This window comes from Lipophrys pholis, assembly GCF_963383615.2.
Source record: "Lipophrys pholis genome assembly, chromosome: 14".
Taxonomy (NCBI): Eukaryota; Metazoa; Chordata; class Actinopteri; order Blenniiformes; family Blenniidae; genus Lipophrys; species Lipophrys pholis.
The window spans coordinates 14,178,245-14,301,291 of NC_137633.1; the positions used below are offsets into that span (position 1 = coordinate 14,178,245).

General features: G+C 40.2%; 5 protein-coding genes across 5 annotated transcripts in view; all 5 read left to right on the forward strand.

The window, feature by feature from the left end:
* Positions 1–24,831: 24,831 nt before the first annotated feature.
* On the forward strand, positions 24,832–24,978 carry tunar (TCL1 upstream neural differentiation-associated RNA; the record flags this gene model as incomplete). The annotated part of the gene is made up of 1 exon (XM_080479892.1): positions 24,832–24,978. The coding sequence occupies one exon, from the start codon at positions 24,832–24,834 to the stop codon at positions 24,976–24,978; it is 147 nt and encodes a 48-aa protein (XP_080336018.1).
* A 33,699-nt stretch (positions 24,979–58,677) lies between these two features.
* On the forward strand, positions 58,678–90,105 carry LOC308120294 (uncharacterized protein C14orf132). The gene is made up of 2 exons (XM_080480809.1): positions 58,678–58,946; positions 87,339–90,105. The coding sequence occupies exons 1-2, from the start codon at positions 58,920–58,922 to the stop codon at positions 87,573–87,575; spliced, it is 264 nt and encodes an 87-aa protein (XP_080336935.1). The 5' UTR covers positions 58,678–58,919; the 3' UTR covers positions 87,576–90,105.
* A 19,708-nt stretch (positions 90,106–109,813) lies between these two features.
* Positions 109,814–113,904, forward strand: bdkrb2 (bradykinin receptor B2). Its single transcript, XM_080479396.1, has 2 exons — positions 109,814–109,951; positions 111,351–113,904. The coding sequence occupies exons 1-2, from the start codon at positions 109,932–109,934 to the stop codon at positions 112,384–112,386; spliced, it is 1,056 nt and encodes a 351-aa protein (XP_080335522.1). The 5' UTR covers positions 109,814–109,931; the 3' UTR covers positions 112,387–113,904.
* A 2,130-nt stretch (positions 113,905–116,034) lies between these two features.
* On the forward strand, positions 116,035–117,883 carry bdkrb1 (bradykinin receptor B1). Its single transcript, XM_080480884.1, has 2 exons — positions 116,035–116,152; positions 116,446–117,883. The coding sequence occupies exon 2, from the start codon at positions 116,449–116,451 to the stop codon at positions 117,556–117,558; it is 1,110 nt and encodes a 369-aa protein (XP_080337010.1). The 5' UTR covers positions 116,035–116,152; positions 116,446–116,448; the 3' UTR covers positions 117,559–117,883.
* Positions 117,884–121,406: 3,523 nt separating this feature from the next.
* LOC308120337 (B2 bradykinin receptor-like) overlaps positions 121,407–123,047 on the forward strand; it is a 6,362-nt gene continuing 4,721 nt past the window's right edge. Inside the window, exon 1 of the mRNA XM_080480885.1 lies at positions 121,407–121,716. Within this exon, the coding sequence (XP_080337011.1) occupies positions 121,490–121,716 (227 nt within the window). The 5' untranslated portion in view covers positions 121,407–121,489. The remainder of the gene's footprint in view (positions 121,717–123,047) is intronic.

The window sequence follows — 123,047 nt, forward strand, 5'->3', positions numbered from 1 at the left end:
CGATTATCACATCCATACCACATTAATTTATGTGCTGTTGCCATGGTTAGATTTGGGGAGGTTAGCTCATTACAAAAGGAAAAACCAAATACAAAAGTTCAAAGACCAAGTCTACAAGTCCACAAGAGAGACAGAGACAGGGACACAGTTGACTCAGCGATGCAGACAGACCAACAAACAGAACACACAGAAGACACCCAATATAAACCAAAGCCACCAGGTGAAGAAAATCTCCCACTCAGGCACAGGTGAAACAAATCAGGGCGGGAAAAAGCAATCAGATACAACAAGAGGAAGTCAAGGAGCCTGAGACCATATACCGAGTCAGAATCTCACAAAGAACACACAAGACAAAATGTGAACCATGCCGGCTGTCGCGACAAATTCCAGACACAGTCTCTCCAGAGGTGAACAATAAAAAAAGTCACAACATACAAGATCATTTAGAACAAGAAGTGGCCGCTATTGCACTGTTGCATTTTTATTACTGCTCCTCCATGTCGCTACTGAATCTCACTTTGCACTTCAGCCACTTTCCGGTTAAATGAAACAGTTTTGCCTGGGCCACCAATATCTGTACAGCACAGAAAGGGAGGTTGAAAACACACGAGACATTTCTAAACAATCCCCATCCCAACTCAACAATAAGTTGACCAAAAACAATACTATAATGCTGGTCGGACACTGACTGAATTTGAATGACTCGTGTGTTTATTGTCAGAAAGAGCCAGTCCAGAGCTGCCGCTGTTCAATCACGGATGCGGTTTTCTGTGAATCCACTCGTGCTGACAATACTCAGAAATTGACCGACAGCGCTGACGTCGGTGATCTGGAACTGGTAATGGCGTGTGGTTAGTGTTCCTATAAAACCAATTGAATGAACACGCTGCCACAGCAACCCAGTCGTTAGCACTCAAAACAAGGGAATGCTACGATGGACACTAATCATTCAAGATCAAATGCATCTTAATGAACCAATAACATCTGCTCGCACAGCAATTCTGAAGACCCACCATATGTTTTGCAACTGCGAAGTGGTGATGATGGGGGATGGATGTTTGACTACTTGTTACCCAAATAGAGGAAATTAAGAGAGAAGCTCAAAATGAACGATGCTTTATATTTTTAGCACACAGCCTTGTGTCTTTACGTTTAAATACCCTTGAGAGTGACTTTGAAAGGCGAAACCACATCTAATGATTTGTGTTCAACCTCCTCTTTATCATTTCTGAACATATGGGATAACCATGAAAAATAGTCACGGCTGCCCAGATGTCGAGATATGGGACTCAGCATAACGTACAGTCTTTTTTTAACCATACAAACACTTGTTCTTCAGACGCGATAAAAATGCCAAGAAAACAAAGCTATCATCTATATTCCGCCAAATGCGTCTCTCATATCAAAATAAAACAGAATCAGATTCATTAATTTAAATAATTGCAATTGTTCCCATTTTTTGTCCCAAGTCAATTAACAAACATTTTAGCTCAGAGATAAAAAAAAGAAAAAATCAGCTTCTATTAAGTGGGATAAACAGGGGCTGTCAGCACATCTTTGCAAGTCTTATGTGTAATACAAATAAGCTCGGCTGCTTGTAGGCGCTGAAGCTCTTCGAGGGTTTTCATCCATAGCTGAACAATTTTCTGCTCCTCTGGGATCCTTTGCATCAATTCAATTTATTTCAGTAAATGGACCAATTCATCAGGGAAATTTGGTATGTCATTTGTGTTTTTCATCAGGCGATACCTTCCTCCGCTTTTTTCACTAACACAAATGGATTAAACACTTATGCCTACATCTTGAACCTACTGTACATTTGCATGAGTGTTATTGTGTGCTGAAAGAATGAAGGCGATGAAGGAGAATGGCTCAGAGCATGGTTAGAATCAGTAGAATAATTAACTGTGATATTGATTGTTGAAGTGGAAATGGAAGATGATTTCTGACTGAGCACTAATTAATTTGACCTTACCTACAATATATTTGATCTCTAATATGATGACGGAAGAACTTTGGGGCGTCAAACTCTTCCAAAGATGTGTAAAAACATCACTAAAAGAGACAATTCTGGACATAACATCAGACAGGAACCTGCAAAGTTAATATTAGTGGTTGGCGCTTTGTGTCGTCCCAGATGTCTACATGCGATATCCTGTACCCTTCTGGCCCACACTGACAAGCTCATATCATCGCCGTGACATTTCTGGAGCCGTCACATTTCATCAGAACAGTAATTAATCATTGCTGAAACAATGTGGTGGCCTGCTACAGTACCGAGGAGCAGAGCGGGGGCCTTGGCACATGCCGGCGTGTGACAAGCGAAGTCTTTGCCCTGGTGAAACCTCTGCAACATTCAGGGTCGCCATCCAGCAGTGACCTCTGTTGACTTCTGTGGCTGCAACTTGCCCCAGCGTGGCCAATACTAAAGCTGTCCTGAGTTTAAACAAGGTGGCCAAATTTAGACAGGTTTTTTCAAATCAAGTAATTAGTAAAACATTAACCACTGATGGATAAGTCTTTATCACGCTGTTCAGTCATTGGCTGTGTAAATGTTTTCTATAAAACGTCTTGGGAAATCGGCTTATTTGAAGGGTTTGGTTAAAGTTTAAGGAATTTGAGGTGACATTAAAGAGTCCATTTGTACCTTGAATACTCTGGGAGGAGTTCAGAATCCAGGTCTTGTATAAAGAATTTTTGTTTATTTTAAAAAGTCTGAGTGAATTATAAAAGGTCTGAATCTAGACTAGAGTAATAGTTTGTTTAAGAAGTTCTATGCTGTCGAATCCAGATGTTCTCAACAGCCCCATCTCTAGTTTTATAAGTCTATGTCTGGGTTAAATGAATCTGCATACTTTGTGAAGGACCTATTGTAGACCAGTCAGGCCAAATACAGTGCTGATGTATTTAAAAGAATTAAAGTCCAGGAAAATGAATATCAGCCTTAATGTCAAGAATCCAGGTGGAGTTCAAAGAGTCGGAAGTCTAATTTCAGGAGTCTTGGTCTGGATTGAAGAACCCAAGTCTGTGGGATTCAACCTCGCTGCTCTATCCTCCCTCTGCCCTCAGAGATGCGCCGCAATAAATCATGTTATTGGTTTGTCCGGTTTGGAACAATTTGGAAAACTGGATGCCCTTCCTGACTCGTCCTGAGCAGTTTTAGATTAAAGACCATGTCTCTATCCACAAAGCAAGTTCAATTTATTTACTGTTTTAGAATTAGAGAAGAGAGTAGCCTCTTCTGAAATATTTGAAATTACAAAATCTAAATACTCCAGTAAATCGCACGAGATAAGGATTTAGGTAAAGTACATAAGTAAATGTACTTGTTACCTCTGGTACCTTGTCAAGGGAGTAAAAGAGGGTGAACATAAGATAAGCCCTGATAAGAAAACACAGCCTCCAGGTAGGAATGAAGGCAGAGAGAGAGCCAGATGTGGCCCTGACTTTCAGAGTGTGTTAGATACAGAAGTACAGATAACCTACTTCAGGTCTGTCAGCTGTACACACATCTTCTGAAATGTCACTATATATAAATCATAACGAATAACAACCTCATTCTGGAGTATATCAATATTTCATAAAAACACAATAACTGTAATAATGCATGCAGAGGTTATTCACTGTGACTTTGTGTTGATGGCAAAAAAAAATAAAAAATCAGTTTATTCTCCTTTTTTTTTTTTTTTTTGTTAACCAAAGTTCAAAGCTATCACCAGCTTGCCACCTTGTCACTGTGACCTTTTAACGTGTTGTTGCTGTGTGCTTGTGAGAGTGCTTTTTATCAGTGGAAAAATAATAAAACCAGAGGTGCCATCCCTTGCCAGCTTTTAATGTTAATTGGCAGTGATTTGTGAGGGAGGGGGGAACCCCCCCCCCCCCCGAAAACATGGCTTCAGTCCAGGATGAAGCGGCTTCAGACGGCACTGCATTAGAGGAGGCTTGTTGTCACCAAGTAACCTCTGTAAAGTAGAGGAGGGTTACAGCAGCGAGATGAATCCTCACTCCCACTTTGCGGCGTCCGCGCGGCATACAGAATGAAAATCGTAACTCCTCAAGTCAACTAAACAGGTGAGGTCAGATTATTATCAAAGCTGCTGAACCAGAAAGTTGATGCAGCGTGGAGTGTGTGCTCGAGGGGGAAGACACTGACAGTTCAAGGCCTTTGAGTCTGCAAGAAAACGGGGAGCCTGGTAGAAATGCATCCGCAAGCACTGGAATTATTAACATTTAGGTATGCTTACAAGACAGTATTAAATCACGGTAAGCAAAAAAAAAAAAAAAAAAGGACGGGGGGGAAAAAAAGGGCTGAAGCAAGTGTTGTGTCGATGGACGCTCACATCCACACTTTTATTCACTCATTTACAATTCATGTCAGGTCACCACTGCCTACCCCCACCCCTGCTGCTTGACCCCCTCTGCCTTTTGGAAAGAAAGAGAGAGGCGAAGTCAAAGGAACAGAAAGAAGAAAGAAGCCTCCGGGCTGAGACTCATCTTCTTTCTGACCTTCATGTGGAATTGATCATCAAGCAGACGGCTTCTAACACATTTTTGAAACTATTTAAGGAGATGTGCTGTGCTCGTCTCCACAGACCTGATTGTCAGTGTAAAACAAAGACTGTCTTTCCAAGAAAAGCAGCAGCATCTGTTGATGATAATTGGGCGGAAGCGCGGCGACAATGTCTCAGAAGATTGAACCTACTCATGGCTATAGTCTTTCCTCGTGAATCTGATGGAAGCACGAATTAACTATTTCATCCTAGGTTTATTACTTCAGCCAGAGACGCTTCAGAAATGGTCAATTTTAGGAAGATCTCAAAGTATTTGAGCAGCACTGATATGACTAACACATCATAGTCAAATCAACCATCAAGAAAATACAGACGTTGACTGAAATAGTGGGACAAGCACTTATAATAAATAGTGTTTGTATGTAATGGGCCTGTTGACAGGTGAATGGATACTAAAGTATGCCTCTTTTCTATACTAATTGTGTTTGATTATTGATGAACATGATCCATATTTACACTCTACATTAACTGCAAACTTCATGACCAAAAGAGTCGTTTTCCACCTAATAAAACTCTTAAAAGCTTTTGAAATGAAGATAACATCTTATAACCTTGTATATATGGTTTTGCTACAGCTACCAACATTGACTGGTATAACTTTGAAAGTTTGAATTCTTGGCGTCACATGCTCCTGACTTTTTGTGTACAGGAGTTGTTGTTTTTTTTTGCCTTATTGTCCATGAATGTCCTCTTAATATTTTTTTGTAACAAAGCCATTGCATGATTTCAACCACCAATTACATTCTGCCTTTCATTTCTTTTTAATCCCCTTAGAAACATTTTCTGCTGTTGTGTTCCTTCACCCACAAGCAGGAAAGTAACATCGACAGAAACTAAACCAAATGCCAAACTTAACAGCAGCATTTAACCAGATGGTGTAACTGAACCCAGACAGATGGGGTTGCAGACAAAACTAGCATTGACTAAACAGATCAACAAGGGCATAAGGACGGACTGATGCGCACACCGGGAGGTAGGGCCTGACAAACGGCAGGTGGAAATAATTAAGGTGAACAATCAGGTGAGAGACATGAAGGGCAGAGCGATGAGACAATTGAGACAAGGAGAGAATAAGTGCACACTGAACACGAAGTGACAGATGAGTCAAAAAGCATGCAAGGGCCTTCGCCTGAACGACAAGATCAGGACTAGAGAAAAGATCCATTATAATAAAATGCAATTACACAATATGACCGTAGACATGAAGACGGACAGATCAGACAGACTTAAGTGGCAAAAGCAACAAGACAACATGTCAGACAGTGTACACCTTGGACAGGCAAGAGTCCATCACGGTCATACACACTCACACCGACAGCCAACAAACAGATTGGTATCATCTTGGTATTGGTTATACCGTCTGTGTGATATGTGGTTTTTCTCATTGATGTCGTTTTTCAACGTGCATGGTCACACATCAGTAGACATGCTAACCCAGGGTAGTTGACTTAAAAAAGAAAGAAAAAAAAAATCATTATTTGTCACACTCAAACATCACAACATGCATTCCTCGTATTTCACTGTGAGTCAGGTTCGTAACAGTATGAAGACATTAGAGAGAAGTGCCTGGTCTCGTTTTACGCAGCATGGATATGATGTGACTCGTCATCTGATCGCTGTGCAGCTGCTGCATGAGCCAATGATGGTGAGGCAGAAAACAGCTGATGCCAGTCCACTAACACAAGCTTGACTGCCGTGGTCTCTATTTGACGTATTTCATGGGATTAGCTGGCACCGACGAGCAACACATGCTGTAATATCCCATTTTGTTTTGTAGTACTGTCAGGTGTTAGGCTTAAGACTCCGCTGCGAATGTCAATGATATAAAACTCTAAGACACAATCCCAATACGTTAAAGAAATGGCCATATATTCATATTTATTTATTCTATTTCTTCATATTTGAGCAAATCCCAGCAGATAATAGGTGAAGGCAGTACATCACAGGGCAAACACAGTGAGACAATGACACATGAAACCAGAGAACAAACATGCATGTCTGTGGAGAACATGCAAACTTCAAGCAGAAATGTCCCCCTGGAATTGAACCAGGAATATTTTCCTTGTAAGGTGGGAATGCCAAACACTACACCTTGGGAAGGTCAATGCAACCTCGGTCCAAGGGGTCACTGGAGCTGATCCAACACAGGGCAGACCCTAATGAAGACATCAAGTTTAAATTTTGAAAAATGTATTTGGAAAAAACCTTTCAAAAACTAATTGGTGCATTTGGTTTTTACATTCAGCTCATTTCATTTATTTAATTCTTTATTATATCTCCTCTCTGGTGCTTTTTAACAGAACCCAATCAAATTTTCTCCATCAAGGTTCCAGATTTGGTTTTATTTTAGAAAAAAAGCTTGAGTAACAAGTCAGTTGATTTGTGGAAAAGCAGCTGTAGTTGGTACAGTGGCAGCTTAGAAACAGAGACGTTTAGACAGTCCATCCCTCCAACCCTTCAAGGCAGTCTGCCGGTTTGATGGATGAGGATTGAAAGGCCAATCAATAGAGATCACAGCTTTAATGAAGAGTGATTTTAATTGGCTTACTGTTATTGACGTGCGCTCCCCTCAGCTCCTTGGACTCGCCGCACGGCCAACATGAGGGCCTGCATCTCGACTCCCGCAAATAAAGATTTGCTGATACTCAGCTCTTTACTGAACGAAATAATGCCTAACTCGGGGTGACAATAGCAATTCAGATACATGTTTATCAGGAGCATTTTTGACTGCCCAAGTTTGCCTGTGGTATGTCCACGTTCATGGGCTGTTAAGAGACTGACAAACACACTTAGGATGACAACGTGTCAGATTCTCCCACGTCAAAATGTGCTCTCTTGTGGCTACTCAGCCTGTCTGTTTAAAGTGCGTGCTCAGTTTAAAGTGAGCACACAAATAGAGATACAGTACGTTCGACTTCCTGTGTGCTTCATAAATTAAGGTGTGTGCTGGCTCTGACAGTCAAAACTTTCCACTCATAAGACCAAAGGTTGAAAGTGTGGTGATGAAATCCCATAATGAAACAGGAGTTTCAAGACTGACGTGAGCTAAACAAGTAAATACTCGCAAAATAAAAATCAGCTTTATTTTTATTCTATTTTTGTATTGACTATTTTCAATACTAGTGATATATACGATGTCATACAGCCAATAGAAAGACACACAACTCACATTATAAGATACATTTGTCATTTTCTCTGATATCTACATGAAAGGAATGAACATAACTGAGTCAGGATTCACTCTCTTCTGTAATCTTCTGTGAAATATACGATTGCTGTACATAATTATGAAATAGGACCTGGAATCGCCACTTCTGATACACGCACAGTCAGCAGCAGGAAACGCCTGTAAGATTAACGCAGAGGACCCCTCTTCTTATTGCATTAATGCTGCCTGAACAGCTTGTTTTAATAATGCATACTTACTCATGCATATTCTCAACACTCTGTCAAGCACTGTGGAATTAAACAAGTTTATCATATTAAAAAAAATGACATGTTCCTTATCAGGCTTCTCCAGTGGGCTGCCACTGGATGGTGATTGCACTTTTTTGCCTATCACGAGATGCTGAAATACGACCGTTATCAGCTGTAACTGAGAATTTATCATTTCAAACTGGGGTCGGTGTTTTCAACGTTAACAACTGAGAATCGGTTTGGATACAGACAGTTTTGATTGGTAACCACAACATGTCTTATAAGGCTAAAGAGGATAAACATGCATTCCGATCAACATACATTGTTATAAGTCATAGTTTTACCCATTAGATATGGTATACCCATTATATTATACCCAGCACACAGGTATACTTACTTACTTACTTAGTCGAACATGACAGTGGAGTCGTCAGCTCAGAGATACTGCCAACCCTGGCATCCTCTTTTAATATGTCCAACATGGTCTTTATTGGTCATCCCAGTCTCCTTTTGCCACATGTGGGCTTCCACAAGACGGTTGCTGAAGCTGTTATCTCTAGATGTCTAAGGCAATGGCCCACCAGTTTGAGCCTCCTTGCTGCCACCTTGTCGGACGCTCTTTTCTTTCTCTGTGAAGCTCCTGTGGCGTTTTATTTATGTATGATGTTATATTCTTCCCTCAACATCCTAGCGTAACAGCCATCCAGTGACTTTGTGACTGAAGCAGTTGGTGACCAGGTTTCCCATACAAATAGCAGGATGGATTCAATGGCTGTTAAAGGATCCTGGTTTTGAATCAGTTTCTAAAATGTCCATTGCAAGAGTGATAATTTGGGGCCAAACGCCATTTGTGTTTGAGAGACTTGAAAATCTAAAAATTTTGATCCGTTTTGAATTATGAAGAAGGTTTTCGTTCATGTTTTAGTCTGTTTTAACCAAATAACTTTGAACATATTGTAAGAGGAAAAAAACCTTTTCAACCCTGCATGAGCTTCAATAATAACATCTCATTAAAACATTTTGGTGTGTTTATTATAATTTTTCGCCACAATCCCTTGATTCAAACTAAAAATCCTGAAACCTGCAGAAATTGTTCGTGTTCTTCAGACGACGGCATCGAAGATGCTGTATATTATTTCCATGTATAATTCTGGAAGCCCACATTACTACTTTTTTTAATTGTTATATTTGCATTAATAAAATGATTTATGTGTGTACTATTGTATTTGTAACATCACTTAATAGAGTGTAAATTTACTGTATGATTTTCTCCATTAAACTCCACCTTGAGAGCTTTACATATTGAACATGTTCTACAACTCAGAAAAGTATTTTTTGGTGGATTTCACCTGCTGGTCTGTGTTATTTCTCATACTGCATACACTCCAGACTGACTGCTAAATGAAGCAATAAATGGATTGTTATGAAAATGCTACAAAAATAAATCATTTGTTTAACTTTCAGACTTCCCACAAACTTTCACCAAAATATTGAGCCAAGAAACGGAGCTTCTATATGCAGTAGCAGCTATTGTGGTATTAAAAAAACAAATAAAACAACAACCCAGCAATCTCAACTCAGTCAAAAGGCTTAAAAGAGTTTCTTTGTGTATGTACATGAAAAAAAAGAGAGTGGGTGGGAGGGGTGGGAGGGGTGGTCAGACGGGAGACTTATCTTCCTACAAGATCAGTACTATTGTTAAACCTCCTAAATTACCTGCAGTGAGGGGAGCAGAACAGAGCAGCTCGATGCAGGGCTGCAAGATTTCTTATTTCATTATTAATACCTCCAGATCGGATCCATCCAGGATTGTGTTGCTGTAATCCCTTGGCTCGATATCCCCCATGTTCAATATGTTAATGGCTCCCACCAAATGCATCATTCGTCAGACAGACTTGGCAGATGGGCTCGCGAGCGTTTCAGGGAAGACAGATGTATCAACACGCCTTTATAAAATCTCCGTGCGCTTTTCAACAGTTGACTCATCGTCAATACGACAATGAATGCATGTATTTGCGTGCTGAAACACAGCGGAGGATACATCGTAAGCAGCACCAGTGACTTAGCCCAGAACATTCCTCCAGACCTATGAAATATGGTGCACAGCAGAGGATGAACGTTACACTGTCACTACCCAGAAGACCTCACACAAAAGATGCATTTGTATGTTTGAATCGCATTATTTTTCAGCCAGGTAATGATCTATTTCTCAGTTCCAGAGTGTCCTACTTAAGCCCGGTTAAGTTGGAAGGAAAAATAATCACTTGATGTAGAAGATGCTTCTTAGCTTGCTAGTGCTGCTGTGTCCTTGATTATCATCCTTATTATTTAATAGCTTTAGGCCAGTTTTCTTAAAGGAGAGAGTTTCGTTCAGTTTCTATAAGTGAGACTCTTTATTTTGCGTCAGTAGAAACAATGCCGTATGATAGTGGTGAAGAAAGAGTTGAGGGAGAAATCCATATGAAAATCAAATTGATGTTTTGCAAGCAATGATCTCAAAGAGAAACAAAGACTACACTCACATTTTGGCCTCAGCATATCAATATTGAAGAACTCGTGGGCTATGATGCTTCTCTATTAAACTCATGATTTATTGCTGCACCTTCTGTTGTACCATCAGATCCCCGAAGACTGCAGGCTGTTAACGAAACTCTTCCCAGCGTAGTAAAACAAGTCAAAAGGCAGCTTTTGTTTGCTGTTTTCGAGCAGTCAACGGCTCCAAGATGATGAGGCTGATTCATTTACGGGCTATTTTCTACCTGCAGCTGTTGGCACTATGACATTTCAGTGTTGCGACTCATTAATTTGGTCACTTTTTCTCCAAAACAAATGCAAGTGTTTGACACACACGGCCCACATTCATTTGCATTGCGTTGGCTGCATTTCAAACATGCGTGAATCTTATTAAAATTTACGACAAAGCCAGATGTTGTTTGCTGTAGTCACTCAATTCAGAGAGAGGAAAGTGCGACACAGTTGGTGACAAACAAAGTCCTCCATAACTGACTTTGAACAACAATAATACAAAACGAGCTTAACATCAAAGCTGGTCGCCTTGTGTCTGTTCATTCCCACTCTCCTCCTGTGGACGCTATGCAGTTGTTTGTTTGCTTGGGAAAGTATACAACGGCGGGGAATACATTTGAATGCATTTCTAGGAGAAGAAAAACAATTACTAAGTGTATATGTGCTGACACGCGGATGTGCTGCCACGTCTGCGCCTCTGTCGAATGTTCTGAGGATAAATATGAAAGCTGCGTGGAGTGTTCTGGTCGGACGACGAGCAGCTCTCAGAAAACTGGCTTTCATGTGCTCCGGCTGACAGGCTTTGATGTAAGTAGTTGAGTCTGAGATTATGCTCTGAGGATTTCACACTGGCCTTTAGAGAAGAAGAGGAAGGCGAGACCGAAAGGAAAACAAAAGGTGTATGTGTGTGTGTGCCTGATGGTAATCACTACGATGTAGGTTTTAAATCATTTTTAACCGGTAGGATCCTTTTTAAGATCCACGACTTTCATGTGTGGTTGTATCATTTAAAAAGCTCTTGATAGAAACTTCACGTTCCCATGAGTTCTCATTGGGCTCTCTCCCTTATGGACGTCCCGCTACATGAGAAAAGAAGAGTGAGGCAGACAACTCATTCCAAATAAGTTTATTAAAGACCTTTTGAAGTCGAGAAACCACTTTAAAAATACTTTTTGAAAATATTTATTTAAGTTTCAATAAGTGAGTGGACTTTTTGTTGCGTTCTGTGCAATTAAATGATATCATCACATTTAAAACATATACATTTGTAATTTATTAATTGGAAATGCATGTACTTGCACACACATAAAATGAGGTGTGGTCATGACAATCAAGTGATTAAGTACAACTCAATTATTTTTCTATTACAATAAAGCTCTGGGATGCCCTGACATAACACAGTCTAATTTTTTTCAGGAAATGTAATGAATATTTGAGAAAATTCACACTGACGTGCCGATTTAAGTTGACTGATTCATTCTTCATTCAAATATTAGATTGGTAATTGCCATATATCCAGTCACTTGTCTTACATCCCTCATTTTAAATGAAAAATAATTTGTTTTGGCCAATTCAAGGCCAGATATGGGAAGCATGACAAAATCCTGACCATAAGCGTCAAATCAGACTTTCAATTAAACATCTACAATCATATTATAAGGCTCTACAATAAAATAGCTGAATGAAAATGCCAATAAAGAGCCAAGTCTCGCCTAAAGAATGACCATTTAAGCCTAAAAGCATCAATACAACTTTCCAAGTTTCTAAGTGATTTGTGTTTTTACCCTGTAAGTTCAAGCAAGCTTCGTGAACATCAAAGCAAAGAAAAAGAAATCACAATACTCTCAAATCAATCTTCAGTGGCTTTTTCGTCCTATTTGACTTTCTTTAGAAGACAGTGGGATCACATTACTACGCAATCAACAGGAATGCTTTTACATTGTCCAGCCTCTGCTTATGATTCATCCATCTTTCCAACAGAATCAATGACTCTTTTTTTTTTCAAAGTTAGAATTTTAGTATTTCTTGATCTGGTGTCCGTTTGTATCAGGCACAGGTTTGGGAGAACTGGCTCTCTTTCAGAATAACACATGTTTCTGTCAGGTTCTACTGTTATTGAGATGAATGGCAGCCATGAAACTGCCTACAGACATTCCTATAAGATCTCACTTAACGCCCAACCATGTCTTTCTTCGTGAGAAAAAATCATTCCCACTTTTTTTAAAAGTATCAATACTATCCTTTAGCTATTAGCCGTTACTAAGTACTGTTGTGGGCCATGCATGAGCTCCAACTTTCTGTTCACGAGTGTATCAGTCATACTTCAATCATGTTTAGCATGTAGCATCACTGGTGTGGCGGGCCCCAAAACTCTTTAGCATATAGCATATAGCATGTAGCACGAGTAAAATCCTCCTGAGCTAAACTAATGAGCGACATCGGGTTAACTCTGCTTGTCACTGCCAAATGTCACTGGTGATTAAGTTGCTGGTGTTGTACAAAACACATTACCAGCAAATTTCATGTTTTCAAATCTGCCCACGTTTGATGGTCTTTGTAGGTTGACACCAACTGGGAAATGTTTATCAAATATTTTCCAAGTCTGTGTCCTCAATATGAGCTACGATCATAAGTGGGCAGTCCTGGTCTTGAAGGGCTGCATGGTTTCATCGTGTCTTTGCTTCAAAGTACCTGAAAGTAAGGAGTGGCTTATCCTCAGGCTTCACGAAGACGGCTTATAATTACATTATTGTGTCCTGGAGCAGGAAACTGTTGAAAACGTGCAGGACTTTTGCCAAAGGCCGTTTTTAGACACTCTAGGGGCCTCCAGGCAAGTTACCGAAGGCTTTCTATGGAGTTCATGCATACTTTCTCTAAAACCTTCAACTGATTAAAACAAAAGTCAAGTGGAAAATAGGGAAGCATCTATTTTCTTGCAAAACCAACGATTCTCCATCCATCTGTTTTTGTTCCCCTCTTTCTTTGCAATATATTATGAAAATGTGGCATAAATCTGTTTTTTTTTGGATTTTTCAAGCTTCATGTTGTGAATAACAGAGGAAATATCTTTATGTTTGGATGTTTGGTTTAGTTTGGAAACACATTCTTGGTGTTGCCGACCCCCTGGTGTAAAAGCTGCTCAAACTGAGGTTACATGTTGTTGTCCATAGAAAAACCAACTTTTTGAATGGTACTCTTCAATTTTCACTGTTTCCCAGCAACAGATTGAGATAAAAATAGAAATCCTTTATCATCATTATCCAATGTACAATGTGTGAATTGCAGAATTTGTGTGAATCTGTGAATTTATGGTGGTTGTGGCTCTGGCAAAGGAACAAGTTCTGAGTCCGTTTCTTTTTGCTTTGATACATCTGTCGTGCCTGTCCGAATGCTACAGGTCAAACAGGTGGAAGCTAGGCTGTGGGCTGTCCTTCATTATGGTGTGTACTCTGCTGAGGCATCGGGAGGAGTAATTGTCCATCAGGAAGGGGAGAGGGGAGCCAACGATCTTCTATGCTGCTGTGATTACCGTCTTTAGCCTCCTCCTTCCTCTCTGCCTCACTGCTGCTCCCGTACGTCAGCAGGCTCTGGATGGACGCACGGTAGAAGGTCAGCAGCAGTTCAGTTTCTAGGTTGTTCTTCCACAGGACCCTCAGGAAGTGTAGTTTCTGCTGTACAACGCAGCACGAGGCTGGTGGGGGTTTTATTAAGGCGATTTTCAGCGAGCTGGTGCAGTCGAAATATCAGCCTTCTCTTGGGTCCCTCTTCTAGCTCAGGGCTCGAGGCAAATTCCTACTTTGGGTGGTGCATATGATGCCTCTGACTATGATCCTCCAGGTCCAACAGTGGCCCCCCTTTACCCTATACAAAGTGTGTTTGTATTTGACTTATTTCACTAGTTGTTTTTTTTAATGTTTTCATAATCAATTAAGTGGCGTTGCTGAGCTGAAGGGCAAATTAGAAAGCATAGGTTGAACAAGTGAATACAATCACATGAGAAAAGAGGAGAAAAACTGCAGCTTTAATTGCTGATTACTTAACCATTAATCGGGATTGTGAAGCCCTCGGATTTCATTAACTTTACCCTTGAATCGTAAGCAACACACAAATTCCCGGAGTTTGTGTGGGTGAGACATTCGCTCGCACCAATTTGCAGCAAGGCCTTTGTGTCCTCAGATCTGCCTCTTGAAATATTAGCCGGAGAGTTTTACCCTGTGAAATTAATTAACGTAAGCTCAAGGCTCTCTCACTGTGTGAAATCTGACACTCTTTCAGCTTACGTTCCATCGACTTTACATGAAAGATGTAGCTATAATATCCTGCATCGGTTTCATTTTCAAGGTGTGCTATTTTCCCCTCTTTAAAAATGAAACCAAAAACTGTTTATTTAATGTAAGCATGTTAATTGGCACTTTTGTCGTTTCGATCCTGCACAGAAAGTTTTTCTGAGGTCATGATGAGAAACAGAAGCAATAGAGCTAAAAGCACTTCCCTTTTTGCTCTATTTTTCTCTTTGACACCACTTCAGAAAAAGTTTGTTCTTTTTGTGGTAAAATGTTCAACATAACCTGTATTTTTCTGGTGTTTGATGCTTAAATGGTTCACCATTATTTTAGAATTTTTATTTATTTTTTTTAGCTGAAAGATGCGAAAAGCGGTGCAAATAAAATAACCTACTGGGCATCATTTTTAAAAGACTTATCCTCACACATTTTGTTTGTTTGTTTGTTTGTTTTAACGAAGTATTGGTATTTGTATCGGTATTGATGACACCAGGTATTGTTTACTCGGTATGGGCTTGAAAAGAAGATCAGTGCTATGCACATCACCAGTCCTATACTTTCTGATCAGACGACTGTCAGATTTGAGTTTAATTTCTTTTCTATAATGAAGGGTGGAAGCTTCACACAAAGATTGACATCACATCAAACAAATAGGGGGCACATGGGGTGGCCAATCAGATTACAGATTACAATGGGGGTGGGTGTCCCATTAAAGATCCATTCATGCTTGAATGAGCTGAATGAAGATATATTGTTCTACAGCAATACATTTGTCAGTATAAGTGACACATGCATCCAACTATTTACCTTCCATGCTGCTTTATTCAGAGCTAACTGGGGACCAACGCTATGTCCTCGACAGGTTGCCAGTCAATCACAGGACAAACACAGAGAAACAGACAGTCAGACGCACCCACAGTCACACCTATGAATGTCGAGTCACTAATTGACCTATAATGCACGCCTATTTTTTTGCTTTTGCTTTTTTTGGACTGTGGGATATCTTCATTATTGCAACTTGGACAATACAGTCCCACTTCCCTCTAAATTCGTAGAGAAAAGTAAAGATAGTTTAGAATTCAATTCAATTCAATTCAACTTTATTTATATAGCACCAAATACAACACAGTCAGAGTCTACGACTGTATAAGCATGCGCTGAGATCAATGTCTGCTTGTTTGAATGGAAATAGATGTGAGAGGTGGGTGATCTTTATGCAGTGGGACAACACTGTGATTAAGGTACCGGATGACAAGTACAAATACGATGGGCCTTCTGATTAATTGTTATAAATGCTTGTGTCGGCAGCGACAGTCTAAGTTAGTTAATCTTGAAGCAGGGAGGGATGGGAAGTCGGCAGCAGAATTATGCACACCGGTGATTTCAGTTCGGAGGGAATGTTTCCTTTTACATTTCCATTTTTATTGCTGTCCATTCCAGGTCATTTCATGCGCAAAGCAACATCAAGTCTAAACTAATTTGTTGGCGGCTGTTTCACATTCTAAACATTTCCATTAGCAGCCAAACCCATCAACATCATGAAATATTGTTCAAAGCAAAATCTATTTGCATGTATTTCATCTTATTTTGCAATCTCTTATCCTGGACTTTACCCAGGAATACTGGGTTGCCATCTTTCTTCGAGAAGCGTTGAATAAGAAAACAGCTACATCAGGCTTGGTAATAAATACACAATCAAACTTTTTCCCCTAAAAGTTGAAAGAACAACATTTTAAGGTGTAGATTCTTTTTTAATTGAAGAATCTCTCTCTCAAAGAAATGCAAAGGCTGGAGTTGTAAATCTACAAATGACTATAAATGTCCAGGTGTTAAAACTACTTCTGCCTTCTCGTGAGAATTAGATTGCAAGTCCTCAGCGAGTCACTTCTCATAAAAGACAGAGGGACAAGTCTTTTTGATGTGAGATTAAACACTGAAAGACTGTGTCCTTCCCTCCGGCTGAGGTGAAGTGAGAAAATGATATTGGAGGAAGAGGATGGGGTGGGACAGTGACTCGGGGACGGTGCGTCGTCCTGGTGTCGGATTGCACAATAAATGTCCCCAAGGTTCTTCACGTTTGATCAGCGTATCCATTATGCGCTCCTGTTGTCGGCACTGATGTGTTGCATGTCCGAAGGCAAAATAAGTTCTGTACCGTGAATGTACACAATGGTGAAATGTGTGTGTGTGTGTGTGTGTGTGTGTGTGTGTGTGTGTACCTGCACACACGAGTTTTCACATTATGCTTGAAAACACATGACTCTAGAATGCACCAGGTACCTTTTTCTTTCTCAAACACAGCTCCAACCTGACTCTGTACATTTTCATTAATCTTTTATAGCCACTGTGTTAACACACAACACAATGGCCCTCGTCCGCACATCAAGCACCAAAAGTACAATGTATAAAAAGAAGAAAACAGTAAGAAAAATATCCAGCTTCAGGTCGTGAAGATTTAGGGTCTATAGCTTTTGATTCTGCAGCTTTAGTCTGATCATTCTCAAAGTCACATTAATATTAAATCGTGATGTAAAAAAACCTTGAAAATACAACACATTCGATTATGTTTGCTCAATATTTGGTCTCACAAGCTTTAGAGCTGATAGTGAAATGATTACTCGAACGTGCTCTGAGCATATTTCTATTCACTTTCCGTATCGTTGCTGCTTTTCATATTGTCAGTTGTATTCTTACCGGGTAACTTCTCACATAATCTACTGCACACTGATCTATTTTGCATTCTTCCCTGCTTTAGAAGTAAATCTGAGCTTAAAATACGATCCTCACTTTTCAATCACACAAAAAGTCAGGGCTGCTGGGACAGTTTGGCCAAAGGTGTAAGTGAATGTGTTTTTATTCCCAAAAAGAAACACTCACAACCAGAATCACAAGTTTTATTGGCTAATTAAAAAATATTTATTTTTATATTTTATTTTTATATTCTATATATATATATATATATAGATTTTTTTTTTTTACATTTACCATTTAAATCAGAAAAAACTGACAGTTTTTTCATTTTTTTCTTCTTCAGATTACCAAAGAATTGCAATGTATTCGTTTTAATTGAACTATTTAATTAAGTGCAGTTTGAATGCAGGGGTTCAATACAAAGGCTTCGTCTGGAGGAAAAACATAAAAGTTGCACATTGCTCTCCTTTTCATGCAAAGACACACATGTGCAGTGTGCCTTATGCATGAATAGCTACATTATTCAAGCACACACCCACTCACTCCCTCGCACTGCCATCCACTGATGATCTCCAACTTCCAACTTTGGCAAGAGCTTGCATTTTGCATAAACACAAACACAAATTCATACCATTATACATACAGGTACAAAACTGGGGAAAAGATTACGGGCTACATTTGAAGCTATAGTTGTATGTTAAAAGCAGGAATGGGAATGGAAAGTACATAAGATAAGTAAGAGTACTGGAGCAATTTGTCATGGGTGATTTCTAGACTTCAGCTCTTATGGGGGGTTTCTCATCGGCATTGGTTAGTATCTATTAAAAGTTATCTCAATAAGGCAAAGCAGTGAACTGGCAGCAGGATTATGGGTGGCCATGGCTCATTGACGCATGACCAATGACTGGCCCATGTGATCAGGTGGAGCAGACAAGCAACAGTAGCTCAAATTGTGGCAGAAATGAATGTTGTGCAGGACTTTTTTGCATTCCTTGCAGCATTTCCTTGCACACCTGCATAGACCCTGCCCGTGCGGACCCCTGTCACCAATAAAAGGACACAAGCATGAGAACTGGACCACCGAGCAATGTTTGCATATCGCCCAGGCCAGCTTTCACACGAGGGAACCAATGGCACCAGAATACAAGCCAGCGCAGGCAATGTGACGGTCCAATGCCAGTGAACTGTGGTGAAAGGCAGGGAACACCTTCACCAGTCCATGACAGGGCAAACACAGAGAACCAAACAACCACACACACTCACATTAACACCTACGGTCACACAGAGGGTCATGTGATCCACTGGATGCCATTTCGGACCATTGTTGTTCTCCACGACGGTGGTGGCCTCTTTCAGCAGGAGAATTCGCCCTTCCACAAAGGAAACGGTTTCAGGAAACCGATGAGTTTGATGTGTTGTGACTCGGCTTCCAAAGTTCCACAGATATCAATGCAATCAAGAAGCTGTAGGATTGAGATCTGGGAATTTTAGAGGCCTAGTCAACATCAAAAACCCATTAGGTCTCAATCCAAATTAAGAACCTGTTGGATTTGCTGTACAAACCTTGAACCTTGGAGACCTTACCGCCAATCCTTGAGGAGTCAAAGGATTTAGTGCTAACACCTTGGCGCTCGATACCAGAGCACATCTTCACAGGTTTTGGCAGCAAAAAAGTGGATCCAATATTTGACAGGTGGTTATTATGTTATGGCTGATCTGAGTACACACACACACACACACACACACACACACACACACACACACACACACACACACACACACACAGACCCTGAACCCTTCATCCCCGGCCCCTGTCACAAACGCTTCTTGTCGTCGGGCTGTGTGTGTGACTCCCCTGAGTCGGTTGCCAGGCAACCGTGGCTGCATTAATATGCGCGGTAGAGAGGGAGCAGGGGATACCTCCTGCCTGTGGAGTGAACGCAAACCACGACAGCGTCAGTGTGAGGCGACTGGCTCCTTCACGGCACCCTCCCTCCCCTCCCCTCCGTCTCTTTCTTATAAGCGTCCAGCGTTCACGCTCTGCTCAGTTAGTTAGGGAAACACATTTACTGGAGCGCAAGAAAAGGTATATTGGGTTTACACATCATGCAGAGCAGACAACGGGCTTCCACCACTTCAACAGGGGTGCCTGTTACCTTTTTCTTTATTAATTCATGAAACATTTCATAGCCAAGCTATACAGTAAGTTAAACATGCTTCACACTGCTGTGCAGTTTAAAAGTTGACAGTATTTTTGAGCGAGAGACAAAACTGAATTGGTATTTTCCTGTAAGCTTTGCTGGACAAACTCAAAAAGAGGATTGAAATATTCGCATGAAACAGCTTTGTTACCCTCCCACCCCCTTCTGCCCATCAACTGACTCTATTCTTCAACTTGACATCATCCCTCCTCACAGACAAGAAGAAGAAGAAGAGGAGGAGGAGGAGGAGGAGGAGGAGGAGGAGGAGGAGGAGGAGGAGGAGAAAAGAGAAGCGGAGGTAGGGAGGCAAAGAGGAGAGTGGGCAGCACACTTTCAGTTCTCACAAGGCTGAGGAGGAGAAAGTGACAGACGCTGCTAGAACTTGGCCACTAGTGAGATGAAATTCGGGGAGGAGACGCTGGAGCGCTGCAGGAGACGACGTCCAACGAGAGCCCTGAATTTGGACTGCCTGGAAGCCGAGCCAGCCCTCCCTGGATCCTGTGCCCCTTCACAGCCGAAGGATGAGAGGGGTCGACTTTCACCTTAGTTGCCAGGGATGTCTGTGCACTACGGAAAGGAGTCCACCTCCAGCATGTCCAATGCTATGTTATTCCTGATGCTTTGCAAGGTAGGTTTTTCAGTTACCACACAATATTTACCACACATTTATCGATTGTGGACATTGTCAACAACTACTTAGTTAATCATTCAATGTTTTCCATGTCCTGACATTGTGTAGCTATGAATTTATTATGTGTCATGTATATTTTCTTTAGAGATGTGGGACATTTGCTGTCTCAGTTGTTTCTACATAAAATATTAATACAGGTCGCAGAAATACTCGGAAAAACATAGAATCCAGCCAGTCAAACAAAGATCTTTCTACATTTTTGTACATGTTAATATGCATGTATGTTGCGTGTCACATATTTTGTTATCAAGTTTAAAGCAAATACAACAGTGGTATTCTGCTTTTTAACTGGATTCATTTCAGGAATGACCACGTTTAAAAAGACTGAGTGTAGGACGGACCACATCAACCTCCAGAGGTCATTTTAATCAGGAGTGTTACAGTCCGACTTGTAAATCCCTTGTCTCTCACTTTAACTACCAACTTTGTGCAGGTCTGAACTTTTCTGTGGGGAATGTGGCTGGATTTTTGATCACTAATAAAAAAGGAATTTCTATGCAAATGCACTTCTTGTAGACTCAGAAATAGATTTCTCACTGTCTTCTCACTGACGGAACAATGAGTACATGCTATGGAAAATGGGTCAAACTCACTATTGGCAGTATTTCATCTTACTTCCCTTCTTCTGTCACTCTTCCCCTACAAGAGCTCAGTGTTGTTTGGTGCGCAGGTCTCTGTAGTTTGTGTGTCTTTTTCACTGTGTGTGCGTGTGCGTACAATCCACACTCAAGAGGGTTGTGAGCAGTTTGCTTTAATTCCATTTTAAAACAATGCCAAAAGCGACTCTGCCTGTCAGGATCAGTTAGCATCTGGAGTTGTTTGACATGCTCGGGATTATTCAAGTGGCAAAAGGTTTTACTCTCCACTGATCTGATCCGAGGATGTTAGCTTCTGTTGGATGTTAGTACGAGTATCAGGATTGTTTTTCTTTTTCTTTTATACCTATATGTGATTTCACTCTGTTTCGTCTCACTTCCTGCCTGTCTGTTTGCTCTTCATGTCGTATACAAAAGATGCTCCTGCCTGTCGTCGTATGAGTGATGCACAAGGTGTGAGGGGAGCTCGGGAGACGCTTTCAATTCCTAGTAAGAGTTTATTGATCAGGAGAAAAAGGTTAACATTTCAAAGTATTAATATTGAAGGAAATGAAGTCTTCGGTGATTACAGAAATCAATTGAGAAGCGGAGCGTTGTACTGCAGAGTAAGTGATCTCCCAATCTGACGTATGTTATGTTCCTTTATGCGACTTTTATTCCTTCACTGTCCTGGTTTGTGACAGCTCTGATCCCTTACGCACACTGACAAACAGAGGTGGTCATTACGAGCGGTGAATGATCGTGGCACATCACGGGATGACAAAGCTTACTTCTGCTTGAGTCACAACACTCAGTTGGTGACAGTACAGGTTGGAGTTGTACAATAAGGAGGCACCCGGAGTGTTTCACTTTGTGATGCACAGCTGTATAGTGTTTCCTCAGGTTTTGTCAGAACACGGACCCCACCACCACCACCACTTACTTCCACAACCACTTCATCCTCCTCACCATCTCTTTTACCCTAAATGTCTCGGGGCAAACCTAACCTCCCCTTCCACCCTGGTTTTTTTTTTTTTTTCTTTCTTTCTGAGCGCTTGTTAATATCAGCAGCAAGCAGGCGTCTTCATGCATGAGGACACAACGGTGTGCTACACGGAGATCTCCATTCAGGTTGAGGGAGGCCCTGTTGATGGTGCTTCCCAGGAGAGGCAATCAAAGCCCATTGTTACAGATCAGGGCAGGAGGACGCACTTTACCACAGAAACACAACAAATGGGTTTTTATGTGCATTGACAGCACAGGGTAAATCAATGATTGGACAGTGCTATCATTCAGAGCCACAATGTGGGATGTTAGCATTTACAGTGGACAGTGATTTTGATGGTTTTTACTCATATGAACAGGCCTGAACAAAAGCCATTTGACTTTCACGGTATAAAAGATCTTCTAGGTCATCAGAAAACACAAAAGCCACTCCTTGGGGGACCTTGTTTTAGAGTTGTCTTTTCCAGACTCCCCTCATAAAGTCTCAGCATTTCTGCAGCAGCAGTGACCTCATATTGAACTCATTAAAATGGCTGACTTTATCTTACTGTGAGCAACTTCATAAGTCATTCTTATCTCCTTCATTTTCTCCCTTCTGGTGATATGTCTCCTGTCCGAAGACTAGACTCTGACCAGCTGTAACTGAATCCTGGCAGGCTATGATCCCAAGACTTTTAGCCTCCATCAATCTGTCAGAGATCTCAAGAAAGATACAAAAGAGAGAAAAGGGCAGGATAGAATAGACAAAAAACAACAACAACCTATGCATCTATAATCTGCAAATTATGTCAAAATTCTGGAATTTGTTCATCTTAAACAAGCATTTGATCTTGAAGTTTCTGATTAGATTTGTAATCGAGCCAATCAAAACTTTTAAAGGACATGGAAATTGTAAATAAAAAGTCAATATAATCTGACCAATTGGAAATATGTTATCCTCCCATGAAGGCCATAAGGCAATGACGAATCATGTGTACTGTAAAACTTTCTAACACTTTCTCTGAACTCCTGCTGGAAGTTAAAAGTCTGTAGTTTGTTTTGCATCAACGCTTTTTACCAAAAAAGGAACATCTCCCCGTTAGAATGTTTATTTTTAGTCTGCATTAGCTTACATGCTTTTCTGTTGCTGTTCGGTGTATAAAACCCACTGACCCGCAAAAGGAGCGCTCCTCTCCTGAGAGGTGTTTGGAAGCCGCCTTGCACAAGCTGCTGCGCCTGCGTGTTAAAAACATACAGCTGGTGTCTAATACTGCACCCCAGGCTCCTCAAATCAATACACACACACAGACACACCTGAAAACTCACACCACATGAGTGCTGCCACACTCAGAGCCTATATGGGAGCCGACTCACAGCTGAAGACGTACTACAGCTGAAAAGGGCATAGAGCAGGAATTTCTACTGTCTTTTCTTTTTGTGTGTGTGTGTGTGTGTGTGTGTGTGTGTGTGTGTGTGTGTGTGTGTGTGTGTGTGTGTGTGTGTGTGTGTGTGTGTGTGTGTCTTTTTTCTCACAGGGTTTCAGAGAGCTGCCAAGGCCATTCAACCGATGCCCAGAGTGTCAATCAAGAGTCAGTGTCTGTTTTTCAGAAGAGCTGTAATCTCTTAAAGAGGGGGCTCGTGCAGGAAGTTAGTGCAGAAGGAACCATGTTGACTTGACTGTGTTAAATATCTCAAATCGAGTTTGGTGCTCATATAACTGTTCAATGTCATAGTTTTGTGCAAAAGGGGGCAAAGGTGGCTTATTTTGTGGAGCATGTCATTTTCTAATCGCCTGGTTTGGAGTCTGATCTCCTCTTCTTGCTCTTGCCCATGTGTCCAGGTCAAAGCACTGAACTTTAAGTTTAGGGAGCAACTTGCATTGAAGCTCCCACCACTTAGAATAGGACATGTAAAGCGTGTTCAGTTAGCTGCGCTATACAAAATGGGCCGTATAACAACGGATCACAAAAGAATGTTTTGATATGGAAAAAGGCCGGGTGAGATTTCCTGAAAAGCTTGGCAAACATACAAACCAATCATAATTAAATAATCCATTGCTAATTGCAACAAACCATCACACATGGGATTAAAATGAATACACCGATGAATGTAACAGCCGTAAATGTATTTTAAACTGATTAGAGAAAGAAATGGTGTGTTGATTTGACACCATGGCTGTAAAATGCTTCAGATCATTGTGTAGGTTAAACATGTTGAACATCAGACTCTAAATTTTGTATGTTATGGATATATTTTATTGAAGGAATGGAAGTTATTTATTTTTGATGGAAAATCTTTCCTATAATCTTGAATTAAACATATCTGCACAGATGCTTACAGGCAACATGCTGGAACAGCAGCACCGTTTGTGTCACGGTTTTTCCTTGTGCAACGCTTGAGCCTGATGAAAGTAAGAATATTGTAAATCTTGTTACATATTCGGCGACAATAACGCTGACAATAAGAGTCACGCACATACACAAGCTCTTCCTTTTTAAGTTTTTGGATTAAAAGCAAGTTAATTTGTTGTCATGTTACATATATTTTCTCAAAGTGTTCCTGCTGCTCCAAGTCTATTTCAAGCATGTATACTGTTATTAACTCAATTTGTTTTTAATCCTGTAAAATACATCAACTACATAATTGGCTCCTTTCTTGTTTACATGTTAATCATTCCCTCACCAATCATCTCACCCACAGATAAGGTGTTTATTTGATGCAATTATCGCTGTTCACCATACTTAGATCAAAGTCTGATTTCATTTAGAAAAAAAGAAAAAGAAAAGAACTGGTTGCATCGACTGAAACATGAATCATGTTTGTTTTTTCTCTTTTCTTATCTGCCCACTCCAGATTGGCCTGAGACGGAAACTGCAGATTCTTTCTGGGAAAATGGTAAATACTGTCTACAGTGATGAGGAAAAGGGAATCCAAGACAAGGAAAGTAAAGAGGAGACCATCTTGGCCATGTTGGGCATCATTGGGACCATCCTTAACTTGGTAGTTATCATCTTCGTCTACATCTACACCACCTTGTAGGTCTCAAACTGTTTCGGTGCGTCATCATTCAGCGGGCGGAGCGGATCTCGTCTGAGCCACATCTTGTGCGCTGTTTTTGGAGATAAAGATGGGAGGAGCAAGACGGAGGATGAACCTCCCCAGTGGTGAACTGGATCCGACTGTCTACCAGTGCTACACGGCATCAATCCCACATCACTTCATGATAATGAGATTCCGGGAAACTGGCGTGTTCCTCTTGTCTTTACAGGTAGAAATATCCCGGATATCTGGCCATCTTTGACTTGTACATATGAGTGCATGAAACTAATGAGAGACGCTCAGAGATGCAGTTTTTGCCAACACGTGGACTCGAAGCTGCAGTGTGGACACTTTTAGAAAATATTTTTCAGATCTTATTAATAAAACATGGATATTTTCAGAACTGCTTCCATTGCATAAACAATGACGATACAGAGAGAGTAAACACAGGTCGCTGTTTAATATTTTTTCACTCAGTTAAACACACAAACTTCCATTTATATGCGATTCAAACCGACAGCTTGATTCAAGGTTCGCTTTTATACAGATTTTCTCATCAAGTTTTGGAAATAATTGTCGTTGGGTGACTTTCCACAGGATCCAACATCAAATGGGTTATGCTCACATGTTTAGCTTGTTCCGCGTACATTTACTTAAAATCCTTGAGTCTCTTAATCGTTTAAGATCAGCCTAAAGTGCTGGACTGCATTTATTATGGAAACACTTGACATTGTGCTTGACATAAAAAGATTGGAGATCAGGCAGAGTTAGAAAAATTACTTTAAAGGAGCGTGATTACCATTTATTATTGAAGTTTCAAATGCATCACTTAAGCCGTTAAAGGTCATAAATATTGAAATAGGATGCATCTATTTATGAGGGAATGATTTCAATAGTTTTTCAAAGTCCCTGCTCTTCTCTGGGTTTTTATTGGCTTCAATAAGATGCAGCTCTCACGTCGACTCGTACTTTCCAGGCAGGATGAGCTACAGGATCATCACTATAGATCACGCTATAAACAGCTCACTCATAAGTGTACATAGGAGGCTGAAAGCTTGAGAGAGTTTGCATTTCTCAGCCATCAATCTTAGTTTGTGTATCGCTGATTCAAAACATACACTTGTGCATAATGACTGTTTGCCTTAACATGAGGAAATGGCTATTTCCACGATGTATAAAATGATCAGGTTATCACTTCTTTGTAAAGAATTTATCTTACTGTAAATATATGTAATTGAAAATATACTATGTTTTTATTGGTGAAAGGTCATTCATTGGGTAGTTTTATAAAAGTACCCCACTCTTGTCTTAAACAACATGCAGAAGCTTTTGAGTGTTTCAATAATGACTTTTATTGTTTGAATCTGAGTTTCCAGACCTGGGTCAAAATACGCTGAGTTGGTTTTTTTTTAATCAGTGTTGACAGGCCAACAATGACAACACTGTTAATAGTATGTAACCTAAATAATGATAAAGCATTAAAAAAGAGCTGGAACCACATTCAGTCGTAATTATTCTGTTGCCTGACATCCGAATGTTTTTCATATTATTAGATATTATTACTCAATTGTTGAAATTCAATAGAAGCAATGTAAGTTTGATGCTTTTAATTTTAAAATATAAGGTTTCTCCTCATATATAGTCATAACTGTTACACTTCATTTTGCATTTACGCTTATTTTTCATTTTAATATGTCTTAGTTGGACTCACAGTGAATTCTGTTCTACAAGTGTTTTCAAATGACACAGTTAATAGTTTTACCATCCTTTTATATCATTTGAACATAATTTTATCTGCTGCGGCACCCCAAGTTTTATTTTAGAATTTGGTATATTCTTTATCATAAACTCACATTCATCCCAAATGTCTAACAATCCAAGGATTATATTTTCTAATGAAATAATGTAAATATGTTGGAATTGGGATAAATTATACAATTGGAAAATGTTTTATTCTTCAGTTTTAATTGCTTCCACGAGCATGTTTAGTCTTTCAGTAAAAGCTCTACGTACAGTAACAACAGCATTACTAGTTATATTGTTATGTTTAGGGAATGGATGCTTGCGCTTAACGTTAGATGTTAGAGAGATTTGAGGGGGGAAAAAGTCCACAATGACTTTAGATAAAGTCATAAAGATTTTATTTGATCTTTTTAATCCCAGAACAAAATTGTTTTGATATTGATAGGCATGCTTTCTTCTTCTTCGTCTTCTTTTTTTTTTTACGTCACTTACACGACAACACAAGCTATGATGTTAACACCGGGTTTTAATGTTACAATCCTGTATTTTGGGATTCATCGATATTGTAAAACACTGAAAAAAAGACACATGTTGGCGGCGGTATATGACTCAGATCTGGAAATTTTAAACACTTTGTCCTTTAACATGGAAAGAAAGTGAATGAAAATGAATCAGGTCAACTCATGTGACAAATTGAGCTTTTGATTCATTTATTCATGTGAAAGATACCTAAAACATGTTTTATTTGTTGTTTTAATCTTTTTTTTTTCTTTTTTGGTGAACGATAGGTTTGCAGTGAAAGAATATGTCAACACTTTGAGAAAACATGCATTGCTTTCAGTCTTCAACACAGTTTTGGAGTCACACAAAAGTATTTAGCCCCCCTGTAGTGGCTCCCTGTAGCTTTCACAAAATGACACATAAATACTTTTTTTTTTTTATCGTATTTCTCATTTTGTTACACTGCAGACTATTCTCTTTCAGAAACGGCAACAAATGTGACACCTGAATAAAAGTGTGGCTAAGTGATTTGTCAACTGAAATATGTGTCAGATCCCACTATAATACCTTTCACTGCAAGCTATAAATATCAAGTTTCCAACCTCACCTCTCAAAACACAAACAAAAAAACTAAATGTATAAAGATCAACATAGCTGGAAAACAAATGCTTCAGTGAGTAAAACAATTAAAACTGTTAAAGAGGCTAAATGAGCTTAAGATGTTCTTGACACAAATGGATTGCCAAAAACAAAAATTCTCCTTCATACAATCAATATTAAGCTATGGAGAGATATAACTTTTAAAGAGAACTTAAAAGCAATGATAGGCTTCAAAGGGTTAAATTTTGACTGCAGCCAAATTTAATTTGGTGGAAACTGGACAGACGTGACTCTTGTAGTCTAAAAGGCTCCGGACCTCCGACATAGGAGAAACTTTTTTACCTTTGAAAGGTAATTTCCAGTCTATTCGTTTTCTTTTTTGCGATGGCATTGAGTTTCTCTAAGCAGAAAACAAGCAATATCTCAAAACGATTTACTAGTCCTTGAAAGCAAGAGAACGGATGAAAAAGGCCAATAAATAATGATGTACAGTATGTAGAGAATGTAAGGCTACAGACCGCGGGCTATATTACCTGTGAAATATTCAGTTACATGTTTGTCAGTAAGCAACCTCGTGATTTCAGAAAGTGCCTGAGACTAAAGTGTTCCAACCTCCCTGATGGAGATGTGACGGACAGAACAACACAGTAACACAATCTTTGTAAGGAGATTGGAGGATCCCGATCCACATTCAGATTGGGACCCGATTTCTATCACGCGGCTTCGACGATGAGGCCAGTTACATTTGACTTTGTTTTGTATTCGTTTGTATTCATTGTCACAAGTGAGGCACTTCTACTTGTTTCACACAAAGAGGAAAGCTTAGTAAGCACATGGACAAGTATTAAGAATGTATTCATATTTGTTGTAACAGTTGATTATTCCTCTTATCGTTTACTTATCTTTCCTACCGCAATGTAATATGAACAGCGCTGTTTTATTTACGTGTATGCAAAATCTATTTAAACTCATTGTATCGTCTCGTGGGTGACAAATGGAAGGGTTAAATCATTTTTATTTTTTTTTCAGCCTGCAGCTTTGCTTAAAAACATCAAATAAATACATCTTGAAAGAGATTTTAACAGGATATGGGGTTTAAGTGTAGAGCGATAAATCCAGTGTTAAGCAGCACTCGAGCAAAATTTATTAAAGACAACATACAACAGATAAATTTGTTCGCTCAATAGAAACGAAAAGAAAATCTTTGGAAATTTGTGTTCACGTGTGTCTGACAGCTGTGTGAGATTACACCAGAGCCTCCAAGAAGAAGATGGATGAAGAAACCAAACCTTTAAGAGTCTCCAGATCCTACGAGACATATTCACCAGTCACCTCGAGCTGAAAGATGGAGGGGGACGAAAAACAACAACAACAAAAAAAAAATAATAATAAAATGGAGGGAGGGAGGGAGCACAAAGCTAGCAGGACAAAGACGCCGAAACCATTTTTTCCCCAAACAAATTTATTTTCATTCCCTCCCCTTGTGGTTCCCATCTTATGGGTCATATGAACAGAGTAGTGTCAGAAAAATTTCCCACTCCATTAAGAATGCTCTGTGATGAGTAGCAGACTGGAATAATCCTGTTGGAAGGAAGAAATGACACTAAAAACAGCTTGACTCTGCTTCTTTTTTTTTTTCCTTCTTCAAATATAATGGATTAGGCAACGAACCAAGAAAAAGAAAAACTGTGTTGTTTGAGGAACCGCAGCTGCTTAAATTCACACATGCCCAGAAGCCTGCTTTAAAGCCATTGTTTCACCTGGATCCAGGAGCCAGCCCGCGCGCACAGCCTTTCAAAATCATCGCCTCTTTTGAAGCTGAAAGACGCTCGGTGAACAATGTGCAGAAGATTGTGGTGCATCCCAGATGGATGATTCAACCGAGCAGATTGTCCGTGCAGACGTTCCATCTCTATCTAGCTGAGCTGACATCGTTTTGATGGTTTCACAGAAAAGCTTGCGCGGGCGATTAATCCATCCACCACATAAACCACACCGAATCAACAAGACATTCCCAGGGCTGGCAGCGTCGGGCTGTCCTTTTGTTATTCTTTGTCAGCAATTCAACCTGTGGCGGCAGTGCACATTAAGATTTAATGTCACGTTGCATGGCGAGATTTCCAGTAGGACACAAACAAACTTGATTTTGTTTTTTTTACAATTCACCCCTCTCTACAACAAAAACGCTCTTCAAACATAATCACAACCAATAAGTGAATAAATATTTGGCTGAGACAAATTCTTATTTGTTTTTTTGTAGTTTTGATGTGATAAAATGCCTTACAACAGAGGTGTTGGAATATAAATTAATCAGCCTTCAAACGTCTCCTGAAAATGGTTCAAATTGGTTAAAAAAAGTCAAACACATTCAATTTGATCCAGTGAGTTCTGCTGGGATCAGCTTCTCATCTTTCTTTGTCTTTGACCAAACTGGTGAAATTGCATTTTTGATGTCTACAAAGGATCTCTCTATTTAAGGTAATTCATTGTTATCACTTTGAATCGCTGTGTGTGTGTGTGTCTTCTTTCTGTTGCATTTTTACTTAAAATTCCTCGAATGAATTAGTTTAGTGAAGGGAGGGAATCGTGGCCGTGACAGAATCTTTCCACCTTGAGAGCTGGAATAAAAACTTTGTGGATCCGCACACCGTTGTCGTGTAAACGTGGCCCGAATATCTTCTGTCACTGTCACATGTGAGCTGACAAATGTAATGAAGACAAAGCAGGCGGATGGAGTTTACTGTGCATGAAGGTCAACAGAGCAATTGTTTTTACTAAAGGCTTTCTTGAACGAGATTATTGGAGATGCGGGCAGCAGTCTTTCTTCGATTAAATTTTTTGGTAAAGGAGGAGTGGGTGGAGGTTCTTGTTGGTTTATGTTCATAGCTGTTATTTTTTCACTCACACATTTTCAACAGCTAAAAGTACTAATCATTGCATAATTCCGAGAACTCAGGAAAATGCACGACATTATTAACTGAAGAACGTGAAAGAGAAAAAAACTCAAGTGAGTACTTGTCATATTGAAAAAAATATGAGTAAACGTAACCTGCTAATTCATTTCTAGAATCTAGAGCAAGAACTTTGCTTTCATGTTGAAGGTTCCTGCTTTGCAGGATAGTGTGAGTAGGTGTGTCAACCCGTGTTTAGACTCACTGTGATGTTCTGGGGTCTTTAGATGGAGGAACTCTAGGGCTACTTAGGGGAAACTAAGTTTGGAAACCACTGCTCCTCAAGTGTGACTTCTAGGGGTAAGTCTCAGGTGGAGAAAGAATACCTTGACAGAATCACTTTTGTTTAGTTTCAACAATTCCTCTGCGTCACACTCTAGTTCAAACTTGGAAAAGAAACAAGAAGTCGCAGCAAAGTTCAAATACAAAGACTCCTGAAAAAAAAAAAAAAAAAAAACTCAGAAAACAAAAGAACTCCTCATTCAAGCTCCCAGGTCACAGAGTCGGGACACTCGATGTCGCGACTCCTCTGAATCTGCCTCAGCCCTCCTTCAATTAGAAGATCTGACAGGATTTCCCCCAACAGATGTGTCGTATATAGATTTCCTGTCACACAGGGTGCACACATCCAGCTGCCTTTCTTCACATTTATTCAAGCAGAGAAATAAATCCTGTGATCAAAATCAGGGAGCGGGCCTGAAAGCCGTGACAAATCCTGATATAAATGTAAAACTTGAGAGGGGAATGTGTCAAAGTGTCAGGTTCAGCTTGACTGTTGGAGATTACAAATCTTTTTTCTTTTTTTTCTTCTTCTTCCCCTTTTTTGCATGGAAAACATGTCAAGTCATGTTTATTATGGAAATCGATCTGTCGGCTGCTTGAAATCACACGTTTAGGAAAGTTTGTGAAGATCTAATGGTCCCGGTGAGGTGAAAAGGATCAGTGAGGTGCAGAAGGAGACAGAACGTCACTTTTTAAAAGGACTTGAGCTGGATGCTGGGAGACAGTCTTCCCTTTAAAGTCAATGATAATCTGCATCTTCCACTCCAGCATCTCATTTAATAATGTGATTAAGTTCATGTCACAATATTACTTTACTAAGTAGGTGTCCATGCACTGTTGCAATTGAGGCAAAACTGAAGTCCAAAAAAAAGGCGAACAGAAATTAATCTCTTGGCAATTCAGAATTTAGCCAGATGTAATTTAAAACAAAACACAAAAATGTAAAAGATTTCCCCTCAGGGATTAATAAAGTGATTCTGATTCTGAAAAAAATGCCCAGCAACATTGTCATATAGATGAAAATGGACAAAACAGCCACACCTTTGTCACGAGTGAGAGTTCGAAATGCAAAATCTCTCAATTTTAAAATTGTTCTCCACTAAAAACCCGACTGCTGAAGAGTAATGAGGGGTAAAAATAAAAGTCATTAGTTTCCGCCTCACGTCGTGAGAGTAAAACAGTCCTGGTATCGCCGTGGTTGTATTAAAACCATAAAATACATTCAAACAGCACACCCAAACATCTACACGATCTATCCCCAACACACGCACACACCCACACCCACACACACATTCGGCGGCACTCACGCTGCTTTATTAGCAGCAGACAAGACGAGGGAGAGAAAGTCATTAGAAGGAGAAGCTGCTTCAAAGCAGTTTGCCTCACATTTAGGACACGAGCCAAGGAGGCTCACTCTCAACAGCAAACATGCTTTGTAGTCATCTTTACCTCAGAAAGTGGGTCATCGTGATCTACAGTCAATGGAGTAGAAAACATCACCATTAATTCTGTCTTTTGTTCATTAAAATGCTGTAAATTAAAAGTATTTAGAAAATGCAGGTATAGTAATAGTCGTTCATGATGTAATCTACCTTTTTAGAATAGACTGATATACATCAGTCATAGAGACATTTGGAAAATCCAGCATACATAGCTGTTTATGGCAACAACAAAAAAAAACATTATCTTCTTCCAGATAATGAAAAATCACTGTTCATTAGCAAGTTTGTTGCATTCAGCTTTAATAAAAATCAAAGACTGTAAAGTGCTGGAGTCAGCAGGTAACATTCACTTCCCTTCAGCTCTCTGACCACTGATAATATGCTGGCAATGATTATTTACATTAATATTTACTCTTAGTCAGGTCAGACTAACATGATTAAATACCTCTCTAGTCAAGTGCCAACTTAAGTGTTTAGTTTTTTTTTCTTCTTTTTAATCCAGGCTGAAGTAAAGAGTTATTCAACTGAAAAGTCTTACAGTTGTTCGGATTTTTTGAGCTCGTGGTTCAGAGATTGCGCCGCATCTCAGCTTACTGTTCCGCAAATTCTAGGATTTACATACACAGGCTCTATGCCTGGCAGGTCATTGTTAAAGTGTATTATTCTAGAGCTTCATTATTCTTGAGACCTGATGACGTTGACCTGAACTGAGTCGTGTTATGAAATGATCATTGTGTTTAAATTCAAGGACTTATGGAATCGGGCTTTTTGGTGTGCAAAAGAAAAGATAAACGAATGCCCACTTTGAAAAGGACAGATCACAGCAAGCTGTTTTTTAATGGGCAGGGAAGAAGACGAAGCGGAGAGGGGTGGGGAGGACAGCTGTGTTATCTCAAGCTGAGGCCGGATGACTCAACTCCCGGGATCTGTCACTGTTGTCTAAACAAAGACTGAGCTGATCGATAGAGAGCAGACCACAGGGCTTCAGGAAAAATGACTGTAACAGTCAAATATCTGTTCATGAACAAAGAGAGGATGAAAGACACCTGGTCCTGTCAGATCCCTCCGCTTGCCTTTTTGCATGAAAACGCCACCGTTAATGTGCCAAGACATCTGTTCCGAAAGACCAAAGCGAGACTTGATCAGATGTGAAATCAATGCTCACTAACTACTCACTCTGTAGTGGATAAGCTCAGCAGAATGGGGGTTTTGCTCTTACTGTACTTCTCACTCCGACACTGATTTGTACCGAGAGGAGAGGGATGGATGACTCTCGGTCCAAATGATTAAGGTTGGGTACATTCGAAGTTTTAAGCAGGAAAAAAAAAAAGCCCCACCGAGCAGACACCGTCGTATTCAAGGGCTGAAACACCCCAGTGCACTTCAATCAGTCCAGCTGTTGAGGTGGCACGCACACGCTGCGCGGCTGCTGAACGCGCATTCACTCACGCCTGCTGTCTATAGCACTTCTAGGGCGAATCCAAGGAGCATTTAGGTTTGTGTGAGTTTCCTCAGTGGTGCAATAACTCAAACATGCAGGACAACACATGTGCCCACGTACATCTGAAGTGCTACTTTTAAAAAGAACACAAGGCTAAAGCACCCAAGCGGTGATCGCAGATCTCTCAACTGTTTCACAGGACAACAACAACAACAACAACAACAACAACAACAACAACAACAACAACAACAACAACAACAACAAGAAAAAACCTGAAAATTAAATTAATTCCTTTAGCATGAACTATACAGGGATGCAATTTGACAAATCTATCCAATCCACCTCTAAACTCCTATCTAAAGGACAAGCATTGCATTATGATAGGGGGGAGTTTCAGGATTCAACTTGCATCTATCCTTTGTCTTTGCTTATTTATTTAATCAACCTGAGGTTGTGGAGTGTTGTAGCCAATCCCAGCTCACTCTGACTGGAGGGTTAGGTCGGCAGTCCATCACAGGGTCAACATGAAGAGAGAGAGCGAGAGAGAGAGAGAGAGAGAGAGAGAGACAACACCTATCACCAGTTAAACCCTAGGAACGAACGATGCACGCACAGGGAAAACATGCAAACTCCACACAGAAAGGCCTGGCTGGTATTTGAACCTCCAGGCTAAGATGTCAGACCACGAACCACTGCTCCACCGTGTGACCTAAACTATATGTTTACAGTATGTTTGAAGAGAATTAAGCTACAAAAACTTAATTCAAACATTGATCTTGAGAGGAAAATCTCCACAAGCAGTGAATGGAATCAGAGGCGCAAAACGCAATAATGCCACAATTAAACAAGGCAATGTTTGAGAGAAACAATATGAGTAAATATTACTGTGATTTCATTTGCCAGAGGAGTGCTTGCTAATGGAGCGGACACTACATCTGGTGTTCGCAGCAGTAGCAGCAGTCCACTCCAGTCTGGCACCGAGTCACATTTTAATGGGGTCAAAATCATGGCAGTGACTGTCTGCTCGTCGGACTGGACCACCTTCAGCTGTCGGGCTGAGAAACACACGCAGTTGCCAATGATTAGTTCAGCGTCAAACAAAGCTGTAAGGACGGGCGCGTGATACGGAGGCAGACGAAACACAGACGCAGACGACTGCCAGGGAACAGAGAAGGGACGTCTTCATTTGAGACGTCAGAGTAGTTTCACAGGCCCAAACACAAAGTCTGTTTCAAATCAGAGGAGAGTAGACACACACTGCCCTCTGCTGATGTTTACCAAGACGCTCAACACTGTTGAGGATTGATACTGTAGACAAAACACAGTTCATCATGTACTTTCTGCCCTTCAACGAGACCACCTACCATTAACCTGCAAAACCTATAAACAGCATATAGAATAGAATAGATCTTTGTTAGAGAACAGATGAGAAAGCATTTAGCAGACTGCATTGGTAGAGAAAAATGAATAGAATAGTATAGTATAGAACAGAAAATACATTCTTAATTCCAGAAGGGAAATTCTTTTACAACTCATTACAAGTAAATAAGAAATGAAATAAAGGATCTCTCTCTCTCTGTCCCTCTGTCCCTCTCTCGCTCTCTATCTATCAGTAGTCTGCACAAATGTACAACTTTAGGAAAAACTGGTTGGTTACTGACCTCTAGCTGATACAAAGGGAAACAACAAAAACAACAGAGAGACACAAACAAATACTGTAGATGACAAACAATTAAAACACTATGCGTGAGTAAATAAACTTTTTTTTTTTTTTTTCTGACACAAAGATTCATATGGGGAATGCCATCTTTAATTATGGTGGATTGCATTTGAGGCCTTCTGCCTGAAGACACTCTGCTTATTAAAAAAAGCACTTTAATGGGGATACAGAGTCGCAGCAACCAGAAAGTGTGACTTTGTATCTGATCTGTATTCAGTCCCTTGCGATCGTGTCCACTCCACTTGGCGGTGCAATGACAGAGTCCATTGATATTCAACAGGGAGAGTGTTTGATTTAAACAGGTAGTGCTCCACTCAGGACAAAATCTCATTTATGAGTCTGTGTTCTGTTGTAATATAAAAAGCTGGGCTTTTGGAAATGACACAAAAAATATAAATTCTACAGTGACGGCCAAGTGTGTCCATCACTCATGGGAGTATGTTGGACGAGAGAGAGAGAGAGAGAGAGAGAGAGAGAGAGAGAGAGAGAGAGAGAGAGAGAGAGAGAGAGAGAGAGAGAGAGAGAGAGAGAGAGAGAGAGAGAGAGAGAAAAAAACTCCATGAAAGTCAGTTCCCAAGAATTGGGTTTGTAAAGAGCATTTTCATGCGAATAAACCATGCACGTGAGTGGGCTGCAGTTGTCCAGATTTGCAAGTAATCACGTCAAGACTCCAGCTTACTCAACCACCCCCCGCTATGCTCATCCTGCATGCAAATCAAATCTTTTTCAGCCACTAAACTTGGGAGTAATGCACAAGTGTGAGACAAACTCCAATGAGGTCTGCACTGGGAAAGATGATTGTTTTTTTTTTTTTAAGTAGAATACAACCCGCCATTATCCACCAGCTGCAACTTAGCTTTGTGAAATGAACATGTTTTTTTGTTTTTTTTACCTTTATACTGCATCTGAATGTAACAGTATAAGACATGTGATGCTTGTGCAACACTAAATCAAGTTGACAGCAAATGAACAATCGCTCGCATGTGTCATAATATAATTTAAGTAGGCGGTCTTCAAGCAAATAGACCACTCAATGTCTGTAAGGCTGCGAATGAAAATAAAGACATCAAAGATCCGGAGGCTGCATGCATCGTGGAGCTTCACACATTAATGGAGGCGATAAACATGTAATCAATAATGACTGAAGGATTTATAGGCAAGTCTGCAAATGGACATGACCTTGTAATTGTCCCACTTTCTCTTGAATGTCTGCTAAATTACGAGTTGCACATGAGATACGACCTTTGGAGTTGGTAATTTTCAAGGGTCTGTTCATTTGACTCTTCTGACAAAATTAAAGGAGACAATTATTCCATTAGCCCGGGCCTGGAATGTGTCTCCTTCTAAGGATGAAGGGCTAATGTATTGCGTCTCTGTGTAGACATGAATAATTCATAATCTTTAATTGCAGCCATTGCACAGCCTCAAAAAGAAACTTGATTATTATACATTTAATTTTGAGACGATATGTTATTTAGATTTGAAAACAGAATTTGGGACGCTGAGGGAAGGTCAGGCAAACTTATTACTTCATAAAAGCAGTCTGAAGGGTAAAACGTCACAGACATTTAACATGTGAGACAGTATTTTGTATTTTTTATTTTTTTTTTACCCTCTGGAGATATTTTTGGTGCCAAGCACTCCTCTGTAATGTCCCTGCACTTGAAACTCCCTAAATTGCTCTGCTATTAAACAGCTTGGTGACATTTTTATGTGGTGTTTTTAAGCTCAGGGTTGTGTTTGATCAGCCAAGTTAGTCATAGCTTCTCAGAGTGGCTTTGCCGGTGATTATTTATTCCAAATAAATTCTTGATGTGTTGCGACGGGAGAGAATCTCTTCACAAATACAAAATTAACCTCACAAAATTCGTAACTTTAGGCTGATGCCATCCCGACTCTCACACAACCGGTCTCATACCAAGTACTAATTTTGGGTTGAATGTTGGGCTTTCGAATGCATTTCACAGAACATTATTGTTAGTTGCTTCGGGAATAATGGGCAAAAACTCTTCCTTTGTTAGATGCTTTGATCAGTCTTTCTATTTATTCTGCCACTACTGGGACCGTTACACTTCTTGTTTGGTACTAAAGTATATTTTAAGATTTTCACGTGTGAGCCGTTTTCAATAAGTTTCGTTTTCAGTTGGTCCGAGCACCATTGTCCGTTAAACAGACACTCAAAACACAATGGAAGTTTTCTGTTTTCACTTAAAAAAGTTTAAACGGTATTTTTTGAGGTGACGGAGCACGATTTCAGTGAGTGAATGACATTGGCCTTCCGTGTTTAGCCTTTAGTGTCGTGGCTAACACTGCGCGACTCTTCCGTGCTGGAGGGAATGGAACATAAGGAATGATGGTCATGTTTTCTGTGTGTGTGTGTGTGTGTGTGTGTGTGTGTGTGTGTGTGTGTGTGTGTGTGTGTGTGTGTGTGTGTGTGTGTGTGTGTGTGTGTGTGTGTGTGTGTGTGTGTGTGTGTGTGTGTGTGTGTGTGTGTGTGTGGCAGAGTTGGCGACCTTTTCAAAGAGCCATCATTTAATCAACACTGACAGCCTTTTAGAGACCACTTACCATTCATCTGGTCTACAAGATTAGACCCTCCAGTGAAACTCCACAGTGATCGAATCATTGTCTCCAGACGGCACCGTGACAGCAAGCGAACACGGAATCAATATTTAGAGGTGAGAGTTCATAGTTTAGAAAGTCTGGCAGCAACATGCAACAATGCGCCACCCATCCATCTGTTGTTGTTGTTTTTTTAATCATGCGGGGTCACGCAAGACTGGAAAGTGGCGAAAGATGAAGACATCCTGCACAGGTCACCTTTAGCACACCTGTTTTGTCTCAGGAGTCATGTCGTGTCATGTTTACAATTCAAGTTGCATCAGCTGTTTCATTCAATCTTATGGCTAAGTGGAAACACATTACTATGTAAGACCCACAGTGATACTGCTATCACACATTCATTGAAGGCCTTGGAAAGTTGCTTATACAACTTTATCCTTGAGTTCAACTAATGATGCCTCTAAATGGTAAGCTTTGAACATTTTGTTGGGGTTTCGTGACGCATAAAAATAGTTTTCGGAGTGTCATACGGCTTTTGAGCATTTGAAAACAACCTTTTGATGTCATAACTTGAGTTTAAAGAAGATCTTTCAGATTGAATTAAAACATCTCACAAGCTGCTACATGAACATTGATCACTCCATTTTTCATCTGTGGAAAACACTAATAAATACTGTGTCATAAGTTTGTCACACCAAGGATCATTGTTTTTATTGACAGCATGTACAGAGTAATAGTTAGGTCTCAGGTCCAGAAAAGAATAAGCTGACATGAGAATGAGTACACAAACAATGCTGAAACCAAAAGTGAAAGCAGAGCATTCCAAATGTCAACTGTTGATGATTATACATATCATAGCATACACAATAGATGTAACTCACACACACATTATGACTGAATTTATTAGCATGTGGCTGGTTTCTGCAAGATAGTAAGGGCAGGTCTGTACAGATCGGTGACTTTGACTATTTAAGAATAGTTTATGATTTTAGTGTATTATGCAATTATTGTAGATATTTCATAGCAAATCCAGATTGTTTTGATGTGTGATTTCAATGCACAGGGGCTTGATACCTGTATGATTGATTAATGGCCATTTTGGTCATTCGACTGAGTAAATATTAATCAATAATCGCAAGGGTACGCACAGAAACATGTAGCAGTCACTCTCAAGTGTAGTGAGTAAAAACTGTCTATTAGTTTTGGTTTTAGTTCAAATGCAGCATGAGCATAAAGGGTCACATATCCTTCTTTGCATTACTATTTGCTTGTCATTTGGCCATTTATCAATCGCTTTTCTGTGTGGGAATTGTCTGATATTCTATTCTACTACATCAGGAGCGAACTGAGCCATATTTTAATTAAAATAATTTTGAATTAGGAACAAGAGTTTCATTGTACAAAGTATTAATTGACATATAAACGCCACTCATAAATCGTCTAACATGCTGGTTTTGGATCCAAGACCATATCAGGCAACAGTAGTGATCACAAGAGCATACCGACGACACACACGTGGCAAGACCAAGTTGCAAAAATACATTTTTTTTTTTTTCATACAGATATACCAAAAATAGTCCAAGTACATTTCACAACACAAGATCAGCTTTACACGGCTAATCCAGAACAACTAAACCCACGCGTGTCCGCACTGAGACAGGTTCACTGTGAGTGCTGGGCCACATTCATCCGGCGACACGTTTCATGCACCGCTGCAGCAAACACGAGAAGTGCATACCGGAAACACGTCGACAAGGATAAAAGCAAAAGCGCCAGCACGGGGGCACGCAACTGCTCCTTGTCGTCTGAAGCAGCCTCTCACCCACCCAGCACTATGTTTGTCATATTAAATATAAAGCAATTACACAAGCCACGCTAGTTCTCAGTCTCGCATTTGAAGTGGGGAAAAAAAATAAAATTAAATAAAATTAAAATCCCTCTCCTTTTCCATGTTTTTCCCCAACTGGGACGGGAAACTTCAACAGTGGAATCAGACATCCCTGCCCCACATTTTCTCTCCAGAGTGTCTCGAGCACTGATAGCAAGACGAAGGCTGGAATGATTGAGTTACATAAATAAATGAGTTGTACCGGCATGAATTTACATGTAGATGACATTACAGGCCCGACACAAGCTCATTACAGACTGCGCAAGCTTCCACCGGACGTCATCGCCCAATAACCTCCTAACTCATTTCCAGGCAAGGCAGCATCATTTGTAAAGCACATTTCAGCCACAATGCCATCATTAACATTGGGTTAGCAGTGAGAAAGCTGAATAAAAACAATGAAAGATAGAAAAGTTAAAAATGTGCTGCTACAGCAAAGAGAAAGGTCTTCAATTAAGCCTCATTTTTAAATCAACTCATTTGGAGACGTCCTGCAGATTTCAGTCAGTTTATTTTAAATATTTTGGAGCATAAAAACTAAAAGCAGCTTCTGCATGTTTGGTTCTGACTCTGGGAACAGAAAACGGGTTTGATCCAGATGAACTGAGAGGTCTGGATGGAGATGTGAGGTGTATTTCGGACCTAAAACATTCAGCCACCAGTAGTCATATTTTGAAAACTATTCTTTGTGTAACAAGAAACTAGTACAAAGAGAAATGGACTGGTGGTCCACTCCCTTGTGTTTGTGAGGACTCAGGCAGCAGCATTTTCAGTTGTAATGGTGGGGATACGCACTAACGTATCACCTTCAGCTCAAAAAACTACTTCTTCAATTCCGTCTCTGTAAAGCTGAAGAAAATCCAGCTGGTTTGCTGCTGCAACTCAGAGAACATGTACAGCAACTGACATACGAATATGATAAATCGCAAGGACTGAACGCAGAGAAACTAACGCAGAAAGCTTAATTTTAGTTACTACGCCAAAGACGCCCCAAAGTGCAGTGAAGATAAACATTTGAACATTTCAGTATAGAAGATTTTTAATTAAAGCCTAAATAGCCCCTTCTTCTGTTTTTCCTAATCATGTTCACATTGACCTCTAAACAATGATCCTCAGAGAGCCTCTTATGTTGACACATAAAGCACCTAGTTAACGCTATTATATAGAAATATAAAACAAGAATTATCTTATGTGGCTCTGGAGGCACAAGACGGATAATCAAAGGGCTCGCTAACCCACGTATTGTGATGTAAGCATGAACATTGGTTTCTCTCTGCAAAAAGCACCTATATATTAATGTGTTCTATTTGGTGCTATATAGATAAAGTTGATTTGAATTTAATACATATTGACTTATGCAATAAAGGTGAGGATTTATGCATCAATATGAGTTTTTAACTCTAATTTTCACAATTTCACAAATTCCATAATTTCTTTAAATTCAGAGAATTTTCAGTTAATTATTTTATTCCCTAACAAATTAATGCAATTGAACAGCTTTCTAATTGCACTGAAGAAGCAAGACTTAGCGTTGAAGAGAAGAATTAACCAGGGGTATATCTAGTCATATTCAGGGCTGCTGCTAGTCCATCACACACTAACTTGATAAACTCGATAACCTCAAATGCATGTTACTGTAAGCTCTCCAAAGTAAGAGCCCCAAGCCTACTATACCAGAGACATGGGGCGAGAGAGGCAATCACTCCACCACTGTGCGGTACAAGTCCAGCACAATATTAATGTTGACAATGAAAAATAAATATATCATATTCAGTCTTGTAAAGAGAAAGAATTTGAGAAGGACTGCTGATTGGGGAAGGACTCATTAGGCCAGACACCACACTGGGGAAAGGGGAGGTGGCGCACGCCGCCAAAAAAGCCATGCCATATCACAGGAACACAACCCAGGCTGAAACACAGATGACCTAGAAGAGACGAAAGACAAGAAAAGCCCCACGTATTCCACCGCCACCAGGTGAAGACAATCAGACCCAGGTGAAACACATCAGGACAGCGAACAGCAATCAGACACGAGGAGGGGAAGTCAAGGAGCCTGAAACCAGAGACAAGGAATCTCAAAATAACACACGAAACAAGATGCAAACCATGGCAGAATTTCCTGATAAGCAATTTGAAGACACGATTAGACAAACAAATAAATGAATAAAAATGTCATACTCAGCAGTCTGAAATATTAAGGAAAGACATCAGCTGCCTTGATTTTCAAGTTTACCTCTAATTACCATACAACCCCCCACGAGTAAACACTTAATTTTTTCTTCAGGATCTACCTCTGGATACAGTTTGCCCTAAAGCTGTTAATATTAAGGTGGCAATAACATCAATATCTTTTCTTTTTTTTCTTTTTTTTTAATATCAGGAGAATAATAATCACTCTCAGTATATTTTATCCATTAATACATAAATATTGTAATCACTGTTAGAGAAATGAAAACTGAAAACAATGTGAATGTTTATGTTGCTTCTCCTTCCAGGATTTCTGGAGCTCGTGAGTGAGTTTCAGCATTCTAATTGTTTCACTGCTTGGCTCACAAGCTCACTGATTTGGTTCACTCTTCCCTTCTCTCGCAGAGCCGCTTGCAGCCACAGCAGGCAGCTGTTCTCAGCAAAAAAGGTTCTCGAAAACAACTGAGCCTTCCTTGCTCAGCACCACACGGCAGAAAGACAGAAAGCTGGCAACTGGTGGAGACGGTGGAGTTATTGAGCTGACTAAGACTTGGTTATGTTGAACTCCCACTCTTCAGGTGGACTCCAGAAAAACGTACAGGAAACGTTGCTCTGATACAGCTGCATCTGTAAATAAGCAAAGAAGCTTCATGTTTACTTTTAGAAAATGATATGCACAGCTCCCACAGTCCACAAATAAGTTTATTTATTTATCCATTTATTTATTTAAAGGATAAACCCAGCCAAGCTGATAATGAAGCATCGTCCAACAGTAAGAGAAAAATACTCAAAGAAAAAGAAGTGTGTTTCCAGCACGAGCGTATCTATTTATTGCATCTGAAGCAATGCATTAATCAAAACCAGTATAGCATGCTGCAAAAATTAATAGCGCAACTACAGAGCGTTCGGCAGAGTAATCATAGTGTGATTACATGTGTGAATGTGCCATATTACGCAACCTCATAAAAGTGCTGATCTCATTAATACTCCCTCTATAGTCCTCCCCACCCAGAATTATGTTTAAGTCGGAGTGCATGCCGGTGGAAAAACATTGTTCAAATTGAATTCCTACGTGGGATTCCTTCTGTTTCGTGCTTTCAGAGCCACAGTCCTCCCAGACAAACGCATCAGGCTTGCTGGTGTACCAGATCAAAGTGACAGAGCTGAAACAGCCCGCAGGTTAAAGTGGAAGTGAAAAGCCCGGACACAAATGGAAGGAGAAAACAACACAGGATGTGGAAAGGTAGAGGTGGCTCTACAGGGAAATCTGCTCAAGGGTAAGATACTCAGGGGGAGGATAAGACCCCTGATCAGTGACTGGAGTGCTCTCAACGTGGTGCACATGAAAAGACTGCAGCAGAAGCAGGAAGCAAACATGGAATAAAACTCTTCTTTGCTGGATTGCGGTGTCAGACACAGTTTACAAAATGCTTATTTTGAAAGCCTATTTCACTGTCGCGGATGGAAATGATGAAACGCATACTGGCAGTGCATTATGCTTAGAATTAAAAGAACAAGAAATTAAGTTGACCCTGGTCTGCCATTTGAAGAGTGGGCACATCAGCACCTGTCACTTTTCCGCCTTCAGATGGTCCATGGATGCTTTGTGACGTCCCGCGCTGCCCATCTATCACTCAGCACAAAGCTGTAACCTTCTGCTCCCCAGTGCGGCATTGCATATTCAGGCGGCAATCTGAATATGAGATGTGGAAGGGGAAGCGGAAGAGCGGCCGTGGAGAATGAGAAGTGAAAGGTTAAGTCTTGGGCTGCCTGGTTGACAGCACTGCAGAGGATCATGGAAGCGTGCTGGCAGGTACATACAGCTGTGAGAAATTGCTGTCTTTTATGGTTTCCAGCCAGCAATGAGGACAAAGCCGTGCTGTCAGGAGCCTCGTGGTTGCCCCGTTGATGGACAGGCCAAACCATTGGTATGAAAGCACAAAGGATTACTCCGATTCTCTGTTGGATAAACAGCCTGTCGTGGACAGGAGCGCTGTCTGGTCACAAGAAAACACAAAGTCTGTCTGGTATGATCATTACTCTCACTGTTGTGTTTAGACACATAACAGTGAAAAATGCCAGAGCAAAATACAATGCCATTAAGCAATGCCAAGACACAACACGTTACTAATCTGACAACTTCAAAAAATGAAAGATCCTAAATTCTTGTTTGACACAATAGAGAATATCGTCCTTATAGATTTTCACATGTGCACAAAGTCTGAGTGCCAAGAATATTCAGACTTTTTTGCAAATAAAAGTGCTGCCATTACTGTTGCCCTACATGACAAGTACTTTAGACATTCTAACTACTCCATTTTTTAATAAGTGTCTTTAACTCTATTGGGCCATGTATTGTGGAAATAATCGATATCTTTCTAAAAGATGGCTCAGTTCCCAGCTTCTTTAAAAAAAAAAAAGCTGTTGTTGAACCACTATTAAAGAAAGCTCAATTGGATCCATCACTTCCAGCCAGGTACAGACTTATATACAAATCACCTTTTTTGAGAAAGAAGATGGAAAAAACACATCAGAGCAACTTGGCTAGTTTTTTTTATATATAGAAAACCAATGTAATGGAAATGTTCCAGAGTGGTTTTCACAAATTGCACTCTAAGAAACTGATTTACTTTCAAGTTTCTAGTGACAGTTTGATGGCAGCAAGACCTCCACCAGCTCCCCTTGAGCACTGCACTGTGTGGCTGCTACAGATGGGTCATTTGGTCAGAATTGCCCCAAAAGGTTCAATACAGTTCTTTAAAAAAAAACAACAATTATAATAATCCTGTTTAACAGGTTTAAGGATTGGCGAGAGCTGGCACAAGCGACTATCCTCACAGGAGTACGGACTGGCGACGACCACTGGCAGCTCCAGGCTTTTAAGGGCGGAGCCGCTGACGAGCCACAGGTGAAACGAGTTATCCTCCCCCACGGCTGCGCCTGCTCTGCTGTCAAAATGCGAGGGGAGGAAGGAACGCCACACACAGAACAGAAAGACAACACTCACCAAAACAAACCAAACACAAAACATAAAACTGCCAGGACCGGACCCACCGAATCCCGACATACTGGGGTTGTTTAAAAATGGCTGTCATCCGATCTAATCGTTTATCTAAATGGAGTAATTACTGAGCAAACAAAACTGACCTTTGAGGTACCTCAGGGATTTGTTTGGAGTCTAATTCTCTTCTTAATGTATATCGTCAATCTCGGCCAAATTATTCGACATTGCAATGCAATATCTTATCATCTCTATGCTGACGACATCCAGATATATTGTTCTTTAAAAGCTTCAGAATTTTATAAATTGTCCAGTTTGTAAAAACTGCAAGACAGAAATCTAACCACAAAGTCTTTCAGTTAAATATTGGGAAAGTGGAAACTTTGATTATGGCTCTCGACCAAGTGATCCCAGAAATCAGAATAGCAAGCAGAATAGAAGCGCAGTGGCTCATGATACTCGTCCTTTAGAGCACAAACTCGTAACAAAGTGAAGAGTCCTACTAATATTTTGTTGCATTAAAGTGCATGTTTCATCATATTTGTATTTACATCATGGCTCCAAGTATTCACACTGTCACAATGATTGAAAGAGTGGAACAAACCTCTGAGATGTAAAGGAGAAAAATCACTGCAGGACAGTTTCCAGAGGCAAAAGGCTACAAGTGTGAACATGAGTTATGGTGTATAATGGATGTGGGTATTTCACCAATAGGAATTGACTTGATATGTTCTTAGTTGGTGATCTTCTTAGACATAACACACACAGATATGTGTTGAGTCAAAACAAAAGTTTTTGTGGTTTTTTTCATCCATTTTTAAACTGCTTTATCCAACTGACGGTGTCGGAGACTGGAATGATTCTGAAAAAAGAATTATTTTTTTTAAAAACAAACAAACATTGTTTTATGATGGACTAAAAGTCATCCATTAGCCAACAGTATCTATTTTTTTGGCACAATTTGAAAACACACAGTGATGGAGTGATCACTGCTTTCACCTCACAGAAGAAAATATTCAAGAAGATTGAATATATGTATATATAAATATATATACTCTTAGTTTTGTAGTTTTGTTATTTATTGTTTTACTTGCCATGCTTGCAGATTTTCATTTAAAGAAAGGAGGAAATTCATTCCTTTAGTGGAAAGTCTTTAATCACCCCTTGCAGCGGTTGTATGATAAATATGGACTTAAAACGATAAGTTGTGTAATCTTCTTCCAGGAGTTCATATTAATCTAAATGATTACATTCTCAGCTCTTATCAAACGACCTTGAACAGGCTACGTTGGGTTTATTCCTGCACACTGAGCACTAAAAGAAATTGATACCAAAATGGAACTCCAATCAAAAATAAATAAATGTACTTTTTACTATCAGAGATCTGACCCGAGCGATCAATCACCTATTGTCCTTGGATGTAGTCTGTGGTCCAGTGCGACCTTTGACCCGAGTGTGTTGTGACAGCGTGTCATTATAAGTCACAAGGGAACTGCAACCACATGTGGAATAATGACACTTGGGCACACTTATGCACACACATCGAAAACAAACCCAATAGAATGTGAAATCGGAATAAAATATGAATGTCAACCAGAGGAGGGAATGTCTCCTGCCTGTCAGCGACATCCAGCTCTGGAGTGGAGTTTCTTTGTTTTCCAGTCAGTCACAGAATCCAGTGAATGCTGTACACGTTGAAAACTGTTTCCCATGATTAATGATTAATAGGTTATCAGGGAAGTTCTTGAACAGAAAACGTGGAATAGAGTAAATTGGTGTGATGCAATATGTTTGCAATCCTTTTTACTTTTACAAATTCAGTTTTCAGCAAGTTCTAAGCTAATTATATTACATTAAAGTATTTTTCCCTGGCTTGTCGCCCATCGTCAAACTCACACGCGGCGGGTGGCATCGGCCAGCAAATCCTTGTTTAATTTCACACAGTCTGGGAGGAGGATTTCTCAAACACAAGCTGACAGCGCTGGAACAAAACCATGGTTCTACACCGGGATGAGAGGACCAGAGACCAGGAGCGCTGTAAGAGATCGTACTGGATCATAACAGCACAAAAAGTGGAGCGGACTACACGCTGGAGTCTGTGTCATAAAGTATCTTTGTGCTCCTGGCATTCATCTGCAGCACTCAGTTATCTCTCTTTGCTTCTTCCCGTACGTATGGCACTGATACCCCAGGCAGATACACAAGCACTTACCTTTAAAAAGCAAGGCTCTCATTCAAACTAATGATGGATGGAAACATTTGACCCACAGGACATGTAGCCTGCGCTATCTTAAAACAAACAACAATGCTTTAAATGTTATTTACTGCCCCACGCTCACTTTACACCACATCCGTATTAATTGTATTGCTTCATAAACAGAATAATGAAGACTCCTCTGTGCTTCATATTTGTCCTTTATGTGTGATTTTTACTTATTTTTCTCAAATGCATCTATTTTTCATCTGAGCAGAAAGTTATCAAAATCTTTACCAGAACTATTACTGAGGGATTTGCATGATCTGCTTCTTTTTCTGCCCATTATAGTATTGTAATTTGCCACTGCATAAATGCTCCATGCAGCCAGAAGATAAGTTTTTTTTTTTATTTAAACAATGAAAACAATATTCTGAGCCTTACTGTTATTTCATTGATCTCTTTTGAAATAAATTGCTTTTCTGCCTCCATTCTCTAAAAAAACAAAGCAACCCACTGCCTTACAGCCTCTTATCAGCGGTATGGCACATCACCAGTTGCAACATCAAGAAGAAATGACCTGGAAGAAGGTGGAAGAAGATGGGACCCCCCCGAGCACAGATGCTGATGGAAATGTTAAAGGTTGAACGCAGCAGGGTCTGAGAAGTGACTGACCATGTTACGATGGTATTTTGACGAGCATTACACTGTAACTGACTCTGGAAAACGCGAGAAGAAAAATCTGAAAGCCGTTGAAAATAAAATAGAGCGGCACAAATGTACATAATCCTCATAGATGATTTCAGAAAGGCTGTGAATGGACAAGTTCTCCTCGTTGAACTTATAAAGTGATTTCTTCACAACTAAATTATTCTTGTGCGAGTTAGATGCCTTTACTATGATACTCGATATATTGTGTAACTGTTACGATCAATCGCGTTCTAAAATATGTGCTTAATAAAAAAGATTATTAGGTTTACCCTTTATTTCTTTTAATTAGGATTACTTCTCAAAAAAATGTTTTGCTTGCATTCAAGCAGGAAGACTCGCGACAAACATATCAACTATTTTGTCATCATATCATTATGTCTCATTCAGATTTATTGAAGTACTTTCAAGTAGTGTTAACATGATTGTGTAGCATACGTACATATTTTGGTGTGTGGTATTTATAATTTAATACATTTGCCACGAGAAGAAAAAGTTCACCTCTGACTGGTTGTAACTGACTCATTCAAGTTCTCAGCAGACATGAAGAGGCCCGTTTTATTGATTGAATTAATGAAGATGCTGCTGCTTCTTGGCCTCTTTCACATGACCAAATCTGGCCCTTGTTTCAGACGCCTCTGCTGTGAAGCAACAGATATTTCCTCCTGGTGTTTCCCCATGCAACAATAATCCGAGGCTACATTCAGGTGACATGACATGTACCTGAGCCGACGGAGCCACCGAGGTGTCTCTGTCATCCAGCGTTCAGTGTTGATCTCTGTTCACACCTAAATGTGTTTGTACACACACACACACACACACACACACACACACACACACACACACACACACACACACACACACACACACACACACACACACACACACACACACACACACACACACACACACACACACACACACACTCCTCTGTCTCATGCCTGAATGGCTCAACAAACTGCCACTCTGCTGGGCCACTTGCCAGTGTGTAGAAATGTGCGCATGTTTGACTTTTAGCAGCAAATGCGAGGCAAACTGTTCTGACCTTTAGTGATATTTTCTGTGTGTGTGTGTGTGTGTGTGTGTGTGTGTGTGTGTGTGTGTGTGTGTGTGTGTGTGTGTGTGTGTGTGTGTGTGTGTGTGTGTGTGTGTGTGTGTGTGTGTGTGTGTGTGTGTGTGTGTGTGTGTGTAGAATGAACCGAATCTATGGCAAAGGCTTGTTGTTTTAATCTCTTGTTATGGTTCACTTGGATATAATACCACAAAGGACAAAGCAATCATTTCTGGAAGGAGCTCAAAAATGACAGAAAAGACATTTGAAAGTCAATTTTTTCACATAATGGGCAAGCCGAGCCGCGGGCTGAGATGAATATCCCAGACAGACAGACAGACAGACGAACACAACAATAACCAGGTGATCACAGAGGAAGTTGTTGGGACTAGCTGCTCATTTCCATGAATTTAGGATGGGTGAGAGCACATGGAGGACGCAGGGAAGAAAGAGACAGACTGAAAACAAACAAGATAAATGAGTTTAGCTGTGTCACGTGGGTTTCCAAGGGTGAAGATGTCACAAGTCTGAATGAAATCAGATCTATTGGAAACTAAACAGAATTTCAGGAAGATAAAAAGCAGATATCGCAAGAATGACAAACAATATAAGGACTGGAAGGGCAGCTGGGGTATCCACTCAATAGCTGGATGGAATTAAGGGGAACATAGAAGTGAAGGCTTCTTCTATGTAATATCAATATGTTGCTTCAACAAACTGAAGTTTACTAATTGTCCCCTTGATGCAGTCCCACTTCAAACCACAAGATGGTACATTGAGCACTTCCAGACTCCAGAGGGAACCTATTTTGTACCAAGTGGTTTTGAGGATGGATAGATCATAGTGACAGTTCTTTTTTTGATATGTCAGCAATGTTAAGAATTTATGAGGAGAATTGAAGGACGTACGATGTGAACTTCTTGAGTTGTGCACCTTTAGGTGACACGAGATTGATTTGCCTTGAGCTGCATTATGATTCACATACAAAATCAGAGAAAGCCGAGAACCTCAGAGGTTGCTCAAAGGTTGCTTATGATACTCTTGGGAAATACTTTTTAATGGTATGCAGCCTTGTTAAGACAAGCAGGAATCAATTCCTTTGCCGCAAAATTGCCTAAACACACATCAGCGAATTTGATTTAACACGTCACCTCATCACATGGTTGCCCTTGTGCTTGCACTGATTGGTTCAGCCCCTATCTCCTCACCTTAGGGTCATCAGACCTGTATTATAGGCCTGTCATATTACTGTCTGCAATGTATAATCTTTACCCAGGGCAATAGAGACTGCATTCTCTGTATTATTTCCTGCACATGCCAAAGATGTAGCAGAATAAAACACGGTGCAAATACAGAGCTAAACGAGCAAACTGGCAAGACCCTTAACTCCCAGCAGCCCCCCTGGGTGCTGTATTGTATCAGCCCACTGCTCCTACTATGTAGTTAAGATTAACTACAGACACCATGGGTTAAAAGCAATCAACAAAGTTTTTATTTTAAGAGTTGTAAAGATTTTTCTTAATTTCTATGGGAGCCTGCATCTCTCGACATCATATATGTTTTTAATACCACAATAATATTCAAAGATTGTGGATGTATTGTGCAATAAATTTTTATGTAGATGAAAAGTTCATTTTTCCCTTGAGTGATATGTTAGGAATACATGAAATACAATCGATAATTCTTGCAGATTGAAAGCTGAGAGGGGGTTTTAAATCACACTTTCACACAGGTCAGGTACGTTTATGGGTATTTGTGTGCCTGGCCCCGGTGCAGCTGTCAGAGACCTTGGCTGTATATGTGAGGCCTTGATGTTGTTTCTCTGGAAAAAAAATAAAAAAGGGGGTGTTTTCTGGGAGGACTGCGAGCAGAGGGTTGACTGTTCAGAGGTCAAAGCACGGTGCTGATCTTTTGTCTAAAATGAATACACATGCACACAAATTCATTATAGGTAAGTACTACATTAAATGATATACATGTGTCGGCATTTAGAATGAACCCAACACAAAATGGCTCATCTGTATTTTAAGTAAAAATGTTAAAGGGTTAATATGAAGGCATTCTGATCATACAAACATGTTGAAAGCCAGAGGAATATATGCAACTCTGCCTCAGAAGAAAGGATAGAGTCATCTGTTTTCATTGCACTGAGATTGACTGCTATAGCTGAGCTCTTGATGTGGCTTGTAATCTTGGCATTCTGGGGAAAAAAACAAAACAAAACAACAACAAAAAAAACCCAAAGCAAAGCAGCCGTGGGTAACAAGGCATTTGGCTCGGGGTGTTGTGCAAATCCATTTTCTTTGTGCCATTTGGACAGGAAGACATTTGAAAATGTCACAAAACGTACCAGCTTTATTAGGATTCTGCATACGACCAGACGGCACTGCATTTAGCCAGACGAGGTCATTGTTGAGGGGAGCTCCAGCCCTTTGGCTGTCATTCCGCTTGTAATGGCATACCTTTAACTGCATTTTTTTTTTTTTTTTCATCCCATGAAAACATTAACAATTCATCTTGGTAACAAGTGTTTCCTGATTTAGATTTTGGCTCTGTGTCTGAGGCCTCCACTGAAGCAAAACCACATTGTTCCACATAAAGACAGCAAACACAGGCACTGTGGTGCCCTGCAAAGTGTGAAGCCTTCATTGTTTTGTTTTGTTTTGTTTTTCTGGCTTTCCACCAAAAAAACTGACCATTACAGTGAGGCTGTAAATATTTTGTGATCTCTGTTTAAAGTTTTATATCTTTATTGAGAGCCCGGGGGGCGCTTCGGGTCTGGGTGACCATCTGACGTTCAAAGTATCAGGTCCTTTAATGGAATTTCGACTTTCAGACGTTTCCAGTGCCAACTCCCACTGTTACATAAGGATTCTGTCTCAGAAAGTCAGTGCTTAACTATGTGAATGGTTCCAACACAATGACACGTATGGCATTGTTTTGTCTAAAACAATCTGCCACTGAATATTTAAATTCCAGCTGGAGAGAGCACCTTTTCCAGTCCCATTTTTTCTACCCGAGATTCACCTGGTTATAAATGCAGCTGGCTTCGACTCATATTTTGAAATTCTCTGCTGAAATTGGCATGATGTTGCATTTTTGATCTGCCAGTTTTGGTCTTATTATCATTAAATACTTGAAATTTAAACATTTCTGCTACTATAACCTTTGAACTAGTGCACTAAAGTTTTACAATATAATTAGTTATTTCTAATAATGTACACTAAGGACCTGATTCACTAATCTTGGTAAACAGAGCTTAATGATTAGAATATTTGACCGGTTTACACAGAATGATTTGTTGTTAATAGTTATGTTCCCATGTCCATTTGCTTGAATTTGCCATTGAGTGATTGGCATGAGCACAAATAGAAATGTGGAGTTGGTGGAGGAAGTTATCAAACATAATTGAAAAATTAATCTAGCAAAATAAGCTCTTTGCAGTATTTTGCATGATCTCTTACCCGCACCATATATTCCATACATTGTAGTAGTATGATAACTGCTCATCTAAATGAAAGAATTTGGTTCATACAATATAATTCACTCCAAAATGTGAACACACATTTCCAAGAATATTGTTTTATGGAAAAATTTGCTTTTGTAGTACTAACTCAGATATTTCCAGTGAAGTGGGGAGGTTAGATAGGACCAAACTAAATTGGTCAAGTAGAAAATAATGATATATCACTTAAATAACAATAATTTAGAGAGAGAGAAAAAGAAAAACCTCAAAAGATATATTTTTAAAGACTGAAACTAGACTGATTGTCTCCAATATGAACTTGTAGGTGGCTCATGTGAAAAATGGTGGAAGTAACATTGAGTGTAAAGCAGCGTTAGGACGGCATCCTTGTCACTTACTCATGGTCACACGCACACATGCACGCATGCACGCACACGATGAATTTCAATATATTCAGCTGATCATTAATTATGAATCACCTGCCTTGTTGGCTATGCATCGGTTGAGAAAAGGCAAACTGTATAGTCAGTGCATGAAGCTGAGAAAAGGCCCTAATGCATGAAAAGTGTGCGCGCGTGCATGCAGCATGCATGATGTGTTTGTGTGTACAAGTGTGGGAGGAGGAGCATTTACTAATATCTCCTTTGGCAAATAATAACCTGTGTGTGTGGGAGGGCTGTGGGGATCATTTTTTATTATTATGTATTGTTTCTCTCGGGGCTTTGGCTCAATTATCTTCTTGTTTGATTCTTGATACATGGCTTTTTGTTTTCCTGATACCAAGATTAACAGCAGGAAATGTTATTCATCAGTTTTGCCATGGAGCTGTCGCAGCCAAAATGACACCTAAACAATCCCAGATCAAATATATACAGGATTTAAATGGAGAGCCTAGCCAATCCTCCAATAACTTACCCATAGATTCACAAATGTGAAATCAGAAACACAAGCACAAGCTTTCTGGGCAGTGAAAGCGAGGGTGACATAATGTAGGCATTCATAAAAATTAAGGCAGGCCAGCCTAGTAGGTGGCATGACATTATTCCAACTCATTACTATCAACCTGGAGTATTACTACATGACAGGGCCCAGTTTGCTTATTAATAGTCTATTTTTACTGAGATGATACTGCTGTGAATCAGGGCCAGTGAATGCCCAGTGGCACATCCAAAACGAAAAGAGAGAGCAGAGCAGACAATGTTTGATAAAGAGCAGGACAACCGCAGAGAAACGCATCAGGATCAGGCTGAACTCGATGTTGCCATCAGTAATGTTTACTTTGTGAGTTTAGATACAGTTTGACACTATCAAAGTCAAAAATTATATTGATGCTCATGAAACCCCTTGGTCGGGATAGACAATATGCTGATTGAATATTTTCTAATCATTTACACCATTGAAAAAAAGAGACAAGTGGATTTTGTTCATTTTGCCTCAGAGCACGTCAACATATTAGGTTTAATGATCAATGTTTAGGTTATGATGTTAAGCTCTAACATCACCATGATTTTTAATCCATTTAATTTCTATCACTAACTGTCTGTAGACTCTGTAAATAAACCACAGCACCAGTGAGCAGAATGGATATAAGCTGCTTTCCTAACTGGATCACTGAGTCACTTGAGGCCAAGTTTCTCACTATCTGATTTTAAGAAATATTACACTCGTCAAAGCTCCACAACCTCACTATAGAATTCAACGTTTGTCTGTGGAAACCGAGCTGTCACATGAATTCCCTTTTTGTCAGTGCAGGCCTTATTAAAATATTATGTCACATTATTTATGACTGTGTATAGACAAAAAAAAACCCCAAAAGAAATCTAGTTTTGAGATAATCTCTTTGCTGTGCAGCAAAGATCTCGCAGGAGAAATTGCCTCGGCCTCAACAGTCGTTTTTAAACAAGTTTTTCAAACAAGCCTGTCTTTATATCTAATGAAAACAGACCAAAGACAGTGTCCTGTATTAAGTTTAATTGACTCAAACTTCATTTTTTCCGATGTTCTACTTTCTGTGCAGACAGAATCCTTTCGCCTGTAAAACATACAAATGTCTTTCTTGTCAAAAAAGAACAATTTCATATAGTTGCATTGCCACACGCAAGTGATTATATTGAGTACTTCCCATATTTGATGCCTTTGTGTGTACCTATTACTATTTTACTGTTCTCACGATACTTTTTGGAAATAAAACTGTGTATGTGTTTAGGCTACGTGTATTCATCTATACTTATTATATATGGGTGTCTAAGGGTATATAAGTGTTAGAAACACATGCAAAATAAGAAAGCCGTTGCATGGTTTAAAACCGCGTGTATGATCTAAACTTCCTGAATCTGTAATATGTTCTCCAAACGCTCCCATGAATCAGCGAGCTAATACAGACATTAAATCCAGTTCAAAGGGACTGGAAGTGCAGCCTTGAACTGTAAAGTTAAATCACCCCCACACTGGAGAATTGGTCTGAATGTTGTGCATGCCTGCTCAGCAAAAAAAAGCTGACAGGAGGAAGGATTGTGAAATGCTGATCTAGGAGATCTCCTTCATCCACTCCAAAGCAGAGGTTATGGTAAACTATAAAAAAAACAACATGGAATCAATTTTGAACATGCAACATATTCTGGGTCTGTTGCTCTATTTTACTTCTTGATAGACTTTGAATAACAAGACAGGCAAATACTGCTGCAGAGCTTTTATATGGGGACTCTTGTGTTACTCTACCAAGGATTGAGTTTTAGTATTCACAATGAAGGCCGGGTCAGCAGTAAATTAATCACTCCCTGTACTGTAAGTAGAGCTTGTTAATTGGCTCTTTGAAGAGACTCTCCACTGAATAATAGCACTGTCCTTTATTCTGCAGGCCTACTTAATTCAACAGCATGTCATTAGTTTTAGGTCGCAGGTTTTCAGTGGGTCCACCGACGGCTTCCTGAGAGCGAAAATTCCACTGAACATGCTTTTTTCTAAATGTAGATCCACAGTTCCAGTTTCAAAGATGTCACAGCGATACACCTGTTGTGCTCCTTGATTTAAAACTCAAAATCCAATGCAACTTCAATTATGTAGACAAGTGTGTGAGAAGTGTCTCGTGAAAATCATGGACTGGTAACAGTGTTTTCTTTTCACGTGTCACAGACATATTCCTAAAAAAAATAAATCTCAAATAAAATACTTCTATATTAACTCAAGAAATGTATTTTCTTATGAGAATAGGGTATTTAACCGTTTTACAATTAGGTCACTATCATCACCATTCATATAGCTGAAAAAACACAGTTGTCTGATTTAATTCCGAATTAGATTTTTGTTTTTTAAAGGGGATTGGTGTAAAATGTAATTCATATCTCTGTTCTACACCAGGTGGCAGTGTTGAGTCACTTTAGTGCTAGCCTGTCCTTCTCAAGTATTTTGGCTCCTCTTTTTTTGTTGTTAGTCACTCTGGTCTGTAGAAGAAGGTAAATTGGGTATACTTGCTTATCACATAGAGTGCATTACTGTGTAATAACCACAAGCTTCCTTCAGGCAGTTTCTGTGTCTGTACCTTTAAATGCTCGTGAGCCGTGTCTGTTTTCTGGTAGCATTTGCAAGAAGACAAAAATGGCGGAGGGCAGAACTCATCTACCTGTGGGAGGGTCAAAGTGAATATCTACTATCAGAGCTAATGGTTACTTCCTCAGTTGATGTCACAAAGGGAAAGTCTCTGATTCGCCTGCATGAGAACACGTTTGCTAAAAAGTGGAGCAGGCAAGCGGGTCAGGAAGGGAGATGACAGACTCAAACAGAGGCTATTGGGACACACATTGCTGTTTGAAAAACCATAATAAAGTAAACTTTACATAAAACTGGAATGCTATGTTCTATATGAATTATGTATCATGAAGTATAATATGCTCTGTAATTGTACAGTGGTCCAAAGATGCTCCACAAATGGCAAATCACTGTATAACCACTGAGGACTGCATCTGACATACATGCAAAATAACACAGATTTGACTTGCATTCTTTGTAATTGTACCTATTTTCACTTTGCTCTCATTGTGAGGGGAGCACTTTTCTCAGCTGGTTCATCACAGCTTTTGTTAGCAGACTTTATAGATTTCTTTTCTATCATGGTCCAATATGTTTAATAACTTCCTCCATCATGTCCGACCCCACATTTCTATGCAGGAGGGAGATCAGGGCTCCTTTCAATCCTTCAGTGGTTAATCCAACCAAACAAACATGGAAACAATAGTGTTTCCAGCTGATTCTTGTGAAAACAGAGTCTAAACTATGCAAAGCCCTTATTTAAATGCTCATGTTTGATCCTCATGTCAGTCATAGTATTATTCTTAGGAGATCCCCTGCAGAACAGTCACCATTTATTCCAGTGAACGTGCCATTTAACACTCTTTATGAAGTAAATCAGGCCCAGAGAGACAATCACATGCATTCACACTTCTGCACCAACAGGCAAATTAAAAGGCCTTGAGCCCACCATCCTCTGCCTGTGAACCAGAAGACCTGCATTACACTGCAGCCCCTCAACACTATCTACTCCATTAACTCCGAAGCAAAGCAACAAGCAGCAGCAGCAGTGTGTGTTTGGCATTCCAAAGGACGTTGTTTGCTCTCTTCAAAATTCTCCCAGTGGTTTGGTTCAAAGGGATTTCTGAACCTGTGCAGCTCTTTGTTACTTAAGTGCCAACATCTTGGAAAGAGCAGTGAAAGTCGCTATTACTTTCTAACCACGAATAGCAAAGTCGTGTTTGTCGTTTTTTCTTCATTTTTACCACTATCTCAGATTTTCTGCACGGTGCTCCATGGGGTTTGCAGTCTTTCAGCGCTCTAGTTAACGTCCTAAATCATTTCAAGTCTTAGGTGTTTGTAGATTGTTTTGATAGAATTAGATTGTTTTAAAAAGTCAGATGTACTTTTGTGTAACAAAAATAAATAATTATAGTAAAACACATACATTAAAAATACCCTAAAAGCATGAAGTACGAGTAAGTTACTTTTTGAACACATTCAATTGCTTTGTATATTGTTGTATACCTTTAAAAAAAAACATGGCAGTTGTGTATGTTTGAAAGCCATTTCATAGATGTTGAATCAATGACAAAAAAAAATATTTATTTTGAAAATCACATGCATACACTATTGTATTGTTTCAACTCAATCAAATAAAGTTTTAATGTTGATTTACAAACTGTGGATATACTCAGTAATTACTTGTGATTTTTAAAAATATTAAAATAGACTCCATTTTTTTGTGTGTTTTCATCCATTCTCATTACTCTCCAATCTATGCATCAGAAGAAATTAAAAACAAAAAGATATGATACTTGCTTTAGAAAGTAAATGGAAAAAGTAGGTTATTTATAGTCTTTTTATCCCCTCAAGTGAACATCATCTGACTGCTTCCTTTATTCAGGGGTCACCAGCAAGTCAACATGCATCGTTTAATTCACGCATGATGAAGTTCCAACTGCATCGGGAATTGAACCCAGGTCCCTAACTCGAGGTCAAGGCTTGAGCCCCATGCGCCACCAGGGAGCACTTGGAAATGTGCCAAATGCGTAATGGTCAGTTACGCACTTTTTGTTGTTGGCGTTGTGTTTGCAGTTCATCAATATCTTTTATATTTGTATCGGAATACAAACGGATCTGTAACTTCAAAATCATGCTGGAAAAATCCATGTATACTTTATGCAAGAGAAATAGAATGTGTCCCTGTGTGTTGTTGGAGGAGGAGGAGGAGGAAGAGAGAGAGAGAGAGAGAGAGAGAGAGAGAGAGAGAGAGAGAGAGAGAGAGAGAGAGAGAGACGAGGAGGAGCGCACGAGCCGGACTGACTGACACACAGCGGAGGAGGTGCAGTCTCTCTCTCTCTCTCTCTATCTCTCTCTCTCTCTCTCTCTCTCTCTCTCTCTCTCTCTCTCTCTCCCACTCAGATCGCTTCTCTCAGCCACATCTCTCCATTTCTCCGTCTGCTCAGTCCCTTTTTCACCCCTTCATGGTCTCCTCGTCCTCTTTTTTTTCTTCTTTCGCTCTTTTCAATCCTTCTCTTCGACATGCTCCCCACGTGAATTCTGCACAGCTCGTGGATGCCAAATACTGAGAAATTAGACCAACAATAAACAAAAGCGGGCAAATGCTGTAACCGAAGGGGGGGAAACACGCACGTTTGCATCTTTCATTGAGTGCCTTGGCTTGAACGGAGCAACAGTATGGATCTGTCATTCATGGCCGCCCAGGTGAGACATTTTTTATTTAAATTTTTTTTCCAAACTGCTCAAAGATTTTTTGGCTCCTCGTAACTTTTATTTCTATTTTTAATTATTTCTGCATTCTGTGTTTGTTTGTTTTATGGGCGTGGTCGTTTTTCAAGTTAAGATCATGCATGTGCGAACTCTTCCAAGATAGACCAGACACATTTTTTGTAATCTCTTGTAACTGTAAAAGTAAACAGCATGCATATTGATAAAAGGACATCAAGTATTTTGTTGCTATGCTGTGGCCTGTATGGCATCATCACTGTCTGAACACTGTCACCCTTTCAAAGTTTACACGGTACCTGTTTGGTTTTGAGTTTGTCGTCCCATATCTGTCATGGACATGCTGTACTTTCATGTATTTTTGTATATGAATCAAGCAGAACAGCAGGGATTTAAGTATTTAAACTTTAGCAACCTCCTGCGTTTCATTCTCTCTCTCTCTCTCTCTCTCTCTCTCTCTCTCTCTCTCTCTCTCTCTCTCTCTCTCTCTCTCTCTCTCTCTCTCTCTCATTGTTAATTGAAGCTGTTAGATTGCACCAGTATAATTGGACCAAATAATTCCAGTCATTTATGCAAATATGACACTACCTGGGTTGCATAGTAATACATGTGCACCATTGTTTGGGGCCCCATAGGGAACATGTGTTATGGCCATGTGGCCAGCCTTTCCTCCTCCTCCTTCTCCTCCTCCTCCTCCTCTTCCTCTCACTGTCTGGCTGCCTGTGGTTTTTCCCTGTGCCATCTACTTTGCCATTCTCCGTGCAGCTGCTATTAAAAGGCTTCATACCATTATTTTGTTCTGCCAAGGGTTGTTCTGCAGGCCAGAGAGGCAAAATGCTCCCAAAATCTTTTTTTAAGTCAAGGATCTCTAAATGGAAAAGCATTGGACCATGGCCCTATCGGAGAATACTTTGTGGTTTAATATTGCTGGATTGAAAGGGACATTTAGCAATAACCAGGAAGAGCATGAAGCCTGACAGTGATGAAATCAGTGACATCTTTGCTCATCAGTCAGAAAAAAAATAAAATATGATAAGGCAACATAATCTGTGGGTCTCCTATTGTTTTTGAAGCAGTGCTGACAAAAACAAATGTTTATTATTTCTTTAATGTGTGTTTGAAAAACTGAAGAAAAACAACAGCCTGGCCTTTTAACCTAATTAGCACTAAAATTTGAATAATCACAAAACTGCAGTTCAGACAAAATGGTTGATGTGCAACAATGCCACCAACACAAGAATAATCATTTCAGACTAACTACTACTTGTGGCAGAAATTATGAGAGTATAACCATTTCAGCCTGTGTTCAAATCACTCCCTTTCTTCTCTTTGTCGCAGCTCCCTTATAATGAACTCTGAATGATAAGCAGTAAATTCAGATTATGACCAACATTTGGCATCATTACTGACGGACTCCCTGAATGATAATTCTCCCAGAAAGTTGTGCGTATGTAATAAATATGACATTTCTGTTGGCATTATATCGTGGCTAATCTTACACCCAGACTTTAAATACTCAAATAAATTATTGACAGTCATTGCCGAGCAATCTGTGCGAAGAAAAACTGCTTTTCTTCGAATTTCCTTAGTAGTTGGAGGGGCTACTTTAAATGAGGCCTCGCTTTGCTTTGCTCCCAGTGCTTCGTGACCATATTTCCTTGCACTCATTTCTTGCTGGTTTTACAGTTCACCTTTTTAAAGCCTCTATCGGCCTTCCGCCCCCGTCTAAAATGCAGCCTTTTCAGATCAGTAATAGCTAATTTAACTGATGTGAAATTCATTCCCGTGCCCCGAGTCAGTCTGTAATGGTGACTGTGAATGAAGTCAGGCAAATGTCTCTGGAGTTTTAAAGATTGACTTCACAGTGGATGATTCTCTTTTTTTTTTTTTTCTTTTTTTTTTTTTTTACCCATCCATCTCAGTGTAGCTCCGCTGTCTGCAAATCATTGGACCTTCGCCATCACTTTGTCTTAAAAAGATGACGGATGCTGCTATAACTGTTCCCTCCTGAAGACAAGGGAAAGTCTTTTCAAGAACGCAAACTCACGAGGGGCTGGATACCGATTTTTGGTGGTTTAGGGGCTCCGACTTTACTTAGAGGTGCAGTTTCTGCGACATGCTTACAAACAACCGATCTTTTTTAGATTTAGTTTTTCCTTCAGCGGGCGTGTGGCTCACTTAGCATTTAGTGATAATATATCCTGCAAGACAAGAATATAAATCATGTGCACATTACTGTGAAAACCCATCCAGACGAGGAACATAATTGGCCATTGTTTGGCTGCATTTATCACCCCTCTGTTTGTTGAGACGCTTCTGTACGAAATCACAGAAACATGCTGAATAGGTCTCCGCTGAACAATGCGGCCACTTTTGTGTTTGGCGAACAATTTGCATTTGGCAGCGATGCCTCACTGGGTTGAAATGAAAAGGGGCATACTTCATTAGGTTGAAAGTGGTGGCATCCTCAAGCATTGCAAAACACGGATTAATAGGTGACAATCACAGTGAAGCTTCTGAATACTAAGTTCAATGAGGCAATTTGTTTCCTTTCAGTTAGACCAAACTGGGAAACGCCTCGCATAATTTTCCCCAGCTTTAATGAGGAAATTAAGATTTTAAGCTCATCTAGTACAATTGTTAATGGTATTGATTATTCTTATGCATCTTGTAGCCTTCAGAATATTTAATCTGCAGATGTAGGACATAAAAAAAGGAGGCAGTCGTATATTAGTCAAAGCTCCTCTTTTTATGTTGCTACTTGCAGACCAAATAAGACTCTAAGTAAATAAGACACCAACACAGAAATAGCACAAGTGTACGCAAGCTGCGCACCTTTGCCAAACGTCTCAAAAGTTAATTCTTAACATACATGATTATACACAGTCTCCAGTGTGTCAGCCTTTTCCTGGCATACATCTCCTGCTTCACCGGTTTCGCTCCAGCGACCGTCGCTCTCGTCGCTCTCGTCGCTCTCGTCGCTCTCGTCGCTGCAGTTCCTCCTCTCCTCACATGGCATCCCAGCTGCCATCCAAAGCATTTCAGAGGCAGAATTTTAAAACCTCTGAACAGCAACAACGTCCAGGCAACACCTGTAGCTGAATAGCTTCTTCTCCCTCCGGTATGATCACCAAGTTGCTGTTCATTGACTGGCTCAGTCACGTTTCCACAGATAACATCTAGCATGCTTCTCTTGTTTCCTCTTCTTCTATTTCTAGGGTGAAAAAAAACCTGTAGAAACTGTACTGTTTAAAAATGTGTATGTCACTAAACATAAATTCAATGTTTTGCAAGTCTTATCAAATCTGTAAGGGACATGTGTTTGTGGGATGAGCAGTGCAGTTGACTTTTGGAGAAATAATCAATACAGCTTTGTTTTTTATGCTGTTTATAAGAAAATGGTGAGTTATGCTACCAAGACAAAAATTTGTGAATATTTTGAGCCACTCTGTCCAGATTAATCTACAGTAAACAATGGTGGCATGAGAGGAAGGGAAGTCAAAGAAGCTTGACCTGTATGGTCTCCATGGTTTATATACAGTATGAGCTCCCCTTTGTATACTGTGGTTAATGTGGTCGTGTGTGGCGAAAACACGGTTGTGTTTTTGGTTAATGACGCTGAGAAACTGATTAATCTGTATAAAAGTTTGTCACCCAACCGTCAGAAATCCGAGTAGGTTCTTGTTCGGCTCCTGTTATTTGGTTGGAAGCAGTAAATTGGTCTTCTTGGCTTACAGCACACAAACACGATAAATTAAGCTCAGAAATTAGGCCTGAAACATGCTTAAGAAAATGAAATGTATGGCTGGATTGGATTTGAGGTCAGTTTTGGTATGTTTAGACAGTCTCCTCGGCCATCCCGGGCATTCTGCCAGTCTCAGACGTGCTTCAGTTGACAGATTTGCCCCACGCGGCTGCAAAACCCTGAAGGTCTGGTCTATCCACTACTTGGTGACCCACTAGCCTTTTATTCAATTTAGCCTGGACACAGATGCTCCATAACCAGCATTTGATCTCTGTGCCTGATAAAAAGAGAGAACATTGTTAGTACTCAGACTTCAGGCCAAATTGACAATTAAGAAATAATTTCCATATTCTCACTTCAAATGTTTTGTCTTTATATGACATGCAATCGGGCTCATTATCGCAATCATTACTCATCCACTCATTTAGTGAAGTTGGACCCCTGAGCCTAAGTACCTGACAGGAATGTCTGTCTCTGCTTGAGTTATTGAGGACAGACAACATGGGAAAGATGAGGATGAGGGAGTGGATGACAGCTGCGACAAACACAGCCATCTGTATTTACCCTCAACACCAGGCGCACAGACCAGGCTCTGACAGAACTGGCAAAAACACTTTCGTTTACTTTGGTGGCAAATGATACAACAAAACACTAAGCGCCTTAAAGCCAACACAAGCTGACTTGATGATTTGAAGTAAGAAAGACGGCCTTGGAGACGAGACACGGTAAGAAGATTTGTTTGTGCGCCACGGCCGCCGATATGAAGCCAGATATAGAGATGCAAGTTCAATAGTTCACGAATGATAATATTTTGCTCCTAAACACACTTTTCGAAATAGCAGCTATCACAAGCCCTAAATCAAGACCGCCGTTGTCCTTGGCTGCTTGAAAAAAAATCCAATTACATAATCATGTTATCTCGCTGAATCTTTCACTGGCCGACTGTCCCTTTAAAAACTTCTCTGGTCTCCGTGGTGGAGGCTTATTTGAAGGGTATAATAATGGCACAGCAGTCTTTCCATCTCGAGGAGCTCATTTCTCCTCTGGTCTGCTTTTGTCTGCTTTTTCATCGGGATTTCTACGAATGCGGTGGACTTTTATCGGTAAAAAACATGCAATAGCCCCAAATTCTGAGTCTTTCTCTTCTTTTCGGGCCGTACGGTGATGTAAACTGGTGTAGAAAACATCACTCAGCCCAAGCAAATTAGATGCTTGCACCCAAAAACAAGAGAAATCAATGGTTTAAATAGATGGAAAGCAGGTGATCCGTCTTCGTTAAGCCCAATTTTTATTTTTAGTAGCTTTCTCGAAAATCTATCCAAGGACATGAAGCCCTTTACTTTGTCTTTTATACTTTATTTACATGGATATGTTTTTGTGACTTTGTGTGCAGAAGAGTTAATCATGTGTGTCGTGTGGATTCACACTTGCAGCAAGAACATTCAAAGACATTTATAGACGGCGGAGGGGCACAGAGCAACACCAGCAACTTGCTAATGAGGAACGCCTACGAAAAGCCTTAAAGATGTTGCCCTGCTTGACACATCTCCATTAATAGATGATTTTCTCCGCCGGGTTGAAGGAGAGGTCATGCACCTCACAACAGGACCACTTCACCGATTTATTCTCACTTGATGGATCTACGTCAAGACAGCCGGAACAGGGAATACTCAGGAGACGAAGCAAACAAGATGTGTTCCATTTTGGCAGAAGGGCTGGTGGCTTTGTTTTTCACCCTCCCTGTGATCAAAATAAGGGTTCATTAGGAGAAGTCATGGCGGCGAGTCCCTGTCAGATGGTGTTAAATGAACACCCGCAGGTTGACTCGCTTTCTGTCCAACTGAGGAATCCTTATTCCGTCAATGGGAACTATTGACTCGATAACAGGAAATTGCGGGTCTATTTTTGGCTCTTGGAAGCAGGTGCCAAACGGTCTTGTAACCAGCTGGCTGTATGCTAATCCCCTCCCCAAGTCTCCAGGCTGAGACTCTATAAAAACCCTGTGAAATCATCCTGTGGTTCCAGATTCACAGTTGCAAATTGCAAATATGAAGTCATGTATTGTTTTCATAAGAGGTGGGAGAGTATAGATCTGACTTGGTCACAAATGCGGTAAAAACCATTGTTTACCCTCTGGTTTGATTTAGTATGGTTGTAGCATAGAGCAAGTCTGAGCTCATGCATTTTTCATTTCTCTCCCTTGGCAAATATAACAGGTAAAACACGTGATGCAATCTGAATAAAGAAGAAAAATCAGTGCTATGTGTTCATGGCATATCGATTATGCTTTTGAGTAAATGCTATACTGCCACCCATGGTGCAAGATGGATAAATGGTGGATAGTAACAGATTATTCATGAAGATCCTCCCCGCTGATCAAAGGGGAGAAAACTACGTGGTGTAACATGATCACTGCAGAGGCAGGTGGAGATGGCAGAAATCCAAGAAAACATCCATTGATAGAAGTAAGACAAACGTTTAGGCTGTAGTAAGAGGTGTGTCCATTTGCAATGACTAAGGTGGTTTACAGAACATTTCGGGATCCGTTCACATGATAGTAGCGCTCAGAGCCATTGAAAATGCAACTTTTGAAAACGCTCAGACTCCACACAAGCTGTTTCACGTAAACGCACCGTTTTTGGCCAATCATCCACACGAGACGGCGTTTTAGAAGCCTGTTTTAACACGGGTCTAAGAGTGGGGAAAATCTAAAACCCCGGCTCAGCTTTGAGGTGTGGACAGCAAAGACGATCATCTGGAAAAAAAGGAAGGATAAAATCACCTTAATTTAGACAAAAGGATGTTTTTACTTTTTCAAGAGAACTGAAAAACGCTTAAAATTACCAGCTATCAGTAACACAATCTTCAACAGATTGGAAATATTAAGGCTCTCAACAGGCTAAATAGTGCAGGAAATCAAATAAGTAAAAGGCGATATATCTCACAACACTGCCTAAATCAAATAAAGTAACAAAGGATACGTTCAAAGTGAAATGCAGCTTGCATTCAAATAAACTATCATAAGTTAGTAAATCAAAAATACCTGAGAACATGGCTTAGCAAACTCTGCTGCGCATTGTCAAAGAAAAAAAGCATCTTAGTGCTTCCCTTACCAAGAAATATAATGGGTCTGCATAAATCTGCATCAATCCAGTGAGCTGTTAGCTCAGCATTGACACAGGACTACTTGCAGAGGACGACAGAGCTTCTTTAAGGAGACGTTCGATGTGAGAGTACACTGTCTGCTGGAGCTCTGGCAGGGCCACGACTGTCAAATATTTACGTCTCGGTATCACGTAGCGGGGCTCCATGTGAGAGAGTAGTCGGCGGAACCCCTGAGAAAGGCTGGTCATCTAGTCAGATGAATTCAATGATTTTCACCAAGCGTGGGCTGCGTTAACCGCCGTCTGACTGTTGCCATCTTCTTTTCAGTGTCTGCCGTGAGCCTCGAAAACTCACCGTACTCCGTCAAGTGTTCGCTCTTCAAATGTCGGATCAAGTTTGTTGTGTTGAAGCCGTTTAACGTGCAGATGGAGGGGGGGCTCTGCTGGCTGCAGAGAATGAGCTACAGGTGGTAGGTTTTTGTGATCGGCAATGAAAGGCATTGATCGGCAAACGCCGTTCACATACTTTTCCATGAAGACCGGCTGATAATTATCAGTGGCCGATCGATCGGAGCGCCACTAAACTCTTTATTATTATTTGGTTTTCATGTAATAATGAAGGGAGAGCTACTAGAACTGAAGGAGGCGGGGCTATGGGAGCCATCAATAACTTGATATGACATGCAGAACCCGGTGATTGATGAGAGTATATCCCCCCCCCCCCCCCCCCCCCCCAATGCGACATCACAGGACACAATTTCCCAGTGTCTCTGGGCTGTCTTATTTTACAGCATGTTTGCGCTGCAGACGCAAAATATCTCCCAGCTGTTTTGGCACCTGAAATATGTGATTGCATATTGAAAGGAGTCCTGGGGAGAAAGAAAGAGAAGCTTGATGGACTGTGACAGCCAAGTATGAAGTAATAACCCCCCCCAACCCCCCACACCCCACCCCCACCCCCGATAGGCCCAACCCACTAACTGCATGATGCTTCCTATATAACGGGTGCCTCTGATATTCTGCAGGTATGAATTATGTAGCCTTACATAAATAATCTATTAACCACCCACCTCGAGATAATTTCGAAGCGACTTCATCCCGTGTATTGATACAGTTTTCAGTACAAACTGAGCTCTGATTTCGGAGGAGTCTTGGAAATTAGCTCCGAATCCGATGTCTCTACAATTAAAGAGAACGTAGTAAATTGCGCACTTGAATCCACGTCAGGGTGGAAATTCTGAAGAGTGGCTTTGGCAAAGGCTGGCGAGCCGGCGAATGGCAGGAGGTGATTACACGCCGACGGTGGAAGCAGAAACGAAGCACGGCTGTAGTTAAACATCGCCCCAGCTGCTGTAATTTATTGCAATCATTGCTCTTTTTCTCAAGTCATTATTTTGTGTGACTTTCCAACACAGATTTTCTAATTTGCTGTGGAAAAAAAAGTATGTTTTCCACAATTTCTTCTTGCAGTTTCAGCAAAACAAAAAAGAAAAGAAAATGCTAAAACGACAAAATGTTCAAATGTGCAAATATCACCTTTTTTTTTTCTTCACCTTCTTTTTTTTTTTTTTTCAGATTTTTTAACCCCGGTGACTTCAAACATTACCTCTGAAACAATAGAAACTGCGAGGCCCCACTTTTTGATTTGATCTGTTTCACTGAGACTCCCACTTTGAGTGTGACCTTGCTTTTGTTCAAAGAAAGCTGCCCTCCAGCGAGTGACACGATGTACAGACGGGGCTTTCAGTCTTCCTCCCGCTCGCTCACCTCTTGTTCAATCTGCAAGGGAGCCAGGGTGGTATAATAGCACGTAATGCACTTTCATTGCCAAAGAAATACTGTCGCCCTCGAGCAAAAGTCTGTCTTTAGATCAGCTTCCATGGCAACGTTTAGGGTTGGGATGACAGTCCCGGTTCACGCTGTTGCCACAGTTAAACTATCAGCTTCATCAATACAGCATCTCATCATGAGATTTTGCGATATCCTTTCATTTACAACTTTATTACCATTTCTTTCTCTCAGTGCGTTCGAGCTGCCGTCATCTCATAATTTACACCACAAATGGACTCGTTTCAATTTCCCTTGCTGTTGTTCCTCTCACAGTATAAATTACTTCCCTCCCGTGTTGCTGCCATTGTCTGCGAGCAGCTGCTCGATTTTTTATTTTTTTTTGGGAGGGGGTCAGATTTATGGCAACTGTTTTTGTCTTACAATATCGGCTAAGCCTACTCACCTCAGATTTGTTTTATATCAAACAAATCTTAACTGCGACCTTCTCATTTTCGGGTGAATGTAACTTTAATGCCCGAGTGATGAATCAGGCACTTACAGTACAGTCAGCGGGATTTCGTATGGAAATCATTTGCAGCGCATGCTGGTATGCATGAGTGGTGGAGAAGTACACCAACTTTGATGTGTGTCTGGTTTTTTTTTCTTTTTTTTTTTTTTTTTAAAAAGATGTTGAATTTTTTATGTCATCTGCAAGGGGTTGCAAATCAATTCTCAGCTAGAGCTTCAAATCTCTTCTCACTGATGCTGTGAAGTGTTTGAGCTACAAATCATAATGTTGTACTTCCTAGTTTCACCCATCAAAGTAATGTTTCTATCTTTGAGCTCTTCTCTGGGAAAGCTGAGATTGCATTTACCTTTATCGGGATTTCAGGTGTTTTTGCATGCCGCTAAAATAAATAAATTATAATTGGGGTTTTCTCATATGGTGTCATGTAGGGCAACACAACAATCTGCTGTGCAGTGTGCATGTCACAGATCTATTTGGGCGTGCTGCTAGTCTGTAAACATTGTATATCCCCTGCAGGGTTGATGCTGTGTTGGATTACAATTTACTCACCCATGTGTAAAAGAAAAAAAATGTCTGTAGCATTTAAAAGCAGTGATATTTCAGTGCTAATCACTGCATTTACTAAACAAAGACTGTTGAGATGGAATAATTTCACACCTGAGTGTCATTTTATGTGTCTGCCATGTCGATTGTGTCACAACGCCCACCTCGTTGTTCTGTGTGATATACATCTCACTGAGTGAAAGACACATAAATCTATTTATAGCAACGATTGGACTGAAGGCGTAAACCAATAAGCACAATGTCTTGATATGTGTGTGTTGGCGTGCGCACGTGTGTTTGTGTATTTTCTCCACCTGAACGCATGCAGTGAAATGATTTCGCTTTAATGTTTTTTGCAATGGAAAACCTCACATATATTTGGGCTGCAGTTTACAAGTGTTTTGCCAGATCATTCATAAACGGACGTCCTCTTTTCTTGATGCCCCACTCAGACCTGCGTTTACACGGGCACATACTGTAGAAATCAAGTCCAATCAGGATTGAGGGCGAGCTGACGGAAAGAGGACTGCTGAAGTGTTTCAGTATCTGAAAACACAGAACTGTAACTAGGCCAACATGGCACACGCGTGACAAATTTATAACACCCACCCGCCCACCCCCCCACCGCCACCCCGCCCCCTCCTCCCACAGGGAAAATACATACAGTAACCATTCATAAATGCTGATGCCAACCTGCAGCAGTATATACTAAACTAAAGCAAGGCAGCGAGTGTGCAACGGTGTCGGCACTGGCGTACTAATTTAATTTTACAGCACTTGTGTTGTTGTGCTGTTGGCAATTTACACACTGAGGAAACATTGTCCTTCTTTAATAAAGACATGAAACTCTGTCAGCCATGGGGGTGTTGTGGTAAATAGTTTTTCATTCGGTGTTTTTTTTTTTTTTTTTCATATCTACATGCAGTGTGAAGAAATACTGGGCTGTTTATCAGTGACACATTGTTGGGTTTTAGCTCTGCTTTTCCTCTCCCTTTATCGAGCTTATTATGAAAAAAAAATGAGCAAACCGAGGCAGATTTCTTTAATGGTCATCTTGTATCATATTGCCACTTGAGAACACAAACGGGAAGTCTGTTCTCACATCCACTGTGTGGTGATTTTATTGAATATGCTCATACAGTGTGCAGCAAATTAATATGACCAAGCCTTATGTTTAGAATGGAATTCCCTTGGGATTTTTTATTTGTATTTTATTGCCGTAGAAGTGCAAATTCAACCGTGTTTAGTTGTTATCCACACATTTGAATATATGTTGTGGTGTTCCTATTTCCGTAACACAATCCATTGCAACACTAATAATCCAACATCAAGGCTTGAGAAAGAGAAATGTATGGATCGTAAACGTTATCTGTAACAGTTATTGGATTATTCAGGTGTGATGTGAAGTGCAGAGCTCAATAATAGTGATGCTGGTGGCAGGACAGGGCCCCACAGTGGAGTAGTGGATTGCACTCTCGCCTCAGAATGAGATTTTCCCTAATCGTTGGAGGCTTGTGTGGCGTTTCCATGTTCTCCCAGTGCTTGTTCCAGTTTTCTCCGTCTGCTCTTTGGTCCCTTCCCTCATATGTTTTAAATGATTTGATGAGGCTAAAATTGCCAGTAATTGTCAATGTAACATCTAAGTTTGATCGAAATTAATAGATTTTATGCCGAAGTAGAAGATCTATTATTATATAAAGGATTGGGATGAAATTAACATTTAATAGCTGTACTGATATGAGGATACCTGTATTGCATACCCGGCAGAGTTTCTTTGTAAGTGAAGATTTACTTACTTATTTGGTGATTTTGTCTACATCAAAGACTGCAAAGTCTTCTTTTCTGGTAAATTCACGGAATGTAAAAATGGTTTGATCTGCACTAAACAGATACTGTGAGGCATCGCAGCTCTACCGGCATGCTGGTTCTGTCATCTGTACTCAACACTTTATTCCATGCACAATATGAGAGCTGTTGAAGTCTGTTCACTGACAGACATTAATCAAAATGCAAATTGGCGGAATGAAAGAAAAAGTTATTTAAAACAATTAGTCACTGTTTTTGGTTCTCTTACAAGACATTCTCTCAGCAGCAGCACCGACCCTCCCTCCTCGGTTTCATTTCTGCATGTAAATGAAGCTTTTGCAGTTTGCATATTAACTTTTTAATATACTTATGTCGCTTTTACATACTGAAAACCTTCTTGGGATTAGCACGGAAGGGCAAAACGGTGTTTCCTCGACTTCTCAGATTTAACAGAGGAGATAATTAATCATGTTCCTTCAAGGGATTTAGAGTTTGTGACAGCAGCAGGCAGGCTATTACACGAGAGAGGAACTAATCAGGAGGGTGGAAAAAAAATAAGGGGGATATTATGTAAAAGTTTACAAGTGAGAACAACAGAACGGGAATGAGGGGAATTGAAATATGTTAGTGCCGTTCTGAGGGAAATCGAAATCGTGGTAGTTCACTGGGAATCTACAAAGGCTGCACACTTTGTTTGCAGACGTTATGGTGTGTTGTTTGGCTGATTAGAAAAGTGAGATGACGTATTTATGAATTCAAAATTAGATCTCTTCACTCGATGGACTTGCATGGGAGTCGGTATTGTTGAAGCTCTATAAAACATGTTCTGACACTGTGCAGCCATCAAGGAGGCGAGTGCATCCGCACAGAGCGTCTGTGCGTGCTGGTTTACATCCATCCTGTATGTTTATCTGCCGAGAGGAGAAATTCCATTCGTCTGGCCATCCTTTATGAATAACCTCTGCCGCCTTTCAGTCACATTTCCCTGTCGAGTTATCCCACGGGGAGGCTCGGCAACCCTACTCGCTCCGACCATAAATATTCATAATTATAAATGTAAATATAAATATATCATGGTAGGGGAGGAAAATAGATCACTTTAGCTGTGCAACACAGAAATTAATGAGACAGGACATTAAGTAGAGAGCAGCAGAGATATATGAATACAAATTATTCAGAGATGGATGAAGATGTATCAGATTCTGTAATCATGCATATTACATGAATGCCATGGGAGGGTGCAAGAGTCAACTACAGAAGGCTCACTGTTCTCCATGTGGCTGCTGTCTGGTAGATAGCTACGGATAAAAGTGAATAAAGAGTAAACAAAGTGAGGAGAGATGGTATGGTTTAGAATGCAGATTGTGACAGGAGGTGGGATACTCCTTTAGGAGAGGGCTTCACGGCCTACATGAGACGAAGAGCGAGCCCGCCGCTGTGAAGTCATTGAAGCCTTCGAGAGCCGAGAGAGAAAAGATTTGAGACCGGCAACAACGAGGTCAGAGCCGTGAGAGCTTCCGTAAAAGTAGCAGCAAGAGAGAAACAGCAATCTTGAGGCTTTATTGGACACATACAGGACACAGATCTCGACTTAGTGTGATTCTGGACTTTAAAAGAAAAGCATCCAGCATGCCTTGTAAAGCTGTTGTCATTGATATAATTCCCTTTGTATCTTAATTAACTTCATACCCGCACAGTGCTCAGTGTTAGAGGATCCTTTAAAAAATTGCTTTTGTATTTGTAGTCACCCAGAGGAGGTGCATATTAATTAAATTCTACAAACAGTCTCCAGAGCACATGCCAATATTTGCATTATCAAGCGAGGGCAGATAAATTCATACTTTGCTTCTCTAAGGGGGTAACACTGGATTAACGCCCTCAAGGAAGGAAGTGCCTCTCTGTGCTGAAACCTGCATTGAAAAGGCAGCCTGCGCGCGTACGGATGAGAGATGAACCAATCTTTGTAGTTGTGAGGACCAATGCTGATGCTGATCCAGTATTAGAGCTAATGGTATATACATTTCGCAATTTAATACCGAACGATACGGCAGCTGATGGGTTTAGCTAAGATGAAAGCTTTTCATTTTCCGCAGTGGACGACCACTGATACAATTTGCATGACATCACTTTTTGTCACAACCATTATCTCCACTGCTTATTATTTACCATTGACAGAAATAATGTGTACACATGAGAAGTAGAGAGCAGCACTATGAATCACATAGCTGGAGAAGCCCTAAAAAAAAAAAAGAAGAAGAAGAAAATAAAATCTGTTATCTAGTGGCAAAGGCATTTCTTCATCATAATATTGCCATCTACTTTGCAGTTCACAGATTAAAGTAGATCGCAGTCTGAGAGGGGGCAAAGCAGGGCCACCCATGCTGCACCTCACCCCAAGCCAAAGTGTTGCATGCACCTCACCTCCAACCAAGTCTTACATGAGTGGAGATGCAATTAAGGGCTTCTATCTCCCTGCCTGAAATGTCTCTGTGTTGCACAGTGAATGAGCAGGCATGGATGGAGCCGTAGGGGCGGCTGATGCAAGCAGCAACAGATACACTGAGCACATACTGTAAAATTTCCCCCATTTTTCTCTGTTCCTTTTAGCTCTCTTACACAGCAGGCTATTCCACATTTTAGTTGCAATGCTTAAAGGAAAATAGTGATCAAATATCGTTGTGTGACTACGTCTACCTTTAACAATGATGTTTAATCTTGAAAGGAAATTTATTTTTGTATTTTTTTGTATTTTTTTTTAAATTTCAAGAGGAAATTCTTACTAGCATGAGAAGTTTTCTTATTATTACTTATGAACAAAAATATCTTATGTGAGAAACACTTGGGAGCAAAAATTACTTTTTAACGTGACACAAAGCGTACAACATGAGAAATAGTGAGCACAGAGTGATTTAAGCTCAGTGAGTGGGGGCTCATCCTCCCACACTTGACTCCACGTTTGTTTCTCATAGACTCGGATTCAGATTGTGATTCGTGATGAAAGCAGAGTGGAGGATATTTTCAGCGTGTAATAGGTAGAGGGTGAGAATTCCATCGTATTCGAATGGCTTTTCAGAAGCTTGCATGCTATGTTGCATGCCTTTTAAATCTTAGATCAAGGCATGAAAAAGCATAGTGGCCTCTCTTGAGTAAAAGAAAAATAGAGATGGGAGACAAACAGAGGCCACAGGTGGCTCGACCCTCAGGCTCGTAACCTCCATGAATCTTCCACTATTGAACTTAAAGAAAAAAGTTACATTTCCATTCTGCTGGTGGTGCATCACTTACAATAACCGCATCTAAAACAATCGTATAGATGAATCTGTGCTTTTGCCACAATTGAGACTTTTTTTTTTTTTTCCTCATGAAAAATGTCTGCTTGACTTAATGTTGGCATGAGCCCAAGAGGGAACCTGTTCACGTCCGCCGCCGGGGCCTGGGCATAACCGTCAGATACCGCAGATGCTTAACGTGAAAGAGGTGACATGTGACTCCACTGGGGGCGTTTTAATTGAAATTGCTCACAATGTAAAATAGATGAGCCGGATCTGCATGAAGATCTTGAAGTAGTGTGATATTGCCCAGCAAGAAACCTCTGTTGCTATAGCATGATGTGTTCTTTGGTGTAAACTGTACCATAAAACACATGCTGCACATAATCCAGTTTATGCATATTTAAAATATCTGCTCCCATGAATATTTAATCGCTCCTGCCATTGGTGAAAGAGCATTTTTCTGTAAATCTTGCAAACTATCTTAAAATGAAGATGGAAATGGCTGTTTAATGTAGCTCAAATACACAAATGTATAAAAAAAGGAAAAAAAAGCGAGTACTGTATTGTGGAGTTTTGGCAGGGTGAGAGAAGCAACGTTTCTTTCACAAGGTGTCAGTTATGCCATATGCATGGTACTTCTTTAATATAACAATCAGACTTTGTTATGAATTATTTTCTACAAAGATTTTCAAATTCCATTTTTCTTAATAATTTTGGAAAAATAGAAAAAAATCATGAAATATGGTAACATTTTGCAAAACGAGATATACATTTTTTTTTAACTTAGCTAAAATGAAATAAAGTGAAATAAATATAATATCAAATAGTCAGTTAAGCAATAGTTCTGAAAGTCCATGATGTGAATAATGTGTGTGGCCGACAACTTGTCTAACTCGCCGGAGCTCTTTTAGTCTTGTAATACAAGTTTCCTCCACCAGTTGGTGTATTGAGTCACTAAAAGAAGCAGACAGTAGGGTAACACATCATATGCATTGTGTTGCCTAAGTTAACAAGCAGATATACAATATTTATACACTGGCCACTACCAACCGGAAAGAAGAGTCAAAAGTTTTAAAGTCAAGGCGAAGGACACGCCGGTGCTAAAGTAGCTCAACACTCACACGATTCCATATAAAGCCGAACCATGACTTAATTCAGTTTCCATTAAAGTGTGTGTTGCTGATGAAAAAAAAACATGAGTGTGACCCTCAAAGTATAGAGCACAATAATTCCCCGAAGAATAAAAAAATGACCTTTAAGGCTGGCGGTGTATTAACCGGATGGTGTCGTCTGTGATCTGAGCTCTTCAATTATTAAACATTTGTTTTCATGGATAAAGAAAAAATAAAACGATTTCTTGTCCGTTGTCGGTGCTTCAGCTTGAGGCTTTTCACACACTTGTCTTAACTTTCTGTGTCAGGATTTCTCCTTTAACTCCTGTGTGAGGAGTCTTTGCAGCTCGGGGAGTCGCACATGAAAGTAAAATGTGTTAAGACACGATGACGGTAAAGCACTTAGACGTGCCCAGATGTGTAAACAGATAAGTGGACACACACACACACACACACACACACACACACACACACACACACACACACACACACACACACACACACACACACACACACACACACACACACACACACACACACACACACACACACACACACACACACACACACACACACACTTTCTGTCTCGCTGGCCATCTCGCTTGCTTCTTTTTTTCATGACTTCAAATCATTTTTCATGTGATCATCTGGCACTCCTCCCCAGTGTCATCTGGCTGGAATAAGAAATCACTCTCTTTGTCATGGATTTTAATCATTCATGTCACACGTTAGATAATCACATCATCTCTTATTAAAGCCAATAGAAGTGGTAGGGATTGATAATCCAAGTCATGTTTGTGCTTCTTCTTGTAAATGTGATATCATGTTAAAAAAATAAAACATGCACAGCACAGAAACATGACAGTGATACATTGATCAGACAAAGCATCAAAGTATAATAAACTTTCTCCTGTCCTGAAGATTTTCCATTGAGCTGACAGATTGATCGAGGTGTCAAATGAGGATCACTTGGGCTACACTTGTTCCATTGAGTTATAAGATTTATTAAAAAATGCTGCCGGGCCGCAGGGACAGGGAAAATCAATGAGAGCAGAGCTGTAAATCTGACCAGTAGGAACCAGGCCTGAAACTAGAGGTTTCAATACCACAGTTCTGGTGAACAAGCCTCCCTAAAACCCCCAAGATTTATGGCATGACTAGTTCAATATGCCACTGTCTACTATGGAACAGACCTATTGTTTTTTCTTGGCCCCTGCGGTTGTATAAAATATAAGCGCTACTTTTTCTCCAACACATTGAAAAAAAAAAAATCCACTTATTTTTGTTTTTCTCAATCCCTCATTTGCAGCATTGAAAATTGTGTTTATTTTGGGCTAACGTAAGTGAAAGCAGCAACAAATGTGACATTATTAGTCAATTTCCTGTTGGAAAATTGAAAAAGAATATACTTTTGTGGAAAGTGCAAAATATGCTGCTTCTACTATTTATTTGTGTTGCAAACAGGCGGTTAATGTTTTGTCACTGTGCATTAAAGTAGCAATGAAGCACAGCTTTTACTTGAGCCACAGCTCGTATTGGATGGCCGGCGCCAACTGTCTGCATTTGGCCTCGCAATGATTAGTTTACTCAGCTGTATAGAGAGTGATGTCAATATCAAAACAAAGTAAAAACATAAGAGCTTGCCTTTTCCATTAGTAAATTGTGTTAAACATTTAGCTGCTTAGTTTTATTCCAGGATCTTCGAAGAATTATCAAGGTCTCCTCATGTCAGACTTAAATACAAGTTTAAATTGATGTTTTCACTCTGTGTAACACACCTGTGACGCGAGGTTGAGACTTCCAGGAGACGTTCAGCAGCTTGTCGATGTCTGGGCTGCTCTTCGTTTCACTTTCACTTGGCTGACAAAAAGCTCAGATTGGACTGGAACAATTTTTAAGACTGATGTGTGCAATAAAACATGCTCACGGCTCCTCGATGGCTTCAGTCATTGCTCCAGGCAGCATTTAAATTCACCGCCACTGTCAAACAGATGCCTTATGTGTCACTCAGGCTTGTTTCGGAAATATGTCGGATCGTGATGCAGCCGTATGAATTTGCTTATTGTTCACCCACGCAGGTGGTCTCACTCGGATTTCCTTATTAGGCATCTTCCCATTAGTGTGTGCAGCTGTGCTCGGATAATTAGCCGCTCATTTTCTACCCACGTACTTCTGCACGTCTAAAAATCTTGTAGCTTTTTATACATTAGAAATCCTAGTATAATTTTAAATTTTTTTTTAAGGTAATTTATAATTACAAATTGAGGATGTATGCACGCAGATTGAAATCCCTTCACAACCCTGGTCGAGATAACACTGACTATTAAATTCCGGTGTTTGATGCTGCTGCGTGCGGCAGACGCTAAACTGGCCGTGGGTATGAATATGTGTGTATGTGATCATCTCACCGTGTTCGCAGTGAAACAGAGTGGCGAGTACGTCACCCTTCCCTCTGAGTTAGCTGGAATAACCGACAACACCCCCGTGAGCCGGGTGTGATAAGGCAGATTGAGGAGAGTGTGCAGCAATGCTGTCGTATCAAGACCAAAGTTTAAAAAAAAAAAAAAGAAGAAGAAAGTTTGAAAAAGAAGTAGAAGTTTGTATTCTATTGGTGAGCTTCGTGCTCAAACTGGCCTTCCTAACAGGGTGAGAATTAGGCAGCTGTTGTTGTGATGTACATCCTGCTAAACACCGCAGTAATGCAATATGACGGGATGGATGTAATGCAGTGCATGTGGGATTGTTGTTGTGGCATTTTTACCAGCATGTTACAGTTTAAAGATTTATTAAGGAGCAAAACAGCTGTGCTCGTCAATTAACACATACATTTTAACAAAGGTATATGGTGCCTCTGAAGCTCATCCCATTGCGTGTGTTTTGTCCTTGCTGTGTTCAGATTAGAATTTTAATTGAATCGCATGACGGATTGTTTTGAAGTGTTAAAAAAACCTGCTTTCCAATGTGTTTCTAGGTATTTATTACTGAATTAAACGCTCTGATTTGAATGGCAGTGTTCATTCTTCCATGCATGAGCCACATCACTAATGGTGACTAAACTGCCATTAATAAAAAAAAATCCTTTCCAGCCAATAAATATATGAATTACTCCACCTATAGACTCCAGTCAATCTTCTCCTTCAGGCGCAGTTTCTTAAGTTTTCGCATAATGTGACATGATGTCTTACTCAGGAGCTGAAACTGACATTGAAAGCAGTGGACTTTAAAAATAAAAGAGCCAAAACTTGAAAAATCATTACAAGTTCAAACAGGAAGAGGTAGGCAACCGACCGGCTGTTTGAGCAGCGACAATGCCAGGCAGACCCATTGGACTCACTGGACTGGAAGCCAGAAATACAAAACTGAAATGTTGTATTGATGAGCACATACGTTGCTAACATGAAGCATGTTTTTTGAATGCAGCGTCCACTGAGGACTTACTGTAACAAGATGCCGGTCGACATGATTAAATAGAGGAGATATGGTCAGAGCTCATGAGGGCTGTGCAACAGGAGAGCAGAGGGACACGAAAGCAACAAAGCCATGCCAGACAGAAATTAAATGAAGCTAACCAGGGATCAAGGCTTTGGTCAAGTAATCCAAACCTCAGTAATGTCAAATCAATACAATTCAGCTTTATGTATATAGCACCACACAAAACACATTCATTTCTCGGTGCTTTCAACAGAGAGAAACCCAACAACTCCACATGAGCAAGCGTGAGCGACGGTGGAAAGGAAAACCTCTAACAGGAAGAAACCTTTGCAGAAGCAGACTGAGAGGTGGCGGCTTTCTGCTGTTCTGCTTGTGGTGAGAGGACAGAGGAGAGAAAAGGACAGGACAGAGAGACAGATTGGGATAGGTAAACAGACCCTGGTTTGGGTACGATGTAGAGATAGAGGTACAGGTTGGACATCCAATGCTCGGTTCTTTGTATTGTTTTTTAAATTGTCACAGTTCCCTTTTATAGTTCATCCATAAGTTATAATTTATGTACTTTGGCTATGACAAAGTACATGTGTGAGCAGGAACAGTTATTTTTGGCACGTTAAGTACACAGCCACTTTGGGTGAGATTAAGTACCTGCATGGGATGTCCCAGGAGGCATTATTCTGTGGATAACATGTAGATGCTCAACAGTAGGGATTGTTTTTCGTTTTTGTCTGGCCATGTGTGTAGCACTCTTCCTTCGGTTGATAGCAGCGTTGCCAAGTTTCTGATAACACGTCTCAAAATGATTACAATGTTTAAACATTTTAAAATAACTACAGTGCAGAACAAAAGTGACTCCTGGGTTGAAAAACATACCAGTGAGTGAGAAAGGTCCCAAATATATTAAAATGATGTGAAATGGTCGACTGGTCAAATTGCTCCCAGTGGATGGATTGAGGCTTTTACATGGCAGCTGTCACCATTGGTCCGTGTGTGTGTGTGTGTGTGTGTGTGTGTGTGTGTGTGTGTGTGTGTGTGTGTGTGTGTGTGTGTGTGTGTGTGTGTGTGTGTGTGTGTGTGTGTGTGTGTGTGTGTGTGTGTGTGTGTGTGTGTGTGTGTGTGTGTGTGTGTGAATGTGATTAAGAGTGTGAAGTACTTTTGGGGCCACTCAAGCAGTGGAAAAGCACTATACTGTGAAATCCATTAACCATTTTTGTCCTGACTTTTTTGCATTTAAATGTATGTAAAGAACCCTCGTCATGTTTGTATATTATATAGAAATTTAGTCTGCCGCTGATTCGCTGTCACTGGTTTCAGAGACAACCAGAAGAAAGACGCAGGTGGTTAAGGCCTCCTCTGTCTGGGTAGCTGAAGCTCCGGGAAGCAGTCACAGTTTCTGACACTGTGCGACGTTGAGCTTTGAGGGCGGCGGCCCTTCTCACTGTATGATATCAACTCACTGTCTTTATACCATGATAAAATCCATTTCCAAACCACAGTCACACAGTATACTCCTGCCTCAAAAGAACAAATGGAGCCCGATAAAAGATGCACGACGAAAAGCGTAGGCTGTATTGAGCCGTCCCGACAAAAGCGTGATTCAACGGAGTAAAAAAGAAAGTCGATATGACTTCACTTACGACAAGATGCATTTGTGAACAACACACACCCTGACCAAATTGTAGTTAATAGAGCCGTGATTGTTGGGACTGTTGACAAAATCGACAGCTGTGTGTTTTCATTGATTGTACGCGCAAAGCAAAGGACAAAGTCTATCCTGTACACTGCAGGGATCCACCTCTACTCTCCCTCATCCTCCAAAATGTATCTCAACTTTGTTTTTTTTCCTCCACAAGGACACACGAATACAGGAATCAACTTCGATTAGAGCCTGGACTCACTATCAATGGTTGCAGAAAACCCACATGTCGGATTGTGTCTTAACTGTTAAGCTGGAGTGCTTTCGTGGTTAGGTATATGTTTGGGTTTCTCACTGTTTGGAGGGTTTTTTTTCCCCCAGTTTGTGCCAAAATCATTTCACTTGAGCACTTACTGGTGTTGACATCCCACAGGAGGCAATTATGGCCCATTCTATTTCACAATTACTGTGATCATCCGTGTAGGATGGCACAGCTCTCAGAACAGCTGGGACGAATAAATCAAAGCTGTGGGGGCAGAGCAGGTGGAATTGTACATTTCACTGTATCATCTGCTGTAGATTGGAGTTTTTCTGGGTGTAGCGTTGCACAGGCGTAGCCATCACTCAAAGCCAAGTGGGTGTGAAACATGCAAGTATGGATATTTCTCTGCTTTTGTTTACTAGATTGTAGTTTGAACCGTTTCTGTTGCTCGGACTCACAGGCGAGCACGGCCTTTAAAATACCATTCAAAACCCAATTTCTTCTTTTTTTTTACAGGAAATCATTATTGTGTGTATGTTTTGTTTAAGCACGAAAAGAGACTTCTATATCCACCTTAGCTGAGCAGAGTTAATTCTAGTTTTATGCTGCTCCGAGGACAGAAAATTACACTTGAAAAATTCAGTGACTGCATGTCTTTCCAAAAACAATAATCTGGTTCCTTTTGAATAATCCACAGACCGAACTCTCTATTGTTTTATACGTTTTATATTTATTTTCATGTCTCTCAATTTAAAAAAAAATTGGCTTTTCAAACAATGTTCTGTCTTTACAAATGAGCAGTGTTCAACTTATCAATCTCACAGGTAGTGATCATCTGCAATTCTTCTTGTAATAATCTCAGATGTTAGGTCATTCACACTTTTCAAGTTTATCAATACGTATTGATTTTTTCTGAGAAGCATTCAAGAGAGACAAAGCATCAGAAGATGGTGTTTCTTCACCTGAATAGAAAGAGGGTTATCTATAGGTTACTCGGCCATCTTTTTAGTGGTCTGGCCCAATTTGCATCAAATTCCTTTGTGTGTGGCCCCTGAAATCAAATAAGTTTGACACCCCTGGTCAATGTGATACGACCATATAAGGAACGTCAAAGACAACAACAGTGGACAAGACAGAAGAAACCAGGCTAAACCTGTACCTGTTAAAAACGTAGTGCGAGACTAACCAGAAGACTGAAGCCATGTATGTGATACTTTACCATCAGGAGGTGGATGTTTGCAGTTTCCAGGAAACTTTTGCATAAACGATTCCGCTTACTCGTCCATGTATGCCAAGAAGCACAGGTTTTTTTTGACGGTAATTCTTCAGGGATGATCATCATTACCGTCTAAGTGTTCAGATGCTTTGGGATGCTACTTATCAAGGTCTCCGTTTCCCTGTCTTCCATTAGTGCTTAACTGCTCGCTGTACTAACCTTACATCCACGATCCACGTGGGACAGCTTGGATAAGGAGGCACAGAGGCACTCCCGTGAAGAATGATGATATACTGACGTGCCATTGAAATAACTACGTATGTGCACCTTTTCACACAACATTGCTGCCAAAAATAGCAAACCTGGGCGATCAAATATTTAGATTGAGGCTTTACTCGTGGAAAACTGTTCCACATGCTCCCAGAATCAGCTTCTTTTTTATTCGGTACACTTCCCCATTTATGCAAACAGCTCACTCCTGTGGACAATGAGCTACTTATAAATAAAACATTAATATAAAGAATGCAGACAGGGTTGAAAGCTTTACTTGTTGTCTGCTTGAACATTAGATTAGGCAGGATTCATGTTTGAATGCAAGATATGGTTTTCAACATCAAAAAGGCTAAAGATCAGAAAGAGGGAGCATTAAACAAATGAATCAAACTGTTGAATATTTATAAAATAGGTCACAGGTCCAGGGGGATGGTCAAATATCCTTTAAAGGCATTTAAATGAAATATCTAAATATTTTTACTGTTTGCATTTGCATGTAAATAAGTATGACAATTATGGATATTAAAGTGACAAAGTTAAAACTTCCAACTCTTAGAAGTAAACTGAAAACATCCAAACTACTCTAAAAATAGGTTCTAGTTTTCCTAATTCAAATTCAGACCAAATTCCAAATAGGAGATAATGAGAAAAATGTAAAACATAAACAGGCAGTGGTTTTTTTTGAAAATCCACATTATATTCAGAATATAACAAGGCCACCATGTAGGTGCTTACAGTAAGGATTTCCCGGAAGTTCAGAACAGTTTTATTTTTGCATCAGTCCTAATTTAAATTCTGGAGAAAAGAAGATGGAAGATTGTGGTGGTCCTTCTCGCCTGAGTTTTAAGTTGCATTTGCGGATTGCACGACAAACTGTGTTCACAGACCATGATCATTGGAAGTGTGCCACCCTTGAAGTGGTTTCTGGTACACGTGGCTGTTACTAATGCAGCGTCGCCTCAGGGCCCGGACATCACAAGCATTCAATATTGACCTTCAGGCTTGTCTCCCATGCACAGAGGATTCTCCGCATTATCTGAATGATTTGATGTGATGAACTGTGGAGGGTGGGATTTTCAAAGACTTTTTGTAGCAAATCCCCCAAAGGATGCTCTGACCCTTTAGATGATAGTTGTAAGGTTTATTGAAAATCCCAAAAGAAACCTTGAGTCGGGTACAAAACACAAAAACACTGTATTTATTTACCCAATATACATGTTTAGTAGCCCACGTTGACATTATTAAGTCATAGCCTTAAACTGGTTAAAGCTAAAGTAGAACAACAACACCATAAAACCATGCAAATGGAATATAAAAGCAAACTGCAATGTGTGGAGCGTATTCTCATTTTGATATTTCTTTGTGTTAATTTTGTATATACCCTGAAACCTCTCCTTCTATGTCTCCAGGTCACAATACACCCTGGTCAGGTCCTCAGTCCATGACAAGGCAAACACAGAGAGAACCACACACACTCAGATTCACCCCTATATGGACAATTTAGAGTCACCAATTAACCACATATGCATGTTTTTGTTCTGTGGGTGCTGTAAGGCGAGCGTGCCAACGACTGTGCCACCGTGAAGCCCACGCCTGTATTACAGATTCAAAATAAACCCATAAAACAGGAAAGAAAGTTCAAAACTCCATCTTATGGGCATTAAAAACAGCACCAATGAACGTTTTCAAAAAGGGGAAACATAAACTAGGTTATTTTCCCTTTTCTGTAAAATTGCTTCATGATTTCAAACATATTTCTTTCCTCTCCAAACTGCTCTCTTCATACCATGAATAGAGCTCTTGTCATGTTACTTACCTGTGAACAATTGATCAAACTGTGGCTGACTCGCAACATCAGACATGTATAGAATGTGTTGGGGTTTTTTTTGTCGCCTTGAAAAGATTACTTTCCTCTGTAGGTTTCTGCCGTACATAAATGTAATGTTGCTGTATCTTTGATGTAGTTTCTCTATCTGTCACTTTCAGTTACGCCTTTTTCCGTTGACCTTACCCATACATGTTGCATGTATAAGCCCCCTAGTATATAAACAAACGTGAAAACAGATGAAGTGTGTGTGACATGCTATACTTGGATGAATCAGCAACTCCAGTGACAGAGAAGATGGGGGCAGGGGGACCCAGGTTGCTGGACTTCATGCATGCCTGTCTGCCTTCATCATGCTCATACGAACAGCAGGCGCTCCACGGGATGTGTCATGTCATTATTCACCACCAGGGGCCAATGAATGGCGAGCAGGAGAATGCTTTCTAAACAGTGTTTTCCCCCATGTGAGGGAAGACCAGGAGTGTGTGTGTATGTGTGTTAATGTCTTTGTGCATTAGCCTGTGTTGAAGGGGAGGGGGGCTGCGAGTGTGTGAGAGAGAGGAGGTGAGCAAATGAGCAAGCGAGAGAGAATTTCTGTGTATGCGAGCGCTCGACATCCCTCCGAGGTATTTTTAGCATTGTTGTTTCCACATCTTCAGCAGAGCCTCCTTTTCCAGTGTGAGAGTGGTAAAGATTCACCATGCATTTCTCAATCACACACACACACACACACACACACACACACACACACACACACACACACACACACACACACACACACACACACACACACACACACACACACACACACACACACACACACACACACACACACACACACACGAACACACAAAGGGCTCATATTGTCCCAAGCAATTTATCATTTCACTTGCCACATCTAAAACATTCATAACTTGTTAATCAAGAGGTACTTTCTAAATACACACGTGCACAGACACACTTGATGTTGTGTGAGACGCAGAGGGGACCCTGCATGTCTGTGTGGGAACCCTTGTAACCACTTACTAATGATGTCGTGCGCAGTTACATCGCATTTGTTTTAATATAGCACTCAAACTTGTTAATGCATGACCAATAGGAGTGAAGCTGGCATGCGATGATTGCCAGGAAAGGAAAGGAAAGGAAAGGAAAGATCTCGGAGGTTTAACTCAGCAGCTCCAGGTTTCAATTGGTTCATCTGTAGTGAGCTGAAGAGCGCATCCTCATCAAAAGAAGACAATTAAATCAACAGCATTCTCACACTTGAGTAGAATGAGCAGGTTATAAGTGGGATGTTTGTATTGGTTTCAAGTGAAGTGAAAATACGAGCATGCTAAAGGATGTTACATTGTTGAGGGTCTGCTGAACGCTCTGAATAAGTACAGGGATGCTCAGATACAATGACGCCACTTTTAACTACATGATTTAGAATCATTGCACAAATTGAGCGGAAGAAAATCAAAAAGAAAGTTATTGAATAATAAATGTAAAGAAATTACCTTTTAACAAATAGGACAGTGAAATGATAGATTGAGCATAAGGTCCAATTCAACACTGCATGATGATTATACTGGACAAAATCCTTAAATGGAAATGGTTCTTTTTTATGATAAGTGAAGACATAAGACCTGACTGGCAGTAAGATTACAGTTTTTAGAGTTTAAAAAGTAGAAAACAGTTTGTGCTTTTATGTTTTCAGAAATTCTTTAAGGCTGTTGTAAAATGCGGGAAAACACAACAGGAGATATCTGAGGAACTTCCGGGCCAAGTGAAACAATGTGGACTCAAGAGTTTCAGCCATGATGTTGAACTGTGGGAATCCATGAGAAAAATGTTTCTGCAGGAAAGCATCTTGAAAAAGAAAGACAAACATTTGCAATTGTTTTCAAAGCCACCAGTTTTTATGTGGTAATGTATGATGAGAGCAACCCTGTACATCTACCTCCTGTAAACCACGATGGGGGTGGAACCAAAATATACCACAGCCACCAGCTGAAGACAATCTCACACTCGGGCAGAGGTGAAACACATCAGGGCAGGGAACAGCAATCAGACACGAGGAGGGGAAGTCAAGGAGCCTGAAACCGGAGACGGTTAGGCCACAATTACATGTACCTGGGTTTTTACAAAAACGGATATTTCCCCCTCTACGTTTTCAGGAATCATCGTTTGTGGTGAGTCGTAGCTGCGTTTATGTGTAAATGCCCAAACGCAGAGAAATATCACAGTTTTTTTTTTTTCAAATACTCAGGGACGTGCAAACGTGGTCTTAGAATCACAAAATAACACAAAAAAAATTCAATGTGAACCACGATAGTAGGTTTTGCCTTGTCGCCTCTAAAATTGAAGGCATGAGTTCAATGATGTGATGAAATATAAATGTGTTTCGCTTCAGTTAAATTCAGTTTAGGTTTTCTTTTGTTTTTTACATGATACAGCTTACAACAAAACTCTCTTGTGGCACCTTTGACAAACCGACAATCTCAAATAAACAAGCACTGATGACAGTGTAATTCCCTTTTGACTGCTTTCTTCTGGAAACAGTCGCAATAGTGGTTTCAGCACCGCAGACAGCTCTGCCTTCAGAGGTGTTTGGATTTTCTCCGTCTTTCTGTGTTTTCAACATAAACAAGGGACGCGCTGCCTTGTCATGAGATTTATCTTGTTGGGAGAGTATGGAGACTGCTATGGAATAATTGTTTAGGTTTCTTTAATGGTGTTTTACAATCTTAATTTTCTTAGATTAACACTTGTCAGCCGAAACATATTGGCTCGTCACGGCGCTAACTGAGTTAGTTAGTTAGTTAGTTAGTTAGTTAGTTAGTTAGTTAGTTAGTTAGTTAGTTAGTTAGTTAGTTAGTTAGTTGATCTAGTTTAGTTTAGTTTAATATTTGGTATCAGAAGTGAAGAGGGTTTTGGGTGTCATGTCGTCCTGCCATGGTATTCCTGTGTTGTGTGTCAAAATAAAAGCCTCTGCTTGTTGCAGTAGGTTTAAAGGGAAGAGGATATTTTAATTTGTTAATACTACGTGTCACTCACCACAATATATAACCGTCATTGGTGTCGACGTCTATTGCGCTGCCTATCCAACCCTGATGCTCTCGGCACGTCACTGGCGATTTACATTTATTTCTGAAGATATTCTTCTAGTGCTTATGGTCAGTGATGCCATCTCTCCTTACCATTATTTTCTACAAATAGTGTGTTGTCATTGATAAATTTAATTAAAAACTAACCCTCAATGCTGCAAGTTGTCTTGCCGAAGTTGCTTTTCTCTCGAGGTCCTCCCACAGCTGTGAGCTCTCCTCGCTGTATATTCAGTATTGTCAACATGTACAATAGGCTGGTACTACAACTTGTTGCCCCTGAAACTTTCCCCGAATGGCAAAGTACAACTCGTGAACCAAAAGATCCAGAAGACAATTCTCCTGGGCTTGAAAGCCAGACTTTGTTTGTGAGGCTGGTTGCGTAGAGCCTTCGGACTTTATTATGCTGCCTGGGGACTTTGGCGAGACGCGCTGCAGCAGTTTGGATAGTTTTATTTTTCCTGCTTGTCTGGGTTTTGCATTTTGATGTAAATACAATGGACATGACACTGTTAGTGGTTGGGCCACATCCACGCTACGTCCGTTCTGATTCTTATTAAAAATGCATTAAAACAAAATCCCTGATGCGTGGGCCCAGCAGGACTCAGTTTCCCAGATATAGTGCAGAGCTAATTGGAATAGCACAGTCCGATGTGACGTTTCTCATTTTCTCTTCTCTAACTTAATTTTCAAGCGCAGGTCATCCGTTGTGCTTCAGTCGCACATATAAAAATAAACTTCACTTTCTTTTTCCTTTCAGATCCCAGTGATGACAGGAGCCTTCATGGACTCCTCGCCCAACGACGACTACAGCGGCGAGCATTCGCTCTTCAACTCCTCGGCCAGCGTCCACGCCGCAGCCTCGGCCGCCTCGGTTCACGGCCAGCAGGACGAGCAGCAGTCCATGTCCAGCGATGCCATCTGGCTCTGGATCGCCATCATTGCCACTATTGGAAACATCGTGGTGGTGGGAATTGTTTACGCCTGCACTTTCTGATGAACCTCCAGGGACAAACTGCACACGCTCATCCTGCTTTTTCTGGATCTCTGGACCCCTGAACGAGGCATTGTAGACGGATACACATCTGCTCTCTCTCTCTCTCTCTATGCCTCTGTCCATTTATTTTTCCTTCCTCACATTTGGTGTTGGGATCAGTTCGGGCCCCCGAGGGTGTCATAGTTTGGATACTTGACAATGACATATAGACTACTATATTTCTTCATCGAAGAGAAAGATGTGGATTTGGCTGCATTTGTCAGCAAGAAGCACTTTTGAACGGGCAGAAGTTTAAGAGGAAGCATGTGTGCACGACAGCAACTCTTTAGTCAGAAGCAGAAACAACAAACTGCTCTCAACCATTAATCAAAGGAACTTTTTTTTTTTTTTTTTCTTCAGCCTAAGTTTGTTTCCATGTTTCTGCTCAGACAACACCCTCGATGGTAATGCAGGGAGCAGAATGGAGATTAAATGGGGCTTGAGATCCGGGTTGAACCGGGGCATCTGAAACATCCACCAGATAGTTGCAAAGCAATTTAGAGCAGTACTGTTTAATTATGCGACTTAACAGAGAGGCTAAATGTTAAAAGATTTACAAAGCACCAGTGTTATTTTCATGTTAGGCACTGAGGCCCACGACATTAGAGTTCATTTAGATGGATGGAACACAGGATCTTCACTGATCATCAGTGAGTTTCTAAACTATTTATCCAATAAGAAAGGAAGAACAGAACACTCCCTTCATTACAGTACCTTAATGCCACTTAAAATCTCACAAACACGCTTTCTGCAGTGCTCACATACAAGTCACCTCATTATAAATGAATCCAACAGAGTCAAATACCCTACAGTAATAACAGGTGGGTATCGGTAGAGAATCAACCTGTAGTGTGACAGTGTGTCCAGTTATGTCTCGATAATATCTACACGTTAACTAAATAGAATTAGAAGCACAAACTAAATTGAACACGTAGCCTTCTGTCTTTATTCACGTATCTTGATAGTTGATCCTCTCGGAAAATGACTTTGAAATATCAGCTGTTGAAAGTTCCCCATTTACTGAGAACTAATGCTTTGTTTCTTTGCTGGTTTATAGTGGTTCAGCTCAGTGGTCCCCAAAGTGTTGGCGAGCAGGAGAATGTAGGGGTCAGGGGGTGCCGTTTTCCCAGACTGGGAAGAAATCCTGTTATAAACAGATTAGTGGAGGGTAAAACTACAACACTTTTTGGCATAAGTGTCATGGGGAAATTTGAAAGTAGACTATATAGATAAAAACCTCTAACCACATGTGACAAATCATGTGTTTTATTGCCAATGCATCGCAATAGCAGTTCACAATCATAGCGTATGTTATGATAGTTAAGGAAATCAGGCATTTCACCATGAATTACTGCAATCTGGGGGATTCGTATCGAGGGCAGGCTCATCCTCCCACACTTTGAGAACCCCATGTTGAACTGGTGCACACCAGCTCCATATATGCTGGTATGACTTGCATTAATTATGCTGGTTATGTTGATCATATTAGCGTATGCTGTGTCTTGGTTCAGGTAGCTGGTGATAAATTAGCACCGAGAAAATGCTGGATCTCCATCCAAACCTGATAAATCGTCCGTTTCCTTAAGTGAGCACAGATATTTATAGACAGAGATGGGAAAACAGTACATGTATGTGTCCAAAATAAAAAAAAAACTAAACTAACCAGCTGTAACTACGTAGGAAATGTATAGATATGTGAGTGAGGACGTGATGCCGACTTTCAAATAAAATGTTGCTGTTTATGAAGCTGTACCTTTAACATTTCCACTGTTCAGTTAATTAGTTTTGCGTTTCTGCAGATGCTGGAGGCTGCCGTCTCCATGGCAACTAGTCCTCGTCCCAACTGGGATACAGTAACTTTACCCTAAACTCGAGCATTACCTCACAGCCAAAGATGCATTCTTTTTTCTTTCTTTTTTTTAATGCTTTTCACAACTGACAATGTACTGCATCCACACAAATATTACAGCTGGTGGGCTTGAATCTGTTTCTGAAGTCTGCTTATTGATGTTTAGGATTTGTTTTGACTGTTTTGTGCCCCTGTTTAAACCCCAAAGGGAAAGTGGATTAGGATAAAAATACTCATCAAAATATGAGTTTTAATGTCAGCAAGTAGTTTTTTCTCTCATGTGTACTTTTTTTCATATGACGGGGCTGATTTTAGACACAGGGCTGGACAGAAATAGATAGAGGTAGCACTCTGCTCAGCCATCTAATATATCTCCTGGGTTTGATGATGCTGTGAAGATATAAATGCATCTTTGAAGCACCATAGCTGTTCAAATGTTAACACACTGGATTAAAAATAACAATTCTGGAATCATGTGTCTACTGTACCATGTAAAGAGGAGTTACGACACACAATAATCGCTAATTATCTGTGATTTTACATTGTTGATAGAAAGACTTTTAAAGCCTGTTATTTTTAATAAATGGTTGACGTAGAAATATTTAGAGATGTTGTAAACCACATACACAAGGCTCCTTTTGTAAAAAAATAAAATAAAATAAAATAAGCTACTATTAAAATTTCTCTATCATTGCAAAGTGGTTGTCCTCACTGCCTGAAGATGCACGTTATACGGAATCAGTTCATCCATTATTGTAGGTGTCAAGTGAAAACTTGCTCACTGGAAATCTCAGTGCTTTAATGCAAGCTTTACGCGCAGTGGTTGATCACCCGAAAAGATGTTTCAGCTCAATCTTATCTCCGTTGGAATCACCCTGTCATTGCTCCCGGCAAATATAACCCGCTGGCAAGACATCACCAGTCACTGCTGAGGGATCAGGTGAGATTGATGCCGAGCTTAAACAGCGCCATCTGTCATTCTGACACGAGCACCGGCTGTTTAGAAATCACCTGGACTCATCGCTCCACGTTCATGTGCTTTTTGCTGAACAAACAGGAAGCGTTCTGCAGAAAGTTTTATATTTATCATTAAACTCCAGAAGGGCCCGCCCCCCCAAATACTCAGAAGTTGACCAGTGCTTTATTTCATTGATAGATGTGTAGAACTAATTTATCTTCAATTGAGATTCTATAAAGCTGCAGCAGTGCTTCACTTACAAATGCAACTTTAAAAAAAAAAAAATTTGCGAAGTCTTTTTCTACATTCTTAATAACCTTAAAAAATGTTTTATATATTTTCTTTCTCAGTTTTAAATGTGATCATTATGGCTTTTAGTTCATTTGATGGTATCAACCTCTGATCTTAATAAATATCACATTTTCATGATTCATCGCCTGAAATTATGATGAATAAAGCAAAACTATTTGAGGTATTAAAAGTATTGCACAATAAAACACAAATATATTGATATTTCATGGCAGTCAAATGGTAAACCTTTTGGGGGGAAATTCAGCTATGTCAATCTGCAGAGAGCTAAGTTAAACTTTTTTTTTTAATCCAAAAACAAAAAAAATCAGCTACAGTTTAACAATTAAACAGTAATTGTTATTTTTCATCATTTCAACATCTGCCTATGTGTAATGGCGAGAGCTCTTTCAATATAATTTAGTTTTTATGTTTTTTTATTACAGCTCAATGCAAATGTCGCATTTTAAAGATTAAAGAGCAATATATTATATTTTCACTGAATGAGGAATTATTACAGTTTTAAATGCGAAAACAACAGTCCTGAATTTATCTCAAAGATACTAGTTTACCTGATAAACATACAAAATAAAAACCACAAGTCTTCTAATCTTCTCCAGCTCATTTAGTGTTGCAATACAAGTTTCCACCACCAGATGGTGTATTGAGTGATTAAAAGAAGCAGCATGCGGAATAGTTCACACACAGAATGTTGTTGGCTAAAACAGTGTTGTAGCTACCTTATAAACAGGTAGTCAACATTCACCCTCTGGACTCGATCTGGATCCACATGTAAGAAAAAAAGAAAAAAAAAACATTTTTAAATTAAAATTTTGGCTGAGATGCACCTGTAATTATTAACATAGAGGCATGACTCAAGTCACAAAAACCTAGATGCAGATAATCCTGAATTTGCTTATTAGCAACAAAAGCTACTGGAAAACCCATCAGGTATATTCCTGTTCCACAATTAAGGTCAAAGTTAAAATGTTACAATACAACGGTGTGATAGTTGCCATACGTATCAGCTAAGTTATAGTTGGAGTTCATAATCCCAAGGGAAGATTAATGTCTGCACAAACGTCTGGAGAAATTTCAGAACAAGACAAATGGTTAGAGATAAGAGAACGTTTGACATTTTGGTGGTATTTAAAGAAAACCAGTTTGTGTAATGACCTTTTTGATTCCTATTATTGTGTCCATCATACGGGCTGTGGCCTCTTCAACGCCGTTACAGGAATAAATGTGGAGGCGCATCGTATTCACAATATTTACCAGAACCGCTCAGAACCAAATCTGTTTTCTATGAGTCATTCCAAATGCGTGTCTTTGATACTGAGTGAAGGTAAACACAGACATTAGTCACCTGGGATGGAGCTAATAATAACTCTCCTTAGGATTCTCCATCTGGATCAGCAAGCCGCGTTTCCCCCCACGGGAATCACTTCAGCTCGTCTACATGTGAGGCTGCAGTTATACTGTATCGTGGACATTGAATCATTAACAGGATGATTGTACATCATTCAAGGTTGATCGTATAAATGAAAAGACACAAAGAAAGGAGGCCCATTGAGAGAGACGGCAGGAAGCAGCTTAAAAGATAACTTATGTCTGCAGTCCCTGCCGTGCTGCTGAGCGACAGGCAGAAAAGCTTAAATGTCTTATTTATTTTACATGTATTCATTATGCGGGGCGCTGTGGCTCAGTCGGTGGAGCAGACCGTCGTCCAACGACCCCCCGCGTGTCTGCATGTGTGTCACTTAATGGGAAGTGCCTTGGGACTGCTGAAGCAGCGAGAAAAGTACTTCATAAGTGAAATCCATTTACCATTTTAAGGCACTTTCAGCCATTAGCAGTAGTTCCCAACATCTGACGTGGACGCAGCCTTCACATTACCTCCAGTAAAGACTGTGGAGCCTCTCAGAGCATCATTTACATACATTCAGCATAAGATTTAAAAGACAAACACGCGAGGACGCACTAACTCTTTAGTCAAACTAAAATCAATAAAGAGATTTGCATGTCTGATCTTTATTCTACCATGATTCTTGTGGTTTATTTGACACGTGTGACCCTCAGACCCCTGCGGTTGCTGGACAGCTTTAATACACACTGGTGATCTGAAGAACAGAAAAAAAAAAAGGAAGTTGAGACCAGCCAGACTGAAGCTCCCGACTCTAAACACAAATCAGCTGTCAGCCAACGTTGGGGAATCCCTCATGCTGATTCCTGTTTGCCTTCAGTCAGCCTGAAAAAAAAAAAAAAACATTAAGAAAACTAAAACTAAAAATTGCATTAGGGGTAAAGGTCTTGTGGCCCTGCAAGTTTATTTCTTAAGTGCAGCATGTTGAAAACAAACTGGAATTGTCTTTTAATTTTCATTCTTTGTTGAACATGTATCAAATACCTCTAGATGTTTGCACAAATACTCAAATACTCAGGCAATTTCAGTCTGGACCAAACACATCGCTGCTGGAATTGATAAAAGAGTTAAATGTGTTGTGATATATGTATTTATCCTTCAAGTTTCAGATTCACTATGTGACACAATGGATTAGCAAAATAGAGTTCAATACTTTCTAAAAAAAGAAAAAAAAATTGCATTAAAATTGTTTATGTATAATCTTGAGTAAATTAAACAATTTTCTTTTTTAAAATTTTTTCTAAAATGTTTGAATGACCTGAAGGAAAAGTGAATATTTAAAGATCACCTTTATAATTCCATAAAAGTGAACCACTCAACTATTATTTTACCTTTTTCTTTTACAAGCTAAATGACTCCAGCGCTCACTGAAAAACACCGCTTGGTTTCCCTTTTCAGATACGCTGTGTGTCTTTCTGACCCCCCCCCCCCCCCCCCCTCCCCCCGTCTGCCAGTAAGATGAAGCTGGGAGTGAAGTCGACGACTCATGATTTCTGAACAACCTTCACAGAGCTTTCCGCTGCTTTGTGCTTTTACTATGCGTCCGAATAAAGCAACTCAGTACATCGGACAAAGAAATAAAAACTAAAAATCTCAGAGGCCTCAGAGCAGACGCCAACCCCCAAGGGGTACGACAGCCTCAAACTTATCACAAACACCAGTCAAGTCAGTTTTATTTATTTCCACCCGAAACAGAAAGAACACATTTGCTACAATCTATGAAAAAAGAAAAAAAAAAGAAAAGAAAAATCAGCTACGTAAGTTGTTTGGATTATTATACTTTAGGGTGATGTTCTTGTGAGAAATCCAGTGTCTGCTTGGTCACTGAGGACATTAAAATGTGTCTTTGAGTAGTTAAATCACAAGTGTGAAGCTCTTAATACGACATTTCACACTGGGAATTAAAACGCTTCTTCACAAGTGTCTCAAGTGATCATGATGGGATCTCACACTTCCCTGCTCTATATGCTAATAGACACTTTTTGGGGTTTTTTTGTGGCAGGAACACGTTCTGTGTCTTGTGCACTGGGAATTAGAAGACAAAGAACAGTTGAAAACAATGCGATCTGTTTGTTGGCGCGTTGCAGACAAACACGGGCCACCTTTGAATCCTCAGTGTCTCTTGCGTTCACATTCACAGTGAAGTGTGACTTTTCTGATTTATAATGTCTGTGCAAGGTGAGGGTGACCTCGCCTGAAAGCGGTAGATAGTGTTGCTGATTTCAATAAAGGAGACGATTAATCCATCTGAAAGGAAAAGGAAAGGAAATATGTAAAAAAATTTGCCCCAGAGAGCCAAAGGATGTAACACTTCAACTCAAGTCTTGTCCAGTGGAGAGTGACGGCTCAGCGACGAGGTGCCGGCTATGCTAATACATGCCAAGCTGCTTAGGCACATCTTATCACGCTGTCACTTCAGAGGCACACGGGGGGGACGGGGAATGTGTTTGAACCTTTGTGTCGCCTTTACATGAGCGTTACATTATGGTTTGTCTGGGGGGGGGGGGAAGAAGATGATCCATTCCAACAGAACATGCATATTATGCTGTTGTTACATATAATGTATTCCTGATTTGAACTGTGAAACCGGAGTGCGTTGGAAATTAGACGCTTTTACACCTGTTTCAGCTATTTGCTCTTTGATCAAATAGAAAAGTTAAAAGTCAGGAAAAGTCAATTCAGTTCAACTGCAAAGCTTAAAATATTAGCTAATGATATATATATATTTTTTTTCTTTTTTTTTTTACAAATCTGGAAGTAAATGTTGAAATGCATGCAGAAATTGTGCTGCATTTGAGTTTTTGAGGCGAGTATTCCCACTGACTGGACCGACCCTTATTGATCATAACCATATGTTTGTGTATACATTTTCTTGGGAATTTTGATTTTAATGAATTTGCCAGTTTTGAAACATATTTAAAAATGTTGTTGTCGGCAGCCACATTTTATACAACCTTGCTGTGCTTTTTCAAACCATGATTCTCCTTTATATTTAACATGCCCCACATCTTACAGTAATGTGGAGAATGTTAATAAACATTGGGACATTTCATAAAATTTGTCCTCTTTTTCCTATTAATTTAACAGGAATCCATGATGAAAACTTTTCCAAATATGTAATTGTTTAACATTTCAATTAAAAAAATTTTGTATGGTGCCAAATGTAACACAGTGGTTTCAATGTATTTTACAGAGAAATACTTAACTTTCATTGATGTTTAATTTTTTTTAAATGCACTTGTATGTAGAAAATACATAGATGAAGAACAAGCAAGCTGAACACAAAAAAGGTCTCAAAGCCCAGACGAACTGGAGATATTCTCACTGTGGAACACACAGCGCTTACTCACGACAGCACTTGGGTATTGTGCTCATCACGATGAGCAGCTGAGTAAAATATCTGCTGAATACGTGATGAAGTGTTTAGGAAGAACTGTGTTTTATTTCTTGTGAATTTCTCCCCGAATCCCAGTGACCTAAAAAGCCTCAAAAGGTTGGATACATTTCAAGGTCTGTTCAGATCCCAAGAGAGCCTCTTAAGACTTTTTCTTACCGGATGAAATAAACACAAAATGCACTTCTTTGGAAAGGCTGCAGTGCCACACCACTACATAAAAGCTTTGGGACACTTGGGACCGGGTGAATGAACTCATGGCATCAGCCACAAAAGAAGGGATCTAATTGAGATACATTGTTTGGCTGCAAGGTGATGCTAATTTGTTTATCTGACTCATAGAATTAGGGTGTTACTGGAATCAATAACGGGCTTTAGAGCTGCGTTTCCTTCTCACAGCCTCTTTCACAGAGGAGTGGAGATTGCTTGTTCCCATCAAATCAACAGTCTGCTTCCATTCCCCTCAACACGCAGTATTTGCCCGCCTCTGATTAAAAAAAGGCACTTTTATGGCACAAGTATTAGAGCATCACATGAAATATGCTGCACTCGCGTCATCTGGTAATTGGCTCCGACACTGGAATGATGTATGTTTTTGATAATAACTGCTTGAGTGCATGAGCAAGATGGAAGTTTTAACGCATGGCCCAATGGCTGTGAGTCAGTGAGTGGCAGGTGTCATCACCGACATCCTTCTTACGGGGATCCAAGCAACTATTCTTTGCGATTGCAGCTTGATATTGTGGGTTTCGGTGAAGTGCTGCGTTGACAGTAACAGGCTGGAAAGGATTTAGACAGCGGCCTCCGTTTGTGACACCCACCTCCTTTGCCCACTCCTCAGCTACTTTTTGGGAAATTAGTCTTTCTCAAGCTTTAATACACCCACAAGCGCACACCATAATGACGCTGTTCATTAAAGATGCTTTAATCTAGCTAATATCCTCTGATGAGGGGTGTAAAGTGCAGCACCTACAGCTTTTCGTCTGGTTTAATCAAAATAATTAAACAAGATGATGAGGCCTGTAGGCCAAATCATGCTGAACAATCCCGCAAAAACAAAGACGGAGTTGCTATGCCATGATCTATATGTCCTGTCAAAAATGACATGGCGTCGATAAGCAATGAGGCGCATCCGTAATAGCACTCGATTTGATGATTTTCCTGGAAGTTGTAATTGAGGGCTTATTCTTCTCAAACTGATGAAGTTAGCGTCACACAACGTACAGCCGAAATGTAAAAGATGCCATGTGTAATCCATTTTTGCATTAGGCTTGTCTTTATATTCTCCAGTCACACGGGATGGTAAATAGTGTGCCAGGTGTGACAAGGAACAGAGAGTCTTAATGCAGTCCCTCCCACCCCCCCAGCCACGCCGCCCACCGCGACGCTGCTGCTGCAGCCTCAGTGAAAATGCTTCATTACTGTTACCTCATGATGGGAGCTCAGCTTCACCCGTCATCCAAAAGGCAGGGGCCCTATTCTTTTGATTTAGTACCGTTGCTGAGTGGATGGCTGGGCCTAGTCTCTCACACACACCCGTACACACACACACACACACACACACACACTTCGATGAGACGAGGGGACTCACGAAATATCAGTCTCTGCCTCTCATCTCACATAGAAAACATCCTTAAAAAGAGGGGGAATTTATGAGGACGCTGCCCTTTGAACAAGATGGATGTAGCCCGTCCCTTCCTGTGCCTTGAGCCAAATGTCTCACACTCTGCTTATCACTGTTATTATGGGCCATACTTTGATTTTTGGCAAAGATTTCCAACGGTGTGTTATGGTATCACACATCAAAACATTAGCAGCAGAGCCTTTCAACACTCACATGAATGCCAAGTACCCCAGCAGTCCAAAGCTCCTTCTCATGTAAGTTTTGCCCATAAACAAAATAAACAAAAACAAGATTTGAACACTGGTGCAGTGGTTAACACTCCCATGGCGGAAACACCAGTGTGGAAAAAGATCCAGTAACACATGAATTTAAGGGGATGAATGGATGGATGGATGGATGGATGGACTTTGTGTTATCTTGTTCAATTTTTAAAGAGCGGTTAAACTCAGAAGTACAATACGGTCAAGTTTAATACCTTGTCTATATCCCGGGACATTTTTTCAAACTCTCCCGCATTCACTCTCCCAATTACAGGCCACCAAATAACAAAAAAATAAAAACATGTGCAGGGGAGAACATGCAAACTTCACCCAGAAAGCCCTAACTGCACTGAAATCAGAATATTCTCACTGGCAATACCCTACTGTGTGGTCTCCTAATCTTTACAGAAGACAATTAATCAACTGAAAATCTGTCATCAAAAAGGTCTGAATTAAGCTGATTAGGCTTAAAAAGGAAAAATACAGACAAGGAGAAAATACAAACTCTGCAGAGACACCATGAATCTACTGGCTGTGTAACTTCCACTGCACCACTGTGTGGTGTCAGGATGCTACATCCCACCAACTGAGATAATCAGGATTACTCACTTTATGTCACTGGTTATGATATTGTGCATGACGAATAATCTTTATTGCTGCAATATTTTTTTATTTGGCGCTGATGTGATAAATGATAAGTGTCTCTGAGTATTGGACTGTCATGATCTTGTCACTATTCTTGAGTGTGTCCGGATATCATCATGCACAGCTTGCCGTCTGTCACCATGGAGACATGGCATGTTCTACGCCCACTGCTTGATGCACCCATTGGCAGTTGAGTCTCACCCATGAAGAGTCAGACAAGGGGGGGGGGGGGGGGGGGGGGGGGGGGGGGTGACAGCATGATTGAGATCAGCAAAAATGCCAGGGAATGAGGAAGAAAAGGATCAGAAAGCCTCTGTCCAATTCTTTGGGAAGTGATGAATGTGTGACAGGTGTTCTCTAAAAGCAGAGCAGAGACTGATTGATGTTGATATCTGTCATCTCGGGCTCACGCTGAAACACTGACAAGCTTGCCCGGAGTCGGTTTTCTGTTCTTAGCTACTCTTAGATGCGCCGTGTTGCTTATGATTTATAACACCTGTGAGGTTATTGTGGCGTAAACTAAAGGCTGAAGTAGAATATTGTGCTTTCTTCAGTTAGTGGGTAGTAGCGATGGCACAGCGTGAAATGCTCCCGGTAATACAAACAGTCTGCATTTCAGTCAAGAAAAAGCTCCGTGGGCAAAATATTCCTAAGACATCAATTTTATAAAGTACACGTTCCAGTGAATCAGTGACGGTGCAGAAGCTAAAAGTATCAGCAGTGGCACTTTTGTCAAATACAGCTCTCAAGTCCAATTTTGTCTTCCCTTCTTACTGTACCCGATATCCCTAGCTCGTCTCTTTTTTTATTCCAAAGGCAACTTCAATTATTTGTTTAACTGTATCATACATCTGCATGTACTAAAACCCAGTAGTTATATAAAAACCAAGCAGCAGATATACATTTTTAATTACCTCCTATTTAAAGTGATCTACACTGCATGTCAATAATTTAAAAAGGTCCACTCATTGAAACACTTGAAAATTATGAAATTCAACCACAAAGTGCTGATTAAGGCTATCCTAGCACTTAATTTGTTTTTGTTTAGTTCATAAGTAATGGAGCTTGTCGGGAAGTGGGGAAACACACAGACATGACACATTTTCATTAATTTACCATTAAAAAGAATATCTAAAATGAATGTATTTATCACTGGATTTTGTTCCATTCTAACACAATCCTGTTAAATATGCTACTGAGCATGACAATCCTGTTATATAATATGTGTGCTTTGCTTTTTGCATTGGGTTTGTGTTTTATGAGACACTAGTTTTATGGGCAATTTTGTTATGCCTATTGAAAAGCAATTTGCAGCCATGGTTTAAAAAAAACCTAACTGCTTTAATAAATAAATTTGTTGTTATTTTGGGCATTTTCAAGCATGGTAACTCTGTTTCTGTTGCTTTTTTGGACTGTATGACATGCAAAATGTCTCAAAATACAACATTTTCCAGGTCAAGGCAAAGGAGAGTAGTTGTGTAATTTATCATTTCACAACAAATGCGACGCAATTAGCACCAGTCACCTGTGAGGTAACCATTCATTCTGTTACTATACATAGCTTTAAAGATACATGGATAAATGCAGAAGCAACCTACAGTATATGGTCACTCCGTTTATAAAGGGTTAATCATATTAAGTTTTAGATAAGTAATTGAAGTATTTTTCTCATTGCATCATAAAAGTTGAGTGTATGTTGATACTGAAAAAGTTGTTCTCAATTATGATATTTCAGTTTCAATTGAATTGAAAGCTCCTTTATTTTATTTTTTTTCCTTCTGGTTTTACCACAGTCTTGTTTGCACTACACTTTTCGTATGAAAGAATGGTTCTCCCTCAGCTGATGTGAATCTATCAAGCGTTCACGGTAACTAACACTACATATTTTCTCCAGTAGAGGGCTCTATGTTCATTTATTTCAGACACTGCAATTCCAAGGTAGATACTGCACACTACAGCGATTACATTACATTACTCCATTAAATCTGAGAGTGATGGCTTTGTAAACGTTTTCACTGACAAAACTGTAACTATTGAATAGAAATATGAAAACACAGTTTCCTATGCCTGCCATAGATTTGATCGATTGCTTCTACTTTAAAACAGTTTCCATCCTATAGAGCTCTCTGAGTTCTTAATTGTTGCCCCATCTAAACCAACAACATGCCTGTTAAATCCTATCCTAATTAGACTCTTCAGACATTTTCCTCCTGATTAGTACGTCAATACTAGATTAAATCAATTTTATAGTAAAAGACAATGTACCACATTGCTGTTAATATACATCTTAAAAAGATGTTACAAGTCAGCTACGTAAGTTTTTATGCACAATTTCTCTATTTGAGGGGTTTTTTTTCAGTCTGGTTTTAGAGCTCATCATAGCACAGAGACAGCTCTGGACAAAGTTACAAATATTCCTCTTGTCGCCTCAGACAAAGGACTCGTATCTGTTCTTGTCCTTGAGATCTCAGTGCTGCATGTGATATTAATGATGGTAACATCCATCTATAGACACTAGAACACATCACAGAGATAAAGAGGACATAACTAAACTGGTTTCAATCAGATTTGTTGGATAGATTCCAGTTTGTCCATATTGAAGATGATTCTTCAGCTCAGACTAAAGTTAACCATGGACTTCCACAGGCTTCTTCTGTTAGGACAAAATACTTTTGTGAGCACAACTTATCCTTTGATTCCCACATTAAACAAGTCTGCAGGAATTGCTCTTCTTCACCTGCGTAATCAGGAACATGTTGAGTCAGAGTAACACTGACAAATTAATGCATGCATTTGTTACTTCTAGACTAGACTGTCCCCTGTCAGGATATCCAAACACACCTTATAAAAAAATATATCTAATTGATTTAAAATAGCTTCTCTTCATTGACTTCTTTTAAAATCTAACAACCAGGCTCTCTCTTATCTTAAAGAGATGTTTGTACCATATCACCAAAACAGAACATTTTGCTCTCAGATAGCTGCTTACGGGACATTCCTGGAATTTCTAAAAGTAGAACGTCAAGAAAGATGTCTTGGACTTTCTAAAAGAAAATCAAAAGAAATCTGCTTTAATTGCAGTACAGCTCGTGCTCTTTGTTTCAGAACTGGTGTCTGAAAATGAAACTCAATAATGCTATTCTCTGAGATGAATGGAGGAGCAATAAACTCTTCAGCTTTCCTTTCAACTTAAGGTTTCAGCACTGCCAGCTTCAAGGGCTTTTATCGAGAAAGATTAAAACAATTCTACCTCAATGTGGGAGCCCGATGTATCTTCGGATCTGGACTCTGCAATGTCATCTCTAGATCACATGTTTCAAACAGACTCTCAAAGCTCAAACGGAACTTTTGTCGTGTTGTGTGGTTCAAAATCTAGAGAAGAGTGGATGTTTGCGGAGACCTGGCTCATCTCCATTGACATTGTTGTGTTGCAGAACATCCTGCTTCCTGCCTGATTGAAGTTTGCAGATGCCTTTCTGTTTACTTGCAACTATTTAAGTAGTTACATCCTCGGCTTACCATGGAATCAGATCTATGGATCAGAAAGAAATGCAACCTCGACCCAGGTGAGAGGGAACCATTCACTTTTTCAGTAACTTCTTTGATAATCAGTCTTATCAAAGAGTCTGGACTGTCACAGCTGATTTCCTCTGAAAGGTCCGTGACTTCTGCAATGGTCTGAGGAGCTGTGCTGCTCGCACTGCGCTTCTGTCAACCGCCATACAAGATCCTGATGCATAATCATGGTGGTTCAATCGAGGTTGCCTGATTCTAAAAGAAGCTGCTGACGAGCTGTAATTCCTCAAAGAAAACATTCAACTGCTGAATGAGCAGCTTCCATGGTCAGCTCTATGGTTTCAACATTGTAATTCCACGATGATTGACATGTGTATTAAGCAAAGTAATGTTTTGAAACTGCTGTGTTCCAACAAGAGGTAACTTGAACTTCTGAAAAGGGAAGATTCCCTGTGTCTGAGCTGCCTCCATTAGTAGTTATCTTGTTACATCACTTTCTATATTGTTCAGTCAGGGAGCGTATACAATGTGCCCAAATGTATGGCCCGTTTCAAACTTAGAGCAATATTTACTAAAGAAGATGGCTGCTGGACCAGGAACTATAGTCACAAGAGGAATGACGACAGAGATCCAAAACATGAGATTACACTGCGACAGACTGAAAGTTTAGATACATACACTGGGAGGCAGGCCTGACAAGACACAGGTGGAAACACTTGTGTCTCAAAGAAAGGGGTGGAGTCACAGGACAAAACAGACAAGAAGGCAGAGAACACCACAGAAGGAAATGCAGAAAAAAAAAAAAAAAAACACATGACAACAGAAAAAACTTCAAACACAAAGCAAGGGTCATGATGACACATTCCCATAAAAGTATTGAGTGATTTCAGTTCTGAGAGATCGAAGGGGAGGTTTCAAAATAAGGGCTTTTCGATCCCGGCAATCGTTTCCAGGTCCGAATCCCACTGCCAAGAAGTCACTACTGGGTCCTGAGGAAGGCCTTTAATCCCCAGATTCTCAGCAAGGGAGTGAAGGTCAGTGGACATATATCGTGTGCAACATCAAACATGTGGCATCCACAATCCACACAATCCACTGTGACAAACTTGGAATTGCGCAGTCAGAACACATTCCCCGATACATCAATAAATAGCCAGAAAAAAGTTTTTTTTTTGTTTGTGAGATCGGCCAACAGATTAGAACAGGCGGCTGCGGTACTGCAATTGTTTTGCAGAGGGAGCTGAGCTGTAAAGCAATGCTATCTCTTCACTGATCTGTCTGAAGCCCAAGCAAGTGAAATGAGTTTTCCCCTACAGGATGGCGGGCGTCACACTTCATGATAGAGTGAGGAGTTCAGCCATTCGGAGGAGGAAGAGACTGGAAGTCAAGCCGCGACTCCCCCACATTGAGAGGCACATGATGAGGTGGTTGGGGCATCTGATTAGGATGCCCTCTGTTTGCTTCCTGTTGGAGGTTCATCAGGTACAGCTGACTGGGAGGAGCCCCCCCGAGGTTTGCCAGGTCCTGCTGGAGAGATCGCATCTCTGGTTCGATCTGGGAGCGGCTCCGGGCCCCTCCAGCAGAGCTTGAGACAGGAATGTCAATCCCACAAGAATAACTCACTACTGCCTCCCAATGTACAGCAGTGGCATGATCAAAATCGTATATATCGACGCCATCTGAAACTAATGCCTTAAGTGTTTTTATTTTAAGAAAAAGAAACATAAGATTGAATATTTGATGTCTAATAAATAACATTGTGATGCAGCCTAAAACCACATGATCTGTTCAACTAACAACGGGGCTTTTTTTGAAGACGCGGTCAGCTATTTCACTAGCTGGTCTGGCCAAAAAACCTATGGGCTAAAAATGGTTGAAGGCCATTAGTTTAGTAAGGTGTCAATGTAATACTACTAAAGGGAGCCTGGTAAAAGTCAAAGACATAACAGTGTTGGCCTCTGAGATGCCAGAGCTCACAAATGAGAAAATGCCATGACTTCTACGTGTTCTTATCAATTTGAAACTTTGCAAACATATGCTTAAGAGTTTTAAATACCAGTCAAAATACAGTCCAGGTCAGTTCAAACTCGAGTTTTATTATTATCATGTTAATAATGAAAAATGGGAGGTTCAAAAAATTTGTAACAAACATGGGAAAACATTTGTTTCCATCTCACTTATTTGAAAGCTACAATGTTGACTCTCATTGGGTTTGTTTTGGCCAATAATTAGAACTTGTCCTTAAGTTCACTCACCATGTTTTCACGAAATTCAGTTTAAAGTACTGTTTAATTCCCCATTTGGGAGCTTGAGACTCCCCTTTTGTTCAACCAATTTGACAGATGTTGACATGAGGAGCTTTTTTAGGAGTTATATAGCTCAAAAAAATCAACCTCACAAAACACAGTCCAGAAGCTTAAATGGTCCCCAGACATTAGTGTCCAAAGGAGTGAAATTCTCATACATAGTTTAACTCATATTACCTCAAACTTGTGTCTGTTTTCCTCTAAACTGTCAAACTATAAACAGAAGATCCATACATGGTGATTTTCCGGCCGTTATGAAAATATATATTTGCTCAAGAATAAATCACAAGAAAAGTCATATCCAGACAAAACATGTTTGGATCATCGCTTCCCACCAGCTGCTGACTCAAGGTGTTGCATAATGTCTTATGGATGGGTTGTTTATATACTGTAGTTGTGTACATTACTGATTGTAATGTTGCTTCATTGGGAAATTACAGAATGTGAAATTCAAGCTTATTTTTAACATAGAGCCTTCACTTAAACTCATACCACTCTGTGATAGAGAGGCCACATTAAAGCCTGTGTATCTGAAAGAGTAAAAACAGCAGGATTAGATGGTCTGCGTATTCTTTGCCAGGAACACACAAGCATCATTCTTTGTTTTGTTTTTCCTTGAAACTATGGCTTGGTCTCCCCAGACTGGCTGCACTCGTGGTTTCACACATTGCTCCTCAAAGATGCATTAGTGGCTTTAGACATTTGGTCATGTCAGGGACCACTCCCGGCACCACACCCTAATTCTGCCTGTCTCTCAGCCTTCTCCCACTCTCTTTTCAACTCCCTAAGTGTTCGAGACGGCTGTGAAAATAATACATGGAGTACAAACGAGGAGCTGTGCCCCGTTGTTCCTAAACCAGTAGAAGTTATACGAGAGGGAATCGAGGGGGTTGGATCAACAGAGTAATGGCTCCCACAGCCTGGAAAAAAAAAAAAAAAAAACCTGAGGAGACAGGAAATGAGCTGAATATTTTGAAGAGGAGCATGAGACTTGCCGCCCCCTCTTCCAGACATGTGTTTTATACCTCATTGCGCGCCACTGACACATAACCAACAGCAGCCAACGCACACAGGGTCTATTTTTATGCTTACTCAAGGGTCTTTCGGTGTACATGTCGAACAGGGGTTATATTTTAATAGAAATGGATCAGAGACACATGAAGGGTTGACTCATGTCCTTCCTCTAGCCTCTAACTGATATGTTATGCTTGACATAGGAGTCCTATGTTGCATGATTTTATAGAAACTGTATTATAGAAACCCCAATTAGGGCTTCATTTGTTGAGATTGTAAAAACGTCCCAGAGTAGGAGGTGCGAGGTTTTGGGTTGGTTTCTTTTGTTTGTTTAGTTTTTTTGATTTCAAGTCAACAGGGTGATTAGAATTGTGCTTATGGTGCTTGAAAAACGCTTTTAAAGATTCTCACAACAGCAGAAATCATGTATTTGTGAGTCAAAAAAAAAAATAGTGTTCACGGTATTCGCGGTTTTTGTTTTTGACAGTTTTTTCAAAAAGTTTAAAATCTGAACTTTCTTAAAACCCCAAAAAACAGACTCTCTCAATAGTAAAAGTAAAGGAAGTAATCTGTTGTGGTGTTGACACGTTGACGAATGCATTATGACCTAATCTCCTGTTGGTTTGGTTTGAAAGTGGTGCAAAAGGTGGCTGTGTACAGGTATATGTTATGAAAAATAGCTGTGAAAATACTTTTAAAGTTTTTTGTGGTTTAATTACATTTTCTATAGGTTTTTTTTAGGTCGTATTGGAACTGATTTTGACTGGTGTTTAGCCTGGCCGCTGCCACTGATGTGAAGCCGTACTACTGCAGTACCTTATTGGTTACTAAAAACCTTTCATGTAAATGTAATTGCACATGAAAGTTAAGTCGTTTGTAGTTGGAAACATTTGGGAAGATAAGTGTCCTCTACTAGTTACCAACGTACAGTGTGAAGTGAGTTTGTGAAACATTTGACCGATTTGCTGTCTGTTTTATGTCAATACACAGAGCCCACTGCCATTTTCTACTCTTATTTTAGTCATCTTTATTTTAACATTAATTTGTTTCTAATACAAACTGCTGGTGTGGTGACCTGCCACATAGGGTGAAAACAGTTAGGCAGCCACAGATACATGGTGGGTGTCACAGGATGTGGGTGGACCCAAATGCAGACTCACAGAGTCCCATTAAAAAAATAAATAAACTGGTTTTATTTAAAACCAAAATTGTTCAGGGGGAAAAAAATCCAAACCAAAGCACGTAGTCCAAAAACCAGCGCGCGCACACAGACTAATGCTCGGGAGCAGGGAACTAGACAAAGACAAAATGAACTGACAGACAACAGCGGGAGAGGGGTTTAAATACACTGGGAAAGAGAAGGCCACAGGTGAAACTCATAACACAGATTGGTGCACAAAGAGGGAGAAGCCAATAGGATAATTGGAAACGCGAGGTGAGACCCAGGAGCAGACACAGGCCACGTTTACGCATACGCAGGTTTTTACAAAAACTGAGGCGATGTTTACACGTACCCGGGATTTAAAAAGAAAAAAGGATATTTCCCCCTCTACGTTTAAAAAAAAATATCTTCTTTTACAAGGACCCACATATACACCTGGTCCAGAGCTGCTATGAGCGTGCCAAACCTGTAGGGGGCAGTGTAATGAGAAGCATGAAGACATGCTAGCCCATCAGAATCTTGGGAAAAAAAGCACAATTTCCCAAATGGGGCGAGTTATTTCCTGTTCAGCGATAATGGCACACAGCTCATTTATTTGAACCTCTGAAGAAGCAGAGCTCCTCTATGCGGTAGAATATAACCGTAAAATGTAAAAAACAAGCACAGCTTTCTCTACATCCATTTTCATTGCAGCAGTCAAACTGTAAACACAGGTCGCACACAGATTATGCTGATGACGCTTCCGTCTTATAATGTGACGTAAATTTCCGTCTACCCCTCTTATGATGCAAACGGAGAAAGTTTTTTCCGAATCTCCACTGTGGCCAGAGATTTCAGAAATCATCGTTTGCGGTGACTCGTTTACCTTTAAATACAAGGCCCAAATGCAGAGAAATATCACAGTTTTTTAAATACCCGGGTACGTGTAAACGTGGCCACAGAGACTTGACAGTAGATTGCATGTTCCCTTAAAATATTTGTTTGTAGGATTCCCATTGATAAATTCAGTGCTACAAAAACCTCTGGCATTAGTGACAAAAAATACCACGGGCTACAATAACAAGGCCCGTAGAACATACCGAGTGTGGCATGAGATAAGATTTTTTTGTGTGACATTGGTGCATATTAAGACCAATTTCCATAAATTACAATCATCTGATGTGTCTTTGGGAAAACTAGGATAATGAGTTGTAAATGTGGTTATATTTCTATTGAGATTACAACTTAGAGTGTGACCCAACAATCAAATGGATGATTTGATCGTCCGCATTCATGCTTTCATTATTGTGTAAACAAGGGTAAACTTTATTGGGATCTGAGCAATACAATTACAACAACATCTGTGGAAGATCATTTCTGCTTCGAGGTTTGACTCCTCTAATACCGCCAACCCAGTCTGTGGTATCTGTGGCCCTCTTGGGTTGGAGTCTGCACACTGGGCACCAAAAAGCCAAACTACTGCAGCTTCTCTTAACACTATTTGTTATCCCAAGGGGGGAAGTGTGGCTTCAAGGGTCCTGCTCAAGGACACAACAGTGAAAATCTCTTGACCACAGAAGGGCTCGAACTTGCTGTGTGTACAGGCCACTGCCAAACCTACATTGGGAGCTGAGAATATCTGAGCGGAAATAAGAAAGAACGTCCAGACAACATCCCAAAAACAATACACATATTGTTGCACGAACAGCCTTGGTGACTGAATCTTTTTTTGTTTCTCATGAAGGTGTTACACAACTACTTTTGTTCCATTGTATTTCCAGTTTCCCTTTCCCTACGCGCTGGGTTTCAAGGAAATATCGTGGAGTGGTATCTACGGAAAGTTAACGGCGAACACAAGTCACACTCTTCGGCACAAACGACTATCAATTGTTTGAATGAATGAAAACATTTGTCAAGCACGACATCTGCTTCAGATTCTTATCGTTTCAGGACATGTAGGTGGCTGAGTTAAAGAGAAAACAATCCATTTGCTCCACCACTGGGAAACCTCATGCTGTTAGTAGATCGTATAAGAGACAACATGCTTTGACCCATCGGGGAAATGCACCAGCTCCATCTTTCTGCCGACAGAGATATACAATCAGATTGTACAAAATCAATGTGACCAACATGATGTGAAGTACTTCAATGTTTCATTGCCAAACAGTTTTAAGGAAGGAAAAGTTCTAGTTTAGTCACAGTCATAACAGAATAATCATTTGACTATGAGCATGACACACCAGTTCCCTTTCTTTCGTCCTACAGACGGCTCCCAACCCTCATAGTGTTTGGAAAGGGCTTTTGGTTCGCTTTTCTACTTATTTTGAAGCACTGTGAAATCCTAATGTCTTTTCAAATTGCCTTGTTGTGCTTCCATGCACTTTCAGAGACAAATGGAAGTGCAGACCTCACATCAAAGCTCGGAATCAGGTCTCATGACGGAGCGATCAGTCAGTCATCATGGATTGCACACACACCCTGACACTAATGACATTTTGCGGTACAGTATAAAAAAATGGGATGAGTTAGAAGCATTAGGGTCTGTGTAAGACGAGACTGACGGGTTAGCGATGACCTCACTCGGAAGGAGAGAGGCTCATGTCAGAGTAATAACACTAACAAAGGCAAATGACTGTGTTGTTTGGTAGTCTTGAGCATTGGAACAATGGATATTTAACGTTACCTTTCCCGATGACCGTGAAGTGAAAACTAAAGATGCAAATGGGGCCATTGCAGTGGTTATTCAGTGTTACTCTGTTGTACAATACTTTTTTTTTTTTAATCCTTTGAGAAAAGCTGTGGAGCTTCTGTCTGATCTCTGATTTCTCAAAGGTTTGAGTGAAGTAAAACACTGGTGGCCAAACCGACTCTCACTTTCCTTCCAGGAGCAGCTCTAAATTTGTCAAATGTGCAAGCAAAGCCACAAGATCCACGCCTTTCCAAGGCTGGTTCGTGAAAGCTCTCATCTGCAGACACGTTTCTCAACAAACCGACTGAATACTTGCGAAACAATTTCAAATTATGATATTCACAAAGTCTATGTTATGTTATCCAATATATAGCCAATAACCATGATGACAATTACCTCCCGAGATATATAGTGTGTGCTGAGTAAAGAGATTCATTTGTCTCTAATTGACTGCCGTTGTCCACTGATTTCCTCCTTATTGGTAATAATTGAAGGTGTTTTCATCACAATCCAAGTGTATTGCTCAACGACTGTAATATTGAGAAAATATCATTTGAGCACTGTGGCGATAAAAATCAAAGTACTGTTGGCTTGAATCAATTTGTGCAGTGCAAAGTGTTTTTTTATTTGCTCCTATTGCACAACGACAAATAAAAATGCTGTGAGAATGGTGAGCCTGGATAGATTAGATTATTTCTGGAATCATTTGTAATGAACTGTGAACAAAATTCCATTAACCCGTCTTAAACATGTGAATTTTGAGGTCATTGTTTCTTCTAAAATCACAATAATATCATCTCGAAGTTCAGTGTGTGAAGGTATATAACAAGTTTTGCGGAAACAGAAGAAAACCCAAAATAACGCACCTTCGACATATAAACGGAAATAATTACGTGTCTGGGATTTGTCAGGTCTTGGAACACGCAGGATGCACCTATTAACTAAATCAGATTAGGAGCACACAGATGTGCTGTGTGTGTGTGTGTGGGGGGGGGGAGGCAAACAGGAGAGAGAAACAGAAAAAAAAGTAGCAGCCAGACTGAGGTGACTCAAAGGATTTTTCCTACCACACAAGTACACATGCCTCGCCTTTTGGGCTGACATCACTTAATTATAGTTTAGTTTTGGAGAGCAGGTCAGACACAGGCAGAGAAGACTCAGAGAGTTTACTGGTAACACTGCGAAGAGGTTCGGGAAATACTCTGGAGAAATGGCTTTCCAACCTACAAGGTATGTATGACTGTCGTGTCCTTTATGTATTCTAAGATAGTTCATATAGAATGTATTACAATCTTCAAGAATGGAAAAATCTTACGTGTATTGTGTTTTATAAAGACTCCACTATATCAGCTTGTTGAAATGAAGGATTTGAAGATAAGAAGAAATGATTCACTGTCAAATATAAAGGAGATGTGAAGGAATAATGATTTCTGTAAATGTCATTTTATTTCACAAACCTTTTGTATGAAATGCATCAAAGATGACCCAGTATCCATGTTGACTTTCCTGCCATGTGCCAACAGGCACATGTGCTTCGATTTATCCCCTGCCTCAGGGCTGGCGCCTTCCCCCGTTCGCCCACAAAAAAAAAACTAACTCTGGTGTGATACTTCTGATGGTTTGATTCGATTTCAGCTTTTGAATTATGCATTTGGCTTGTTGACAGGTGTTGCAAAATGGATTTCTGAATGATGAGTAAATGTGGTTTTTGAGTAAATTAATAAAGTTTGTAGACGTTAGCAATAGTTACCCAGTAGCTAAGTTGTGACCGTTGAATTTAAGTTTCTTATGAAATTTAGCGTTGCAATGTAGCGATCGGTATTCATGAGCAGAGACTCAGTTTCAAGAAGTACATTTAAATCCTTGGTGTTATTATTTCACCATGATTGTTGCCTGAAACTCTGAAAAACACTGGTGATAAATGGTTTGTGCAGCTACTATCGCTTCTGCAACTTATCAGTACCGTCTTTATGGCCACTTTTATTATTTTAGGCCGATACAAAGGTAACCTCTTCAAGCTTTATCTATAACTGGCAGAAATACCCTCAACAAATCAACCACTGACTATAACGTTTGACTCTGCTGTTGTGGAAAAGTAAAACGGCCAAGTCAGAATATGACCATGCAATGAATGTTTCCCCAGTGGGTGGAGGCACTCCCCCACCAAAAAAAAAAAAATCCAAATTACATAGCTAAAGCAGGAATCATAGAAAGAAATGTGCAGACTAATGATGGGATATTGAACTCTCTTTTCTTCTATGAAAAGTGAGAATTATACACTGTAAATGCATGTTGTGTACAAATTGAAAACCTGAACCTCTGTTTCACAATAGTCGTCAATATGTTATTTATATTTTGTGACGAATCGCTTTATAAAATTAGGAAGTGCAGATGACGAGATTGAGCAATCAGATTATGTTGGCACACAGTCTGAAAATAGGAAGGAACAGACTCTTGCTATTTGTATCAATGACAGGAGAGTGACATTAATCCTCATAAACTTTAGCAGGAATCCCCAAAATATGCTGCTCAAAACATGTATAATTGTTATTTATTGTTGATGCCGCCAGTAAATGTTCTTTTTTTGTTTGTTTGTTTGTTTGATTGTTTGTTTGTTTGTTCTTGACAGCATCCCAGACTTCAGCACCACAGTGTTTCATGGAGACCAAAACCAGACCAATGGTTCTAATTGCCTCGATCCAGAGGCCTGGGAGTGGCTTATTGCCGGGCAACCAGTGTACATCATGCTCATCGCTATCCTGGGAATTGTGTTGAACTCGTTTGTCCTGATGGTGTTTCTCCTCCACAAGAAGGCCTGCACTGTGGCGGAGATTTATTTGAGCAACCTGGCTGCTGCCGACCTCCTCCTTGTGTCCTGTCTGCCCTTCTGGGCCGTCAACATCGCCAACGACTTCGTCTGGCCTTTCGGTAACTTCATGTGCAAAGCTGTCAACGTGGGGATTAAAATGAACGTGTACTGCAGCATCTACCTCCTGGTTTTGGTCAGCATAGATCGCTACGTGGCGCTGGTGCACACGATGTCATACGGACGGATGCGCAGGCCAAAGTACGCCAAATTAGGCTGTCTGCTGACTTGGGGGTTTGGCCTGCTAATGAGTATTCCCACATTCATTTTTAGGGGAGTGAAATATCTCCCGGACTACGACATCAATGCATGCCTGCTGCTCTATCCGAGCGACGCAGTAGCCGTACTCTTTGAAGTCATCCTGACCATTTTTAGCTTCATCATTCCCATTTCAATCATCTCATTCTGCACTATAAAGATCATCCAGGCACTGCAGAAGCAGGGAATCGAGAGGTGCAATGTTGAGAAAACAGAGCATAAGGCGACCACCCTGGTTTTGGTGGTCCTCCTGGCCTTCCTTATCTGCTGGGTGCCTTTCCATTTGGTTGGCATCTTGGACTGGCTCCTTCGAGCAGAAGTCCTGCGAGGGTGTCACGTCGAGAGCGCCATGGAAATCTGCAACCAGATTTTCACCTACTTAGCCTTTTTCAACAGCGTTCTCAATCCGATCCTGTACGTTATTGTGGGAAAGAACTTTCGGAAAAAAGTTTGGGAGTTCTTCAAGCAGTGGAACACGACAAAAGCAACAACGGACTTTGGACAGTCGAACCTGTCCTCCTCTACTAAGGTTTCAACGTAACATATTTCTGGCAAAAAAATATATATTTGAGCTGTCATTTAAACATTGCGCCAGCAATCCAAATAATCATAATGATGTACTATGTATGTGATTATAGCGGCTATAGTTGCAAAGAAAGTAGATCAAATCAATCGCTTTAAACAACTCTGATTAGCTATAAAAATGCTTAAATGATAGCTCCTGGAGATATTATAATGTTACAGATTATATCATACATGAATGTAAATACCTTTTAATACTGCTACTTATATGGTCGTTGTACCTGAAAATGTAAATAAAACATAAAAAACACAAAGTCTTGGAGGCTTTTTGAATCCCTCTGTTGTTAAATTGAGCCCAAAAACTGGAACAGAGTCAACACCACATGTGTTTTTCTTGGTGTTACTGACTCATTGTTGGCGGGGTAAATACAGAAAGACTTTCCAGTGGGCCACACAAACAAGCTGGCTGTGCAGACATCAGTTGTCTCGTTTTACATTTCTCCCCATAACTCCATCTAATGGCTGAACGTTGTCTCGTGTGGTTTGTGGGCAAAGGGTACACCCTGACGTTGAAATGAAGACCTGCCACTGCCAAACAGGAAATCAGGCTTTACCACAAGTGCCAGACCTGAAAAACTGTTGTGGAACAAAAAAAAAAAACATGCATGCAGACGAAGTTCTCCCAGAAAGTCGAGCAAAAATACACAAGATGGGCAAACTTAATTTATTTTAGTCCCCCCTTTCTGGGCTGTACCACAGTGTTTGTGACTCTCGTATTTCTAAATATGAGAATACAGCAAAGCCATGTGCTTCTATTTTAAAGATGTTTTAGGCAAATTGTCAAGGCTTATTTTGGAGTCTGTACATTTTGGTGAAAATTGTGCTTACAACTAAATTGTGCATTGACAACTAAAAGCAACCAGCATCTGCCTGTATGGTTTTGTCACTTACCCATTGAATTAAATCAGAAAATACAGTGGCATGGCAGGTTAATTTGACCTGGATAGAGTTGATAACTTAATCTATAATGTACACAGCACTGATGAGCTGCAAGGGACTCAGAAGGAGTTGAAGAAAAAAACATTTGGAAGCTTTCATTTTTAATTTTTTTTTGGATGACTAAAATACATTTGCTGAACACTGCAGTACACTTCCTGTTTTTACAAAGGCCTTCTTTTGTTTAACTTTACTATACAGTGACTTGCAAACGTTTTTGTACCCCTTTAACTTTTCCACAATTTGTCACATTACAACCACAAACGCATTTAATTAGGATTCTATATGATAGACCAACACAATGTGCCACATAATTGTGAAATTGAAAGAAAATGATAAATGGTTTTCAATCACCAAATTTTTTTACAAATAAAAATCTGAAAAGTGTGGCATGCAAACGTATTATTGTGTGTGTGTGTGTGTGTGTGTGTGTGTGTGTGTGTGTGTGTGTGTGTGTGTGTGTGTGTGTGTGTGTGTGTGTGTGTGTGTGTGTGTGTGTGTGTGTGTGTGTGTGAAAACTTTAAAAAAGGCATGTATTTTGAAAAAAAAAAAAAAGTTAATATGAATTAGACCTCATGAGAGAAACCCAAACTTTACATGGAGTTGTCTACAGTTTCCTGATCTGTTACGAAGAACTTGCACGTTCTTCTCAACGGCACCTTCAGCCAGAAATGCTAATGACACAAGACATCAATAACAAAGCAAGCTCAGTCGCTGAGCTCTCCTGTAAATACCAAGATGCTTGGGAATGACTTTGTACTATGCAGTCTGCCCAGAAGTTTACCATCTTCTGGAGGAATGCTATTTTCTGAGTTCCCTATAAAGATCCCTTAATGATTCACAATCATGAGCAAGATGTTTCCTTTGAGATTTGGGGAGTTCAGTCTCCAGAGTTCATCATCTTTCTTCTCTAAATATTTATCCAATTGATGGTCCTGAGAGGCTGTCGATTCAGTTGAATATGGGTGAAGGAAAAATACGATCTGGGAAAGTTGCCAGTTCAGCACACAAGAGACATTTTGTTACCACTTAAAAAATGCACATATTTGGCTGGAGAACTTAAAGAAAAGCCACATGGGCACTGAGAAAACATGTGAACGCTACACAGTAAGTCCCCCAAGCCAAGCTTATTCTAGCCGTGAGTTAAGTGATGCACCACTACACTTTGTTATTTTTAGGTCGAATCGTTACTGTTGCATGTTGTTTCTCCCTTTTATGTCTGTGAGCAGGTTATTTCAGGTCACTGTCGCCTGGTTGCTTTTATCAGAGTGACCTAGAATAACCTGAAAAAGATTGAATTGACACTTCAACTTGAATTTGAGACTTGTTGGATTCATCGTCTTTATTACCATTGTGTCATTTTTTTATTCACCACGTGACTAAAGTCATCAACATAGGGGAATAAAGTTTGGCAGGAGTGGTATAGAGAGGAAGGCAGCACAACTTGTTTAGCTTCTTCTGACTGTGTTTGTTCCATGCTGGCTCCCTTCCCAGGCTCAGACACTAATGACCTCTTCTGAACGATGTAACAAGGACGCATATGGTCACATATTAGTGAGTTCGTGTAAATCCATTATCAGCCTTCCTGTTTGAGACTGTGGGATATTAATTGGCGCAGCACGCCAGCAAAGGAAGAAGCCTGGTTGTTTTTATCTAAACATTTTACACAGAGAACTGAAGCAAAAGTCTATTACCATATAAAGTTCATTTTACATGTTGACATGCGATGAGCTGGATAATAACACTTTTATGTCTTAGCGGTGTGATAACGGCTCCCACCAGGAGCAGTTTGGAAATGAGACAAAGCACGAGACAGTTCAATTCAAACCAACTCAAGGAAGCAAGACACATAATGTCGCACAGGGATTCAAAGTTGATGACAGATTATTTGTCTAATGTTGACTCAAAGCCAGTCAGCTGCTTTGCTCCATGGCTGCCCTAACTCTTGGCAGGTAAGCAAGTCGCCTACTTCATCGAAGGTTTGTGATTATTACGAGGATGAAGTGTCTTTTCGTTCTTTGATAAGACGGGATTGTTTATACCTTTGATGGCAGTGAGTACGGTTTTCTCTCATGGACCCTGAAAAAAAAAAAATAGGAATTATTCCAGAGTTCTGTCATCATTATCTGGATTAAAAGGGTCTGTGGCACCACAAGTCACACATTATGAGGTTCACTGAGCAACTACGCTTGTGTTTTTAAAAAAATATATCTCAATGGATTGTTGTTGTTGTTTTTTAATACAGTTCCCGTTTAATTATCTTGAGTTGAATCTTTTGACACAAATCACTATACAGAAATGTTCAATCTTTTAACCCCAGTGTCAAAATAAGGCCTGTGGGCCAAAACTGCTAAGTGAAATTATTGAGTGCTCCAGAAACATGACATGCTCAAATAAATTAATCTTACTTCAGTGTGATGTCGTTGTTTTCCACGTTTTGACAATTTATATGAAATGCTATTGAGTCCAGTAAATAAATACTTTTACTTTCACGTTACATTTCGCCATGCCGTCTGTTCCAGGTCAACTGTTGCGGATCAGGTTTATCTCCACGCGTGCGTATGGACCAAAGTTTGACTCTTTGATAAACACGCTGATAGATTGGACTCTTTGGCCCTGGGTGTGGAAGTATGCAACTGTATATACAAACACTCCTAGCGAAGCTCCCCTCAGCCCCAGTGTGTACTTTTACCGGGAGTGTGGTGTACTAAGCTAAACACGGCTCCAGATGTGTTTTCTATCACCAACATTTTGACGATAGGAGGAATCGCTCTAATGGGAACCGCACGGTAAGATATTTCTCTCATCAGTTTTATTATTTCTTGGTTTCCACCATCAGCTGATAGGCTGACTTTGCTCAGCTCAGTCAGCCTTTAGGTTGTAGAAAAGGATTTACCGGCGCTACGTGGGAACAATAAAGAGAACAGAGATCAACCTGGTAGGTTAATAATTGTTTGACAAGAGAAACTGTCAAGCTTGGCATGTGCTGTCCTCTTCAGGAGTAAAGATGTCACATGAGTGGCATGTTTGCTTTGTATCTTCTCTAACACAAAATAGTGGTTATGAAAACGATGTTTTCCAGCTCATGGATCAAGCGATGCAGAGAACTGTGGCAACACTGTCGTCGGAAAACAGCAGCACGCCTCTGCCGTTTGGTCCATCGACGGCTCCGGTCCCTGCAGAATGGGAGCTCATCATCACCATCGTCCCCCCATACATCTTCGCTCTGTCCCTCTCCGGACTTCTCTTTAACGGCTTTGTCCTGGCCGTGTTTCTCGCCCACAAAGACCGACTGACTGTCGCTGAAATTTATCTGAGCAACCTGGCTCTGGCTGACTTTCTTCTTCTGTGCGGACTCCCCTTCTGGGCGATGAACATCCTCAACCACTTTAACTGGCCATACGGGGATGCTTTGTGCAAGTTGGTCAACTCCATCATCATCATCAACTTCTACACCAGCATCTACACCCTGGTCATGATAAGCATTGACCGCTACTTAGCACTGGTGAAGACCATGAAGGCCAGGTGGCTCAGACGGACGCTCTATGCTAAGGTGATCTGCTTCATCGTGTGGCTGTTGGGACTGTTGCTGAGTGCGCCAACCATGGTGCACAGAAAAGTGGTGTTTATTGAAGAGTACAAGCTGACCTCCTGTGTCTTGGATTATGCCCACAACAGCTCCTGGAAGCTGGCCCACCAGATTTTGATGAACTTGGTGGGTTTCTTACTCCCTGTTCTCGTCATTGTTTTCAGCAGTGGGAATATAATCAACTCTTTGGCTCAGAGGAGAGAGAGCGCCGGTTTTCAAGATGTCAACGACACAAAAGCTACTGTCCTCGTGTATGCTGTCACGGTGCTTTTTTTTCTGTGCTGGGGTCCCTTCCAGATATTCACTTTCCTCGACACACTCTGTGATGTCCAAGTACTAGACGAGGAGCTGTGGTCTCACACTCTCGATATCGGAGGGCAGATTTCGGTGTATCTGGCTTTTCTCAACAGCACCCTGAACCCTTTGCTATACGTCTTCTCTGGACAGTACTTCAGGAGGAAGGTCAGCGCCATCTATAGGAGGAACAGATACCGACGCAGAGGATCAGACATGACTACATATCAGCGGTCGGTTGTGTCCACTTATGTCAACAGAACAGACCACATTAAGCCTGTGGTGCTTTTTAATACAAAGGATCAAACATGACTCCATCTGATTATTTCCTCTCCAGCCCTCTCTTTGCTGCTTGTGGACAGAATGAGGCAATATACAGACTTCAGAACTGTTATTTCCTGACACTTAACACAATATAGATGTCAGGCTGATAAACAGCAAAAACTGAGGACATTAACTGAACACATTTATGGGAAATGGATGTAAACTGCTGGAGAAATGGAAATCAATTTTTTTTTTATATTGTTTACGGTCTCCGTAATCTTGCGTCATGCCTGGCACTGTGGATGGGGTATGTATCTGAATCTTTTCTATGTATTCATTGTTGTTCATTTGTGATGTTTTAATGGTAAACACCAAAAAAAAAAAAAAAAGAAAAGACAAAAAAGCTAATTTTCCTCACACTTCATAATAGTGTGACTGAATGGCTTTCAATGTACTTTACATTCATTATCCACTTTATGAGTCCTCGCATGTTACAGTATCTATCTCGTAACCGCTCATTAATGTTAAAGTTTTGGGCATTATTAAAGTAATTTGTTTGTAATCTCAACTCATATTATTCCTGGAATGTAACTATAAGAAATCTGTCTGGTTCTCACATTTTCAAGTCACAGGCGCGACCTTTTGAGTATGTTTTCTTTATGGCGATACAGCCCTCTGCAGCCTCTTTGATTTTGCATTGAATTTCCTCAGGCAGTAAATTAATTAGTATGCTGAATACAGCCAGTCATATAGGAGGTTAAAGATTCTATAATAATATTCATCTGACATTTAGTGCTGTGATAATCTTCAGAGTATTCTTGTGTTACGACCATTTGGTCATTTCCTGGGCTCCATTATCTCAATCAAATACTGTGCACAATCAGTGTTAATTACAACAAGGCTTTGTTCTGACCTGCATTGATCTTCATTTCTGCTCATGCATTATTGTGATCTTCCTGTTCTGTCGTTCGCCATGTTTTCAACTCACTGGAAGACTGTGGGAAAACAGCCAAGTGTGCAGAGAGAAGGAAAGAAAGATTTTCACTTTTGTTTTTGCTTTCTTAAACAAGAAAATGCAGTTACACATCTTTAAAGCATGACATTTATTTGCATTCTATCTTTTGGGATGTTAATTTCCTTGTGGTGTTACCACATCACTTCCAATGAATTGCTCCAGCACATCCCAGCAGTGTACTGTTTTCGACATTACACTGATTATCTAACAGATTTGGCTGCAGTCCACCTGGTGACGCCACTCCATCCAAGGTAAATAGTGAAGGTGGAACTTGCTGTGGAGATCCTGCCTCAGCTCAACATCAAACTCCCCCGAATTGTGAAACATTCAGTACAGCAACCAAACGCTTCAGCAGAACATCACATCATTCCAAGAAAATAGCGAAGCAACCGGTCTTTTTACTTTTCCTATCACCATCATATTGCAGATATTACTTCCACCGTATGCGATCCAGCAGTGTAATGGATTGTGGGGATTTTACGAGACACTCAGGAATGTAGAGTCTGATGAGCACAGGCTTTTCTCAGAGAAAAGAATATGATGCTGTCCAGCACACCCTGCAGCTCACACACCACATACGCTTTCAAGAAGCATTGCCGGCTTCCATGTAGGCGTGTTCACACATGTTGAGTCCAAAACTCTCGGTGCATAAAATCACGCGTTACAATCAAGTGTGTGTACAAAAAACAAATACAACTACTTTCTCTTGATCGGAAGGTAAGCTGCTTTTTTTTCTCAATAGACAATCCTCAAAGGAAAGATTATGTCTATGCACAAGACACAACAAGAGCATAGTTGTTGTTCAGTAAATCTATTAGCATGTGTACTTTACCATTGTTCACTGTTTCCTATCCTACCCTAAGTTTAAGTTTATGAAAGGAGGAGGGCATTTAGGATTCCCCATGTCACTCAGTGGTTTTTGTCTACTTTAGCTACATTTTCAGTATCCTCACTTTATTTGTAAAAATTTAGCGTGCTGTAGGATGATGTTCTTGGAGTGAGTTTTTAGTGAGGAGAGGCATGTCCATATTGTTCATGTGAAAATCGATGTTCATGTGTAAATTAAGCAATGCCAAAAGGGTTCTGATAGTCTTTTAGCATACATGGTAGCAACACCTCAGGTAATTTGCAGGCCAACTAATCCCAGGGTTTTCTACATAGTGTGATAAAAAACCAACCTGTAATGCTGTCTACCTTGTCGGGTTCAGCCCATGTCTTTTTTACCTCAGTAATTCAGTTATTTGTATTTTGTGAAAGTGACCAGTTTTGATAATTTCCTGTTTCGCCCAAAATTTGAATGGCAATTGAATGAGAATCACATACAGCAGTCATGCAAGACATTGCGATTCATTGTTTGTTAGTTTGTTTGTTTGCTTGTTTGCTTGTTTGCTCGTGCCAATTGCTTTGGTTCGGCATCTCCTCGTGGTGAGACCAGCTGATTTTTTGTTTTGTCATTTATTTGAACTCATAGTACAAAAAAACCCATTATAATGTAAACTGAACTATGTACTGTACATAAAATTCATACAAGACAGTGTGGAAAAACATCAAATATGTAGGCCCAATACTAGGGCAATGTACTTTTTTCTCATGTAATAAATTTTCATGTTGCCTTTGTTTCCCGCAATGAATTTCTGAGCTATAGAATTGTACAATATGAGTGACTTTGGTCAGAGTGATGACTTTAAACACATTTAACTGCATATCATTGGTAAAGGATGTACACACATTCACATATTTACACCATCTTTGTCAGTACCGAGTCACCCTTCTGGGTCATGTGTTTTGTTTTATGCACAATCCAGATTTTTTTTTTTTTTTTTTTTTACTTTTCTTAGTTTCAGGTGTTGCATTTTTTTCCAGCCATCATGTCATTGTACTGCTCTTGGTTTTGTGCATTGTACAGTTTTCATGTTTAATATTCCCTGGTCAGTCCATATTGTTTATGTCTGGTTTCCCACTCCCTGCCCTCGTGCTTTCAGTGCTTCTTGTCCTCCCCTGATGGTCTTTCGCTGTTGTCTGCTGGGCCTCGTTTCTCCCTGTATAAATCTGCCTTTCCAAGATTTGCGTCAGTTAGTAATCTCTGCCTCATGGCGAACAGATGCTTTGAATTCCTCCTTTTGTTTTCTTCCGCACTCCATATCTTGAGTTCTTTTCGCACTCAACTCTGTTTCCATCTGTGCTGCATTAACTCCCCCTTTCCCTCTGATCTTTAACTACCACATTATAGCGGTGGTGCAAAATGATCACTATTGACAATAAACTGTTCTTTGAGCGACATGTTGATGTGTTACATTTAAAAAATAAATAAATGAATAAAAAAACAACCAACATATTTTGGAAACTGAGGAATTGTAGCTTTCATTAAAACCTTTACGTGAAAGTTTTATTTTTGTTTGATCAAATTTCTTCTTAGAAATTTCTAAGAACTCTTTTAATCCGACTTCCGCTGGTCTGTTTAGGTGTACATGTGCATGTATTGCACAAATGTTGTTTTCTTTTATGTATGATTTACTGTTTCCTGTGCTTTGACCTTGAAAAACAGGATTGGGAAGCACCACTGTGCGATTTCCTTCTGATAAATTAGCAGTTTTGTTCCTGCCAATACATACTTTGGTGTTGGCACGTCCCTTTTGGAACCTCCCTTTACATGCACTCAAACTTTGGAAACCCTGCATGTCTAAACACGTATACTTACTGGAAATGAGAAATCGCTTTTAAAACCTTCCAGACAGCTTCTTTATCGGATTGAAATTTGAAAGTACTTCCTGAGAGGAGGCAGGATTTGACTCTAATCAGTGTCCCACACATGCTCACGCTGTGTCGTAAGCGTCCTGTCTCAAAGCACACCTACATATATGTATGAAGCACACTTTGTGATGGACATTACTTGGATTCACTCACACCAGAGACAAACCAAATATCTTATCTGGTCGCTGAGGAGATGTTCAATAAACACAATTTATGCCAAAAATCAATCACTATATTCCCCACAAGGTTGCTCTGGTGGGGAAAGAAAGGGAAAAGGAGGTGGGGCAAAGAGAAAAAGGAGAGGGAGCATTAGACCATCGTCTCTTCATCTTTGAAGTGAGCAAGTTAGAGTCACACAAAAACAGGAGCGCAGCAGACTGGAAGTGTGACCAGATATTTTGGCTTTTTACTGCTGCAGGAATGGCTCTCTTGAATACAAGGTATGCCTATTTTGTCTTTGTTCTCTCTTTATTTTGTATTTGCAAAGGCCATCTTGTTCCACACTAGTGTTTTGTGATGTATGACTTTGTCTTGGAATAACATTTGCACACGTGGCATAAAGAAATAAAAACCTTGAAACTCAGAAAAGGGGCATTGTATTGTATATCGAATGTGCAGAATTTAATCCATTTGTTCATTTCACTCGTGACATGTTTGAGCAGTAGATCTATAAAAAATTCTGCATCTACAAAGTAGGGACAGTTTGATTGTTTTCCCTGTGCATGTTTGGGTTTTCAAAATTTGATTTACAGATGTCAAATAAAACCATGAAGCGGAAACTTTCTAGCAAAGGTTGAGTATTATGATGAGGAGGGGAAAAAATGTAATTTCCTTTATTAGCGTGCCAATTTTTTTTATCAATTAATGTATCATGCATCAGGAACTACTGATTCAATGTTAAAAAAAAAAAAAAACTAAACAAGCTCATTGAATCCAACTGGACACATTTGATCATTTTCAGTTAATACATTTTCATTTGAAATATATTTAGTTTTAGAATATGCCGGAAAAACCTGTGGTACATTGCGTTGTTTTCGAATCTAGAGCAGCACATGGCAAACTGCCTTTTTCTTTCATTTTGAAGACTCCTGCTTTGGCATGTTGGTGAGACTGGGTGTGTTTGGCTATTCAAAACTTGCAAAAGGTCCAAAGACGTTATCTGAGGCAATGCCAGGCGTTACAGAGGAAAATGGGTTGGGGAAAATGTTTTTTATTACTCTGTATGTCAGTTCAGGTGTTGGCAAAGTTCCATTTATGTGTATTGCATGTGCTTACATGCACAGATTTCGGAGAGGCATGTTCTAAAAACCAGACTAAAGTTTTTGATGAGGATAATGTAGAAGAAAGTGTAAATAATAATAATAATAATAATAATAATAATAATAATAATAATAATAATAATAATGATTTTATTTATGTATTCCTGGTGGAAAGGTAGAACTTTGTCATCCAAATAGCAGTGAAATTGCATTTTTGTATTTGCCAAAGGAAAGGAGATCGACAATTCAAAGGATGGGACCGAGGACATAGCCCTGGGGGACACCAGGGGAGAGGGGATATGGCAGGGATATACAAGGTTTTAACTGAACTGAGCGCAACCAGAGAGATGGTAATTGAACCAGTCCAGGAGTGTGTTGGATATTTTTGATGAATGATATTCTTTCGAGGAGGATGGAGTGGGAAATGGAGCCAAACGCTGCACTCAGATCGCGAAGGAGGACGAGGATGGATAATAGCTGCAATCAGGAGGTCGTTGGTTACTTTGATGAGT

Coding starts and splice junctions, on each gene's coding strand:
- bdkrb1 (XM_080480884.1), top strand. CDS start 116,449: ATGGATCAAGCGATGCAGAGAACTGTGGCAACACTGTCGTCGGAAAAC.
- LOC308120294 (XM_080480809.1), top strand. CDS start 58,920: ATGGATCTGTCATTCATGGCCGCCCAG. Junction 58,947..87,338: donor TGTCATTCATGGCCGCCCAG/GTGAGACATTTT, acceptor TTTTCCTTTCAG/ATCCCAGTGATGACAGGAGC.
- bdkrb2 (XM_080479396.1), top strand. CDS start 109,932: ATGGCTTTCCAACCTACAAG. Junction 109,952..111,350: donor ATGGCTTTCCAACCTACAAG/GTATGTATGACT, acceptor TGTTCTTGACAG/CATCCCAGACTTCAGCACCA.